Here is a 118,475-nt window from a genome sequence, read left to right as displayed (position 1 = left end):
AGTGTGTGTGTGTCTCACTTCGTTGGAAGAAGGAGGGCTGTGACGTTTCTTCACAGCTGCTAGCTAAGTACTTAAGGACTGATTAAGGGAATTGTACAGCCTACAAGGTTGTTTTAGGACAAGTGCTCTTTGCAATACAAAAAGGGTGCTTTGTTTCTTTTGAATTTTGTGATAAAGAACATTGTTTTGAATTTTCAAACGTGTGTGTGTCTGAAATTTGTACCCTTGAATTTTCGGGAGGCTCATACCAGAGAGCTCGGCAGAACACCGTCCCTGTCCTATTGTCTTCTTTTGTTACTTTTTATCCTGCATACAAACTGTTTCAACTCCTACCCTCAAAACGTCGCTACAGAGCACTGCACACCAAGACAACTAGACACAAGAACAGGGTTTTTTTCCGAACGCCATCACTCTACTAAACAAATAATTCACTCAACACTGTCAGACTTTCTACTAAATCTGCACTTCTATTCTACTAGTTTTTCTCATCATTCCTATCACCCATTTCCTCCCATGTTGACTGTATGACTGTAAGTTGTTGCTTATATCCTAAGTCATTGCTTTTTTCACCCCTATGACAATCATTAAGTGTCGTACCACATGATTCTTGACAAATGTATATTTTATTTTATGTACGCTGAGAGCATATGCACCAAGACAAATTCCTTGTGTGTCCAATTACATTTGGCCAATAAAATTCTATTCTATTCTATTCATTACTTATCTAATGTTTTATTTGTACAAATTACCACTCTATAATTGTTCGACAAAATAAATAAATATCATATATATATACAAACTTTATTATACCTTTGTATACTACCAATATGTACTTGACAAAAAAAGTAAATAAGTAAGTAAATAAATAAATAGTTATTTTATTTCTTTATTTATTCAATTTTTATGCCACCCTTCTCCTTAGACTCAGGGCGGCTTACAACATGTCAGCAATAGCACTTTTGTAACAGAGCTAGGCTATAAACTTTCCATTTTTTTCCCACTCAAGGCTGCAACTTCATTTAATTTTTTGCTAGCTCATAGATAGTCACAGGATTACAGGTGGAAAGAAAGGAAGGAAATAGCAAAACGCATGTTTCGAACAATGTAGAGAATCAATGGAGACAAAGAAGAGGATATAATGTTCCAAGGGATAATGGAGATAATTTGCTATTTCCTTCCCATCTAATATTTCGCATTCAGAAAAAAAGACCCTTTTCCCACCCGTACAATAAATAATTGGTATACAGAATGTCTGGCCAATTTTATCCCGAATAGTGAGAACATTAACAGCGCAATCTATTGTTCGTTGTGAAGAAGAAAGCAAAGCAGCAGTTTCTTCAAGCAAAATCATTATTCATGAAAAACGGTGCCCGTTGCTGCTAATGACGTGGCTCTCGTCTGCCCAGATTGCGAAAACTTGATAGGATAAAGATTGAAAAATTCTCCATCAGAGCAAATGATGGAAAAAGAGGACAGCGAAAGAAACTTTTCTTCCTCCCACAAACACCCTCCCATCCCTTTGTTTTAAACTTAATGTTTATTCATAATAAAAACTGTTTTCCAAAGTGTAGGGAGTTAGCACCAGTAGTGGGTTGATCAAAGTTCAGACCAGTTCTTAGAACCAGTCGTGGCAGTGATGGGAGGCTCCACCTACGCACAAACTGCTAGCAAACTAATTCAGAACCCACTACTGGTTAGCACCCACTGCTCTCCTAGGAATGAAAAAATTTAGGAAATATTAAGAGGGTAGAATATTTCCCCTAAAAGGGAAGCAGAAACGCATCACGTCAATGCAGATTGTCAATAGGCCATTAAGGTCTGGGCCGGGCTATTCTACATAACAAAGATCTACCTCCTTCAGACAGAGCCATAGTAGGAGTTGCCCAAAGCCCTTTCATGATATCATCACCCAGCAAGGCTCAACCCAGCCTGAGACTCAGGACAGTCGATGGGCCATTAGCCTTTTCATTAAATCATCACCCAAGAGTCAACCAAGCCTAGGACTCAGGACAGCCAATGGGCCATTTCCTGGGCTGGGCTATTCTAGAAACATAGAAACATAGAAACATAGAAGTCTGACGGCAGAAAAAGACCTCATGGTCCATCTAGTCTGCCCTTATACTATTTTCTGTATTTTATCTTAGGATGGATATATGTTTATCCCAGGCATGTTTAAATTCAGTTACTGTGGATTTATCTACCACATCTGCTGGAAGTTTGTTCCAAGGATCTACTACTCTTTCAGTAAAATAATATTTTCTCATGTTGCTTTTGATCTTTCCCCCAACTAACTTCAGATTGTGTCCCCTTGTTCTTGTGTTCACTTTCCTATTCTGCATAACAAAGATTATTATTATTATTTATTGGATTTGTATGCGGCTAACAACAATGGTAAAAACAACATGCGACAATCCAATACTAAAACAGCTAAAAACCCTTATTTTAAAACCAATCATACATACAAACATACCATACATAAATTGTAAAAGCTTAGGGGGAAAGAATATCTCAGTTCCCCCATGCCTGACGACAGAGGTGGGTTTTAAGAAGCTTACGAAAGGCAAGAAGGGTGGGGGCTATTTTAATCTCTGGGGGGAGTTGGTCCCAGAGGGCCGGGGCCGCCACAGAGAAGGCTCTTCCCCTGGGTCCCGCCAAACAACATTGTTTAGTTGATGGGACCTGGAGAAGGCCCACTCTGTGGGACCTAACTGGTCGCTGGGATTTGTGTGGCAGAAGGCGGTCCTGGAGATAATCTGGCCTGGTGCCATGAAGGGCTTTATAGGTCATAACCAACACTTTGAATTGTAACCGGAAACTGATCGGCAACCAATGCAGACTGCGGAGTGTTGGTGTACATCATTACATCATCACCCAGCAAGTCAACCAAGAATGGGATTCAGGACAGTCAATGGGCCATTAAGGCCTGGGGCACGCTATTCTACATAACAAAGATCTACCTCCTTCAGGCAGAGCCATAGTAGGAATTGCCCAAAGCCCTTTCATGACATCATCACCCAGCAAGAGTCAACCAAACCTAGGACTCAAAAGCCAATCTACAAACTTACCCCTGCATGATCTCAGGGGCGTCTGACAACCAATCAGAACACAACCCAACAGAGGTCATAAAACCCAGGCAACTCTCAACAACTTGGCCCTTTTTTTGGTCCGGGATCTCAAGCTGTGTGATCCTGTTCATCGATAGACCATCTTTCTGAACAATCTCCACGTTTCCAGTGTCTTTCTCCCCGCCTGGAATTGAACCCAGATGAATATTTCTTCCAAAAGGAGTGCATCTTAACAATAGAGGTGTAAAGTTCGCACCTAATATCATGTACCAGGCTTTTAATGAAATGTTAAGAGAAACCTTTGTAAACACCCCCATATCCTCAAATGATAATCCAACAGTCAAAATTCTGGTCCTCCAGAATTATAAATTCCCAATAAAACTCTCCATGCCCTCTGCCACTCTGAGAAAGGTAAAGATGAAGGGATTTAAATTTTCTCACATCTGGGAGAGTCACGGATACACCTGCTATGGTGGAATAAAACCTATTTGCCAATGAATAGGGCAGTATTTGCAGTCTGTTTCCATGCTGCAGATTGCCAATGCTGCTTTTTCTTTTTTTTAAATGCTTTATTGACCTGTAATGAAATCTAATTACTTCTCCTAAAATCTGGAAATGAAAAAAAAACATTTAGCCGGCTGAAATAACATGCCATATCTGTAACCAGTGCTCTGGCTATTAATACTGGGTGTTTATCTTCAGTAATGAGATTCTGAGATTAAACAGCCAACGAAGAAGAGCGGAAAGATACTTGGTCTCTCTATGTAGCAACGAACCTTCGGCGGCTGATACTTTAACCCATCACTCCGACAAAGAAATTGTCCCAGATTCAGGCAAGGAAGAGAAAGAAAATTGGGCAGAAGAAAGAAAATAAAAGCATAATTCAAGCAGGCCTCAATTTATAACAGTTTACTTTCATGGCCATTCAAAGTTAAAATGGTACTGGGGAAAAAAAAGATAATTTAGGATCATTTTTCACATGATCGTTGTAGCATTTCCATAATCATATGACCAAAATTTGGATGCTTGGCAACTGGCATGTACTTATGATGGTTTTAGTGTGCCTGAGTGACGTGATTTCCCTCTTTTTCAACCTTCTGACAAGCAGAAGTCAATGGATTCACTTAACAAACATGTTATTCACTTTAACAAGTGCAGTGATTCACTTAATCAAGTATGACAGGAGAAGAAGAAAAGAAGAAGAAGGAGGAGGAGAAGGAGAAGAAGGGAAGGAGAAGAGGAAGGGGAGGGGGTTAAGAGGAGGAGGAGGAAGAGGAAAAGGAAGAGGAAGAGGAGGAGGGGGAGGAGGAAGAAGAGGAGGAGGAGGAAGAAGAGGAGGAGGAGGAAAGGAAGAAAAAAGAGAAGGAGGAGAAGAGGAGGAGGAGGAGGAAGAAGGAGGAGGAGGAGGAGGAGGAGGAGGAGAAGAAGAAGAAGAAGAAGAAGAAGAAGAAGAAGAAGAAGAAGAAGAAGAAGAAGAAGAAGAAGAAAAAACATAGAAACATAGAAGACTGATGGCAGAAAAAGACCTCCTGGTCCATCTAGTCTGCCCTTATACTATTTCCTGTATTTTATCTTAGGATGGATATATGTTTATCCCAGGCAGGTTTCAATTCAGTTACTGTGGATTTACCAACCATGTCTGCTGGAAGTTTGCTGGAAGAAGAAGAAGAAGAAGAAGAAGAAGAAGAAGAAGAAGAAGAAGGGGAAGGGGAAGGGGAAGGGGAAGGGGAAGGGGAAGGGGAAGGGGAAGGGGAAGGGGAAGGGGAAGGGGAAGGGGAAGGGGAAGGGGAAGGGGAAGGGGAAGGGGAGGGGGAAGGGGAGGAGGAGGAAGAAGAGGAAGAAGAGGAAGAAGAGGAAGAAGAAGAGGAGGAGGAGGAGGATTGCAGAATATCTCCAGTTGCATCTAAATCTCATGGAAAGCTGGGCAACCTAAAAGTCTCCGGCCAATGTTGTGAATGATTGAATTGGATGAATGTGGAGGACTGTGTATGGGTTATTTTAGAGTTTTGCTTATTTTTGTATATCTCTTTTAAAGTAATTAGATTTCTACACGTCTATTGTTTGTATTTACTATGTTGTAATGTATGCCATCCTGAGCCGCAAAGAGGGAAATTGATGTTCGAATTGAGCATGGCCTCGCAGGAGCCCGGTCCACCAGCCTTAGAAAACGAACTAATGGTGACAAGAGTGCTAAAATTCCAGCAACAAGCACTAGTCCTTTGATCCACGTGGGAGGATGAAGGAGCGATTGCAATTTTTTTAAATAAAAACTAACAGAAGAAAATGCCCTTTTCACACACACCTGCATCAAAAGAACAGATTGAATGACTCACTAACAGCCTCCGTTGACTTCATTAAGTCTGGCCCATGTGACAAATGTTTCTCCTATCCGCCTTTCTCAGAGGCCACTGTTGCTCAGCTATCAGTAGCAATTGGGGGGAAAAAACAAACATATTGTGTTATGTAATCTACATGTGGTTTAACTTCCACAGTAGCTAAATGCAGTTCCTACGAGGGTCGCCCAGAAAGTAATGCACCACATTTTTTTTCCTTCAGCAATTATTTATTAAAGATAATGAAACTTACACACAAGGAAGAATGATGTTTCTTCTACACTCCTTATTTTTCCACGTAATCTCCGTCACATTCTATGGGATTCCTCCAGCGAGACACAAGGGTGTGTATGCCCTGTCAGCACCACACCTTGTTCTGGTCGTGAAGCCATTTCTGCACTGTGCGAATCACCTCTTCGCCATCCTCAAAATGTCTTCTGCGACTAACCGTACTTCCGTCGACTGCAGATTCTCCATAAACTCTACACAAACATTTGTGAATATTCCCAACAGTTTCTTTCTTCCCAGTGAGAAATTCAATGACGACTCGCTGCTTGTAATGTACATCACTTACAGATGCCATTTCAAAACACTGCCACAGCTACGCTATCTGTCAGAAGAAATGCAAAATCTACACACGCACTCCTGACAATTCAAATAAATGTATATCTAAAGTTTCGCATTCCTGCCATTACTCTAGGCTGAGAAAAAAAATGTGGTGCATTGCTTTCTGGGCGACCCTCGCACATTGTTCAGCGTGTATCTGGTACGTGCAAAGTTGCAGTTTGTCTCTGGTGTCTCCCCCTCCCACTTGTGCAACAGAAGAACTAAAGGGAAGACCCTTCCATACTCTAAAATACACATTTACTCCTTCTATACCTGCATGGCATTCATTTCAAGTTGATGCTGGAAGTGTTCTTCAATGGAAAAGCCACAGGAAGGAATGGCGAACTGTAGATTCTTTCTCTTTCCCTGCTCTCTCCTTTCTCTCTCTCTCTCTCCCCCTCTGTGTCCTTCTCTCTCTCTCTCTTTCTCTCTCTCTTTCTTCTCCTTCTCTCTCTCTCCCCCCCTCTGTCTCCTCTCTCTCTCTCCTTCTCTCTCTCTTCTTCTCTCTCTCCCTCCCTCCCCCCCTCTCTCCTTCTCTCTCTCCTTTCTCTCTCCCCCCTCTATCTCCTTCTCTCTCTCTCCTTCTCTCTCTCTCCCTCTCTCTCCCTCTCTCTCTCTCCTCTTTCTCTCTCTCTTCTCTCTCTCTCCCTCCCTCCCTCTCTCTCCCCACTCTATCTCCTTCTCTCTCTCTGTCTCCTTCTCTCCCTCCTCTTTCTCTCTCTCCTCTTCTTCTTCTTCTCTCTCTCCCTCCCTGCCTCCCTCTCTCCTTCTCTCTCTCTCCCCTCTCCCCCCTCTCCCTCCCCCCCCCATCTCTCATTCTCTCTTGGAACATTTGTCTCTGCGTCCTGCAGTCATTGATACAAAGCAGTATTGACTAATCTATTTTTGACTGCCATCGGTGTCTCCTAAGAGCAGGGGACTCATTGCACAGTTGCTCAAAAGGCAATGCTGCAAACTGTCATTTGTTGCCCTTTGGACATACAGCGTGACTCACAAAGAGTGGAGGGGGTGTCGCAGGCAGGAGAGTAGAAGGTGTGTGTGAAGAGCCATGAAAGAGAAAGGATGCTTCTGGCTGCAATGCTGCGCTGGATGAGAACCAGGGAAGAAAGATTTTGTGATCCCAAATACATTTTACGTTAGATGTGTTGCTTGAAGGTTTTATTCATAAAGCATTCAGTCACTTTTTTTATTTTGTCAATTTAACATTTATGAAGTACTAATAGCTGGATACTTGTGCTTTGCTACTATGTGATTTGACTTGATAAATTGATAGTTAAAGCTTGAAAATTAATGAGTAGTTATGATCAGGCTTGATACATTGACACTTAAAGCTTGAAAATTTACATAGAATGTGTAGCTCCTTACCATCACAGGGTGTTAATATAAAGCAACTGGCAATCGGAACAGAGTTCTTTTCAGGTGGGGAGGAGGAGTAGAATGTCTAAACTCCCAGCCCACAGGCCAGATGAGTCATGCACTGACTACTCCCATACCGATGTAGCAAAAGGGTAGCATTAGAGTGTGTTACTGTAAGGCAACTGGCAGTTGGAACAGAGTTCTTTTCAAGTTGGAAGGGGGAGTAAAACATCTAACTCCTAAGCATCAGAACATGTTAACATACTAATTAACAAGAACAGTTTTTTTTTCCCTGAATGCCATCACTCTGCTAAACAAATAATTCCTTCAACACTTTCAAACTGTTTACTAAGTCTGCATAACTATTACTACTAGTTTTTTTTCCATCATTCCCATCACCCATTTCCTCCCATTTATGACTGTATGACTGTAACTTGTTGCTTGTGTCCTTAAGATTTTTATTAATATTGATTGTTTCCTCATTCTTTATTTGACCCCTATGACAACCATTAAGTGTTGTACCTCATTTTTGACAAATGTATTTTTTTTCTTTTATGTACACTGAGAGCATATGCACCAAAGACAAATTCCTTGTGTGTCCAACCACATTTGGCCAATAAAGAATTCTATTCTATTCTTTAATGATAATGATCTAAATCATTAAATACTAATGATTTGAGGGAGAGATAGTTAGAGAGATAGAGAGATAGAGAGATAGAGAGACAGACAGACAGACAGACAGACAGACAGACAGACAGACAGACAGACAGAAAATTAAGGGAGACTAGGATAGATCTATTTTGGCCTTATTTTGGCCTCATCACCTAGCCATACCCACTGGGACTTCAACCTGTAACCTTTGCCTTGTAAGGCAGAGAATTATCCTCTAGGCTACAGTATCCAATCCCTTCAGTTCTGCACCAGGGAAGGGTTACATATTTTTGTGTCGAATCACCCTGGTGTATTGAAGGAACATCACAGCTCCTTTTTTGCCTCTCGGTCCAACCCAGGATCATTTCCAAGGGAGTTAATTTTATTGATAGACGACAATTCTATTTATATGTGTTACAAGTTTGGGTTCTTTTGCTGAATTTGAAAATTAAGGGAGACTAGGATAGATCTAATTCGGCCTTATTTTGGCCTCATCAGCTAGCCATACCCTCACTGGGACTTGATATATCATATATATATATATATATATGATAGATGGATGGATGGATGGATGGATGATAGACAGACAGACAGACAGACAGACAGACAGACAGACAGACAGACAAGGGAGACATGTCCAGATCTTTCTCAATTCCTGCACATTACGCCATGATCACCAAACCACCCCTTCTCCACCATTTTTAACCTGGGACCTCTTAAAAATCATGTCGTTGTTTTCTTTCTATGACCTTGCATTGTGATTTCACTGTGGCCTTTCTCTACCTGCGTGGCATCCTTGAGTTGGCACATGTCAGCTCCTGCTGCACACCTGGAGCCTCCAGAGGGTCTCTGATGAAGGACGTACGAAGAGGCACCTGACAGGTCCCCCACCCCTCACAAAACCTCAGTCAATCCTCCCTCCAGCCCATGCCTCGTTTACAGTTTGCAACAGATGCTTAATGGCTGTTCTCTTTTTGGGGATCTGAGTACAGAGCGCGTCTAGGGGAGTGCAAATTTGGCTCCGTGTGCAAGTAGACAGTATGTATGATCGCATGAATTATGCATCCAACTTTCCCTTAAATGTGTTCCTGGGTAGAACTAAAGGATGTCATAAAAGCAGAAGACAAAGGCCACAGCGAAATCACAAGGCAAGATCGGTGAAAGAAAACAACAACAGGGCTTTTAAAAGGTCCCAGGTTAGTTTGTGTTGAGGGTGGGGTCAATGAGATTTGAAGCTCTCCGCCCCATTGAAGCATTTCCTTCCATTCTTCTGCTGTGGGGTTCTGTCTTCATTGAAAAAAAGGGACAGAGATCTGGGAAAATACAGACAGGAAAACACCCCAGGGTTCACTTTTAACAGCCTGTTGGAGATTTTAAAAACTAAAGCAGTGGAAGTGATGTGCCGGTGCCTGGAGGCTGTTGGGGCCTGGATGGGTGTCAACAAACTCAAACTCAACCCAGACAAGACGGAGTGGCTGTGGGTCCTGCCTCCCAAGGACAATTCCATCTGTCCGTCCATTAACCTGGGGTGGGGGGGAACTACTGACCCCCTCAGAGAGGGTTCGCAACTTGGGCGTCCTCCTTGATCCACAGCTGACATTGGAACATCATCTTTCGGCTGTGGCGAGGGGGACGTTTGCCCAGGTTCGTCTGGTGCACCAGTTGCGGCCCTATTTGGACAGGGAGTCATTGCTCACAGTCACTCATGCCCTCATCACCTTGAGGTTCGATTACTGCAACACTCTCTACATGGGGCTACCCTTGAAAAGTGTTCAGAAACTTCAGATCATGCAGAACGCAGCAGCGAAAGCCATCGTGGGGCTTCCAAGATTCGCCCACGTTTCTTCAACACTCCGTGGCTTGCAATGGCTGCCGATCAGTTTCCAGTCACAATTCAAGGTGTTGGTCATGACCTTTAAAGCCCTACATGGCAATGGACCAGATTACCTCCGGAACCACCTGCTACCGCACAAATCCCAGCGACCGATAAGGTCCCACAGAGTTGGCCTTCTCCGGGTCCCGTCGACTAAACAATGTCGTTTGGCAGGCCCCAGGGGAAGAGCCTTCTCTGTGGCGGCCCCGGCCCTCTGGAACCAACTCCCCCTGGAGATTAGAACTGCCCTCACCCTCCCTGTCTTTCGTAAACTACTCAAGACTCATTTATACCGCCAGGCATGGGGGAGTTGAGATAGCTCTTCCCCCTAGGCCATTACAAGTTATGCATGGTATGTTTGTGTGTATGTTTGGTTTTATAATAGGGGTTTTTAGTTGTTTTTATTATTGGATTGTACATGTTGTGTTTATTATTGTTGTTAGCCGCCCCGAGTCTGCGGAGAGGGGCGGCCTACAAATCCAATAAATAATAATAATAATAATAATAATAATAATAATAATAATTATTATTATTATTATTATTATTATTATTATTAAACAAAACATTGTTCTACAAATGTTGCGAAAAGCAATTGAATGGATGGTGAGCCTTTGATGGAAATGTGACTTCCAAGAAATGATGGAGAAGTAACAATTTGGTGGCCATGAGATAATGTGCAGGAATTAAGAAGGATTTGGAAATTGCTCCTCAATTCTCCATAAATATTAAATAAACAAAGTGGCTGAATACTTTATAAAGAAAGCCTTCAAGCAATGCATCTAAGGTGAAATGTTAGGATCCCAAGGTCTTTCTTGAGAAAACTCCCAATTCTTAAGAGGTCTGCAGGTTGTTTTTCATTACTTGATATACCTTGCAAAAAAAAAAAAAAAAGGTTAGGGACTGGTAGAACCAGGTCAGGAGGAAGGTTGCTTAAAAAGAAATATGTTTCCCTTTGCAAAAACCACTTTACTGGTTTCTGGACTGGATTGTTGGGAATTTTGGCATTCTCAAGCCTGGTTAAGCTTAGCTCAGCCACCACCAACCTATTTTAACTATTGACTTGTCCAATGTAACAAAATGAGCAAATAATAATTCATATATATTATTTAATAATAAAAAGTAGGTAAGTAAGTAAGTAAGGAAGGAAGGAAGGAAGGAAGGATGGGAAAGGGAGGGAGAAAAGAAGGTTGATGGGAGAGGGGTGGAGGGAAGGAGGAAAGAAGGAAAGAAAGAAAGAAAGTAAGAAAGAAAAGGAAGGAAGGAAAAATAAAAGGGTGGGTTGGGAAGGAAGAACAGAAAGGTAGGAAAGGAAGGAAGGAAGGAAAGAAGAATTGATGGGAGAGGGATGGAAGGAGGAAAGAAAGGAAGGAAGGAAGGGGAAAGAGAGGGAGAAGTAAGTAAGTAAATAAGGAAGGAAGGAAGGATGGGAAAGGGAGAGAGAAAAGAAGGATAGATGGGAGAGGGATGGAGGGAAGGAGGGAAGAAAGAAGAAAGGAAGGAAGAAAGAAAGAAAAGGAAGGAAGGAAGGAAAAATAAAAGGGTGGGTTGGGAAGGAAGAACAGAAAGGTAGGAAAGGAAGGAAGGAAAGAAGAATAGATGGGAGAGGGAGGGAAGGAGGAAAGAAAGAAAGGAAGGAAGGAAGGAAGGAAAGAAAAATAAAAGAAAGGAAGGAAGGAAATAATACTTCAAAATTCATTTTTTAAAAGAACTAAATGAAACCATTTTTTTTTTCTTTTAACACATTACACAGTCTATAACCAGGGACATTTTTCATTATTTCAGTATTATTTACCTCACTCTCATAAATCTCCCAAAATACAGCCGCAAGCAAAGAGCTCGCTGTTTCCTTGATTTGATGTTCCTGGCAAGAGAGATGGGTTGAAAGAAACCAAGGGAGCCAACTTCGAGTCCTTGTCACTTTGAATTACTGCGTAAACTCTGGGGGGGAAAAGGTGCCTTTTCCTCCTGAAGTTATTAATAAGGAGCCAGCTGATAGTTGATAGAAGTGGAGAAGGAGCTGAAACTCAACCATTTCCCTTTCCTTTCTGCTACCCCCCCCCCCCCCCCAAGTAGTAATAGTAGCCGTTGTAAGTACAACTATATTTTAATCTTCTCTCCTTAATACACCTTAATACTTTTCTTCCTACAATCTATTCTAATTATCAAAACTGTAAATGACAATTCACATTTTATTTATTTATTTATTTATTTATTTATTTATTTATTTATTTATTTAGTTAGTTAGTTAGTTAGTCCAATACATAATGAGGGTTTTAGTGGGTATATAAATATATATACACATGGTAAAATACATGATGAAGGTTATAGAGGAGATACGCATAGTAAAATATATCTAAGAAATAGTAGAAAAGAAGATATAGTAATAGAACATATCAATGAAAGAATAGAAGAAGAGATATAGGAATAGAAGAAAGGTACAGGAGATATAGGAGAGCAATAGGACAGGGGACAGAAGGCACTCTAGTGCACTTATAGATAGATAGATAGATAGATAGATAGATAGATAGATAGATAGATAGATAGATAGTTGTTTTCGTAAATTTTCACGGGTATATGTATGTAGATTGTTCTGAGTTCGGGTTTTGCCCTGTGTAATGTTTTGCATGTCTATGCGACGTTTCGGTAAAATCACATTTACCATCATCAGGCTGGAGTTTCAATCTCTGTGTTTTTGCAAATGAATATTAGCAACTGACTTTTCTTCTTAGCATGTAGTGTGGGGGTGGAGATTTGCTTTGAATGTAGCAAATAGATTGGGTGACTATGCTTCCGTGATCTGATTGGTTGGTGTAATCATGGTTATAGAAGGAATGGTATGAAGATTATGAAGTGTTTTGTTTAAGTCTGATTTCCAAATATAAAATTCTAAAATCATAATAATTAAAGGATTGACATATTGATTATAATGAAGTTTTTATTTTGTTTAAGGCTGGTTTCCAAATCTCTGGTAGGCGCGAGGTATCATCCCGTTTATTTAAACAAAAAGATCTTTTTTCAATTTCAATAGCTTCTAGAGAGATTCTTTTATATAAATTCTCTGTTTTGTGGAGTAATTTAGTTTTTTCAAAGTCAATTTCGTGCCCTGTTCTTTTAATGTGCTGGACAAGGGAGGAGGTCTTCTCCTGTTTCTTGACTGCATTCATATGTTCTGCCATGCGCTGGCTCACTCTTCGGTTAGTTTGTCCAATGTATGTGGCTGCACATGTTTTGCAAGGGATTTCATAGATACCTTGGTATTCTAATTGGATTTTATCTTTGGGGCTCCTTAGGATATTAGATATTTTTTGGTTAGTGCAAAATGAGGTTTTGATGTTATGTTTTTGTAGAATTTTACTAATTTTATCCGTGGTGCCTTTGATGTAAGGAAGGATGGTGGTGCCATTGTCCTGTTCTTGATCTTGTTTTTTGGGGGGTGTCTCTTTATTGATTAGGTTTGTTATTGTTTTCTCTTTGAATCCATTAGAAATTAGTAGATAGATAGATAGATAGATAGATTGATTGATTTTGTCCAATACACAATGAGGGTTTTAGTGGGTATACACATAGTAAAATACATGATGAAGGTTATAGAGGAGATACTCATAGTAAAATATATCTAAGAAATAATAGAAAAGAAGATGTAGTAATAGAACATATCAATGAAAGAATAGAAGAAGAAATATAGGAATAGAAGAAAGGTACAGGAGATATAGGAGAGCAATAGGACAGGGGACAGAAGGCACTCTAGTGCACTTGTACTCGGCCCTTACTGACCTCTTAGGAATCTGGATAGGTCAACCGTAGATAATCTAAGGGTAAAGTGTTGGGGGTTTGGGGGATGACACTATGGAGTCCGGCAATGAGTTCCACGCTTCAACAACTTGGTTACTGAAGTCATAGTTTTTACAGTCAAGTTTGGAGCAGTTAATATTAAGTTTAAATCTGTTGTGTGCTCTTGTGTTGTTGTGGTTGAAGCTGAAGTAGTCGCCGACAGGCAGGACATTGCAGCATATGATCTTGTGGGCAATACATAGATCTTGTTTAAAGTGTCTTAGTTCTAGGCTTTCTAGGCCCAGGATTGAAAGTCTGGTCTCATAGGGTATTCTGTTTCGAGTGGAGGACTGAAGGGCTCTTCTGGTGAAGTATCTTTGGACATTTTCAAGGGTGTTGATGTTTGAGATGGGATATGGGTTCCAAACAGATGAGCTGCATATTGTGTAAACATATTAATGTTTACACAAGAAAGTCCATAAGAGGTTTCCAGACTCCAATATACGAAGATCGTTGTCTTTTCTCTGACCCAAGAAATGAGTGTCTCCATCTCGTCAACGCCTCCATCTATCTATCTATCTATCTATCTATCTATCTATCTATCTATCTATCATCTATCTATGTCTATATCTATCTATCTATCTATCTATCATCTATCTATCTATCTATCTATCTATCTATCTATCTATCTATCTATATCTATATCTATCTATCTATCTATCTATCTATATCTATATCTATCTATCTATCATCTATCTATCTATCTATCTATCTATCTATCTATCTATCTATCTATCTCTATATCTATCTATCTATCTATCTATCTATCTATCATCTATCTATCTATGTCTATATCTATCTATCTATCTATCTATCTATCTATCTATCTATCTATCTATCTATCTATGTCTATATCTATCTATCTATCTATCATCTATCTATCTATCTATCTATCTAACTATCTATATCTATCTATCTATCTATCTATCTATCATCTATCTATCTATCTATCTATCTATCTATCATCTATCTATCTATCTATCTATCTATCTATCTATCTATCTATGTCTATATCTATCTATCTATCTATCTATCATCTATCTATCTATGTCTATATCTATCTATCTATCTATCTATCTATCTATCTATCTATCTATGTCTATATCTATCTATCTATCTATCTATCATCTATCTATCTAACTATCTATCTAACTATCTATATCTATCTATCTATCTATCTATCTATCTATCTATCTATCTATCATCTATCTATCTATCTATCTATCATCTATCTATCTATGTCTATATCTATCTATCTATCTATCTATCTATGTCTACATCTATCTATCTATCTATCTATCTATCTATCTATCTATCTATCTATCTATCTATCTATCTATTTATTGGATTTGTATGCTGCCCCTCTCCATAGACTCGGGGCAGCTAACAACAGTAATAAAAACAGCATGTAACAATCCAATACTAAAACAACTAAAAAAACCCTTATTATAAAACCAAATATACATACAAACATACCATGCATAAAATTGTAAAGGCCTAGGGGGAAAGAATATCTCAATTCCGACATGCCTGGTGGCAGAGGTGGGTTTTAAGAAGCTTACGAAAGGCAAGGAGGGTGGGGGCAATTCTAATCTCTGGGGAGAGTTGGTTCCAGAGGGCCGGGGCCGCCACAGAGAAGGCTCTTCCCGTGGGTCCCGCCAAACGACATTGTTTAGTTGATGGGACCCGGAGAAGACCCACTCTGTGGGACCTAACTGGTCACTGGGATTCGTGCAGCAGAATCCCTATTTCCCCATCCTGGGTCGTGAATATCAAAACTAAAGTCTCAAATGGCTCTGTTCGCCCTAATGCAGTGTTCAGTGAAACCCCTCTGACTTTGACAGCTGCCTAAATGATTTGCATCAGAAGTTTCCTTTAGCAAAGGCATTTTCCTGAACCGAGTGCCCCAAAGTCAAAATAAAAGGAGGAAGGACTTAGCAACATGTACTTATTCTGCCAAGATTGCACCAAGCTGTTGAATGGAGATCCAACATGACAACTGCCAAACAGTCGTAGAAGCTCAATTTGGGGCGATGTCAAAATCTCTCTCTCTTTATCATTGACAACTCTCCAACTATTTGTAACTCAAGCCAGAGGTCAGAATGCAAATGTAAGACACTTCTGTTGGGGGAGAGTTTTGTGCAGGCGGAGGGTGTTCTGTCGGGCTCTCTGGGAGACTCCTCCCAAAAATTCACAGGTACAAATTTCAGACACACACAGGTTTGAAAATTCAAAACAATGTTCTTTATAATGAAAATTCACTTAACCTAAGCCCTCTTTTGGTATAGCCAAGAGCACTCGTCTCCAAACAAACTGGTAATTTGTACAAGTCCCTTATCAGTTCTGTGATACTTAGCTTGCAGCTGTGAGGCAATTCACAGTCCTTCCTCTTTCACAAAGTGAAACACACTTTGCTCTGGTTTAGTTTCCAAGCGGGGAAAAAGCAGCACACAAAAGGTCAAAGTCAGTAAAGCAGTCATGAAACACAAGGATCAGATAATCCTCCACAATGGCCAAACCCACAGGCTGCTATTTATAGCAGCCTCACTAATGACCACAGCCCCACCCAACCACAGGTGGCCTCATTTTCTTTGATAATAATCTCTCAGTTGTTGCTGCCTATGCATCACTCTCCGCATGCGTGGCTGTATCATTAACTCTTGTTCTGAATCCAAGGAGGAGCTAGAGAATTGATCTCCTTCTGAACTGTCTGCCACACTCTCCTCCTCCCTGTCACTCATGTCTTCTTGGTCAGAGGAGCCTTCATTAGCAGATTCCACTGGGGGCAAAACAGGCCTGCGGCATGTGGATGTCTCCCCCACATCCACAGTCCTTGGGGCAGGAGCTGGGCCAGAGCTAACCACAACAGAGGGTAACTCCGCCAACTAGCCACAGCTCACCACTATACCTAATTGAAGTCTTCAATGAGAAACACTGCAGCAAGCTTTCTTGTAAAAATATATTTTACTTTTCTTCTTAGCAAAATGCTATACAATACTATCATACACTACTATCACATCCACCGCTGCAACCACCCACAAACCACTAAGCACTAAATCACCAACTCACTATAACAAACCACCCAGCACAAAACACTCTATAACAAACCACACCCATGCAAGGGAGTTGCTCCTTATATATGATCCTAAGCTGCATCAACAGGGGAATACACTCCAAGACCAGGGAAGTCTTAATACCACTCTACTACGCCCTGGTCTGACCACACCTGGAGTACTGTATTCAGTTCTGGTCACCACACTTCAAAAGAGACACTGAAACTCTGGAGAAGGTGCAAAAAAGAGCAACCAAGATGATTAAGGGATTGGAAACCAAGACTTACGAAGAGAGACTGAGGGAACTGGGCATGGATAGCCTAGAGAAAAGGAGGGCCAGAGTGGACATGATAGCAGTCTACAAGTATATGAGGGGATGTCACAGAGAGGAGGGGATCACTTTATTCTTCAGGGCACCAGAGGGCTGGACGAGGAACAACGGCTGGAAGCTGACCAAGGAGAGATTCAACATGGAGATAAGGAGGAACTTCCTGACCGTCAGAGCAATCAACCAATGGAATACCAATAATAATTTATTAGATTTGTATGCCGCCCCTCTCTGAAGACTCGGGGTGGCTTTAAAGCCCTACATGGTTTAGGATCAGACTATTTAATTGTTTTGAGATCCAGATAAAAACAATAGCAGTAAGGGTTGTTGTAGTTGACAACTTTTGGATGGCTTAATTCAAAGGCTGACAACGCAATCCAATGACAACTACCCTAAAAAAGAAAAATGATGCTAGAGAACATAAAAAATTAAAACAGACCTCTGAAGACAATGTGGAAACAGTAAAATCGAATGACAGCGTAGAAATGTGCTCTTCTATACCAATCTACTCAAGGATTTGGTCATAAATCATGCAAGGGAGATAGAGTTGCTGCATGCGAGTTTGCAGAAGGTAAGCCCTTTATGAAAAATGTAATTGTCAGAAAGAGGAGCTAGCGAGTGATAAATTCCGTGCAATTTTCACTCAACTCAAAAACAAAAGTCGAAAATGCCTGGGAGGTAAATGCATCCTTCAGAATTGCTTTTCAGGTGCTAACTTTCTTGCCTCTTTTTCGAGTTCAGAAAGTAACAATCATTTATTGTATACGCAGTAACAATCATTTATTGTAGATGGCGGAGAAAAACAATACCAAGGTAGTTTAGCAAAAATTGTTCGAGCGCACAGCATCTTTTTTCTACCAGGAAAAGTGGCTGAACCTCTCAACAATGTTCAAGAACATCGAAGGGATCCGAGAAGCCGAAATTTAATAGACCTCTCATCCCGATTTGAGGGAATTCTGAAAATTAAACCTTTACGAAACCGATCTCAAAGATGCTCAAGACAGCTTTGGCTTTGGAATAATTCATACATCCACACCAAGGACGTGTGTCCTTGTTGGCTTTCAAAACTTACAATAATTCGACTTCCCTTCTTATTTGTATTTTGTTGTTTTACCCATTGCACAAACCCATGGCATAGGACCAGACTATCTCTGAGACCGCCTTCTGCCGCACGAATCCCAGCGACCGGTGAGGTCCCACAGAGTGGGCCTCCTTAGAGTTCCGTCGACCAAACAATGTCGGCTGGCGAGACCTAGGGGAAGAGCCTTCTCTGTGGGGGTTCCGGCCCTCTGGAATCAGCTCTCCCCAGAGATTCGCACTGCCCCCACCCTGCTTGCCTTCCGAAAGAGCCAGGCCTGGGGTTACTAGATCTTCCCAGTGACCAATGAATGTTTTTAGTACAATTGTTGAATGACTGTAATGGAAGTTTTGATAGTAGATTTTAAGGATTGTTTATATATATATTAATTGGATTGATTTTACTACTGTTTCTTTGTATATGTTGTGAGCTGCCCCGAGTCCTCAGAGAGGGGCGGCATACAAATCCAATAAAATAGAATAAATAAATAAATTTTGTAGTCAGCTTAGCATGTCCTGTTAACAGAACTGCTGTGGCTACTTCCTGGTTTGGACCAGTTCACCCAAACCTGTAGAAACCTACTGGTGATGTCACGATGATGTCACTGAAAAAATTCTGTTGGTGCTGGTTCGTGGATGCTGCCATCTTTTGGGGGGATTTTTTTCTGGGTTTTTTTTCCTTCTGTGCATGCGCAGAAGCTGAGTTTTGGCACTGCACATACATCACCATCTGGTTTTCAGCTCTTTGTTTTGGATTTTTTTTAAAAAATTCAGCATTGCGCATACACGCAAGCCCACAAGGCCTGGTAACATGGCACAGGAGGAAATGAACTGGTAGCAAGATTGTAAGTCGCCCTGAGTCCATGAGGAGAAGGGAAAATCTAATAAAATCTAATAAAAATAAATAAAAAAGATTTACAGGGTGCGTTCCAAAAGTAATGCAATTTTTTTTAAAAAAAGTAATTTATTGAACAGATTTGCATAAACACTTAAAATTCTTCAAAGTACTGTCCTTGGGCCTCTACACATTTTTCCAGTGACTCTGCCATGACTAGTACGTGCCCTGGAAGGTGTCTTCAGGGACTTCTCGCTAGGTCTTCATCACGTCTGATTGGATCTCTTCTATGGACGAAAAACGCATCTTGCCACAACGGGCTATGAGTCTGCGAATTCCTGGCCAAACACCAGGTGACAACGCTGCCCCACCCCCCTTATAGTCCTGACGTCGCCCCAGCAGACTTCTTATTGTTCCCTCGGATTAAGGCAGCCCTGAAAGGAACCCATAGAAGAGATCTAATCAGCCGTGATGAAGACCTTGCGAGAGATCCCCGAAGACACCATCCAGGGCACGTAACGGTCATGGCAGAGTCACTGGAAAAAATGTGTAGAGGCCCAAGGACAGTACTTTGAAGAATTTTAAGTGTTTGTGCAAATCTGTTCAATAAATTACTTTTTAAAAAAATAATTGCATTACTTTTGGAACACACCTTGTATTATGAGTGTTCTGTCGGGCTCCCTGGTAGACTCCTCCCAAAAATTCACAGGTACAAATTTCAGACACACACACATTTGAAAATTCAAAACAATGTTCTTTATAATGAAAATTGACTTAAACTAAGCCCTCTTTTGGTATAGCAAAGAGCACTCGTCTCCAAACAAACTGGTAATTTGTACAAGTCCCTTATCAGTTCTGTGATACTTATCTTGCAGCTGTGAGGCAATTCACAGTCCTTCTTCTTTCACAAAGTGAAACACACTTTGCTCTGGTTTAGTTTCAAAGTGGGGACAAATCAGCACACAAAAGGTCAAAGTGAGTAAAGCAGTCATGAAACACAACGATCAGATAATCCTCCACAATGGCCAAACCCACCCAACCACAGGTGGCCTCATTTTCTTTGATAATAATCTCTCAGTTGTTGCTGCCTATGCATCGCTCTCCACATGCGTGGCTGTATCATTAACTCTTGTTCTGAATCCAAGGAGGAGCTAGATAATTGATCTCCTTCTGAGCTGTCTGCCACACTCTCTTCCTCCCTGTCACTCATGTCTTCTTGGTCAGAGGAGCCTTCATCAGCAGATTCCACTGGGGGCAAAACAGGCCTGCAGCATGTGGATGTCTCCCCCACATCCACAGTCCTTGGGGCAGGAGCTGGGCCAGAGCTAACCACAACAATGAGAAAGCCCAATTCACATCTACCCCAGTTTACACTTGTGGGGTAAATAGGAGGAGGAAGGACCATTAGATACGCTCGGCACCTTTAATTATTTATTTTAAAAAATGGCAAAGGCAGGATAGGAATAAATGAAAATAAAATAAAAACAGAAGCAGACTGCCTGTGCAAATGACCAGGGAAAGCTTTGAGACAGCTGAGCTGGTTCGGCGCATCGAGTCAATTTAGTGCTATATTAGCGTTTTGCCTCGATGGTTTTCAAATTGATGCTTGGTGCAGGGCCCACACCATGCTGCAGTGTGGTTTGCAAAATACTCTACAGAATGTGGTTTCCTGGGACCTGCAATGCCAACCAACTCTTCAAAGGCTCAACAGCCAAATTGGTCTAAGTTATAGAATAGATTAGAATTCTTTATTGGCCAAGTGTGATTGTCTTGGAATTTGTGTTGGTGCATATGCTCTCAGTGGACATAAAAGAAAAAGATACATTTGTCAAGAATCATGTGGTACAACACTTATTATTATTATTATTATTATTATTATTATTATTATTATTTATTAGACTTGTAAATAATAACCCTATTAGACTCACAAAATATAATACAATAGCATGTGTACAAATCTAATTGTTAAAAACTCTAAGCTAAAATCCCCTTACATTTAAAAAACAGTCAATCAACTCAATCACATCCACACATAACATTTATTTATTTATTTTTATTTTTATTTATTTATTTATTTTGTCCAATACACAATAATACACAATGATTGTTATAGAGGACGCAGTAGAGAAGACATACGAGATATAGGAGAGACTATAGGACAGGGGACGGAAGGCACTCTAGTGTGCTTATGTACGCCCCTTACTGACCTCTTAGGAATCTGGAGAGGTCAACCGTGGATAGTCTAAGGGTAAAATGTTGGGGGTTAGGGGATGATACTACGGAGTCCGGTAATGAGTTCCACGCTTCAACAACCCAATTACTAAAGTCATATTTTTTACAGTCAAGTTTGGAGCGGTTAATGTTAAGCTTGAATCTGTTGTGTGCTCTTGTGTTGTTGTGGTTGAAGCTGAAGTAGCCTTTGACAGGCAGGACATTGCAACATATGATCTTGTGGGCAATACTTAGATCATGTTTAAGGCGTCGTAGTTCTAAGCTTTCAAGACCCAGGATTGTAAGTCTAGTTTCGTAGGGGATTCTGTTTTGAGTGGAGGAGTGAAGGGCTCTTCTTGTGAAGTATCTTTGGACATTTTCAAGGGTGTTAATGTCTGAGATGCGATATGGGTTCCAAACAGATGAGCTGTATTCAAGGATGGGTCTGGTGAAAGTTTTGTAAGCTCTGGTAAGTAGTGTGAGATTTCCAGAGCAGAAGCTACGTAGGATTAGATTAACAACTCTTGAGGCCTTCTTAGCGATGTTGTTGCAATGGGCTTTGGCACTTAGATCTTTAGTTATTAGTATCCCAAGGTCCTTGACCAAGTGGGGATTATCTGAGATAATTTGTTTATTAAGTTTGTATTTGAAGTTCTGATTCTTTTTGCCGATGTGTAATGGTCAAAAAGTGGGGGGGGGCATGATCTAACTGCCCCAGGCCTGGTGACATAGATGGGTCTTAAGGCTTTTGCGAAAGGCGAGGAGGGTGGGGGCAGTATGAATCTCTGGAGGGAGCTGATTCCAGATGGCTGGGGCCGCCACAGAGAAGGCCATTCCTCCCCCAACTCTGTGGGACCTAATTGGCAGCTGGGATTTGTGCAGCAGATGGATTTGTGGGATTTGTATGGCAACTTAATGATTGTCATAAGGGTCAAATATTCAATTCCCACATCAATGCATGAATCTAGCAGATATAATTATTGTGATGCTTCCTTTGCATCACTTATTGTCCCTTCTCCACACAAATAAGTTGTTCTCCTTTTTTTTATACACAATGCCCTGATTTTTAAAACATGCACCAAACCTTCTACAGAGTTTCCCTTTCCTCCAAAAAAAAAAAGAAAAAAGGATCATCTATACAGGAAGTGTTATTTTTATTTTTATTTTGTAACCCAGTTTTAGGAATACTCGAAGGAGAGAAAGTCAGAAGACGGGATTATTCTTTTCAATTGAGGTTGCATCTGGTTAACAGAAACCAAAGCCAGAGAACATCCAAAGCACAAAGACGGATTCCTCACTTTGTTCCAAGCGGTGGCTTATTGAATAAACCATAATCAATCAGGCTTACAGAAAGCCTACGCTATCAACTGTGAAGGTCAAAGTACCGAAGATGAAGAAATAGCTTGCTACCAAAAAATAAGGAGGGGAAAAAATACAAACCAACAAATTTTATTCCAATAACAGATCTTCAGCTTGGTCAGCTTGTTATTTGAAAACAAGTGATGAAACAATATTCCTCCGATGAAGGTTCTAAAATTTGAGTTTTGGTTGTCGCCTGTTCTGTCGGGCTCTCTGGTAGACTCCTCCCGAAAATTCACAGGTACAAATTTCAGACACACACAGGTTTGAAAATTCAAAACAATGTACTTTATAATGAAAATTCAAATAAGCTAAGCCCTCTTTTGATATAGCAAAGAGCACTTGTCTCCAAACAAACTGGTAATTTGTACAAGTCCCTTATCAGTTCTGAGATACTTAGCTTGCAGCTGTGAGGCAATTCACAATCCTTCTTCTTTCACAAAGTGAAACACACTTTGCTCTGGTTTAGTTTCAAAGCGGGGAAAAATCAGCACACAAAGGTCAAAGTCAGTAAAGCAGTCACGAAACACAATGATCAGATAATCCTCCACAATGGCCAAACCACAGGCTGCTATTTATAGCAGCCTCACTAATTACCACAGCCCCACCCAACCACAGGTGGCCTCATTTTCTTTGATAATAATCTCTCAGTTGTTGCTGCCTATGCATCGCTCTCCGCATGCGTGGCTGTATCATTAACTCTTGTTCTGAATCCAAGGAGGAGCTAGAGAATTGATCTCCTTCTGAGCTGTCTGCCACACTCTCCTCCTCCCTGTCACTCATGTCTTCTTGGTCAGAGGAGCCTTCATCAGCAGATTCCACCGGGGGCAAAACAGGCCTGCAACATGTGGATGTCTCCCGCACATCCACAGTCCTTGGGGCAGGAGCTGGGCCAGAGCTAACCACAACATTGCCCAGCCCTGTTATAGATATAGATCATCAATGATGATCTTAATGTATGACCTACTCATGAAGAGGACTCATAAGTGGTATGAAGAGTGTTTACTACACATAAGGATGCCACTTTATTCAAAGTCCTTCATTCCTCGTCTCACAACAAAATACCTTACTCCACCAGAATTGAAATTCTTGGTTTAGACGACTTACAACTCCATCGTCTCCGTTCCGACTTAATTATAGTTCATAAAATCATATATCAAAATGTCCCACCTGTTAATGACTACTTCACCTTCTACCGCAACAACACACGAGCACGAAATCGATTTAAACTAAATGTCAACCGCTCCAAACTTGACTGCAATAAATATGACTTCAGCAATAGAGTAATCAATGCCTGGAATGCACTACCTGATTCTGTGGTTTCTACTCCTAACCCCAAAAACCTTTAACCTTAGACTATCTACAATTGATCTCTCCTCCTTTCTAAGAGGTCTGTAAGGGGCATACATAAGCGCACCACTGTGCCTGTCCTATTGTCTACTTTTTATCATTACTTATCTAATGTTTAATACGTACAAATTATCACCCTATAATTGTTTGACAAATAAATAAATAAAATAAAATAAAATAAATTACAGAGATTTGCCACTGACATCACCCACTGTCCTGGGGATTAGATTAGATTAGATTAACAGAGTTGGAAGGGACCTTATAAATCATATATCGTCTGGTGCGCCCCAGGGGAAGAGCCTTCTCTGTGGTGGCCCCGGCCCTTTGGAGATCAGAACCACCCCCACCCTTCTTGCCTTTCATAAGCTATTGAAGACCCACCTATGTCGTCAGGCATGGGGAAATTAAGATACCCCTGGGCTTATATTGTCTATGTATGGTACGATTGTGGTGCATTGGTTTTAGATGTATTTTAATATATTGGATTTGTCATATTGTTGTTTTTATTGTGAGCCATTCTAAGTCTCCGGAGAGGGATGGCATACAAATCTAATTAATAATAATAATAATAATAATAATAATAATAATAATAATAATAATATAGTCCAACCCCCTGCCCAAACAGGAAACTGTAGTGTACATCATTTCTGACACATGGCAATACAATCTCTTCTTGAAAGCTGAATTTCAAACCTGTGGAAGCAGTATCTCATCCTGCAAACCTCATGGATATACAATGTCTATGGAAATTCTCGATCGTCCAGCTAGTGGTTCTCCCATAGGTGTTTTTCCCCAAAAATAATCAACTAGGGTGGGTGGCACAGTGGTTAGAGTGCAGCAAGAACATAAGAACATAACATAAGAACATCAGAGGGGCCATGCTGAATCAGGCCAAAGCCCATCGAGTCCAGCATTCTGTGTCACACAGTGGCCCACCAATTGTACATGGGGAACTTGAGCAGATAGAGAAGGCAAAGCCCTCCCTTTCCCTTGACCCCCAACAAGTGGTATTCAAGGGAATCCTATCTTCCTCAACCAATATAGAGGCGCCACTTGGACATCTGTTTCAATAAAGGAGAGAAGGAAGGAAGGAAGGAAGAAGGAAAGAAGGAAAGAAGGAAGGAAGAAAGAAAGAAAGAAAGAAAGAAAGAAAGGAAGGAATATAAGAACATAAGAAGAACCACACTGAATCAGGCCAAAGCCCACCGAGTCCAGCATTCTGTGTCCCACAGTGGCCCACCAATTGTACATGGGGAACTTGAGCAGCTAGAGAAGGCAAAACCCTCCCTTTCCCTTGAACCCCAACAAATGGTACTCAAGGGAATCCTGTCTTCCTCAACCAACATAGGACATCCGATTCAATAACCACGGATACACTTGGCATCCATGAATCTATCTAATCCTGCCTTGAAGCTATCAAGGCTGACAGCTGTCACAAACTCTTCTGGAAGTGAATTCCATAAGCCAATGACCCTCTGGGTAAGGAAATATTTCCCTTTATTTGTCCTCGCTTTCTTACCTGCAAGACCAGGGTGGCACAGTGGTTAGAGTGCAGCATTGTAGGCTACTTCAGCTAACTGCTAGCTGTAGTTCAGCAGTTCATCTCACCACCGGCTCAAGGTTGTCTCAGCCTTCTATCCTTCCAAGGTGGGTGAGGACTCAGATTGTTGGAGACTAGACTTTCAATCCTGGGCCTAGAAAGCCTAGAACTAAGACACCTTAAACAAGATCTTAGTATTGCCCACAAGATCATATGCTGCAATGTCCTGCCTGTCGGCGACTGCTTCAGCTTCAACCACAACAACATAAGAGCACACAACAGAGTCTGCGAAGAGGGGCGGCATACAAATCCAATAAATTATTATTATTAATTATTATTATTATTAAACTTAATATTAACCCCTCCAAACCTGACTGTAAAAAATATGACTTCAGTAACCGAATTGTCGAAGCGTGGAACTCATTACCGGACTCCATAGTGTCATCCCCAAACCCCCAACACTTTACCCTTAGATTATCCATGGTTGACCTATCCAGATTCCTAAGAGGTCAGTAAGGGGCGAGTACAAGTGCACTAGAGTGCCTTCCGTCCCCTGTCCTATTGCTCTCCTATATCTCCTATACCTTTCTTCTATTCCTATATCTCTTCTTCTATTCTTTCATTGATATGTTCTATTACTATACTGTATCTTCTTTTCTTTCTTAGATATATTTTACTATGAGTATCTCCTCTATAACCTTCATCACGTATTTTACTATGTGTGTATATATATATATATATACCCACTAAAACCCTTATTGTGTATTGGACAAAATAAATAAATAAAATAAATAAAAATAAATAAATAGGCTGACTCTGTAAACCGCTTAGAGAGCGCTGTAAAAGCACTATGAAGCAGTATATAAGTCTAAATGCTGTTGCTATTGCTAACTGAACTGTCTTTGAAACCATCAAGAATGTCCAGTTGCCTTTGGGAAAAGCACTTTTTGGACCCCAGAAGATTGCCAAGCTGACACTACATTGCCCTGCGTGGCCTGAAGTGAGGAAGGCTGGGAGTTGTAGTTTATTAACCTCTGGAGGGCCACATGTTTTTATCCCTGCCATATATGAGAAGGATGCGTGTTTATTGAACAGAAGAGATGAGAAGGATGTTTACATAGGCACGGAGCCAGGAAACTGTGTTTTGCTTTCAAGTGATACGGTCCTTCAGATGGGGTGGAGAGGAAGAGGTCTTCAAGGTTTTCCCCTGCCTGACTTTTGTATGATAAATGTAAAAATCCACACCTAGAAACTCAATGGTGGTTGGGTTGGAGAAGGGGGAGGGGAGAGGGAGAGAAATTGATTTTATGCAAAAGCATGGCATGGATTTTAAATGCTGTCTCTTTCATTTAAGGCAACATTACATGATGTATTCCCACTTACTTCGTAATTTACCAAAAGGTTCCCGTACTGCAGAATAGGCTTAAAGGGAAGTCGAGCCTCTAGAGAACCCATTGTTAGTAAATCTAAAAAAATTAAAAAAAATAAGCTCCATAAAAACCATTCTCCCATTAAAACTTATCTTGACTGGAAAAATAAGCCTCATCAATTTCAAGAGGCCTTTTTTCCCCTTTTTTTTCTTTTTTGCTAGCAGGCCAAATTTAGAATCCAGGAGGGGAGAGGATGCACACACAAAAATTGTAGCCAGGCAGAGTGCTGGATCAATAGATGGAGTTTAACAGCAGGTAAAGCTTAACCATGGTTTGAACTGAGATATAAAAGAAAGAGAGAGAGAGAAGGAGAGAGAGAGAGGAGGGAGAGAAAAGAAGAGAGAGAGAAGGAGAGAGAGAGAGGAGAGATAGAGAGAAGGAGAGAGGAGAGAGAGAGAAGGAGAGAGAGAGAGGAGAGATAGAGAGAAGGAGAGAGGAGAGAGAGAGAGAGAAGGAAAGAGGAGAGAGTAGGAGAGAGAGAAAAGAAGAGAGAGAGGAGGGAGAGAGGAGAGAGAGAGAGAAGGCGAGAGGAGAGAGAGAGAGAGAAGGAAAGAGGAGAGAGTAGGAGAGAGAGAAAATAAGAGAGGTTGCTTTCTAATTCCAAATTTTTGAACTGTAATATGAAAGAAAGAGAGAGAGAGAGAAGGAGAGAGAGAGAGAAAATGAGAAAGAGAGAGGGGGGATAGAGAGAAAATAAGAGAGGTTGCTTTCTAATTCCAAATTTTTGAACTGTGATATAAAAGAAAGAGAGAGAGAGAGAGGAGAGAAAGAGAGAGAGGGAAGGAGAAAGAGAGAGAGAAAGAGAGAGAAAATAAGAGAGGCTGCTTTCTAATTCCAAATTTTTGAACTGTGATGTGAAAGAAAGAGAGAGAGAGAGAGAAGAAGAGAGAGAGAGAAAATGAGATAGATAGAGAGAGAGAGAAAATAAGAGAGGTTGCTTTCTAATTCCAAATTTTTGCAGAGGAAGAAGTATGTGTGACTGTGTCAGGAGCTGGATGTCCAGGTGATACAAATACAAATGCCTTGTTTTTCTGGTTGTTGCTTTTTTTAAAAAAACAAGCCACTGAAGTTGCAGAGAACGATCCCTTAGCATGATAGCAGGGGAGGTTATATATTTCAGAGCACCGTGTGACAAGGCTTCGTGTGCGCGAGTGTGCGCGAGAGACCGAGAGACAGGGGGAGAGAGAGAGAGAGAAAAGCTAGCGGCAGATGCTTGCTTTTGGAAGCTGAGCTGAACGACTTGTTTTAAGGTCTGACCTCATCCTTTTCTCCCTCCCTCCAGAGAGGATTCATGATTCCTGCCACCTCTGCAGCCGGTGAGATTCGAGAGAGGGACAGAAGTGTTTGGAAGACCTGCGAAAGAAAGGAGAGAGAGGCAAAGTCAACCTCTTCGACGGAGGGGATGGAGACCAGCGGTTGAGCAACTCCGGAGATAAACAAGACCCTGTTTCCTTCTTTAAAAAAATTACACACTTTTGTGTGTGTTTGTCTGTGTGCTTGGTTTCTGGACTGCCTTTCCTTTCCATCCCCCCAACATCCCCTCTTTAACCTTCAACTTGCCAAGATGTCAGTCTCCGGAAAAAAGGAATTTGATGTGAAACAGATCTTGAGACTTCGCTGGAGATGGTTCAGCCACCCGTCTCAGAACGCCACCAGCCCCGGCGTCTGGCTGCAACAGGAAGGATATGAGCACCGAGGGACCTCGGTTCAAAACAGGCTGAAGAATCACTCTTGGGATAGGAGCCGGCTGAAAAAGAACAGCAGCCCTCTCCATCCCAATCTCTTGGCCACGCCAGCAGCCGGCCTGAGCCCTCTGCCCCAGCAGCCGGCTTCGACCTGCCCCCAGGAGAACCATCCCACACCTTTGCAGGTACCCGAGGAGACGCCGAAAACAACAGACAGCCCCGATCTGGGCGAGAAAGGAGAAGGCCGTGAAAACAGCCAGGAGTTACACATGATTACCGAAGAGGACAGCAATGAGTCGGTCAAAAGGTAGGAACTTTTTGGAATGCACAGTCGAGATGCCCTGGTAGAGTTACAGCTTGTATAACCTAAGAATAACCGGCTTGGTGGGCATAAGCAATAGCGATAGTGCTTAGACTTGTATACCCTTCATGGCATCAGACCAGATTATCTCCGGGACCGCCTTCTGCTGCACGAATCCCAGCGACCAGTTAGGTCCCACAGAGTTGGCCTTCTCCGTCAACTAAACAATGTCGTTTGGCGGGACCCAGGGGAAGAGCCTTCTCTGTGGTGGCCCCGGCCCTCTGGAACCAACTCCCCCCAGAGATTAGAATAGCCCCCACCCTCCTTGCCTTTCGTAAGCTCCTTAAAACCCACCTCTGCCGTCAGGCATGGGGGAACTGAGATATTCTTTCCCCCTAGGCTTCTACAATTTATGCATGGTATGTTTGTATGTATGATTGGTTTTATAACAAGGGTTTTTAGCTGTTTTAGTATTGGATCGTCACATGCTGTTTTTACCACTGTTGTTAGCCGCCCCGAGTCCATGGAGAGGGGCGGCATACAAATCCAATAAATAAATAAATAAATACCGCTTTACGCAGTGAAGGGCTACCGAAATTTTTAACGACCACACTGTGGGCATGGCTTGTGCAGGAGGCCCTGTGTTTTCTTTCAACATCTTTCAGGGCAAATTGGGTGCTCTGGAGTGGAGCTCTATTTTCGCTAGCCCACTGCGTTGTCCCCCATCCGGGCAGTAGCCCACCCCTGGCTTTATGGTGCTTTACAGCCCTCTCTTAAGTGGTTTACAGGTTTATAAGGTTTGCAAGTTTAAAGAGCCTCAGTGGTGCAGTGGTTAGAGTGCAGGATAGCAGGCTACTTCTGCTGATCACCAACTGCCAGCAGTTTAGAAGATCGAATCTCAGTAGGCTCAAGTTTGACTCAATCTTCCATCCTTCCAAGTTCGGTAAAATGAGGACCCAGATTGTTGGAGGCAATAGGCTGACTCTCTATAAATCGCTTAGAGAGGGCTGTAAAGCACTGTGAACCGGTATATAAATCTAAATTCTATTGCTATTTACTTATTTACTTATTTACTTATTTACTTATTTACTTATTTACTTATTTACTTATTTACTTATTTACTTATTTACTTATTTACTTATTTACTTATTTACTTATTTACTTATTTACTTATTTACTTATTTACTTATTTACTTTTATTTATTTTATTTATTTATTTTGTCCAATACATAATACACATTGAAGAGAATAGATATGTAATAATATAAATAAAGAAAAGAATAGAAGAAAAGATATAAAAGTATAGGTGAACATATTTGAAAGGAAGAAAAGATAAATGAGATAAGGAGAGACAATTGGACAGGGGACGGAAGGCACACTGGTGCACTTATGCACGCCCCTTACTGACTTATTTACTTATTTACTTATTTACTTATTTACTTATTTACTTATTTACTTACTCACTTACTCACTTACTCACTTATTTACTTATTCATTCATTCATTCATTCATTCATTCATTCATTCATTCATTCAATCTTTATGCCGCCCTTCTCCTCAGACTCAGGTCAGCTTACAACATGTTAGCAATAGTACTTTTTAACAGAGACAGCATATTGCCCCCACAATTTGGGTCTTCATTTTACCCACCTCGGAAGGATGGAAGGCTGAGTCAACCTTGAGCCGGTGATGAGATTTGATTTATTATAGAGTCAGCAGTTTGCCCCCAACAATCCAGATCCTCAAGGGTGGGCTGCTGCCCAGACCGGGAGGGGACACACGCAATGGGGTAGCAAAAATGGAGCTCCACCCCAGAGCACCCAATTTGCACCGAAAGATGTTGAAAGAAAATGCAGGACGTCCTGCATAAGCCATGCCCACAGTGTGGTAGTACAAAATTTGGGTAGCCCTTCACTGTGAGTCCTCATTGTACTGACCTCGAAAGGGTGGAAGGCTGAGTCAACCTTGAGCCTGTTGAAATTTGAACTGCTAAATTGTAGGCAGCCGGCAGGCAGCAGGAGTAGCCTGCAGTACTGCATTCTAACCACTGCGCCACCACGGCTCCATCCCAACGTTTTGGGGTAAGACACATACTCAAAATTAATAGCAATATGATGACCCAGGATAAAGTACAAATGGGAAGGTCGCTGCCCCCCTCCACCTCCCAAAGTCTACACCAGGGGTGGTCCAACCTTGGATACTTTTAAGACTTCTGGACTTCAACTCCCAGAATTGCTGGCTGGGGAATTCTGAGAGTTGAAGTCCACAAGTCTTAAAGTTGTCAAGGTTAGATAACACTCTACAATTGGACTCAGTGGAGGGAGGGTTTGGAGACAGGGGGGGGGAGGAAGAGGATGAATTCATGGCTGGGTCACATACCCAACCTGAAGGTGTTCAAGTCCAAGGTATTCCTCTAGAAAAGATGGAGTTTTCGACCCGGTTCCTTGCTCTTGAAATGAAACTAAACCAGAGTTGAAATGCTCATTTCCTCTGTTGCAACATAAACAAAGCATTAAAAAAAGTTTGGGGTGGGGTATTTTGGTGTGTGCTGTGCAAAATTGGGTTATGTTTTATGCCTCAGAGAGAGATGACTTAGGGGGTGGGGGGAATATTCCTGCTTCATCTGTTTCTATCCCTCGCTTCTTCTCTGAGCCTTTTCAATAGCTCTGCAGAACATTTGATCCTTGGGAAATGAGCCCGTTGCAAATTATGCATTGTAGAGCTTTGAATGAATGGAACACATTGGGATATTCTGACTCTATAAGACACCAACACATTTACACCAACACACACACGCACATATACACACACACTATATTTGTACAGATGTACGTACACTTCCTGCTTTTAATCTCGCTGCAGCTGTTCATTGCCTCATTCATAAAATATAATTAACCTTGAACTGGGGTGGGATTACAGCTTCACGAAGGTTGACATTTTGCCTGTGTTCATCTCCAGGGCAGTTTGTTTTGAGATGAAGCTGTGGTTGCACGCTTACGTTGGGACCGAGCTTCTTGAAATCAAGTTAAACGTTTTAACGGTTCAGTAGGACTTGAAAATGTAGGTCTGGGCAAACCTAGTGGGACAACAACTTTGCTGTTAATGAACAATAACACTGGGGAACAATTTGTAACACACTTTAAAGTTGAGCTTGATGTTTGAGCTTTTTTATAGTTAATTAGGCATGCTGGTTTCAAAACTGTGGTTAGTTTTCTTCTGCCATGTCAAGTTTGTTCTCTACACCTTATATATATATTTATTTTATTTTATTTATTTATTTTTTCCAATACACAATGAGGGTTTTAGTGAGTATATATCTATATACACATAGTAATATACATGATGAAGATTATAGAGGAGATACTCATAGTAAAATATATCTAAGAAAGAATAGAAGAAGAGATATAGGAATAGAAGAAAGGTATAGGAGATTTAGGAGATATATATTGTTTAGTATTAGCAACACCACCTAGCTTTGTGTCATCAGCAAATCTGACAAGTTTTCCTTCAATTCCTTCATCCAGATCAGGGGTAGGCAATGTTGGCTCTTCTATGACTTGTGGACTTCAATTCCCAGAATTCCTGAGCCAATCATGCTAGCTCAGGAATTCTGGGAGTTGAAGTCCACATGTCATAGAAGAGGCAACTGATCTAGATCATTAGGTTCCTGGGCCCTGATCTGATTTTTGAAGGAGAACTTACTCGACGCGATCTAAGGGGCATCTAATTTTATCTATCTATCTATCTATCTATCTATCTATCTATCTATCTATCTATCTATCTATCTATCCATCCATCCATCCATCCATCCATCCATCCAACCAATACACAAAACACATTGAGGGGAAGGGGCATGAAGTATTACATACAAGGAAAAGATATGAAAATGGAGGAGGAGATATATGAAAGGGAGGAAAGATATATAACATATGGGATAAGGGGAGACAAATTGAACAGGGGATGGAAGGCACACTGGCGCACTTTACTGACCTCTTAGGGACCTGGCGAGGTCAATCGTGGATAGTCTAAGGGTGAAATGTTGGGGGTTAGGGGTTGACACTACTGAGTCAGGTAATGGGTTCCACGCTTCGACAACTCGATTGCTAAAGTCATATTTTTTACAGTCGAGCTTGGAGCGATTAATATTGATTTTGAATTTGTTGTGTGCTCTTGTGTTGTTGCGGTTGAAGCTGAAGTAGTCGTTGACAGGCAGGACGTTGCAGCATATGATCTTGTGGGCAATACTTAGATCGTGTTTTAGGCGCCGTAGTTCTAAGCTTTCTAGACCCAGGATTGTTAGTCTGTTTTCGTAGGATATTCTGTTTCGAGTGGAGGAGTGAAGGGCTCTTCTGGTGAAGTATCTTTGGACGTTTTCTAGGGTGTTGATGTCCGAGATGTGGTATGGGTTCCAGACAGATGAGCTGTATTCAATGATGGGTCTGGCAAATGTTTTGTAGGCTCTGGTGAGTAATGTGAGATTGCCGGAGCAGAAGCTGCATAGGATCAGGTTAACAATTCTGGAAGCCTTTTTGGCGATGTTGCAGTGGGCTTTAGCACTTAGGTCGTTTGATATTAGTAATTCAACAGTTATTTTCTCGCAGTGACCCATCAGAAACTTGAGAGGTGTTGATGATGGTCAGATATGCGGATGCTTGCTACCTGCAGCGAAAGCCATTTCAGTTTTCAGGTCACACCTGTCCTTTCTATACAGGTGACATTGAATCGGACCCACAAACAAATAGCAGTGTGAGCTTATGTCAGGCGCCCGTAATGAGTTCTAATCAGCATCCAAATAAGGTCAGGGTTGACTGTGCAGAAAATCATTAAATCCTGAGTCTGCAGACCGGCGGTACAAGACCGAGAAAATGATGTCCAAAGACCCATGACAGTTTTAGCTTCTGTTGTCTCCACCCGGGATGATTCAATCAATGGTTTATTGTGCTTTTATTTATAATGAGATGGAGACGCGTGGAGAATGTTTATTGAAGTTAGCACACTGATATGCTTTTTAAATAATAATAATAATAATAATAATAATAATAATAATAATAATAATAAAGATCTATCTCCGCCACCCAATTTGGAATAGCAATTTACCAGGAAAACCATCTTGGCTTATAGTAAAAAAAGAAGAAGTATTATTTATTTATTTATTTATCTATCTATCTATCTATCTATCTATCTATCTATCTATCTATCTATCTATTTATTTTGTCCAATACACAATGAGTGTTTTAGTGGGTATATATCTATATACACATAGTAAAATACACGATGAAGGTTATAGAGGAGATACTCATAGTAAAATATATCTAAGAAATAATAGAAAAGAAGGTATAGTAATAGAACATATCAATGAAAGAATAGAAGAAGAGATATAGGAATAGAAGAAAGGTATAGGAGATATAGGAGAGCAATAGGACAGGGGACAGAAGGCACTCTAGTGCACTTGTACTCGGCCCTTACTGACCTCTTAGGAATCTGGATAGGTCAACCGTAGATAATCTAAGGGTAAAGTGTTGGGGGTTTGGGGATGACACTACGGAGTCCGGTAATGAGTTCCACGCTTCGACAACTCGGTTACTGAAGTCATATTTTTTACAGTCAAGTTTGGAGCGGTTAATATTAAGTTTAAATCTGTTGTGTGCTCTTGTGTTGTTGTGGTTGAAGCTGAAGTAGCCGCCGACAGGCAGGACGTTGCAGCATATGATCTTGTGGGCAATACTTAGATCTTTTTTAAGGCGACTTAGTTCTAAACTTTCTAGGCCCAGGATTGAAAGTCTGGTCTCGTAGGGTATTCTATTTCGAGTGGACGAGTGAATCTTTATTTTTTTCATCAAAGGTTCTCGAGAGAGTAAGGGGAAAAACATATGGGAAATGAGGTAGAAAGGAAAAGATAATTGGGTATTTTTTTGGGGGGGGGAAGTCAGCTAAGCTTATCAGAAAGAGAGCCATGAAATATGTAATGCTCTGTGGAAACAATAATATCTTGCCACCCAGAAAGTTATCCTGTATGCCATTAAAATATAGAATAGAATAGAATAAGAAATAGGAAATAAATAGGAAAGAGGAAATAGAATAGAGTAGAGTAGATAAATAGGAATAGAATAGAATAAAAGAGAATTCTTTATTGGCCAAGTGTGATTGGATACACAAGGAATTTGTCTTTCGTGCAGATGCTCTCAGTGTACATAAAAGAAAATATAGATTTGTCAAGAATCATAAGGTACAACACAATGATTGTCATAGGGGTCAAATAAGCAATGAGGAAACAATATTAATAAAAATCTGAAGGATACAAGAAATAAGTTACAGTCATACAATCATAAGTTGAAAGAAATGGGTGATAGGAATGATGAGAAAAAACTAGTAGTAACAATAGTGCAGACTTAGTAAATAGTTTGATAGTGTTGAGGGTATTATTTGTTTAGCAGAGTGATGGCATTCAGGAAAGAACTGTTCTTGTGTCTAGTTGTCTTGATGCGCAGTGCTCTATAGCGATGTTTTGAGGGTAGGAGTTGAAACAAATTATGTCCAGGATGTGAGGGGTCAGTAAATATTTTTTCCGCCCTCTTTTTGACCTGTACAATATTCAGGTCCTCAATGGAAGGCAGGTTGGCAGCAATTGTTTTTCCTGCAGTTCTGATTCTCCTCTGAAGTCTGTGTCGGTCTTGTTGGGTTGCAGAACCAAACCAGACAGTGATAGAGGTGCAGATGACAGAGCAGAGCAGAGTAGAGTGGAGTGGAGTGGAGTGGAGTAGAGATCTATAAGGTCCCTTCCATCCTCGTGAATCTATATTTCTACAGTATAGCTACTTAATGTGAATGCAATAACCTCCTGCTCTCTATGTCTAATAACAGCAATAGCACTTAGACTTATACAGTGATACCTTGTCTTACAAACTTAATTGGTTCCGGGACGAGGTTCTTAAGGTGAAAAGTTTGTAAGATGACACAATGTTTCCCATAGGAATCAATGGAAAAGCGATTAATGCATGCAAGCCCAAAATTCACCCCTTTTGCCAGCTGAAGCGCCTGTTTTTGTGCTGCTGGGATGTCCCTGAGGCTCCCCTCCATGGGAAAGCCCACCTCCAGACTTCCGTGTTTTTGCAATGCTGCAGGGGAATCCCAGCAGGGGAATCCCAGCACCGCAAAAACGAGCGCTTTGCTGACAACGGAAGTCCGGAGGTGGAGTTTCCCAGCGAAGGGAGCATCAGTGAAATCACAGCATTGCAAAAACACCGAAGTCCTCGAAACCCCACCTCTGGACCTCTGTGTTTTTATGATGCTGCAATTTCACTGAGGGCCCCTCGCTGGGAAAGCCCACCTCCAGACTTCCATTGCCAGAGAAGTGCCCGTTTTTGCGCTGCTGAGATTCCCCTGCTGGGATTCCCCTGCTGGGATTCCCCTGCTGCATCACAAAAACACGGAAGTCCGGAGGTGGGGTTTCCCATGGAGGGGAGCGTTAGGGGAATCCCAGCAGTGCAAAAACGGGTGCTTAGCTGGCAATGGAAGTCCGGAGGCGGGGCATCCCAGCGGTGGCGGTGGGTTTGTAAGGTAAAAATAGTTTGTAAGAAGAGGCAAAAAAATCTTAAACCCCGGGTTTGTATCTTGAAAAGTTTGTAAGACGAGGTATCACTGTATATTGTTTTACAAGACTTTATAGCCCTCTCTACATGGTTTAGAGAGTCAGAACTTGGGGCACCCAGAGTTCCCTTCCAATGCATTTATTGGTCAATGAACATGTAACCATTGAATCCCATGCTGGTGACATGGAAATAGCTTGTTGTGCATTACAATTCCTGTTGTGAACTCATTTCTTACCTTTGTGTGACTGTAGTTGATCTGCAGATTAGAAAGAATGTGTAGAAAAAAATGTTTAGATGGCCAGTTTCCCCTGAAGGACCTTTACAGTGGAAATTTTGGAAGCCTTAGGCATGATCGGAGCAAATACTTTAAGTACTTGTTTCTTGTTCACCAACTATTTCAAGCTAGGCATTTTTTCTAAGAACCTTTCTACTACATTCATGCATCCTTCCTCCCATACCTTGTTCTGCTTTCCTTCCGTGATTAGAATTAATACTCAATTTCCATTGGACTTTCCATGTTATAATCAATCTCTCTATTCCTCTGTCTGTCTGTCTGTCTGTCTGTCTGTCTGTCTGTCTGTCTGTCTGTCTATCTATCTATCCATCCATCCATCTCTCTATCTATCCATATATCCATCATTCATCAACTTAGCGTATCTATCCATCCATCCATCATCCATCCGTCTGTCTGTCTGTCTGTCTGTCTGTCTGTCTATCTATCTATCTATCTATCTATCTATCTATCTATCTATCTATCATCTATCTATTTATCTATCTGTCTGTCTGTCTATCTATCTATCTATCTATCTATCTCTCACTTTCTCTCTCTCCATCCATGCATCCATCCATCTATCTATCTATCTATCCATCCATCTATCGTGTATATATCCATACATACATCATCTATCATCAGTCCATCCATCCACCCATCCATTACCTACCTACCCACCATCTATCTATCTATCTATCTATCTATCTATCTATCTATCTATCTATCTATCTATCTATCTATCTATCTATCGTTATCTATCTCTATATCTGCCTGCCTATCTATCATCAATCAATCAATCAATCAATCAATCAATATCCATCCATCCATCTATTTATCTATCTATTATGACATCCTTCTCCCCCACAATGTTACTCTGGCTTACAAGTTATAAGACAAGTAAAAAATAGTTAAAATATAGAATATTGTTAAAAGCTATCTGAAAATATACTGTTGTTAAAAAAAAATACCCCCATGATCTTCCCTTTCCTTCACGCAAAATAATTTCAGAAACAATTTAAACTACATTTGGACTCTTTGGGGCATTTTCTGTTCTTTCCTTTTCTAAATGCGGTCATTCACCTCTTCCTAAAACCGACAATGTAATTTCTGATTTTCCATCACGTCTGTTTTTTGCTTCTGTGTCTGTTTTTTTCTGTCAACTTTGTCTCAATAACTAGCATCTTTCTTGCCTGGATATTTTAGATCCACTGTTTCCATGGCCATCCACAATGCTCATATTCTGTCAAGTTGGTTTCCTAGCCAACCTCAAACCCTGTTTCTACTCAGAAAGTGGCAGGATCTGTCAATTTCTTCCCTTGCAATTCTTCTTGCTGGAATAGAAACATAGAAACATAGAAGACTGACGGCAGAAAAAGACCTCATGGTCCATCTAGTCTGCCCTTATACTATTTCCTGTATTTTATCTTACAATGGATATATGTTTGTCCCAGGCATGTTTAAATTCAGTTACTGTGGATTTACCAACCACGTCTGCTGGAAGTTTGTTCCAAGGATTTACTACTCTTTCAGTAAAATAATATTTTCTCATGTTGCTTTTGATCTTTCCCCCAACTAACTTCAGATTGTGTCCCCTTGTTCTTGTGTTCACTTTCCTATTAAAAACACTTCCCTCCTGAACCTTATTTAACCCTTTAACGTATTTAAATGTTTCGATCATGTCCCCCCTTTTCCTTCTGTCCCCCAGGCTATACAGATTGAGTTCATGAAGTCTTTCCTGATACGTTTTATGCTTAAGACCTTCCACCATTCTTGTAGCCCGTCTTTGGACCCGTTCAATTTTGTCAATATCTTTTTGTAGGTGAGGTCTCCAGAACTGAACACAGTATTCCAAATGTGGTCTCACCAGTGCTCTATATAAGGGGATCACAATCTCCCTCTTCCTGCTTGTTATACCTCTAGCTATGCAGCCAAGCATCCTACTTGCTTTTCCTACTGCCCGACCACACTGCTCACCCATTTTGAGGCTGTCAGAAATCACTACCCCTAAATCCTTCTCTTCTGAAGTTTTTGCTAACACAGAACTGCCAATGCTATACTCAGATTGAGGATTCCTTTTCCCCAAGTGCATTATTTTACATTTGGAAACATTAAAGTGCAGTTTCCATTGCTTTGACCATTTATCTAGTAAAGCTAAATCATTTACCATATTACAGACCCGTCCAAGAATATCAACCCTATTGCACACTTTAGAGTCATCGGCAAATAGGCAAACCTTCCCTACCAAACCTTCCCTTATGTCACTCACAAACATATTAAAAAGAATAGGACCCAGAACAGACCCTTGTGGCACACCGCTTGTAACCTGACTCTGCTCAGAATACTCACCATTAACAATAACTGTCTGATGTCTATGCTTCAGCCAGCTTGAAATCCACTGAACTATCCAGGGATTAAGTCCAATCTTCACTAATTTATCTATCAGCTCTTTATGTGGAACCATATCAAAGGCTTTGCTGAAGTCCAGATAGGCAATATCCACGGCACCACCTTGATCCAACACCTTTGTGACATAGTCAAAGAAATCAATGAGATTAGTCTGACATGATTTGCCTTCAGTAAAGCCATGCTGATTTGGGTCCAATAAGTTATTGTTTTTTAGGTGCTGATTTATCCTCTTTTTCAGTAGAGTCTCATAAATGCTTGCTCAAATAACAGAGACCAAAGACAACAGATAAAAAAGCCACTGCACTATATAGTAATAGAAAGAGCCCTTAGACTTATATACTGCTTCTTGGTGCTTTTACAGCCCTCTCTAAGCAGTTTACAGAGTCAGCAAGGTGAAAACTGGTAGTCAAATTATTTTTTCCCTGTTTTCCTTCCCCCAAATTAAGGTGCGTCTTTTACTCAGGTGTTTCTTATACTCTGAAAAATGCAGTAACTCATAGAATTCGTGGAATAACAGAGTTGGAAGGGACCTTGGAGGTCATCTAGTCCATTTCCGAAAAAGAGTTGTCCAGTTTTCAAAACCTCCAGTGTTGGAGCACCTACAATTTCCAGAGATAACCCGTTCCATTGATGAAGCCGTTCTCAGGAAAAAGGAAGTTCTTCCTTAGTTCTCGGTTGTTTCGCTCCTTGATTAGTTTCTACCCATTGTTTCTTGTCTTTGACTTATTTGGGCTTTACATTACCACCTATGGTGGTCGTGTCCAGTAATTAACCAGGATTCTGCTGCACAAATTCCAGCGGCCGGTTAGGTCCCACAGAGTTGGCCTTCTCTGGGTCCCGTCGACTAAACAGTGTCGGCTGGCGGGACCCAAGGTAAGAGCCTTCTCTGTGGCGGCCCCAACCCTCTGGAACCAGCTCCCCCCAGAGATTAGGACTGCCCCCACCCTCCTTACCTTTCGTAAACTTCTTAAAACCCACCTCTGCCATCAGGCTTGGGGGAGCTGAGACATCTCCCCCTTGCCTATGTATTTTTATGTATGATATATTTGTGTGTATGTTTTTTATATACTGGGGCTTTTAGGCTTTTTAATGTAAAATTGTTATTTTAGATTTTAATATTAGATTTGTTACTATATATTGTTCTTTTGATTGCTGTGAGTAACCCCGAGTCTGCGGAGAGGGGCGGCATACAAATCTAATAAATAATAATAATATTAATATTAATAATAATATTAATAATAATAATAATAATAATAATAATAATGAAATTTTGGAATATGATCAGTAATTGGATAAAGGAAATGACAGAATATGAATTAGAATTTAAGCCAGAAACCTGTCTTCTGGGGATCATGAGAGGGCAACATACAAAAATGAATTATTATTTTATAAAACATATATTCAGAAGAGAAGGATTTAGGGGTAGGGATTTCTGACAGTCTCAAAATGGGTGAGCAGTGTGGTCAGGCAGTAGGAAAAGCAAGTAGGATGCTTGGCTGCATAGCTAGAGGTATAACAAGCAGGAAGAGGGAGATTGTGATCCCCTTATATAGAGCGCTGCTGGTGAGACCACATTTGGAATACTGTGTTCAGTTCTGGAGACCTCACCTACAAAAAGATATTGACAAAATTAAATGGGTCCAAAGATGGGCCACAAGAATGGTGGAAGGTCTTAAGCATAAAACGTATCAGGAAAGACTTCATGAACTCAATCTGTAGAGTCTGGAGGACAGAAGGAAAAGGGGGGACATGATCGAAACATTTAAATATGTTAAAGGGTTAAATAAGGTTCAGGAGGGAAATGTTTTTAATAGGAAAGTGAACACAAGAACAAGGGGACACAATCTGTAGTTAGTTGGTGGAAAGATCAAAAGCAACGTGAGGAAATATTATTTCACTGAAAGAGTAGTAGATCCTTGGAACAAACTACCAGCAGACGTGGCTGGTAAATCCACAGTAACTGAATTTAAACCTGCCTGGGATAAACATATATCCATCCTAAGATAAAATACAGGAAATAGTATAAGGGCAGACTGGATGGACCATGAGGTCTTTTTCTGCCATCAGTCTTCTATGTTTCTATATATTAACGGCGCAAACATGGAAGGATGAAGCCCCACCCTACAGAGATAATGGCAATAAAGAAAATGTTGGATTGTACAGGAATGAGCAGGTTTACTATAGAATTGCAGAACCGTGTGTTAAAAATTGTATATATGGCTTCAAAATAAGAATAGGAATAAATAAACAAATATATAAATAAACAGCAATTAGTCATTAGTAGTTGTAAGAGTCCTTGTAAATATAAATATTTAAAGATAAATGCCAATGGGAAAGGATTATTGATAAGAGTTGGAACACAATGCATTGAACTTGATATGCTGATGCTAGGGAAATGTAAGTGAACAGTTATTTGAATGATTTGTTAATGTCTTTTATGTGTTTGTATTGTTTAAAAAAAACCTAATTTTTTTTTAAAAAAGAAAAACCTTTGGGGTGGTCCCTTAAATACTGGAACACTGCTCTCATGTCTACCCTCGTCCTTATTTTCTCTAGATTAGACGTACCCAGTTCTTGCAACCGTTCTTCATAAGTTTTAGCCTCCATTTCCCCAATCATCTTTGATTTTATTCCCTGTAATCTTTTCTAGAGTCTCAACATCTTTCTTTCTCATCTGCTTAGTCTGATGTATCTCCTTCTGGTTGTCTTAAACAAGGAAGGGCCAACGTGGAAACAATACATGTTTATTTCAACCGTTTTCCTCTGTTTAGGATGAAAAAAAGAAATGGAACAGAAGGGCCTTTTCCCCTCTTGCCATTTATAGTTCATCAAACCTTTCAACTTTGTGAACATTTGGTTAACGTTTGAGAAAAGCAATTTTTTGGAAAGATTCTGCAGATCATAAATGAAAGACAACCTAGTACATGCAGGAAGAGTAAGAGTAACAAAGTGGTGTTTGGACCAGACTGGATTTCAATCAACAGGCAACTGTACACTCATTTTTAGAAAGACATAAAACAGTTTATAGAAATGCAGTCTAAAAGCATTTAAGCACTAATGGGCAATTAATGGTTATTTGATGGTTGAACAATGCATTTCTAAGCTATTTATAGGAGGCTATAACATGTAAACATGTCTTGAGGTTTAGAAGGTTGTCCTTACTTTTTTACTTTGTGTTGTTAGCTGAATAACAGAATATCAAAGTTGGTAGGGACCTTGGAAGTCTTCTAGTCCAACCCCCTACTTGGACAAGAGACCCTACCCTACTTCAGACAAATGGTTAACCAACATTTTAAAAACTTCCAGTGTTGGAGCATTCACAACTTCTAGAGGCAAGCGGTTCCAGTGGTCAATTTTTGCTAACTGTCCAGAGTTTTCTCCTTAGTTCTAAGTTGCTTCTCTCCTTGATTAGTTTCCACCCATTGCTGGGGAAGAGGAGAGGAGAGGGAGGTAGGAAGAGTGAGAAAGAAAGAAAGAGGGAGGGAGAGAGAGAGAAAGAAAGAGAGAGGAAGGAATGAAGGAAGAGAGAGAAAGAAAGAAAGAGGGAGGGAGAGAGAAAGAAAGAGGAAGGAAGGAAGAAAGGAAGAGAGAGAAAGAAAGAAAGAAAGAGGGAGAGAGAGAGAGAGAGAGAGAGAGAGAGAGAGAGAGAGAGAAATAGAGAGAAAAGGATGGAGGAAGAGAGGGGGGGGGGAAGAATGATTTTTTTTGCTCCATATATACCAAATTTTTAATCAAGACACGCGCACACACCCGGTCAATGTTTACAAACTTTACAAATGTTAAAATCTGGTCACTTTACCCTAGTCCTTCTTTTCATTAAACTAGCCATGCCCAGTTCCTGCAACCATTCTTCATGTTTTAGTCTCCATCCTCTAATCCTCTTTGTTGCTCTTCTCTGCACTCTTTCTAAAGTCTCAACATATTTCTATGTCTATACTCCAGTATTAACGCCTGGTTCTAAGCAATATTGATTTTTACAGATGCATTGCCCCTATTTTTAAATGCAGAATCTATCGTTCATTTTCCCCCCTTATAGGCTCTGTCACCTTCCCAATCAGTTCTGCTGCAAATAAGAATAAATTAACTGCTTAAGTAGCCTTGAATTTCAACAAGAAGGGGGAAAAAAACCCAGGCTTCATGTGAACTACCCTGAAGTTTCATAGGAAATTGAGCTGTCACTTGGTTTAATAAATAGTAGACTGTTATCTTTCTTGGCACCTTCAAGTAAACTCAGAAAGTCAAGCAGTTCAAGGTTATAAATCTGCAGCAGTCGTAAATTTGTCAAAGAAATTTCATTTTCAATTCCGGTTTTCCAAATAATGTCAAATAATGTCAAGTTTGATGGAATGGCAACCATCATTGAAGGGAGAGAAAAGTTGCAACACAGTCCCCCACAATATATCCAGGTTTCCAAATTGAATATTGTGGTTTAAAGCAAAATCCAAACTTGGTCTATGAGCATATTATTTTATGGTTATGCAGAGTTTGCTTGAGTAAACTGTATTTCAGAGCCTGGCAACTTAAAGCATTAATCAACTCTTGAACTAATCAACCTATGGCAGGCATTTTTTCCATGTTAACATAGGATCCATAAATGAAGGTAGCTATGTTCCTGTGGGTGGGGTGAAAGACACTTAGATTCAGAGCCGAATTCTCAATGTTGGGACAGACTCAAAAACAGGAGGACGTCATTCTGCCTTTCTTCTAGTTCAGAAGACACAGAAACACAAGTTCAAAACACAGAAGACCTGATCCTTCTGTGTTTACTCTGCTAAATGGCTCACCATGTCTTTCTGCTGTTCTTCTGGTTCAAAGATCTGATTCTTCTGTGTCTACTTTGCTAAATGGTTCGCCATGGTCTCCTTCTGCCCTTCTTCTGGTTCAAAACTTGGTCCTTCTGTGTCTCTACTCTGCTAATTGGCTCACTGCCCTTCTTCTTGTTCAAAGACTTGATCCTTCTGTGTCTCTACGCTAAATGGCTCACCATGTCCTTCTTCTGGTTCAAAGACTTGGTCCTTCTGTGTCTCTATGCTAAATGGCTCACCATGTTCTTCTTCTGGTTCAAAGACTTGGTCCTTCTTTGTCTACTCTGCTAAATGACTCACTGCCCTTCTTCTGGTTCAAAGACTTGTCCTTCTGGTTCAAAGACTTGGTCCTTCTGTGTCTACGCTGCTAAATGGCTCACCATGCTCTCCTTCTGGTTCAAAGACTTGGTCCTCCTGTGTCCCTACGCTAAATGGCTCACCATGTCCTTCTTCTGGTTCAAAGACTTGTCCTTCTGTCCTTCTGGTTCAAAGACTTGGTCCTTCTGTGTCTACCTTGCTAAATGGCTCATCATGATCTCCTTCTGCTCTTCTTCTGATTCAAAGACTTGGTCCTTCTTTGTCTACTCTGCTAAATGGCTCACTGCCCTTCTTCTGGTTCAAAGACTTGGTCCTTCTGTGTCTACGCTGCTAAATGGCTCACTATCTTCTTCCTTGTTCTAGGAGAGTTCTTAAGACATTTTATATACATTTAATTTTTTTTTCCTCTCTCCATTAGTCTTCCCAGTCTTTCATATATATATCCTTCACTGAAGAATTGGCTCATCTAAGAGTGTGTGGCTATCTCATTTAGAAACACACAAAAATTGCTATTTACCAGAAGCCCAGTTTCCTACTATGAAATGTCATTCAAAAACCTAGCGAGTTTATTGGCAACTTGCTTAGTAAAAAAAAAGAGCTGGAGCACAATTTATTATTTATTTCTATCCTCTGGCTCAAAGAGTCCAGGTGAGCAACCTTTCGATAAAACTCATGAAATAATCATCATAGCATAAATATTAAAATAGTGGCATAAGAAGAGGGAAAATGTAAAAATATATCTTGAGTCACATATACTATTCTTTTGTTCTGGCTCTTGAAATCCAACCATTATTAAGTTCTGCAAGATTTTGAGTGGCGGAGGGAAGGAAGGATCCTAAAAGAGAAAGGGAGAGAGAGAAAAGGGAAAGGAAAAAGGGAAGGGGAGGAGGGGAGGGAAGGATTTGAGTATTGCCCACAAGATCATGTGCTGCAACGTCCTACCGGTCAATGACTACTTCAGCTTCAACCGCAACAACACAAGAGCACGCAACAGATTCGAACTTAATATTAACTGCTCCAAACTTGACTGTAAAAAATATGACTTTAACAATCGAGTTGTCGAAGCATGGAACTCATTACCAGACTCAGTAGTGTCAACCCCTAATCCCCAACATTTCTCCCTTAGACTATCCACGATTGACCTCTCCAGGTTCCTAAGAGGTCAGTAAGGGGCGTACATAAGTGCACTGGTGTACCTTTCGTCCCCTGTCCAATTGTCTTTCCTTTATTTCATATATCATATATATTTTCATCCTTTCATATATCTTCTCCTCTATTTTTACATATTATCTTTATATATATTACTTCATGTCTATTCTCTTCCATATGTATTGTGTATTGGACAAATGAATGAATAAAAGTAAAATAAAACAAAATAAAATAAATAAAATAAAATAAAATAAAATAAAATAAAGTAAAGTAAAGTAAAATAAAATAAAATAAAATAAAATAAAATAAAAAATAAAATAAAATAAAATAAAATAAAATAAAATAATAAAATAAAATAAAATAAAATAAAATAAAATAAAATAAAATAAAAGGATGTATTGGCAATGCAATAAGATGGAAGGTTGAAACAATAAAATTAGTAGTGGAGCATGATTGTGTTTTGATTATTTTTACACAACTGCATCTCACTTATGTATACAGTTTTAGCAACAACATTGCTCAAATTTCCTAACAGAAATGAGATCAGCCTTCAGATCCGCACAAAATGTCCAATCTTTTCATGTCATCTCCAGCCTGCAGCCTTTTTCTGTTTTTCTTATCCCAAATAAAATCACACTTCAGTGTAGATTTGGGCATCTCTCCTTCTGTTCACCAGTATTCAAAGCTGCCAATGCCTATTAATTTCTGTCAGTGTCTTTTATAATCAGGACCCAAAGAGAGAATGCAAGCTGATAAATTGCTAAAATACACAAGTGAGAGAAAGGGTTTATTCTGACCCCCCCCCCCCCCAATATGGTGAGATATTCCTTTGCATTAAGTTTTCAGAGCAGCCTAGACAAATTCTGCAGTCCAACTTCTGTAGGACTAAAATTTAACATTTTATAGCCAGGGGCTGAATTGGTGAGGTTCTATTATTAGATTATTTTTAGATTAGCTCCTGCAGCATGTTCAGATCTTAATTCAAAGACTCAATAAACCAATCAATCAATCAATCAAGAAAGAAAGAAAGAAAGAAAGAAAGACTCAATCAATCAATTAATCAATCAATCAAGAAAGACTCAATCAACCAATGGATATTCAATCAATCTATCAAGACTCAATCCATCAATCAAGACTCAATCAATGAAGACACAGTCAGTCAATCAAGACTCAATCAATGAAAACTGAATCCATCAATCAGTGGGGACTCAATCAATCAATCAACCAATGGATATTCAATCAATCTATCAAGACTTAATCCATCAATCTCAATCAATGAAGACACAATCAGTCAATCAAGACTCAATCAATGAAAACTGAATCCATCAATCAGTGGGGACTCAATCAATCAATCAATCAATCAATCAATCAATGGAGACTCAATCACTCAATCAATGAAGACTCACTCAATGATGACTTAATCAATCAAACAATGGAGACTCAATGGAGACTTAAGGTTTGGCAGGGTGTTACAAACTAGATGTTGCTGAACATGTAGAGAGTGATTTTCATAACTTCATGGGTGCATCTAACCAAGATTTGGTTTACATGGCAAGAGAAGTATTTTCTTCTTGACTTTATGTTAGGGGTCTCTCTCTCTCTGTGTCACCTTCTCCCTCTTTCCCTCTGTTTCTTCTGCATTCCCTTCTATAGTTGGCATCCTTCTCCTCTCTCTTCCACAATGTCATCTTTTGACAGCAAATCCAGCCTTCGGCATAATCGAGAGAACAGCCTGAAAGGTATTATCAGGACAGCAAGTTGCTTTTCCAATGAGGCTGTTTCTACGGAAACCACCGTTTCTAATTATGGTGGGCCTTTCTGACAGCTCATGCAAGATGACACATCACTTTGGAGGTGTGCAACATGCCGCACACGTTCTCAGCATCTTCTCTGGTTAGTGCTCAATTACCCGTGCCCACAACAGTTTTTGGAAGGAGGCTCTTGATATGACAATGGTGACATCCGTACAAATGTTGCGTGATGGAACCTTAGTTGTACATGCTAAGCATGTGGGTGCAAGTAGTTCTGCATGCCTTACAACCAGAAGTCTGTGGCGAAGGGATCAAATGGGAATATGCGTTCAATGTGCTAGGAAATTCCAAATTTTAGTACAAAATACAGTACATCTGTCAACTTGACTTCAAATCCTGTTGGAAACAAATATCCATCTGGTTCAGTTCCAAATGGAAAGAAAGACACTAGGAACACATAGACTGAAACAGAACCACCAAGCACTTGTTATTATGGGCAGCTAACCACATAGAGTACAAAGTGAGGGTTTTAGTGGGTGTATATATATATATACACATAGTAAAATACATGATGAAGGTTATAGAGGAGATACTCATAGTAAAATATATCTAAGAAATAATAGAAAAGAAGATATAGTAATAGAACTATATCAATGAAAGAATAGAACAAGAGATATAGGAATAGAAGAAAGGTATAGGAGATATAGGAGAGCAATAGCACAGGGGACGGAAGGCACTCTAGTGCACTTGTACTCGCCCCTTACTGACCTCTTAGGAATCTGGATAGGTCAACCATAGATAATCTAAGGGTAAAGTGTTGGGGGTTTGGGGATGATACTATGGTAATGAGTTCCAAGCTTCGACAACTCGGTTACTGAAGTCATATTTTTTACAGTCAAGTTTGGAGCGGTTAATATTAAGTTTAAATCTTTTGTGTGCTCTTGTGTTGTTGTGTTTGAAGCTGAAGTAGTCGCCGACAGGCAGGAAGTTGCAGCATATGATCTTGTGGGCAATACTTAGATCATGTTTAAGGCGTCTTAGTTCTAAACTTTCTAGGCCCAGGATTCTGAAATCAAATTTACACGGGCCTGATTTTCTTTAGAAAATCTATTCCCACTCTCTTTTTTTTTTAAAAAAAAGGATATTTCTCAGTTGAAAAGCAGACATAGAATCCAAGCAAATGTGGAAACGCATTTTGCTACGCAAACCAGTCTCCTGGTCTTCATTTTTGCCATTGATTGGGGGAGTCATTTTCTTGTAATCATTCTTACCTAAATCAGATATTAAAATGTATAAGCAATTACAAAACTAAAGAAGATTAATTGCAAAAGCAATTATAATAGAGCAGCTGGGTGAACAATTACTGAATCTTGCATAATTAGATCAGTAGCGCACAGCAATTGCAAATAAATCAGATTTTTCAGGCCCCAGCTTTTCTGTTTCGGATTGGTACAATGGGTCCCAAGTTGCAATCATTCTTTTGCATTTTGAAACCTTCTGACTTGGGCAACTAATCAAACCATAATTGGCTATTTACCTGACAAACCAAGCAGATTATTCGAGCTGCACAGCGGCTGGGACAATTTAATTTATTATCATGTATGTGGAGGCATGCCTCCTGAGATATTTGAATGCATAATGAGAGGTTCTTCATCAGGTCACAATTATCCAATCCTTTCAAATACTTCATCAAAATTACCTTTGCAAGAAAGGAATATCATGGGAATCCTCGAGGGTCGACTACTGTAATGCTCTCTACATGGGGCTACCTTTGAAAAGTGTTCGGAAACTTCAGATCGTGCAGAATGCAGCTGCGAGAGCAATCATGGGCTTCCCCAAATATGCCCATGTAACACCAACACTCCGCAGTCTGTATTGGTTGCTGATCAGTTTCCGGTCACAATTCAAAATGTTGGTTATGGCCTATAAAGCCCTTCATGGCACTGGACCAGATTATCTCTGGGACCGCCTTCTGCTGCACGAATCCCAGCGACCAGTTAGGTCCCACAGAGTGGGTCTTCTCTGGGTCCCGTCAACTAAACAATGTCGCTTGGCGGGACCCAGGGGAAAAGCCTTCTCTGTGGCAGCCCCGGCCCTCTGGAACCAACTCCCCCCAGAGATTAGAATTGCCCCCACCCTCCTCGCCTTTCGTAAGCTGCTTAAAACCCACCTCTGCCACCAGGCATGGGGGAATTGAGATACTCTTTCCCCCTAGGCCTTTACAATTTTATTCATGGTACATCTGTATGTATGTTTGGTTTTTATAATAATGGGTTTTTAACTGTTTTTAGTATTGGATTATTATTATATGCTGTTTTATTATTGTTGTTAGCCGCCCCGAGTCTGCAGAGAGGGGTGGCATACAAATTCAATAATAAAATAAAATAAAATAAAATAAAATAAAATAAAATAAAATAAAATAAAATAAAATAAAATAAAATAAAATAAAATAAAATAAAATAAAATAAAATATAAAATAAAATAAAATAAAATAAAATAAAAAATAAAACAAAATAAAATAAAATAAAATAATAAAATAAAATAATAAAATAAAATAAAATAAAAAATAAAATAATAAAAAAAAATAAAAAAATAAAAATAAAAATAAAAAATAATAATAAAAGTAAAATAAATAAAATAAAAATAATAATAAATAAATAAATATGCCAGTTGATTCCTCCAGGAGATCTCCTGGACTCTCCAAGAAGCCTTGTTAAAATTCTGCAAAGAATGTTGTCCATTGTATCTCATCAAAAATGTGTGAAAATGTGATGGTCTCCTTTGAGTTCTCAGGAGACTTCATGTAACCTGCAAGAGATCTGATTTTTGTCAACTTACAGGGACTTAGTCAAACTATTGGCAACTCCAAATCTCAACCAACAAATGCATGTGCGGTGGGCAACTTGTGGGGGTGTGCACATGTGGGGGGGGGGAGGGAAGGGGTGTGGTATTGTACACACGTGTTAGCACACCCCCACACGCTCCTTTTGGCAAGTGAACCAAAATAGGTTTGCCATCGCTGTCCTAGTGCTGCAACGTCCTGCCTGTCAAAGGCTACTCCAGCTTCAACCACAACAACACAAGAGCCCACAACAGCTACAAGCTTAATATTAACCGCTCAAGTCTGAACTTGACTGTAAAAAACCCCGACTTTAGTCATCGAGTTGTCGAAGCATGGAATTCACTACCGGACTCTGTAGTATCATCCCCTAACCCCCAACACTTGACCCTTAGACTATCCGCGGTTGACCTCACCAAGTTCCTAAGAGGTCAGTAAGGGGCGTACATAAGTGCACCAGAGTGCCTTCTGTCCCTTGTCCTATATCTGGGACCGCCTTCTGCCGCACGAATCCCAGCGACCGGTTAGGTCCCACAGAGTTGGCCTTCTCTGGGTCCCGTCGACTAAACAATGTCATTTGGCGGGACCTAGGAGAAGAGCCTTCTCTGTGGCGGCCCCAACCCTCTGGAACCAGCTCCCCCCGGAGATTAGAACTGCCCCCACCCTCCTTGCCTTTCGTAAAGTTTTTAAGACCCATCTCTGCCGTCAGGCATGGGGGAACTGAGACATCTCCCCCGGGCCTATACAGTTTATACATGGTATGTTTGTGTGTATGTTTGCTTTCAATAATGGGTTTTTTTAGTGTTTTTTAAATTATTAGATTTGTTCTTACATTGTCTTTGTTATTGTTGTGAGCCGCCCCGAGTCTACGGAGAGGGGTGGCATACAAATCTAATAAATAATAATAATAATAATAATAATAATAATAATAATAATAATAAATAATAATATCTCCTATATCTTCTCTTCTATACCTATATCTTCTTCTGCTATTCTCTCATAGTTATATTTCACTCCTTTATTTTCTCCTCTATTGCCCCTTTAATACATTCTTCCTGACTATATCCTCTATAACTCTCATTGTGTATTATTGTGTACAGTGTTCCCTCGATTTTCGCGGGTTCGAACTTCGCGGATAGCCTATACCACGGTTTTTCAAAAAATATTAATTTAAAAATACTTTGCGGTTTTTTCCCTATACCACGGTTTTTTCCATCCGATGATGTCATATGTCATCGCCAAACTAATAATTTTTGCAAATAAATAACAAAAAAATAATAATTATTGTTAATAAATAATTATGTTTATAAATATCAGGATCACTATTCAATGGTGAGTACCAGTCATAATGGTGAGTAAATGGTTGTTAAGGGAATGGGAAATGGTAATTTAGGGGTTTAAAGTGTTAAGGGATGGCTTGGGATACTGTCCATAGCCAAAAATGGTGTACAGTAGTCCCTCACCTATCGCTGGTGTTACGTTCCAGACCTGGCCACAATAGGTGAAATCCGCGATGTGGAATTTATCGACTGATAGTACTTATTTAAGTATTTATATTGTAATTGTTTGGTAAGTTTTCATTGTTTTAAGTGTTTATAAACCCTTCCCACACAGTATTTATTTTAGATACAGTATTTAAATACAGTATTTACAATTTTAGATATATATTTTTTTTAAAAAAACTGCCGATCGAGTTCGGCGGGCTGTTTAAATCTGCCGATTGACTTCCTCAGAAACCCGCAATGAAGGGAAGCCGCAGTAGGTGAAGCGCGGTATAGCGAGGGACTACTCTATTTACTTCCGCATCTCTACTTCGCGGAAATTCGACTTTCGCGGGCGGTCTCGGAACGCATCCCCCGCGGAAATCGAGGGAACACTGTATTGGACAAAACAAATAAAAAAAATAAAAGCATTAATTCTAGGGGAACCTCATTAATCTACCTCCTGGATCGCTGAAAGTGGCAATTTCCCTAAGCAGCAATTACCTTGTTAAAAGCAAGTTCATTTCCTCGTTAACAGGCTATCGGTGAGCAGCTGCACCTCCTCCTCTACGGGGGTGAACGGTAACGGAGCTGATACCTGTTTCCATTCTGCAAACCACGCCGAGCAAACCTTCCGCAAGATGGAGAACTACCTGCAGCAGAAGCAACTCTGCGATGTCCTTCTCATTGCCGGAGACCACAAGATCCCTGCTCACAGGTAGGTGTTTTGTCCCTTCCTCCCATATCCCACAGCAGGGGTAGGCAAAGTTGGCTCTTCTATGACATGTGGACTTCAACTCCCAGAATTCCTGAGCTAGCATGGTGGGCTCAGGAATTCTGGGAGTTGAAGTCCACACGTCGTAGAAGAGCCCACTTTGCTTACCCCTGTCCTAGAGGAAACATCTGCGGGTTCAGATAATATGGAATTAAGATTGCTGTACAAGTTTTGGAAATGGATGAGACCACTGCAGGAGTGGTGGGTTACTACTGGTTTGCCTTGGGTTGGGTGAATTGGTAGAGGCAGCAGGAGGAGGCTTTGCCCACCCACATGTCATCAAAACTTTCTTTGCATGAGAAGGTTCTGTGCAAGCACAAAAGCATTGTGCACTCCTGTTCTCGAATCTGGTAGCAAAGGTGAGACAAACCCTAGATCCACAGGTGAAACGTTCAGGTTCTTCACTTTAGTGTGTTCTACCTCTTGTACAACAATGTCCTCAGACTTCCTGCCTTCCATCTCTCTTCTTCTTCTCTCTCTCTCCCTCCTCCCATCTCTCCCTCTCTGTCTCTGTCTGTCTCTGTCTCTCTCTTAATCTCTCTCACTCACACACCTCTCTATCCAACCTATCTATCTCTATCATCTGTCTCTCTGTCTGCCTGCCTGCCTACCTGACTGCCTGCCTGCTTATCTCATCTTTCTCCCTCTCTCTCTCTCTCTCTCTCTCTCATATCTATCTATCTATCTATCTATCTATCTATCTATCTATCCATCCATCCATCCATCCATCCATCCATCTATCTATCTATCTAATTCTCTCTACCTACCTACCTCTCTCTCCCCCTCTTTCTCTCTCTCTCTCTTCTCTCTTTCTACCTCCCCCTCTCTCTCCTCTCTCTAATCTATCTATCTATCTATCTATCTATCTATCTATCTATCTATCATCTATCTATCTACCTACCTACCTACCTATCCTACCTACCTATCCTACCTACCCATCTACTAGCCGTCCATCCATCCATCCATCCATCCATCCATCCATCCATCCATCCACCCACTATGTATCTATCCATTTATGTCTTTCTATCCATGCTTCTATATCTATCTATCTATCTATCTATCTATCTATCTATCTATCTATCTATCTATCTATCTATCTATCTATCTATCTATCATCTATCTATCTATCTATCTATCTATCTATCTATCTATCTATCTATCTATCTATCTATCTGTTTGAAATTTAGTAAATTTATATACCCGTGTCCTCAAAGGCATCCCTAGTTGGTGAACAAGAATATATGATATTTTGTGCAGTGAGATCAAAGAACATTGGAATTAATCTTATTATAGTGTTCTAAAATAAGACCCGTAAGGACTGGAGACATACTTTAAAAGCCATTAGAAACACAAAGAAAATCTATTTTGTCACCATATCATTGGCTTGCCTGGCCTTCTGGCTATTCTGTAGAGAAAATCGCAACTAATCCAGCTGACTCTTTTGAAATCCCCACGCTATAAAACCTGTTTTTGTAACTAGCTTTCCAAATGGTAATAAATGACCCAAATGTCATTTACAAAATGAAAATTAGACCCACAAACCATAAAGTAAGTGTGCAAAGACAATAATGGTTTGCTTTGGCGCAAATATCCATCAAGTTCCAAATAGGGAGATTTTGAATATTTGGAATATCTAACTAGGTACTGTATCTCATTTACAAGGGGATTCATCTTTGTCTCTTTCTCCAGAAATTTGGTTTTTTTTAAAAAATTGAATACTGCTGCACTCTTTTCTCTAGACTTCAGGGATGTTAAACGCTGATGGTGAATCAATTAAACGTTGCTCCACTGACATTTCATTTGAATGTTAAACATTTTAAAGCAAGATAAACTCTCAATGAATGAGAATGCATGCTTCTGGCAGTATCAAGAGCAGATAGAAATAGCAATAGCCCTTAGACTTATATACCGCTTCATAGTGCTTTTACAGCCATCTCTAAACAGTTTACAGAACCTGCCTATTGCCCCCAACAATCTGGGTATTCATTTTACTCACCTCGGTGTTCTGTCGGGCTCTCTGGTAGAATCCTCCCAAAAATTCACAGGTACAAATTTCAGACACACACACGTTTGAAAATTCAAAACAATGTTCTTTATACCGAAAAATGCAAATAAACGAAGCCCTCTTTTTGTATAGCAAAGAGCACTCATCTCCAAACAAACTGGTAATTTGTACAAGTCCCTTATCAGTTCTGTGATACTTAGCTTGCAGCTGTGAAGCAATTCACAGTCCTTCTTCTTTCACAAAGTGAAACACACTTTGCTCTGGTTTAGGTTCAAAGCGGGGAAAAATCAGCACACAAAAGGTCAAAGTCAGTAAAGCAGTCACGAAAAACAGATAATCCTCCACAATGGCCAAACCCACAGGCTGCTCTTTATAGCAGCCTCACTAATGACCACAGCCCCACCCAAACACAGGTGGCCTCATTTTCTTTGATAATAATCTCTCAGTTGTTGTTGCCTATGCATCGCTCTCCGCATGCGTGGCTGTATCATTAACTCTTGTTCTGAATCCAAGGAGGAGCTAGATAATTGATCTCCTTCTGAGCTGTCTGCCACACTCTCCTCCTCCCTGTCACTCATGTCTTCTTGGTCAGAGGAGCCTTCATCATCAGATTCCACCAGGGGCAAAACAGGCCTGCAGCATGTGGATGTCTCCCCCACATCCACAGTCCTTGGAGCAGGAGCTGGGCCAGAGCTAACCACAACACCTCGGAAATATAGAAGGCTGAGTCAACTTTGAACCGGTCAAGGATCGAACTGTTGACAGTCGGCAGAGTTGGCCTGCAGTACTGCCTTCTAACCACTGCACCGCCATGGCTCCTACCATTTCTTTTATTTTTTATTTTTTTTGGGATCAGGCTGGTTCTGAGCGCTGTGTCCGATTATTTTGCGGCAATGTTCACCAACGACGTCCGTGAAGCAAAACAAGAGGAAGTCAAAATGGAAGGGGTGGACCCAGATGCCCTGAAAGACCTTGTGCTCTACGCCTACACAGGTAAGTTCTCAACTAGCTTCCATATGAAGTCTTCCCCAGGTTTCCTTGTTTCAGGGTGTCCAGCAAACCTGGAAACAGGGAAATCAGGGAATTATCAGGGAAATCGGCTCGTGTGGCTGCAATTTGGCCTAGCTGCAGTCTCCAAACGTTCTTTAAAGGTAGCCCTTGAGGGAATTCTGTTGGGTGGGAAGCAGAGTTCTTATAGATGACTACAAAAGGAGTTTGTAGGTTCTACTACCCTTGTGCAATCATTCCCCTAGCGGGAGAATAGCATCCCCCTATTCTCGAGTAGGCACGTTTTACTTAAGATCTTCGTTCTACTTCAGCTAGTTGGGGTTCACCAATCATCTTCCCATGAAGCTCAAAAACACGACCCAAGAAATCCTAAAGCTGACATAACTTAGCTTTGGCCAATCGACCAGGATGAGGAAGATAGACATTCAGTAAATATTTGACACACATCCAATAAAGTTGTTGGCTTAATACTTGAGGTCACGACAGGCTAAATGGATTTAGAAGGATTGCTGAAAAATGTGTTAATGCTTTTGTCAAGATTGCTCAAACCAAGCTTAGCTGGTTGGCAAATATTGTTGATCTGATTAACAACACCCTGAAAACTTGGGGAGGTGGGGGGTTAAAGTAAACCTAAGTTATCCCTATATCTCATGACCTTCCACACTTCTCAGGATCAGAAGACATTTTTAGAAATGCTATTCATTTTTTACGCTCTTTCTTTCTTTCTCTCCCCTTCCTTCCTCCCTTCCCTCCTTCCTTTCTCTCTCTCTTTTCTCTCTCCCTTTCCTTCCTTCCCTTCCTCCTCTTTCTCTCTTTCTCTCTCCCTCCCTCCACCCTCCTTCCTTCCCTCTCTCCTCCTCTATTTCCCCTTCCTCCCTTCCTCCCTCCCTCTCTCCCTTCTTTCCTTCCCTCCCTTTATCTTCTTCTCTCCCCCTCCTCCCTCCCTCCCTCTCTCTTTCTATCTTTTTCTTTTTTAAAAATTGAACCCCCCCCCCCAGGCATGCTGGAGCTCAAAGAAGACACCATTGAGAGCTTGTTGGCTGCTGCCTGCCTTCTCCAACTTTCACCGGTCATTGAGGTCTGCTGCAATTTTCTCATGAAGCAACTTCATCCTTCAAACTGCTTGGGAATCCGGTCCTTTGGAGATGCTCAAGGATGCTCCAAACTCTTACAAGTGGCCCATGTCTACACTATGGTAAGGAGGGGGACTCAGTCCCTACATTCACTGCTTGACAAGACCTTGTGCTGGAGCTGCCTTGGAAGAGGAATAAGAAGAGAAGAATAACAGAAACCCAGAGTTGGAAGAGACCTTGGACGTCTTCTAATCCAACACCCTGTTCAGGCAGGAAACCCTGTACCATCTCACACAATTGCTTTTCTTCTTCTTCTTCTTCTTCTTCTTCTTCTTCTTCTTCTTCTTCTTCTTCTTCTTCTTCTTCTTCTTTTTTCTTTTTCTTCTTCTCCTCCTCCTCCTCCTCCTCCTCCTCCTCCTCTTCCTCTTCTTCTTCTTCTCTTCTTCTTCTTCTTCTTCTTCTTCTTCTTCTCCTCTTCTTCTTCTTCTTCTCTTCTTCTTCTCTTCTTCTTCTCTTCTTGTCTTCTTCTTCCTCCTCTTCCTCCTTCTCCTCCTCTTCTTCTTCTTCTTCTTCTTCTCCTTTTCTCCTCCTCCTCCTTCCTCCTCCTCCTCCCCCTCCCCTTCCTCCTCCTCCTCCTCCTCCTCTTCTTCTTCTTCTTCTTCTTCTTCTTCTTCTTTAAAAATAGTCCTTATTAATTATTTACATTAAGAAAAATACACAAACACCATAAAACCGACAAAGAGAAGAACAAAAACACAGACATATAAATATCATTGTTCGTAATTACAGTTATATATCAAGTCTTAAACACTCAACCATTTACACATTTGCCAACCAACCCCTTGGCATTATTGCTACAGCTTTTTAAAACTTTATTTAATTTCATCAGCCTACTAGTTTTACACTGCTATGTTATATATTGTTTGCTTAAACTTCTTGGTGGCTGCCCCAGAGGTTAAATCTACTTCCTTTTCCTACCGGTTCGGAAGAGTGTACTTTGTGAGCACAAGCACGGGCCATAGTCGCGCATGCTTTTTCACCCTCTGCGCATATGGAGAAGACTTTTCCCATGTGCAGAGGGTTAAAAATAAGAACGTGGTAATATCTGGGCGGGTGAGTGGAGCCTCATTCTGCTGACGCTACCGGTTCTCCAAACCAACGGTGGGTGCCGCTACCAATTCTTCTGAATCAGGGTAGGATACACGCAGCAATGGGCTGCTCCTGGTGCGGGCCACTCTATAGAGTGGTAGTAAATTCTGGGATGCGTGTGCAGTTGTGCAACACTGGCTGGCATGCGCACGCCCCCATGTGACATTTCCACATGTTTCCAAAGCCAAATTTTGCTTGAGGATTTTATTTATTTATCCATCCATTCATCCATCCATCCATCCATCTATCTATCTAACTAGCTAACAACAGCAATAAACAACAGCAAAAAAACACAGCATGTAAATCCAATACTAAAACAGCTAAAAACCCTTATTGTAAAAACCAAACATACATACAGTTCCCCCATGCCTGACAGCAGAGGTGGGTTTTAAGGAGCTTACGAAAGTCGAGGAGGGTGGGGGCAATTCTAATCTCTGGGGGCAGTTGGTTCCAGAGGGCCGGGGCCGCCACAGAGAAGGCTCTTCCCCTGAGGCCCGCCAAATGACATTGTTTTGTTGACGGGACCCGGAGAAGGCCCACTCTGTGGAACCTAACCAGTCGCTGAGATTCGTGCGGCAGAAGGCGGTCTCATAGATACCCTGGTCCAGTGCCATGAAGGGATTTATAGGTGATGACCAACACTTTGAATTGTGACCGGAAACTGATCGGCAACCAATGCAGACTGCGGAGTGTTGGTGTAACATGGGCATACCTTGGGAAGCCCATGATTGCTCTCGCAGCTGCATTCTGCACGATCTGAAGTTTCCGAACACTTTTCAAAGGTAGCCCCATGTAGAGAGCGTTACAGTAGTCGAGCCTCACATGAGTGAGATTTCGGCAATTTTCACTGATTCTTTTGCTTCTGCACATATGCAGAAGCCAAAATATCAGTGAAAATAGCTGAAATCTTGCTTCCACGCATGTCCTCATGTGAAATTTGGCTTCTGCTCATGCACAGAAAGCCGAATCTCACACCCAGGTGTGCACCAGTAATGCCAGTGGCAGGCAGCCCTCCGCTGATGCATCGGTAGGATTCCACCCACTGGGCTGCCCCTTAGATATTGAAAAAGAGGGGCTGAGCCAGGAGCGAACAGGTCCAGATGTTATCCAAGCTCAAAGATTCCAGCAAGTGGTTTCCATTCCTCTTTAAAACTTTTTACTACTGATCTGGACTCTTTAACCGCTTCCTGCTGGCTTCCCCAGATAAAAATCACTTCCCATAAACAACCCAGTGCTATTTTTGAAGTTTGTAACAATTCTTCCCTGGCTTGTTTTTCTTTTTTAAAACATCACGAGAGGACAGGAAGGCATGAGGCCATCACCTCTTTTGTTACTCCCACCAAAGGCCCTTTTCTTGCATTTTTTTTAAAAAAAAATGAAAATGCATACTCAGCAAGTCGAGGCACTTAAGGAAAAAAGTAAGCGTCGCTGTACAGGATCGACAGCTGTTAGCGAGCCACTGCCTTTATATGCGGATAAGTCCTGAATATCTCCGGGACCGCCTTCTGCCGCATGAATCCCAGCGACCGGTTAGGTCCCACAGAGTTGGCCTTCTCCAGGTCCCATCGACTAAACAATGTCATTTGGCAGGACCCAGGGGAAGAGCCTTCTCTGTGGGGTCCCCGACCCTCTGGAACCAGCTCCCTTCGGAGATTAGAATTGCCCCCACCCTCCTTGCCTTTCGTAAACTCCTTAAAACCCACCTCTGCCGTCAGGCATGGGGGAATTGGTCCCGGAGGGAAGTGTTTTCAATAGGAAAGTGAACACAAGAACAAGAGGACACAATCTGAAGTTAGTTGGGGGAAAGATCAAAAGCAACATGAGAAAATATTATTTCACTGAAAGAGTAGTAGATCCTTGGAACAAACTTCCAGCAGTCGTGGTAGATAAATCCACAGTAACTGAATTTAAACATGCCTGGGATAAACATATATCCATTGTAAGATAAAATACAGGAAATAGTATAAGGGCAGACTAGATGGACCATGAGGTCTTTTTCTGCCGTCAGACTTCTATGTTTCTATGTTTCTATGGTTGTATTTTTTTAAAAGGCATTTAAATACCCTTTCTTTGTTGTCTTCTTAAGGAACACTTCACCGAAGTTATAAAGAACCAGGAGTTTCTGTTACTCCCGGTTGGCGAAATTGCGAAACTGCTTTCCAATGATGACATTAACGTCCCCGATGAAGAATCCATCTTCAAGGCGTTAATGATATGGGTCCAGCATGATTTAGACAGTCGGCAACAAGATCTCGGAATGCTTCTCTCTTATATAAGGTTGCCCCTTCTTCCTCCAGAGGTAGGTTCAAGGTGATATGCTAGGAATCTTCTCTAAATAGGTCCTTAATAATAACAACAGAGTTGAAAGGGACTTTGGATGTCTAACTTTGGATGTTATTTATTTAATTTTATTTTTATTTATTGATTTTGTCCAATACACAATGAGGGTTTTAGTGGGTATACACATAGTAAAATACACGATGAAGGCTATAGAGGATATACTCGTAGTAAAATATATCTAAGAAAGAATAGAAGAGAAGTTATAGGAACATATCAATGAAAGAATAGAAGAAGAGATATAGGAAGGTCTTAAGCATAAAACGTATCAGGAAAGACTTAATGAACTCAATCTGTATAGTCTGGAGGACAGAAGGGAAAGGGGGGGACATGATAGAAACATTTAAATATGTTAAAGGGTTAAATAAGGTCCAGGAGGGAAGTGTTTTTAATAGGAAAGTGAACACAAGAACAAGGGGACACAATCTGAAGTTAGTTGGGGGAAAGATCAAAAGCAACATGAGAAAATATTATTTTACTGAAAGAGTAGTAGATCCTTGGAACAAACTTCCAGCAGACGTGGTAGATAAATCCACAGTAACTGAATTTAAACATGCCTGGGATAAACATATATCCATCCTAAGATAAAATACAGAAAATAATATAAGGGCAGACTAGATGGACCATGAGGTCTTTTTCTGCCGTCAGACTTCTATGTTTCTAGGAATAGAAGAAGGGTATAGGAGATATAGGAGAGCAATAGGACAGGGGACGGAAGGCACTTTAGCGCACTTGTACCCGCCCCTTACTGACCTCTTAGGAATCTCGATAGGTCAACCGTAGATAATCTAAGGGTAAAGTGTTGGGGGTTTGGGGATGACACTATGGAGTCCGGTAATGAGTTCCACGCTTCGACAACTCGGTTACTGAAGTCATATTTTTTACAAGTCAAGTTTGGAGCGGTTAATATTAAGTTTAAATCTGTTGTGTGCTCTTGTGTTGTTGTGGTTGAAGCTGAAGTAGTCGCCGACAGGTTTTTAAGAAGATGTTATCCAACATCTTTCACAACTTCTGGAGGCAAGCCAATGGTGCTAATAAGGAATTGCTGATAGAAATGAATTCCTGATTCTTCCAGTATGAATAATAAGATTATGTTTTCTTCAGCTTTTAGCTGATCTGGAAAACAGCCCCATGTTCACAATTGATCTTCAGTGTCAGAAGCTCTTAATGGAAGCCATGAAATACCATCTTTTACCCGAAAGGAGATCAATGATGCAGAGTCCACGGACAAAACCCAGGAAGTCCACCGTTGGTTCTCTTTATGCTGTGGGGGGCATGGATGCCACTAAAGGTAAACCCCATCGTTTTCATCAAGTGGCTTCTGAGATGATATTTATCTGTCTATCTATCTATCTATCTATCTATCTATCTATCTATCTATCTATCTATCTATCTATCTATCTATCTATCTACCTACCTACCTACCTACCTACCTACCTACCTACCTATCTATCTATCTATTTGATTTTTATGCCGCCCTTCTCCTTAGACTCAGGGCGGCTTACAACATGTTAGCAATGGTACTTTTTTAACAGAGCTAGGCTATTGCCCCCACAATCCAGGTCCTCATTTTACCCACCTCGGAAGGATGGAAGGCTGAGTGAACTTTGAGCCGGTGATAAGATTTGAACCACTGACCTTCAGATCTACAAGTCAGCTTCAGTGGCCTGCAGTACAGCACTCTGCCTGCTGCGCCACCCCGGCTCATATATGGAGCTCAGATCAGGACAAATTATGTCACTTCTGTAATATCACTGAGCCAGTTCTATAAAATGTGGCATCTGAATGCTATATATCATCTACCAAAATTTGAAATGTTTTGTTTAAGAAGTCATTGAGGAAGGACTTACTACTGGGTTCAGAAAAATGTTTTAAGATCCCAAGATCCCACAATGTCTTACTTTTAGAGATGGGGGTTAAGTGGAGTTTGCGAGGAAGAGGAGGAGAAGGAGAGAACGAGGTGGAAGAAGAGGAGGAAGAAGAAGAGAGGGAAGAAGAAGAGAGAGAAAAGGAGAGAGAAGGAGAAGGGAAAGAGAGAGAAGCAGAGTGTGTGAGAGAGAAGGAGGGAGAGGGAGAGAAAGGGACAGAGAGAGAGACAGAGACAGAGAGAAAGAAATAGGGAGTGAGAGAGAAGGAGTGAGAGTGAGAGAAAGAGGGACACAATGAAAGAGAGTGACAGAGAGACAGAAGGAGAGAGAGAAGGAGGGGGAGAGAGAGGGGGAGAAAGAGAGAGAAGGGGACAGAGAGAGGGAGAAGGAGGCAAAGAGAAGGTGGGAGAGAGAAGAAGGGAGAGAGAGGAGGGAGAGAGAGAGAGAGAAGGAAGAGAGAGAGAAGGAGGGAGAGAGAAGGAAAGAGAGGAGGGAGAAAGAGAGAGAGAGAGAGACGGATAGAGATGGGGAAGAAAGAGAAGGTGGGAGAGAGAAGAAGGGAGAGAGAGGAGAGAGAGAAGGAAGAGAGAGAGAAGGAGGGAGAGAAGGTGGGAGAGAGAAGGAAAGAGAGGAGGGAGAAGGAGAGAGAGAGAGAGACGGAGAGAGATGGGGAAGAAAGAGAAGGTGGGAGAGAGAAGAAGGGAGAGAGAGGAGGGAGAGATAGAGAGAAGGAGGGAGAGAGAGTGAGAGAAAGGGGGACAGAGAGAGTGAGGCGAGAGCTCCACCTCTAGGCCACTGCACTACTCAAAGAATACCTGTATTTGCAGACTAAAATAATGCACAATTTTTTTTAAATGAGGAAGGCTTTAAAATAGCCAATTAAGGAATCATTGTAGGAACGTGATTTCCCATTTTTTTGGGGGGCTACTTTTCTATTTGCGTTTCCAACAGGCACCACCACCATTGAGAAATACGACTTGAGAACCAACAGCTGGATACAAATTGGGATGATGAGCGGACGGCGGTTGCAATTTGGAGTGGCTGTGATTGACAACAAGCTCTACGTGGTGGGCGGAAGAGATGGCTTGAGGACATCCAACACTGTGGAATGTTTCAACCCGACAACTAAAGTCTGGACTGTGATGCCCCCAATGTCAACTCATAGGCATGGATTAGGTAGGATGGAGGGACGGAACTGGGATTCATGGAGAAGTATATGAGAGATATAAGCAGTTCAGTGATGGCCTGCTACAGGAACAGTCAGGTGCTATGCTCTGGTAGCAAGACAGAGAGGGAGAGAGGGAGACAGAGAGACAAAGGCAGAAACAGAGAGAGAGAGAGAGAGAAACAGAGACAGAGAGACACACAGAGACAGAAACAGAGAGAGAGAAGCACACACAGAGAGACACAGAGACAGAAACAGAGAGATAGACAGAAACAGAGAGAGAGAGAGAAGCACACACAGAGAGAGACACAGAGACAGAAACAGAGATAGACAGAAACACACAGAGAGAAACAGAGAGAGAGAGAGAGAAGCACACATAGAGAGAGACACAGAGACAGAAACAGAAAGATAGACAGAAACAGATATAGAAAAACAGAGACAGAGAGAGATACAGAGACAGAAAGAGAGAGACAGAATCACAAACACAGAGAGAGACAGAAACACACACACAGAGAGAAACAGCAAGTGAGCGAGAAACACACACAGAGAGAAACACATACAGAGACACAGGGACAGAAAAAGAGAGACAGACAGAAACACACACAGAGAGAGAAAGAGAGACAGAGGGAGATACAGAGTCAAAAGAGAGAGAAAAACAGAGACAGAGAGAGACAGAAACACAGAGAGAGAGAGAAACAGAGAGAGAGAGAGAAACACACAGAGAGAAACAGAGACAGAGAGACACACAGAAACGCAGAGAGAGAAACAGAGACACAGAGAGAGACAGAAACACACACAGAGACAGAAACACACAGAGAGAAACAGAGACACACACAGAGAGAAACAGAGAGAGAAACAGCGAGAGACAGAGAGAGAGGGAAACAGACAGAAACACACACACAGAGAAACAAGGAGTATGTGTCAGAGACAGAGAAAGTTAGAGAGAGAGTCAGAAACAGAGACAGACAGACAGACAGAATGTCGGGGTTGACATTCTGACTTCTGATTTGGTATAAGCTTCAGCTGTTCAAGCAGGCCTGAATGTACTGAGGTCAGCTTATGAGAAAAACCAGAAGAAAGTCAGGAACCTATCATCCAAATAATTATAATTTCCTAAGTGAAGTGCTCCAAGAGCTCCCCTCCTTTATATACTGTATATATAAAAGGCAATTCACCCTTTCTTGTGTTTCTTATCCCAACCACCTCATGGTAGTGATTCTTTGTTTTGAGTGGATGGCCAAATTTAACGGCGTGTGTGAGAACTCCATCTGGCATCGGTGACTGGCCAGACAAATAATGAAGAATAATTTAAGATTTTGACCTTGGAACGGGCTAATAGTGAAGATGCTTATAGACGCATATTATTCAGCATTGTAGACTTCTTGCCGACTTCTTGGTTGGCAAGGAAGGCCGCGAAGATATTAAACAAATGTCCACTGCTTTTCTACACCCACTATTAAGAACATAAGGACATAAGAAGAGCCCTGCTGAATCAGGCCAAAGCCCTTCAAGTCCAGCATTCTGTGTCCTACAGTGGTCCACCAATTGTCCATGGGGATCTTGAGCAGAAAGAGAAGGCAAAACCCTCCCTTTCCCTTGACCCCCAACAAATAGTACTCAAGGGAATCCTGCCTGCCTCAACTAACATAGAGGTGGCACTTGGACATCCATTTCAATAACCACCGATACACTTGGCACCCATGAATCTGTCTAATCCTGCCTTGAAGCTATCCAGGCTGACAGCTGTCACGACCTCTTCTGGAAGGGAATTCCATAAACCAAGGACCTTCTGGGTGAAGAAATATTTCCCTTTATTTGTCCTCGCTTTCTTCCCTATGAGCTTGAGGGAGTGACCCCTCGTCCTAGTATTAGGTGATAGAGAAAATAATTTTTCTCTATCCACCTTTTCTATTCCATGCATGATTTTATACACTTCAATTAAGTGTAGTATCTATTGACCTGTCATTCACGCTTCATTCCAAGGGGTGGCAATGCTTGAAGGACCCATGTATGCTGTTGGTGGCCACGATGGATGGAGTTATCTAAACACAGTTGAACGATGGGACCCCCAGGCTCGGCAGTGGAATTACGTGGCAAGCATGTCAACTCCGCGGAGTACTGTTGGAGTTGCAGCTTTGAATAGCAAGTATGTGTGGCGGGTTTTCTCTTCAACCACCCAATGCATAAGCTGCTCTTATGTTGTATCTCGCTGGAAGCATTTCCTACTACTGTGACATTGTTTCCACCTTGGAATTATGAATCTGGTGAAGCGCTCCTGAAAGATGAAATGGAGGAATTTCTTACTGGTTAAGTAGATGTTTAGGTCTCTTTTGTACTCTTTCTTGGGTTCCCTTCTTCTAACTTTCTCCTTTCCCCTTGCATAGAACAGCGAGTAGTTCATTAAATGCGGCCTGCATTGGCTGCCAATTAGTTTCTGGTCACAATTCAAAGGGTTGGTAATGACCTATAAAGCCCTACATGGTATCGGACCAGAATACCTTTGGAGCCGTCTTCTGCTGCACGAATCCCAACGGCCGATAAGGTCCCACAGAGTTTGCCTTCTCCGGGTCCCATCGACTAAACAATGTCATCTGGTGGGACCCAGCGGAAGAGCCTTCTCTGTGGCAGCCCCGACCCTCTGGAATCAACTCCCCCAGGAAATTAGAACCGCCCCCACCCTCCTTGCCTTCTGTAAATTACTGAAGACCCACCTATGTCGCCAGGCATGGGGTAGTTGAGGTATCCCCAGACTAATATAGTTAAATGTATGGTATGACTGAGTTGTATGGTTTTAATGATATGGGTTTTTAGATGTTTTAAGTTTTGGATTTGTCATGTTTATCACTGTTGTGAGCCGCTCCGAGTCCTCGGAGAGGGGCGGCATACAAATCTAATAAATTATTATTATTATTATTAAAGTACTTTATTGCTCAACACGAATCTAGTCAGCTAAAGTTCAATATTAAATTGTTCAATATAGGGGTGAATGGATTTAAAGAGAGATTGTAATTAGACCATTGGTCGAAACAAAAGGATTCTAGGCCAATTACTCATTTAATTCCACCTCCAGTTCTGCTTTCTCCTTTCCTACAGTTAACTCTATCTGTCTTGTCCTCCTGCGATTTATTTTCATAGGTTGTACGCAGTTGGAGGGCGCGATGGGAGCTCCTGCTTGAAATCCATGGAGTGTTTCGATCCTCACACGAACAAATGGAGCATCTGCAACCCAATGTCGAAAAGGCGTGGAGGAGTCGGTGTGGCAACGTACAATGGGTTTCTCTATGCTGTTGGAGGCCACGACGCCCCTGCTTCAAACCACTGTTCGCGGCTTTCTGATTGTGTAGAAAGGTATGAGCTAGAGAGAGGAAAATATAAATGTGGGAATTGGGATTGGGCTACCGAACGTACCTGTTAGGCTAGATCTAGCTAGTTTCTAAATAAATCTACAGTTTAATGAAGCCATGATCCAGTTGGGCAACATTCAAGAGATTAGAAAATGAGAAAAACTACCCTGTTTCCCAGCGACCGGTTAGGTCCTACAGAGTTGGTCTCCTCCGGGTCCCGTCAACTAAACAATGTCATTTGGCGGGACCCAGGGGAAGAGCCTTCTCTGTGGTGGCTCCGACCCTCTGGAATCAGCTCCCTCCAGAGATTAGAACTGCCGCCACCCTCCTTGTCTTTCGCAAACTCCTTAAAACCCACCTCTGTCGTCAAGCGTGGGGGAACTGAAACATCTTCCCCTGCCTGTGTAGTTTTTTGTGCATGATATGACTGTATGTTTTTTATATAGTGATCCCTCGATTTTCGCGACCTCATTCTTCGCGAAACGCTATATCGCAATTTTTCCCACCCGATGGCGTCACTCTCTTCCTTCCTTTCTCATCTTTCTTTCTCTCTCTCTTTCTCTATCTTGCTTCTTCCTCTCTCACACTCTCTTCCTCCCTCTCTCATCTCTTTCTTTCCTTCTCTCTCTTTCTCTATCTCTCCCCCTCTTGCTGGCGGGCGGCGGGCGGGCGGCGGGCGGGCGGGCGAGCGGGGGCATCAGCGAGGAAGACCCAGGGAAGGTTCCTTCGGCCGCCCAGCAGCTGATCTGCTCGGCAGCGCAGCGAGGAGCCAAATCGGGGTTTCCCCTTTGCGTGGGCGGCGGGGAAACCCCGATCTTCGTCTGCTCGCTGCTGCTGCGCTGCCGAGCAGATCAGCTGCTGGGTGGCCGCAGCAGCAGCGAGCAGACGAAGATCGGGGTTTCCCCGCCGCCCACACAAAGGGGAAACCCGATTCGGCTCCTCGCTGTGCTGCCGAGCAGATCAGCTGCTGGGCGGCCGAAGGAACCTTCCCTGGGTCTTCCCCGCCGCCCACGCAAACTCCACCATCTGCGCATGCGCGGCCATGAAAAAAGGGCGCGCATGCGCAGATGGTGTTTTTACTTCCGCAATCCTACATCGCGAAAAATCGATTATCGCGAGGGGTCTTGGAACAGAACCCTCGCGATAATCGAGGGATCACTGTATTGGGGTTTCTTCTTTTTTAGACTTTTAAAATGTATTATTGTTATTTTAGATTCTAACTATTAGATTTGTCATTATATATTGTTTTTATCATTGCTATAAGCCGCCCCAATTCTACGGAGAGGGGCGGCATACAAATCTAATTAATAATAATAATAATAATAATAATAATAATAATAATAATAATAATAATAATAATAATAATAAAAGACATCCCCTGATAATAATCCCAATTGGGCTTTTGAATGCATGTCATTCCTTGGTCTTGAAAGCTTAGAACTACGACGCCTAAAACATGATCTAAGTATTGCCCACAAGATCATATGCTGCAACGTCCTACCTGTCAATGGCTACTTCAGCTTCAATCGCAACAACACAAGAGCACGCAACAGATTCAAACTTAATATTAATCGCTCCAAACCTGACTGTAAAAATATGACTTACATAACCAAGTTGTCGAAGCATGGAACACATTACCTGACTCAGTAGTGTCAACCCCTAACCCCAAACATTTTTCCCTTAGACTATCCACTATTGACCTCTCCAAGTTCCTTAGAGGTCAGTAAGGGGCGTGCATAAGTGCACCAGTGTGCCTTCCGTCCCCTGTCCAATTGTCTCTCCTTATCTCATTTATCTTTTCTTCCTTTCAAATTTGTTCACCTACACTTTTATATCTTTTCTTCTATTCATTTCTTTAGTTATATTACTACATATTCAATTCAATTCAATTCAATTTATTAGATTTGTGTGCTGCCCCTCTCCGAAGACTCGGGGCGGCTCACAACAACAATAAAAATAATATTCCAGAGAAAACAAATCTAATATTAAAAAGCACATAAAACTCTATTCTCTTCAATGTGTATTATGTATTGGACTAAATGAATGAATGAATGAATGAATGAATGAATGAATGAATGAATGTCATGATTGTATGATACAACGCTCTTGTTTTCTTCAATCTCCCTTCTGTGACTTTCTAAGCCAAAACTATCAAAACAAAGCCAATAGGAACGTTACGGCCATGAACCATGAGCGAATGTATCTGAGATACTTCGAAAAACCTTATGTCCACAGTAAAATACAATTAGGGGATGGATATCTTACTTTGGTAACAGCCATAAAAACAAACATTTTGTCCATCTGATTGAAGATGCTTTTATTGTTAGCCTCTGTTGACGTTGCCTTATAATGTTTTTTAGGTATGACCCCAAAACCGACACTTGGACCACTGTCGCACCTTTGAGTGTTCCTCGCGATGCTGTTGGGATTTGTACGCTTGGAGATCGATTGTACGCCGTCGGAGGCTACGATGGGCACACCTATTTGAACACCGTAGAATCGTATGATGCACAGAACAACGAATGGACAGAGGTAATTTCTTAGTTACTGCATTTCTGTTCTGGTTGCTGTACTGTTATGGATACACAGAACTGGTAGAAAAAAATTGATTTTTTTTTCTTTTTTTCCCTTCTGGGCTTTGAGTATGTTTTTTCCTATTGCAGTAAATGAGGTTGAGTGTGTATAATTTTAGAAGAGCTGTGCGTGCGTGTGTGAGTGTACATACACATATAGTTTGTATAGCAGATAATGTATATTTTTGTGTGTCTGTGGCACCGGACCAGATTATCTCAGGGACCGCCTTCTGCTGCACGAATCCCAGTGACCAGTTAGGTCCCACAGAGTGGGCCTTCTCCGGGTCCAGTCAACTAAACAATGTCGTTTGGCGGGACCCAGGGGAAGAGCCTTTTCTGTGGCGGCCCCGGCCCTCTGGAACCAACTCCCCGCAGAGATTAGAATTGCCCCCACCCTCCTTGCCTTTCGTAAGCTTCTGAAAACCCACCTCTGCCGCCAGGCATGGGGGAACTGAGATACTCTTTCCCCCTAGGCCTTTACAATTTTATGCATGGTATGTCTGTATGTATGTTTGGTTTTATAATAAGGGTTTTTTAGTTGTTTTAGTATTGGATTGTTACATGCTGTTTTTATTATTGTTGTTAGCCGCCCCAAGTCTGCGGAGAGGGACGGCATACAAATCTAATAACTAATAACTAACTAACTAACTAACTAACTAACTAACTAACTAACTAAACTAGCTAGCTAGCTAGCTAGCTAGCTAGCTAGCTAGGTAGCTAGCTAGCTAGCTAGCTAGCTAACTAACTAACTAACTAACTAACTAACTAACTAACTAACTAAATATGTATACATATTAATACATAGAATTAAATAGTATATTTTGGATGTTCAGCAATAGCAAATAGAGGGAAATTGTGTCTCTTTGAGGAATGAATCTGTGTACCAGCCAGCTGATTTACAGCTAATGTGGAGGCTCTCAGAGGGCATTTTCAGCCTCCGAAGGACCCTCAGGCGGCGTGAGAGGGCATTTTAGTCCCCCCTGGGCTCCAATAATGCCTCTGGAGCCTGAGGAGGGAAAAAACTAGCTTACCAGGCCCACCGGATGTTGGCAATGAGTGGGGTGTCGTGTGTGCATGCGTAGAGGGCAGGATGCACGGGAGATATTGAATTATGGATGTGGCCATGCACACGCATGCGATAGCAGCTGTGCTTGCACTTTTGGTACCTGAGGAAAAAAAGGTTCGCCATCACTGATCTAAGCCATGCCTTCTCTGTTTTACAGGAAGTCCCAGTCAATGTCGGAAGAGCGGGTGCCTGTGTGGTAGTTGTGAAACTTCCATGATGAACGTCTTCAGGTGTGAGTACCTAGCCAAGCACAACTCCTCTCAGCAACCCTGACTGAAGGAGAGAGAGCTTATATTCTTGAAAAGAAAGACTTCCCAGCAACCGATTAGGGCCTTCTCCGGGTCCCATCGGCCTAACTATGTTGCAACTTGGGAGGGCCTTCTCTGTGGTAGCACCGGCTCTCTGGAATTAGCTACCTCCAGGGATTTGCACCATCCCCACTCTCCTGGCTTTCCAAAAAGCCTTGAAAATCTGGCTCTTCTGGCAGGTCTGGGACCCTTGAGTAACACCAACGAACTCCAGCCTAGAAGTAATGAATATTTTGCCTTGGGATCTTAAATTGTTTTTATATTGTTTTTATCTGTTCTATGCTGCCCAGAGTCCGCAAGGAGCGGGGCGGCTTATAAATTTAACAAATTAAATTAAATTTTCATGCTGCTTTCATTTTAGAAGAAGCAACAAGGCTGTGTCAAGGTCTCAAACAGTATCCAAGAATTAAATCAGGGTCCGAGGCATGACCTTCCTCAAAGTTCTGAATTATTAACAGAGCCACGTTAGCACATCTTGAAGAAACTCAAATCTGAAGTCTCATGGGTTTCTCCACCCAGTTTAAAGTTCATCCCCTGTTCCCACACCCACAAATTCATCACATGGTCCACTCTGATTCTGCCAACAAGTCCGATCTTCCCATCAACTTCTGGGCAGGTGCTGAACAAAGGATGACCTTGAGACTCTAGAAGGAATTTGTTATGGCTGGTACTCTATCCCTCATGCAACCGCCCCTCCTAAATTCCCACAGTGCTAATACATTCTACATAGTATTGCGTTCCTACCTGGACGTAGGGAGGGGGGGCGGCATTCTGATAGCGAAAATGGGTAACTAGCGGGCGCACACATGCGTCGGAGTGAGATTTGGTTGCTGCTCATGAGGAGGATGCAAAATCTTGTGAGAGGGTGCACAGGTGCGAGAGATTTTGGCGATTTTTGGCGATTTTTTGCTTCTACTATCAAACTATCAAAGAACTCTCATGCGCCCATGCGTCTTCTCATGAGATTTACTTCCTGTGCATGCGCAGAAGCCAAATCTCGCTCTGACATGTCACCCGGAGCTGCGCATACATCAGCATTGATATCGGAGGTCAGTTACAACCCCTGCCTGATCATATTATGTGTTAGGCCAAAGTCTCCAACTCAAACGATGGCTTCGGCCTGTACAGGCTGCTTTAATGGGAAACCAAAGTACGGGAATAACGTTTTCTTAAATTCCAAAGACAGGGCATCCATTACCCTGGGGGGGGGGGGAAGTATTGACCCCCCTCAGAGAGGGTCCACAACTTGGGCATCCTCCTCGATCCACAGCTCACATTAGAGAAACACCTTTCAGCTGTGGCGAGGGCGGCGTTTGCCCAGGTTCGCCTGGTGCGCCAGTTGCGGCCCTATTTGGACCGGGAGTCACTGCTCACAGTCACTCATGCCCTCATCACCTCGAGGTTCGACTACTATAATGCTCTCTACATGGGGCTACCTTTGAAGAGTGTTCGGAAACTTCAGATCGTGCAGAATGCAGCTGCGAGAGCAATCATGGGCTTCCCTAGCTATGCCCATGTTACACCAACACTCCGCAGTCTGCATTGGTTGCCGATCAATTTCCAGTCACAATTCAAAGTGTTGGTTATGACCTATAAAGCCCTTTATGGCACCGGACCAGAATATCTTCGGGACCGCCTTCTGCCGCACGAATCCCAGCGACCGGTTAGGTCCCACAGAGTTGGCCTTCTCCGGGTCCCGTCGACTAAACAATGTCATCTGGCGGGACCCAGGGGAAGAGCCTTCTCTGTGGTGGCTCCGACCCTCTGGAACCAGCTCCCCCCTGAGATTAGGATTGCCCCCACCCTCCTTGCCTTTCGCAAACTCCTTAAAACCCACCTCTTCCATCAGGCTTGGGGGATTTGAAACATCTCCCCCTTGCCCATGTTGTTTTGGTGTTTAATTGACTGTATGCTTGTTTTTTATATATATTGGGGTTGCTTTTATGGATTTTTTAACCTAAAACTGTAATTAGATTGGTAAATATTAGATTTGTCACTATGTACTGTTTTTGCCATTGTTGTGAGTCGCCCCGAGTTTTCGGAGAGGGGCGGCATATAAATCCAATAAATCTAATCTAATCTAATCTAATCTAATCTAATCTAATCTAATCTAATCTAGTCTAGTCTAGTCTAGTCTAGTCTAGTCTAGTCTAGTCTAGTCTAGTCTAGTCTAGTCTAATCTTCAATCTTCAGTTCTGGAGACCTCACCTACAAAAAGATATTGACAAAATTGAACGGGTCCAAAGACGGGCTACAAGAATGGTGGAAGGTCTTAAGCATAAAACGTATCAGGAAAGACTTAATGAACTCAATCTGTAGAGTCTGGAGGACAGAAGGAAAAGGGGGGACATGATTGAAACATTTAAATATATTAAAGGGTTAAATAAGGTCCAGGAGGGAAGTGTTTTTAATAGGAAAGTGAACACAAGAACAAGGGGACACAATCTGAGGTTAGTTTGGGGAAAGATCAAAAGCAACATGAGAAAATATTATTTTACTGAAAGAGTAGTAGATCCTTGGAACAAACTTCCAGCAGACGTGGTAGATAAATCCACAGTAACTGAATTTAAACATGCCTGGGATAAACATATATCCATCCTAAGATAAAATACCGAAAATAGTATAAGGGCAGACTAGATGGACCAGGAGGTCTTTTTCTGCCGTCAGACTTCTATGTTTCTATGTTTCTATGTTTCTATGTTTCTATGTTTCTATGTTTCTATCTAATCTAATCTAATCTAATCTAATCTAATCTATGGTGGTGGATACCTCCATTCAGAGGGCAATGCTTGGAACATCATGTGCTTTCATTTCACTCTTTCTTTTCTTAAAGAGAGCAAGATGTCTACCTGAAGATAATCCCATTTCTGTCTCGGACACAGCCGATGTGCTACACAACACGAGCGGCATACTTTCTACTTGGCCTCAAGAAACAGGCAGATGTCCAGTTTACTTCCTGAACTTGGAACCCTTCATTGCTGGAAAATTTATCCGAAAGACTGGATTTGGACACCCTTTGATTTTTCCACAATGACGCCATCTTGAGACACGATCGGGCATTGTGGAGAATGAAAAGAATCGATGAACTGCAGAGGATTTGGCTTCTGGTCATCACAGGAGGACTGGTTCACAGATGGATGGAGAACCTCTAGCAGATTCTTTGACCTGGACTTCATTTTTTTTGGGGGGGTGACAACTTTGCTCCCTCGACTCCTGAGACCATCAGAACTGAAGGCTCATGAAATTTCCTAGGACTGGATGGAAGGCACAAGTCTTTTCTTGCCATTCCCAAGATCAAATTGTGAGGAAAAGGTTGTGATGTGATTGCAAGAGTGACTTGCTGGGTGTGTATGTGTGTGTTTGTGGAAACGCCCCCTGCACACAATGACCAACTTTTGACAGATTTTCGATATGTAACGGAAAAACCTTGGGATTGTTGAGATAAAGTAATTTTCTGTACCTCGAAATAAACCAGGCAGCAGTATCAGTAACAATTCAATGTGGCATTTCTTTTATTTAAAATTTTTAAATACTTTATTTAAACACACAAAACACAAACAATCAAACTCACACAGAAAAGAAAGAGAAAACATTAAAATAAAAATTGGACATTTTCGTGACGTGCCTGTAGTACAAACCTAATGGTGCTTATTTACTATTACATAAATTATATTTGCATATATACATCGGGTTTTAGCTAGAAATTATTTTTGACTGTTTGGATGTCGATGAGAACCTGCAGATGGAAACCTTCACCTAATGATAGTTTGTAGCTCAAAGTATAGGCATCTCAGGGGTTGCCACAAAGAAGAGGGAGTCAACCTATTCTCCAAAGCACCTGAGGGTAGAACAAGAAGCAATGGGTGGAAACTAAACAAGGAGAGAAGTAACTTAGAACTAAGGAGAAATTTGCATGGAACTGCCTGCCTCCAGAAGTTGTGAATGCTCCAACACTGGAAGTTTTTAAGAAGATGTTGGATAACTATCTGTCTGAAGTAGTGTAGGATCTTCTGCCTAAGCAGGGGGTTGGACTAGAAGACCTCCAAGGTCCCTTCCAACTGTGTTGTTATTGTTGTTGTTGTTGTTGTTGTTGTTGTTGTTGTTGTTGTTGTTGTTGTTCTTCTTCTTCTTCTTCTTCTTCTTCTTCTTCTTCTTATTATTATTATTATTATTATTATGTCAATACAATACAGCAAATGAGATCACTATGCTGGATTTCATATTTCATCACCAATCGGGTGCTTCCCAAGCACCTAGGACTGCGTGATGTAGCGGCGAATTATGTTTGCTGATCCCACTAAAGCGGCCTTTTGCAATTGACAGATGGCGATTTTGTCAATTCCAATGGTTTTCAAATGTCCGCTGAGATCCATTGGCACTGCGCCCAGCATGCCAAGTACCACTGGGACCACTTTCACTGGCTTATGCCAGAGTCGCTGCAGCTCAATTTTTAGACCTTCGTATTTCACTAATTTCTCTAGCTGCTTCTCCTCAATTCTGCTGTCTCCTGGGATTGCGATGTCGATGATCCATACTTTCTTTTTCTCCACAATCAGGATGTCTGGTGTGTTCTGCTTCAGAATTCGGTCAGTCTGAAGTCAGAAGTCCCACAGTAGTTTTGCTTGCTCATTTTCGACCACTTTCTTGGGCTTATGATCCCACCAGTTCTTTGCCACTGGTAAATGGTAGTCCCGGCACAAATTCCAGTGGATCATCTGTGCCACAGCATCATGTCTATGTTTGTAGTCAGTCTGTGATCGATTGTTTCATCTGTTTTTTTTACAGAGTCTGCACTTTGGATTGTCTGTTGATTTTTCTATTATTATTATTATTATTATTATTATTATTATTATTATTATTATTATTATTAGACTAGGAACATAAAATGTAAATAGGGTTTCTTAGAACCAACAATTAGGCCATTTCTGAAAAAAATACCCGAAGGGGGAAAAAAGATTTCTGACGCAGCCAGAATCAGATCACACGTAGCATTGACGTTCCAATTTTCACATTGCCTTGACTGGATCAAATCCATTTATCAGATATATTTTAAGCCATTTGTCTTCCTCTGGAATAATCACTGCAGGTTACTGCTCTGTTGCTGACAAGGCATTAATATGATCAGTTTTATGGAATGAAATTTATACATAAACACACAACAATCATATTGATATGACTATGACCTCAGCTATGGATTGCCAATTTGAAGAGGCAGTCAGGAGACGAGACAGATTGGGATAGCATAATTATTATTTTAAAAAATATATAAAACCACCAAGCTCAGAGACCATCAAGGACCTCACAGTTTAACCCTGAATTACAATATTTTCTTCTATTGGTATCAGGAAGACAAGAATTGTCCCAACTTTCACCCAGCCGCCAACTTCTAACTTAGAATCCCAACAACATGTGTAAATATTAATGTTTACGTTTGTGACAAGGTTAAAATATTGGTACCCCTTGAAACCAAAACATGATGTGTGTCTCCGAGTAGGAAAAATAAAGAGAAAAGTTTCATTTCTTAAAGATTTTATGTGTTCTCTTCGTAATAACAAGGAATTGTCACCTTGTAGAGATGAGATGTTATACAACTTTGTTAAAAACAAAGACAAATACTTTAGAAAATCCGTTTTTTAACCAATTTTCCAAACGTATGTTTTTTTTTTCTTTGAAAAATAAATGCAGGTATGATTTAAGAGAAAGAAAAAAGGAGCTGTCAAAAAAATAAAATAAAGACACATAAAGTTTTTTTTTTCCCACCGACCTTTTTTAAAAAAGTCTCAACTGATGCAGGCAACCCATTCAAGAAAAAAAAGAAATGTTTCCAGTTGCATTGTCTTGCAAGTGAAGGGCAAAAATTGTTTTCAAAGTTAGGGGGAGATGGTTTCTTAGTCATCTGGGCATGCAAAAATCCATCGGATGGAAAAGATTGGCCACAGATAGTTCGGTCACACAAAGAAAGGACAAGATGACCCCAGCTGAATTCCTTATCTCACAAGTGATGGCAGGTGCAGGTAAGAAACAAGGATATGGCAGTATGCTTCTAGGTATTGGCTGACCTTGCGTTCAGCTCCAAGGTCTGCTACATCTTATTGTGTCAGATAATTAAGGGTTTTTTTTAGCGCTTACAAGATTTTATCTCATGGTGAGCTGTGTGTATATGTCCCTCCTCCTCCTCCTCCTCCTCCTCCTCCTCCTCCTCCTCCTCCCCCCCCTCCTCCTCCTTAATCATCTCCTTCTTTCCTTCCTCCTCCTCCTTCTCTTCCTTCCTTCCTTTTTCTTTCTTTCCTTCCTTCCCTCCCTCATTCCTTCCTTCCCTCCCTCCCTCCTTCCTTCCCTCCCTCCTTCCTTCCTTCCCTCCCTCATTCCTTCCTTCCTTCCCTCCCTCATTCCTTCCTATCCCTCATTCCTTCCCTCCCTCCCTCCTTCCTTCCCTCCTTCCTTCCTTCCTTTTTTCCTTTCCTCCCTCATTCCTTCCTTCCCTCCCTCATTCCTTCCTTCCTTCCTTCCTTCCCTCCCTCCCTCATTCCTTCCTTCCTTCCTTCCTTCCTTCCTTCCTTCCTTCCTTCCTTCCTTCCTTCCTTCCTTCTCCTTTTGAGATTTTATCTCATTGTGAGCTATATATGTATGTCCCTCCTCCTCCTCCTCCTCCTCTTCTTCTTTCTTATTTTTTCTAAATGCTATTCCTGCTCCTCCTCCTCCTCCCCCCTCCCCCCCTCCCCTCCTCCTCTTCTCATATTCTTCTTCCTCCTCCTCCTTCTTTTTCTTCATCTTCCTCTATATAATATGTATATATTAAGTATATACAGTATATATCTTTTCATCCATCCCTCTCATTGAATAGATATTCAATGAGAATATATGAACTGGGAACAGGAGAGGAGCGGCATATAAATCCAATCAATCAATCAATCAATCAATCAATCAATCAATCAATCAATCAATCAATCAATATAAGGTCTGTTGTTATTATTGTTGTTGTTGTTGTAGGTGTATACACACACACACACACAAAACAGCATAGTCAATGAAAGTGAACCCTACTGTTTAATTTAGCGCTGACACTTACTGGGAATAATTGATTTTTTTTTTTTTAGTGTTTGCTTTTTATTTCCCCCCTCAAATATACAATCTCAAGGAAATTAACTGAACAGGCCTCAGTTTATATGGACATTACACGATCAGTGTCTTGAATGATCAAACAGCATTAATAATATATCGGACAAATATTTGGTGCCGTGTTTGTTCAACCCAAATAATAAATAAATAAAAATGGTCTTTCTGCCTCAGGGAAGAATCTTTTTTTTTTTTAATTTAAAATTTTCCCTCAGCTAAAGTTTTCAACGCTGAGGTAATTTGGCTGGGACTGGCGGCCTTCTATCGAGGAAGAAATTTGTTCTGAGGGCGTCTTCACACAGCAGAGGCCTATTTTGCACAACAATATATATGCTTTCGCATAAGTTCAAATGGCTGTGTAGAGTCAATCCTCGGTATATGACTTGTAGTTTTGATTACACATAGTCCTCGACTTATGATTCATTTAATGACTGTTCGAAGTTATGACGGCACTGGGAAAAAAGGGGTGCATGAGTGTTTTTCACACTTCTGAAGCAATCCCCTGTGATCAATAGAATAGAATAGAATTCTTTATTGGCCAAGTGTGATTGGTCACACAAGGAATTTGTCTTTGATGCAGATGCTCTCAGTGTACATAAAAGAAAAGATACATTTGTGAAGAATCATGAGGTACAACACTTAAGGATTGTCATAGGGGTGAAATAAGCAATGAGGAAACAATCAATATTAACACGAATCTTAAGGATAGAAGCATTGGACCAGAGTACCTCCGGAACTGCCTGCTACCGCATGAATCCCAGCAACCGATAAGGTCCCACAGAGTTGGCCTTCTCCAGATCCCGTCGACCAAACAATGTCATTTAGCGGGCCCCAGGGGAAGAGCCTTCTCTGTGGCAGCCCCAGCCCTCTGGAATCAACTCACCCCATAGATTAGAACTGCCCCCACCCTCCTTGTCTTTCGTAAATTACTCAAGACCCATCTATACCGCCAGGCATGGGGGAGTTGAGACACCTTTCCCCCAGGCTTTTTTATATTTATGTTTGGGTATGTATATGTTGTTTGCTTTTTTAAATATGATAGGGTTTTATGTGCTTTTTAATATTAGATTTGTTTTCGCTGGAATATTGTTTTTATTATTGTTGTGAGCCACCCTGAGTCTTTGGAGAGGGGCGGCATACAAATCTAATAAATTGAATTGAATTGAATTGAACCAGTTACAGCCTTACAGTCATAAGTGGGAGGAAATGGGAGATAAGGATGATGAGAAAAAACTAGTAGTAATAGTAGTGCAGACTTAGTAAATAGTTTGACAGTTTATTTATTGATTGATTTGTCCAATACACAATGAGGGATTTTGTGGGTATACACATAGTTAAATACATAATGAAGGTTATAGAGGAGATACTCATAGTAAAATATATCTAAGAAATAATAGAAGAAGGTTAGGTCGTTGAGGGAGTTTGAGGTGTGATTGATGAATTTGGGGGATGAGCCGTTGCTGTTAACAAAGACAGAGCCAAAGAAAGAGTTGAGGAGGTTGGCTTTGGATGAATCATTGTGGTATTCTTTGTTGTTGGGTCCTTTGAGAGGTGGGATAGGTCTAGAGTCTTTGAGTTTATTGTTGACAAAGTTGTAGAAGGCTCTATTAGATTTGGTGCATGGGAGGTTTTCCTCTTGTTTGCTGTAGTAGTTAAGGGATTCTGCTTTTATTTGATTGCAAATGCTTTCAAATTGCAAATGTTCAGGGAATTATTTGTTCAGCAGAGCGATGGTGTTTGGTTAAAAAGCTGTTCTTGTGCCTAGCTGTCTTGGTATGCAGCAACGTTTTGAGGGTAGGAGTTGAAACAGTTTATGTCCAGGATGCGAGGGGAAGTACATATATTCACCGCCCTCTTTTTGACTCGTGCAGCATACAGGTCCTCAATGGAAGACAGGTTAGCAGCAACCATTGTTTGTTTCTGCAGTTCTGATTATCCTCTGAAGTCTGTGTTGGTCTTGTTCAAATTCAGATGCTTGGCAATGGGCTCATATTTATGATGGTCACTCCGGGTCTCGAACCTGGACTGTTAGCTTTCCGGTTGATAAGCCCCAGCATAATTTGTCACAATTGCAATCATGCTTGCAATAAATACATTGCTCACCAGATGGCGCTGTCTGATCGCTTTGAAGAGAAGCTGCGGGTGATTTAAACCCCTGGATTCATCTGCATGTTGCAATTTATTTAGCCAGGATGCCAGCATTTCACTACTGTTATTTTGTCTGATTTCCAGTTTCTGATGTCTCTGATTTCTCTCTCTTCCCCTCGCTCTCTCGCTCTCCCCCTCTCTCTTTCTCTTTCTCTCTTTCTCTCTCTTCCTTTCCCTCTCTCTCTTCCTCTCTCTTCCTCTCTCTTCCCCCTCTCCCTCTTTCTTTCTCCCCCCTCTCTCCCCCTCTTCCTCTCTCTCCCTCTTTCTCTCTCCCTCTCTCTCTTCCTCTCTCTCCCCCCTCTCCCTCTTTCTTTCTCCCCCTCTCTCTCCCCCTCTTCCTCTCTCTCCCTCTTTCTCTCTCCCTCTCTCTCTTTCTCTCTCCCTCTTTCTCTCTTTCTCTCTCTTCCTTTCCCTCTCTCTTCCTCTCTCTCCCCCTCTCTTTCTCTCTCCCCCTCTCTCTTTCTCTCTCTCCCCTCTCTCCCTCTTTCTCTCTCCCTCTCTCTCTCCTTCTCCCTCTCTCTCCCTCTTCCTTTCTCCCTCTTTCTCTCCCTCTCTCTCTTTCTCTCCCCCTCTCTTCTTTCTCTCTCTCCTTCTCTCTCTCTCCCTCTCTCTCTTTCTCTCCCCCCCTCTTTATCTTTCTCTCTCCCCTCCCTCTCTCTTTCTCTCTGTGTGCACGGGTGTCTGTTTGTTTGCAACCATTGCAAATTCTGAGTAGACCCCACCACTCTTAATATTCCTGCTGGTGTTTGAGATTGGTTCTTTCTCTTTTACAGGACTAGCTTGTTGGATTAAAGCAATACAACCACCGTGTAAACAGAATATAAAGCAGACCAGCAGACTGGGTGTGATTAGAATCAGAACTGACTCAACACTCATTTAATTTAATCATCTTTCTTCACGGGATGGCCTCTATTTAGGGTTTTATTTAGAGATACCGCCAGCATCGGAGGTGCAGCTAATGTAAGACGGGAGATGGCTGGATGGCTGAAATTAAAAGGGATTGAGTGCAGCGTCGAGCGAGCTTGGGGATATCTAGGGCAACGCAATGCAGTGTAATACATGTAAGAGCACACACCGTTATTATTTTTTACATTAGGAGCTGTGACTAAGGCACATTTCTCGTTGACTCACAGTTGTGTCATCCTGTTTCTGACAAGAGGATAAGAGCAAAAATAAAATCCCCTTTTCCTGTTATTCTTCGATTGCGACTTCCATTGTTCTGCTCTTCCTACAGCAGTGATGGCGAACCTTTTTTCCCTTGGGTGCCGAAAGATCATGTGTGAGTACTATCGCGTACGCATGAGTGCCCACACTCATAATTCAACACTTGGGGAGGGTGAAAATAGCTTCTTCTGCCCCTCTGGAGAATCTCTGGAGGCCGAAAACGGCCTGTTTCCCAACTTCTGGTGGACCCAACTGTTGTGGTTCCGTCTGAGGCCCCTCAGGGAACGGCTGATCTTCTGTCGGTTTCCAGCTCAGAGGGAGAGGATGAGGAACAGGAGGTGCAGGCAGACGAGGAGGAGGAATCCCAGGCTGAAGAAGAGGGAGGACAGCCAGAGTCCCCCCAGAGGGAGCTCTCCCCAGCAAGCAGCCTGGATTCCTTAGAGGAAAATGCACAAGCCATAATTGATCTGCGACAGAGAAGAGCTACACAGCGAAGGGACCAATTGGCTAGGTACTTTCAGTATTAAAGAGGCAACAGCTGGGTTTGGGTGTGGTGCTCTTTGGAAAGGCTAAAAGGCAGACCCACCCTTCCTGGCTTGTGGAGTTTTATCTTTGAGAGTCTTGGGACCTGGCTGTGAACTTTGGCGTCTTGGAATCCTGGTTTGTGCCTTTGACTACTGAAACCTTGGGGTGGGTGTGCCAGCAAGAAGCTTGCTGTATTGTCTGGACATCAGGACTCTGCTGTAAAGTATTATAGCCTGTCTGTTGGGAAGAACAGGTTTTCCTCTGTGTTTATTTTTCCCAGCTATAAAGTACTTTTGCTTTTACCAGAGTGTCTGGCTGTTTTTTTCCAGTTGGTGTTGAGGTCTGGGGGAACCCAGACAGAACACCAACAGGCTCGTGTTTCACCTTCTCCATATATTTCACCTTCTCCATATATTTCAAAGCAGTAAAGAAAAATAAATAAGATATAGGACAACATTTCCAGTTCAGAGTGGAAGTGAGACAGTGATGTGCTGTGTTGCGAAGAATTCAAAGATAGACAAAGATCTTTGCAGGAGTGAAAAGAGCCATACTTACAATCAACCTAATTAATAATAATAATATTAATAATAGAAACATAGAAGACTGATGGCAGAAAAAGACCTCATGATCCATCTAGTCTGCCCTTATACTATTTTCTGTATTTTATCTTAGGATGGATCTATGTTTACCCCAGGCATGTTTAAATTTAGTTACTGTGGATTTACCAATCACGTCTGCTGGAAGTTTGTTCCAAGGATCTACCACTCTTTCAGTAAAATAATATTTTCTCATGTTGGAATACTGTGTTCAGTTCTTGAGACCTCACCTACAAAAAGATATTGACAAAATTGAACAGGTCCAAAGACGCGCTAAAAGAATGGTGGAAGGTCTTAAGCATAAAATATATCAGGAAAGACTTCATGAACTCCATCTGTATAGTCTGGAGGACAGAAGGAAAAGGGGGGGACATGATGGAAACATTTAAATATGTCAAAGGGTTAAATAAGGTTCAGGAGGGAAGTGTTTTTAACAGGAAAGTGAACACAAGAACAAGAGGACACAATCTGAAGTTAGTTGGGGGAAAGATCAAAAGCAACATGAGAAAATATTATTTTACTGAAAGAGTAGTAGATCCTTGGAACAAACTTCCAGCAGATGTGGTTGGTAAATCCAGAGTAACTGAATTTAAACATGCCTGGGATAAACATATATCCATCCTAAGATAAAATACAGGAAATAGTATAAGGTCAGACTGGATGGACCATGAGGTCTTTTTCTGCTGTCAATCTGCTATGTTTCTATGTAACAGACATTTAGCCAGGAGATTTAATTTTGCCCATCTCTTTGGATTATATTGTGGCTTGAATAATCGCGGTTTACATCCGTTCAAACACTTATTATAACAAACCAGAGCAGAGATGTAGTAAGAGATGACTTCTCACCTCGGGCTGCTTCTATGAACAAAGCCTAGCTTCGCTGAAGCTGATCTGATCAATACATCCCTGTACGCCAGCTTCTAGGCCTTGCCATAACCAATTAAACGCATTGATCTTCGAAGACCTTAGGGGCAGGCAGTGCTGTTCGACTTGTTTTTGAGTGTGCTTTACCATTCATTAAACATGATGTAAAAATCTCCTCGTCTCATTACTAGGATATAATTGGATTTATGCACAAGAAGGCCGGAGGAATATAATGGTAATGAAGTTTGGTTCCTCTGGAACATAGAAACGTAGAAACATAGAAGATTGACGGCAGAAAAAGACCTCATGGTCCATCTAGTCTGCCCTTATACTATTTCCTGTATTTTATCTTAGGATGGATATATGTTTATCCCAAGCATGTTTAAATTCAGATACTGTGGATTCTTCTTTACTTACTTCTTTTCCTTCCTTCCTTCCTTCCTTCCTTCTCTTCCTTCCTTCCTTCTCTTTCCTTCCTTCCTTCTTCATTCATAGAAACATAGAAGATTGATGGCAGAAAAATTCCTCATGGTCCATCTAGTCTGCCCTTATACTCTTTCCTGTATTCTATGTTAGGATGGATATATGTTTATCCCAGGCATGTTTAAATTCAGTTACTGTGGATTCTTCTTTACTTCTTTCCCTTCCTTCCTTCCTTCCTTCCTTCCTTCCTTCCTTCCTTCCTTCCTTCCTTCCTTCTTTCCTTCCTTCTCTTCCTTCCTTCCCTCTTTCCTTCCTTCTCTTTAGTTCCTTCCTTCTTCATTCATAGAAACATAGAAGATTGACAGCAGAAAAATTCCTCATGGTCCATCTAGTCTGCCCTTATACTATTTCCTGTATTTTATCTTAGGATGGATCTATGTTTATCCCAGGCATGTTTAAATTCAGTGACTGTGGATTTATCAACCACGTCTACTGGAAGTTTGTTCCAAGGATCTACTACTCTTTCAGTAAAATAATATTTTCTCATGTTGCTTTTGATCTTTTCCCCAACTAACTTCAGATTGTGTCCCCTTGTTCTTGTGTTCACTTTCCTATTAAAAACACCTCTCTCCTGGACCTTATTTAACCCTTTAACATATTTAAATGTTTCGATCATGTCCCCCCTTTCCCTTCTGTCCTCCAGACTATACAGATTGAGTTCATTAAGTCTTTCCTGATAAGTTTTATGCTTAAGACCTTCCACCATTTTTGTAGCCCTTCTTTGGACCCCTTCAATTTGATAAAATATCTTTTTGTAGGTAAGGTCTCCAGAAATGAACACAGTATTCAATTTAATTCAATTCAATTTCTTAGATTTGTATGCTGCCCTTCTCCAAAAACTCGGGGTGGCTCACAGAATAAGTATAAAACAAAGCAGGTAGAACAAATCTAACAGTACATCTAAAAACCCTATATAACACTCAGTCAGACAATCCAATCCAATCACACCATATATCACATTTATTTGTCAGAGGGGCAAGGTCTAATTGCCCCAAGTCTTAAGACTCTTGTGGAAGGGGAGGAGGGTGGGGGCAGTACGAATCTCTGGAGGGAGTTGATTCCAGAGGGCTGGGGCCCTCACAGAGAAGGCCCTTCTCCTAGGCCCCGCCAAATGACATTTGCAACCTTTCACTGAGAATGGAGATTGTAACCCCCATACTTTTGGCTTATATTAAGTCAATCAAGCATCAGATCAAACCATAATCTTATATTTTTGAATGAGCTGCTCTACTCAAATTGCAACCGAGACGAAAGGACAGGTTTATGTTATGCCTGGCGTATTTGCATCCGCGATTAAAACAGAGGCTTTCATTGACAACACGAAAATATTTAGATCTTTCCCATATTTTCCCCCCCGAAATTTGTTTTTACTCGTTTAAAATCACAACCTCAATTTATGCCACAATATACAACTCTAATTAGCAGGATTACAACACTCACCGCCAGAGAGATTCCATATTGCATGCTAATCCCATTAACATTCTGTCAAAGATAAGTTAAATGTTTTCTATTTACAGTAATGCTTACTCCAATTAAGGAAGATTAGTGGGCTGATATAGGATCTCGGGATTCTTTAGGGGTGAATCCATAAAGCATTTGTTGGCGGTGGTTTTTAATAGGGGGCGGATCACAATGGGCCTCATTCTGATAATAAGACTCGCGTGATGAATTAGACTGTTGTTTGAGTTCGCAGGATACAGTTAATGATAATTAAATCAATTTGGCAGAATGCAACAGGCTAAAGCCATGAAAAAATAAAGGTGCAAAAAAGGGCAACAAGAATGATCAAGGAAATGGAGCACCTCCCTTATGAAACCAGGTTGCAACACCTTGGTCTCTTCAGCCTTGAAAGATGGCGTTGAAGGGGTGACTTGATTGAAGTACTGTATGTAAAATCATGCATGGGATAGAAAAGATGGATAGAGAAAAATTCTTTTCTCTGTCACACAATACTAGGACGAGGGGGCACTCCCTAAAGCTCACAGGTAAGAAAGTGAGGACAAATAAAGGGAAATATTTCTTTACCCAGAGGGTTGTTGGTTGATGGAATTCCCTTCCAGAAGAGGTCATGACAGCTGTCAGCCTGGATAGCTACAAGGCAGGATGAGACAGATTCATGGATGTCAAGTGTATCAGTGGTTATTGAAAAGGATGTCCAAGTGCCGCTTCTATGTTAGTTGAGGCAGGCAGGGTTCCCTTGGGTCCCATTTGTTGGGGGTCAAGGGAAAGGGAGGGTTTTGCCTTCTCTTTCTGCTCAAGATCCCCATGGACAATTGGTGGGCCATTGTGTGACACAGAATGCTGGACTCGATGGGCTTTGGCCCCATTCAGCATGGCTCTTCTTATCTTCTTATGTTCTTAAAGCTAATTCAAGTTAATACTGACCAAACATATATCTGAAGATATGGAATAAACCTCTTTATTCCATATTTTCTCTTTGCCCCAGAGAATTGGGTTCATCCTGACATTAAACTGGGTTTTATGCACTTAAAACACTCTTGAAGTCCTTTTGTTTTGGGGGGATTTTTTTTAAGTAGGGAAAAAAATTAATATGGGAATTTCAGATTCGCCTAGTAACTGGGTTACAAATTTAACAGCTGCAGTGTTTCACATAACAATGACCTCAAGAAAGGTTGTTTAACAGGGCAAAACTCAGTTAAAATGTTGGGCGCAATACCATTTAGATTTATATACCGCTTCACTGGTGCTTTTACAGCCCTTTCTAAGTGGTTTACAGTGTCAGCCTATTGCTGCTAATATCCTCAGTAGGTTCCAGGTTGACTCATCCTTCCATCCTTCCTCATTTTACCCACTTCAGGAGGATGGAAGGCTGAGTCAACCTTGAGGTTGGGATGGATGGATGGACGGACAGGCCAGGCGGATGGATGGATGGATGGTATGGGATATTGAGGGAAGGAAGTAAAGAAGGAAGGAGCGAGGGAGAGATGGAAGGAGGGAAGAAAGGAAGGAAATGGAAAGGAAAGAGAAGAAGGGAGAAAGGAAAGGAAGGAAGGAAGGAAAGAAGGAAAGGAAGGAGGAAATGAAGACAGAGGAAAGGAAGGAAGGAGGAATGATGGGAAGGACAGAAGGAGGGAAGAAAGGAAGGAAATGGAAAGGAAAGGAAGGAAGGAAAGAAGGAAAGGAAGGAGGAAAGGAAGACAGAGGAAAGGAAGGAAAGAGGAACGAAGGGAGGGACAGAAGGAGAGAAGAAAGGAAAGGAAAGGAAGACAGGGAGGGAGGGAGAGATGGAGGGAGAAAGGGCGAGCTGCAAAGCTTTGTAGCACTATATAAATCTATAAGTGCTATTGCTATTTTTTCTAGGTGATTCTAAGAAATCTAAGCAAAGAGCTATGGTGGCACAGTGGTTAGAGTGCAGTATTGCAGGCTACTTTTGCTGATCACCAGCTGCCAACAGCTTGGCAGATTTATTTATTTATTTATTTTGTCCAATGCACAATACATATTGAAGAGAATAGACATGAAGAATAATATGTAAAACTAGAGGAGAAGATATATGAAAGGAAGAAAATATATATGATATATGAGATAAGGAGAGGCAATTGGACAGGGGACTAAAGGCACACTAGTGCACTTATGTACGTCCCTTACTGACCTCTTAGGAACCTGGAGAGGTCAATCGTGGAGAGTCTAAGGGAGAAATGTTGGGGGTTAGGGGTTGACACTACGGAGTCCAGTAATGAGTTCCATGCTTTGACAACTCGATTGCTAAAGTCATATTTTTTACAGTCAAGCTTGGAGCGATTAATGTTAAGTTTGAATTTGTTGCGTGCTCTTGTGTTATTGCGGTTGAAGCTGAAGTAGTCATTGACAGGCAGGACGTTGCAGCATATGATCTTGTGGGCAATACTTAGATCGTGTTTTAGGCATCGTAGTTCTAAGCTTTCTAGACCTAGGATTGATAGTCTGCTTTCGGCTCAAAGTTGACTCAGCCTTCCATCCTTCCAAGGTCAGTAAAATCGGGACCCAGATTGTTGGGGGCAATATGCTGACTCTGCAAACTACTTAGAGAGGGCTGGAAAGCACTGTGAAGCAGGATATAAGTTTAAATGCTATTGCTAATTTGGAAAAACAAGTCAAAAAATTGTATGACTCAGCTAACTGTATAACACCATAAGAGGAAAACATGCAAATTTTGGTCTACTTGATTGTTACGATGGCAACAGAATTATTATTGCCAACTCAAGAAACAAAAATGTCCCCCCACCTTTTTTTTTTTCCGCACCAGGGATTACTGGAAGAAAAGTAACACCAGCAATGGAAATTTAAAGAGATCTATGCAACAGACTGCCCAGCTAATATTAATTCCGAATTTCTGAGGATTTTTTAGTTGGGGTTACTTTGAAGAGGAATATAATTTCCTTGTGATACACTGCACTTTAAATTATGGCTGTGACCCCTCTCCTTAACTTAATCTTAACATAGCTTTTGTCTTTGGGATAAATGGAAATTTGTGTTAATCTTTTATTAGATATACTTACTTTGAATTATAATTGGATGACCTCTGAAGATAATCATACATTTTTGATCACCCCCCCCCCCCCCATGAAAATAGAAGGATGTGAAACATTAATTATGCATTCCTTGAAAACTGGGCAGTGTTGAAGAATGTGAAACATTAATTATATTTCCTTTGAAGACCTGACAGTGTTGATGTGAAATATATAGCATTCTCCATGACTGAAGATTTTTTTTTAATGATTAGATGTGCAAATTTGCAGTGGGAAAGAGCTCAAAAAACTGAGATGATGGCATGAAAACATCATATACCGATGACATTTCGAATAAAAAGAGTTTTACGTTTACAATTTGTTCCATAAACCAGGCAGCCTTTTAAAGTATAACTTTCTCTCGTGACCTTAAGTGGTATTTTTAAAAATGCTGATTTCAAGTGAATTTGCTTACAAACTTCTGGACAGAAGCAGTTTCTTTTTCTTGTAATAAGCTGAGAGAGATGGCTGGATGCTGCAACTTATAATTTCGCCACTGCATGACACCAGTGGCTATATTTTGTTTTGAAGAGCTGAATATTATTATTATTTTTACTATTATTTATTGGATTTGTATGCCGCCCCTCTCCGCAGACTCGGGGCGGCTAACAACAGTGGTAAAACAACATGAACAATCCAATTAATAAAAACAACTAAAAAACCCTTATTATAAAAAACCAAACATACACACAAACATACCATACATAACTTGTACTAGCCTAGGGGAAAAGGATAACTTAACTCCCTCATGCCTGGCGACAAAGGTGGGTCTTAAGTAATTTGTGAAAGACAAGGAGGGTGGGGGCCGTTCTAATCTCTGGGGGGAGTTGGTTCCAGAGGGCCGGGGCCGCCACAGAGAAGGCTCTTCCCCTGGGGCCCGCCAAACGACATACAGGGGTCACAATCTTCTCTAGTTCACATCAACAGTCCAAATTAATCTCATTCTGAATTTACTGTGTGATATCTATAGAGGTTCTCAGTCATTTAGGTCATCCAGGTTGCCCCAAAGGTGCTTTTCAGGAGACAACTGGAGTTCCTTGTTTTTCTCTTTTGAAGATGTTTCACTTCAGAATTGCAGAAAAAACAATGGCTGCCAGACTGCCTTCCATTGAGGACCTGTATACTGCACGAGTCAAAAAGAGGGCGGTGAAAATATTTACTAACCCCTCGCATCCTGGACATAAACTGTTTCAACTCCTACCCTCAGAATGTCACCACAGAGCCCAGCACACCAAGACAACTAGACACAAGAACAGTTTTTTTCCCCCGAACGCCATCACTCTACTAAACAAATAATTCCCTCAACACTGTCAAACTTTTTACTAAGTCTGCACTTCTATTTCTACTAGTTTTTTCCTCATCATTCCTATCATCCTTTTTCTCCCACTTAGGACTGTATGACTGTAACTTGTTGCTTGTATCCTAAGATTTTTATTAATATTGATTGTTTCTTCATTGCTTATTTGACCCATATGACAATCATTAAGTGTTGCACCACATGATTCTTGACAATGTATATTTTTCTTTTATATACAATGAGAGCATCTGCACCAAAGACAAATTCCTTGTGTGTCCATTCACACTTGGCCGATAAAGAATTCTATTCTATTCTATTCTATTCTATTCTTCTTTCTCAATTCCACTATTCTATTCTATTCTGTTCTGTTCTGTTCTACTCTACTCTACTCTATATTCTATTCTATTCTAGCAAAAAATTGCCAAAAATCACTAAAATCTCTTGCGCGTGTGCGTCCTCTCACGAGATTTCGCTCCCTCCATATGCACAGAAACCAAATCTCTCTTGGACATACCTGCCCACCCATCGCTCACCTGAAGCTGTGCATGAAACTCCATTTTCACTACCGGTACCAGGGATGGGCTCCTTTGGGTATGGTCAGTGTTGTGATTCCGTCTGAGGCTCCTCAGGGAACGGCTGAACCTCTGCCGGCTCCCTGCTCAGAGGGGGAGGATGAGGAACAGGAGGAGGAGGAGGAGGCCCAGGCAGAAGGGGAGGAGGAATATCAGGCCGAGGGAGAGGGAGAACAGCCAGAGTCCCCTGGGGTGGAGCTCTCCCCAGCAAGCAGCCTGGAGTCCTTAGATGAAAATGCTCAAGCCATCATCGATCACAGGTAGAAAAGAGCAGAACAACGAAGGGGTCAATTAGCTAGGTACTTCCAGTCCTAAATAGGTAACAGCTGGGTTTGGGTGTGGTTCTCCCCAGAAAGGCTGAAAAGGCAGACCCACCCTTCCTGTATTGTGGAGTATTATCTTTGGGAGTCCTGGGACCTGGCTGTGATCTTTGGCGTCTCTGATTCTGACTTGTGGCCTTGAAGGCTGAAACCTTGGGGGAAAAGGCGTGGGGGCTTATTCTCTACAGTGGTGTGTGTGCCAGCAAGAAGTCTGCTGTATTGTCTGGCCGTCAGGACTCTGTTGTGAAGTCTCATAGCCTGCCTGTTGGGAAGAACAGGTTTTTCTCTGTGTTTATTTTTCAAACTATAAAATGCTTTTGCTTTTACCAGCGTGTCTGGCTGCTTTTTCCAGTTGGTGTTGAAGTCTGGGGGCACCCAGACAGAACAGTCAGGTACGCAGAACTGGTAGAAAAACTTTGGTCAGGTGTGCAGAACCAGTAGAAAAAAATTGATTTTTTTTTTCTTTTTTTTCCCCTTCTGGGCATGTTTTTCCTATCGCAGCAAATGAGGTTGAATGTGTATAATTTTATGCATACATGTGTATGCATACACATACACTTTATATAGTAGATAATGTATACTTCTGTGTGCCTGTGTGTAATATGTATGTACACACATGGCATATATACATAAAATTAAATTGTATATTTTGGATGTTCAGTAATAGTAAACAGAGAGGGAAATTGTGTCCCTTTGAGGCAAAGAGAGTCAGGCACCCTAACCCAAATCATTGACTTGAGTGACATCAAGTTGGCCACCTTTAAGCCAGTCACATGACCTTTAAGCCACCCCCCTTGGTCACATGATTGTCAAGCCACTCCCATCTGGTCACATGGCCACCAAGCCACTCCTTCCACTCCCTCAATAAGCCACGCCCACAGCGTGGCAGTAAAGCTTTTTGCATCCTTTCACTGCAAAGAAGGAAGGGGAGGAACCTGAGCTGCAGAAACAAATGAGCTGTTGCAAAGTCACTTTGGATGATAAATCTCCTGGCCAGGAAGATCTCATTTCATGCATGCCAAATTTTACTCTCTTTACCGTGAATCCTGGTAAGGATTCAATTTTCCAATTACCACTCCAGCATTCTTGAAACTGATGATCAAATCAAATTCTCTCTCATAACTTTATTTAAATCTTTCCTCCTCCACTGAGCTATAAAAGCATTTTCTCCAGGAAAAGGAAAATGGATCGAGGAGGCAGTGAATCCCTGCATGCTAACGAACTTCTATCTCCCAGGGCCTACAGAGGGAGAAGCTGATCGCTTCCCTTCTTCTCAGTTAAATATAGTCTTGCCCTTAACATTAATTATCAGGCTAACTTGTGAAGCGGTTTAATTATGTTGTTAAGATCAATATGGCTTCTGCGAGTCTCTAATCAGAATAAGAATAAGAGAGATGTAAATACTTTAAGGAAACCAGACCTCCAAAGAGCACGGAGGCTGGATACCATCAAAGCTGACTCTAGCATATATATAAAATCATATACTCAAAGAAGTTGGGCAAAATTGGTAGATGTGGAAGGACATAGCCCATAGCATCGCCAAGTGTCAAGTTGACTGAATGGATTTCTCCTCCTCCTCCTTCTGTTCTCCTTCTCCTTCTCCTCTTTCTTCATGTGAGATAGTTTTTAAAAAGCATTTACAAGATTTTAGCTCATTGACAGCTATGTGTATGTTCCTCCTCCTCCTCCTCCTCCTCCTCCTCCTCCTCTTCTTCTTCTTCTTCTTCTTCTTCTTCTTCTTCTTCTTCTTCTTCTTCTATTTCTTCTTCTATTTCTTCTTCTATTTCTTCTTCTTCTATTTCTTCTTCTTCTTTTTCTTCTTCTTCTTTTTCTTCTTCTTCTTCTTCTTCTTCTTCTTCTTCTTCTTCTTCTTTGTTTGTTTCCTACTTGTGTTTCCTGTTTCTTTGTGTTTCCTGTTTCCTTGTTTCTGTTTCTTGTTTGTGTTGCCAGTTTCTTTGTTTGTGTTTTCTGTTTCTTTGGGTTTCCTGTTTCCTGTTTCTTTGGGTTTCCTGTTTCCTATTTGTGTTTCCTGTTTCTTTGTGCTTCCTGTTTCGTTGTGCTTCCTGTTTCTTTCTTTGTGTCTCCTGTTTCTTTATGTATGTTTCCTGTTTGTTTGTATTTCCTGTTTGTTTGTGCTTCCTGTTTCCTTGTTTCTGTTTCTTGTTTGTGTTGCCAGTTTCTTTGTTTGTGTTTCTTGTTTGTGTTTCCTGTTTCTTTGGGTTTCCTTTTTCCTGTTTGTGCTTCCTGTTTCTTTGTGTTTCCTGTTTCCTTGTTTGTGTCTCCTGTTTCTTTGTTTATGTTTCCTGTTTGTTTGTATTTCCTGTTTCTTTGTGTTTCCTGTTTCTTTGTGTTTCCTGTTTCTTCGTCTGTATTTCCAGTTTCTTTGTTTGTGTTTTCTGTTTCTTTTATTTTTCCCGTTTCTTTGTTTGCATTTCCCGCTTGTGCGTACTTTGTTTTTAATGACAAAGCATGCTCCATTCGTCCCTTCCTGACCACAGACTGTGATGCTTTCCCCCTGCAACGTATCCTTCGGGCCCGTCCTTGTTATCTTTCCCACAGCAGAGACACCATATTATGACTCCAGAGGGTTTACTGAAGCATTCAAAAGCATCCTTTATATAGACCCCCGTACTTCTTTTCCATTTGTGGCTGTCACGGCCATAATTGCAGCTTAATATGCGTTCCCTACCTCCCCTTCCCCTTAATTTGGTCGGCAACCGTTTCCAACTTTTGACCAACGTTGCTGGAAGAAAGGGGGGGAAAAAAGCAGAAGTAAATTTAGTATTTGAAAGCGTAAGCAAATGGAAGCATAATTCAAGGCTGACAAAGAATTATGCCTCTCCAAGGAAGCCAAAATGCACTCATTTGCATTTCTGGACTCAGCTACTGGGCCTACGAGGTGTCGATTATGTTCTCTGTGTGACCTTTTTAGTTTTTAGGTAATGTACCTCAATTAATTGTCTGTGGCATCATAAAGAACCTTTTCCGCTGCAGTATGATTAGGAAAGCCATAAAAATTCTTCCTGTACAGCTGAAGTATGAAATGTGCAACTGACCTTAGCACTTAGCAATAGCTCACCGAAGCTAATGTAGACTTTTTAGCAACATAAATTACAATGGGACCCAAATCTAACTAGAACTCAACTAAAGTTTTCCTAGCAAAGGCAGCCAAATCGAGGCAGAAAATTCACCCGAAGGATGGTACCTTGGTGGTTGCGTTAAAGCCAATTTCTTACTTTCCCCTGTAAAAGGGGAAGAAGTGATGGAAGGCCTTCTATTGAGATCTATTGAGGATAGATCTCAATAGAAGATCGCCTTAAACACGACCTAAGCATAGCCCATTAAATCACCTGCCACAACGTCCTTCCTGTCAACAACTACTTCAGCTTCAACCACAACAACACATGAGAACACAACAGATACAAACTAAAGTAAACCGCTCTAAACTCGACTGCAGGAAATACGACTGATACGAGTAGCTGATGCATGGAACTCACTACCTGACTCTGTAGTATCATCACTAACCCCCAAAGCTTTACCCTTAGACTATCCACCGTTGACCTCTCCCAATTCCTAAGAGGTCAGTAAGGGGCATACATAAGTGCACCGGAGTGCCTTCCGTCCCTTGTCCTAATGTTTCTCTCTTGCTAGTATCATGTATGTAAATATTATTATATCTTTGTATGCCACCAATACGTAGTTGACAAAACAAATAAATAAAAATAAATAAATGAATGCCATATAATTTCTTGTACATTTGTTTGAAAGATGTACATATAACTCTCAGGTGTCTATGGAGTTTCTCCTTCATCCAAGTCGTGGTTGTCCCAAAGGTGCTTTTTCAAAAGGCAACTGGACTTTTTTCATTTTTCCCTTGAAGTTGTTTTGCTTCTCATCTAGAAAGCTTCTCTGGTTCTCCTTGGATGAGCAAGCAAAATGTCTTCAAAAGAAATCAAAGTGCAGTGGCCTTTTGGAAAAAAAAACACCTTTGGGACAAAGTGTTGGTAGTGACCCACAAAGCCCTACATGGCATCAGATCAGATTACTTATGGGACTGCCTTCTGCCATATAAATCCCAGTGGCCGGTTAGAAACATAGAAACATAGAAGACTGACGGCAGAAAAAGACCTCACGGTCCATCTAGTCTGCCCTTATACTATTTCCTGTATTTTATCTTACAATGGATATATGTTTATCCCAGGCATGTTTAAATTCAGTTACTGTGGATTTACCAACCACGTCTGCTGGAAGTTTGTTCCAAGGATCTACTACTCTTTCAGTAGATCCCACAGAGTTGGCCTCCTCCAGGTCCCATCAACCAGACAATGTCGTTCGGTGGGGCTTAGAGGAAGAGCCTTCTCTGTGGGGGTCCCGGCCCTCTGGAATCAGCTCCTCCCAGAGATTTGTACTGTCCTCACCCTCCTTGCCTTCCGCACGAGTCTAAAGACTCACCTATGTCACCAGACTTGGAACAATTAGATCTTGCCCCCTTGACCAATAAATGTGATTCATGATATGATTGGATTGTCTGATTGAGTAATATATAGCTGTAGTTTTTTAATGTATTAGATTTGTTCTGTACGCTTTGTTTCTATATTTATTCTGTGAGCCGCCCCGAGTTTTCGGAGAAGGGCGGCATACAAATCTAATAAATAAATAATAAATCATGACCTAGAAAACTGAGAATCTCCAAAGACACTTGAGAGCCACAAGTAGAGTACATTGTAGAGTACAGATCTACAACAAATTAATACACCTTTATATAACCTGCCGACACATTGTGTACAGCCCACAACCCATTAGATGTCAAGGTCCTCCTCAAATACAATGGATGGACATCAGCCTGCAATGCTGCCTTCTAACCACTGCACCACCAGAGCTCTTAGATGTTTGTAGGATGTCTGAGAATCTCCATAAACAACATATGTGTTGTGGTTAGCTCTGGCCCAGCTCCTGCCCCAAGGACTGTGGATGTGGAGGAGACATCCACATGCTGTAGGCCTGTTTTGCCCCCAGTGGAATCTGATGATGAAGGCTCCTCTGACCAAGAAGACATGAGTGACAGGGAGGAGGAGAGTGTGGCAGACAGCTCAGAAGGAGATCAATTATCTAGCTCCTCCTTGGATTCAGAACAAGAGTTAATGATACAGCCACGCATGTGGTTGGGTGGAGCTGTGGTAATTAGTGAGGCTGCTGTAAAGAGCAACCTGTGGGTTTGGCCATTGTGGAGGATTATCTGATCGTTGTGTTTCGTGCCTGCTTTGCTGACTTTGATCTTTGTGTGCTGATTTTTCCCCGCTTTGAAACTAAACTAGAGCAAAGTGTGTTTCACTTTGTGAAAGAAGAAGGACTGTGAATTGCCTCCCAGCTGCAATCTAAGTATCACAGAACTGATAAGGGACTTATACAAATTACCAGTTTGTTTGGAGACGAGGGCTCTTTGCTATACCAAAAGAGGGCTTGGTTTAAGTGAATTTTCATTATAAAGAACATTGTTTTGAATTTTCAAACGTGTGTGTGTCTGAAATTTGTACCTGTGAATTTTTGGGAGAAGTCTACCAGAGAGCCCGACAGAACAATATGGGAGTGGAGTAGGGGAGAAATGTTCCATAGCTATCAATTTAAGGAAAACATAGAAACATAGAAGACTGACGGCAGAAAAAGACCTCATGGTCCATCTAGTCTGCCCTTATACTATTTCCGGTATAGGATGGATATATGTTTATCCCAGGCATGCTTAAATTCAGTTACTGTCGATTTACCAACCACGTCTGCTGGAAGTTTGTTCCAAGCATCTACTACTTTTTCAGTAAAATGATATTTGCTCACGTTACTTTTAATCTTTCAGATTGTGCCCCCTTGTTCTTGTGTTCACTTTCCTATTAAAAACACTTCTCTTCTGAATCTTATTGAACCCTTTAACATATTTAAATGTTTTGATCATGTCCCCACTTACCCTTCTGTCCTCCATTTTGCAAAACATTTTGCAAAAACATTTTGCAAAACAGCCAGGGCAAATTTACTTGAATGCCCATGTCAGAGTGTCTTAAGCATAATGCCACAGGCTTCGTAGTTTATGATTTGTGAGCGTTTGATTTGCAAATGGACAGCTGTCACTTTGATAAAGAGACTGATGAAGATCTCAACTTGAGATTGGGGTGGGGTTTTTTTTGGAAAAACCATCCAGTTATTTTCTTCCAGAAAAAAAACCAGGCTATTTTGAAAACCCAGAGAATTTAGTAAATAGACGATCGACCGTTTGCATATTCAACATGAATAATAGGTTGCCTATAGGCTGGCTCCAATTTAGCTCAGTCAGCTAACCAGATAATCTGCAGTGCTGACGTTTAACATCATTTTAGCTTATTAAAATCAATAGAGCATCCGACACTTCGTGTCCCACCCTAAAGCTGTTTTAATTCAGTCACAAGTTGCGAATAACGTTCTATTCATCCAAACTGCTTTGCCTACTTTTAAATGCGGTAAACCAGGTTTGTTGTATTTGTGGCAGTGATGGGCTCCTACGGGTACAGCCAGGTCTGCAGAACTGGTAGAAAAATTTTGGTCAGGAACACAGAACTGGTAGAAATTTTTTTGATTTTTTTTTCTTTTTTCCCTTTCTGGACTCTGAGTATGTTTTTACTATCGCAGTAAATGAGGTTGAATATGTATAATTTTTCGCTCTCTCCCTCTCTCCCTTTCTCTCTCTCTCCCTCTCTCTCTTTCTCTTTCTCTCTTTCTCTCTCTTCCTTTCCCTCTCTCTCTCTCTTCCCCTCTCTCTCACCTCTCTCTTTCTCTCTCTCCCCCTCTCTCCCTCTTTCTTTCTCCCTCTCTCTCCCCCTCTTTCTCTTTCTCTCCCTCTTTCTCTCTCCCTCTCTTCTCTCTCTGTCTCTCTCTCTTCCTCTCCCTCTCTCTCCTTCTCTCTCTCTCTCTGTATATACATACACATACAGTTTATACAGTAGATAATGTATATTTTTGTGTGCCTGTGTGTAATATGTTTCTACACATGTGGTATACATTCATAGAATTAAACAGTATATTTGGGGTGTTCAGTAATAGTAAATAGATAGGGAAATTGTATCGAAGTGAGGTGAGGAGAGGCCAGGCACCCTAACCTTAACCCAAACCCTTGATGTGAGTGACATCAAGTTGGCCACCTTTAAGCCAGCCCCACCTGGTCACAAAATAAGCCACGCCCAGAGTGTGGTAGCACATTTTTTTGCAGCCATTCACTGATTTGGGAAGCCGCCCTTTTAAAATAAATTAGCCAATGGGACCCAGGATATTTGTCTTCTCACTGGGCTGATGCCACACTTTATTGAATAGGCTTGGTTCTTGCTAAGCTAATCAACTTCCTTTTCTCTATAAATCGAACCCTTAGATTCAGGTAACTTTTTTGTGACACAAGGACTTTTTTTCCCCCACACATTTTTTTTTATTTTCTCACCAATCACAGTACAATGTAAAGTAACAACATCAAATTGTTTAAATGCATCGATAATTCAATTTTAAAAATTATGGTACACAAATCCAATGCTACCTCCTTTACTTTTGACATCTGGATAATAAATAGCTGCTCAGATATTGTATTAATATGCTATTCGCTAATACATCTTTTAAGCTGATCCAAATTTTAAATGCCTCAAGGCGGTAGTATTTCAAATTTCTCCACATCTCTTCCATTTAAATTTTCATGTATATTTATTAACCTTTTTTATTAGTAAATGCTCATTAAAAATGAATTTAAAAATAATTTCATGGCACCAACGGTCTCTGGCACATATCATTGTCTCTGCACCAATTACTACAATAACAGTTGGGTTTGAAATGCTACCACTTTGGGCCGGTTCGGCCAAACTGGTAGTAAAAACTGTTTTTAGAAAGTTACAAAAACCGGTTCCAATGATCAGCTGTGACAATTAGTGTGATTTTTAGAGCTTTTTCTTAATTACTTTTTAAAAGCATTTTTGTCCCATCACCCACCTCCTCCCACTTATGACTGTATGAGTGTAACTTTGTTGCTTGCATCCTTATAATTTATATTGACAGGTTCCTAATATGATTTGATTGCTTTTTTTGTACACCGGACTATCACTATGTGTTGTACCTCATGATTCTTGGCAAATTTATCTTTTCTTTTATGTACACTGAGACGAATTTGCACCAAGATGAATTCCTTGTGTGTCCAATCACACTTGGTCAATAAAATTCCCTTCCCTTCCCTTCCCTCCCATTCCCTCCCATTCCCTCCCATTCCCTCCCATTCCATTCCATTCTATTCTATTTTTCTTTCTCCATTCCATTATTCTATTCTATTCTGTTCTGTTCTGTTCTATTCTACTTTTAATTCTATTCTATTCTTCTTTCTCCATTCCATTATTCTCTTCTCTTCTCTTCTCTTCTCTTCTCTTCTCTTCTCTTCTCTTCTCTTCTATTCTATTTTATTCTTCTTTCTCCATTCCATTATTCTATTCTATTCTGTTCTATTCTACTTTGAATTCTATTCTATTCTTCTTTCTCCATTCCATTATTCTCTTCTCTTCTCTTCTCTTCTATTCTCTTCTCTTCTATTTTACTTTTAATTCTATTCTATTCTTCTTTCTCCATTCCATTATTCTATTCTATTCTATTCTATTCTGTTCTATTCTACTTTGAATTATATTCTATTCTTCTTTCTCCATTCCATTATTCTATTCTATTCTATTCTATTCTACTTTTAATTCTATTCTATTCTTAATTATTATTATTATTTATTAGATTTGTATGCCGCCCCTTTCCGTAGACTTGGGGCGGCTCACAATACAATAAAAACAGTTTATAACAAATCTAATAATTTACAATTTAAAATATTAAAAAAACCATTATTAAACAGACGTACACACAAGCACACCATACATAAATGGTATAGGCCCGGGGGAGATATCTCAATTCCCCCATGCCTGACGACAAAGGTGGGTTTTAAGAAGTTTGCGAAAGGCGAGGAGGGTAGGGGCAGTTCTAATCTCTGGGGGGAGCTGGTTCCAGAGAGTCGGGGCTGCCACAGAGAAGGCTCTTCCCCTGGGGCCCGCCAACCGAAGGCCAATTCTGTGGGACCTAATCGGTCGCTGGGATTCGTGCGGCAGAAGGCGGTCTCGGAGATATTCTCCCAAGACTGAACAAAAATGAATAAAATAAGTCAGCTTGGCCCAAGATAGGAAGCTGATCTCTAGATGGCAGCAGAACATAACTTACAAGGGAAAACATTACCCTAAAGTTTGCTATCCCTCCAGCACGGTCTGATTATTATGAAAACATCATCACATTTCCTTGCGTGGGCATTTCTATACATCGCCAAAATATTCTCTGAAAATTATATAAACAGATCTGGGGGAAAATGTGCTTTACAAGCAAACACGCTAATATACTGAGAATAATTAAGTCCTATTTCTTTCTTTTTTTCCCCTTTGGTAACAGTTCCCTGTGGATTCCCACCCCCCCATACAGCAATGAAGGCTTAGGCTGGGCCACTAACTTTAATTATATAATTCATGATAAATGCTGCCTTCATCCAGGATGGGCAGATTAATGCCAGTTTGCCTTCACACGTTTTATTCTAGAAGTAAAATAAGAGAACCAGGTTGGCACCAAGATAGGAAATAGGGCAGCTTAGAAACCAAACCTACCAATTCTGCACTGGGTTCTGACTGGTCTCCAAATAAGAACCTAAGAACCTAAGAAGAGCCCTGCTGAATCAAGCCAAAGCCCATCGAGTCCAGCATTCTGTGTCCCACAGTGGCTCACCAATTGTATATGGGGATCTTGAGCAGAAAGAGAAGGCAAAACCCTCCCTTTTCCCTGACCCCCCAAAATGGTACTCAAGAGAATCCAGTCTGCCTCAACCAACATAGAGGTGGCACATGGACATCCCTTTCAATAACCACCGATACACTTGGCATCCATCAATCTGTCTAATCCTGCCTTGAAGCTATCCAGGCTGACAGCTGTCATGACCTCTTCTGGAAAGGAATTCCATAAACCAATGACCCTCTGGGTGAAGAAATATTTCCCTTTATTTATCATCACTTTCTGACCTATGAGCTTTAGGGAGTGCCCCCTTGTCCTAGTATTGTGTGATAGAGAAAATAATTTTTTTCTATCCACCTTTTCTATCCCATTTATGATTTTATACACTTCGATCAAGTCACCCCTTAAATGCCGTCTTTCAAGGCTGAAGAGACCAAGGCGTTGCAACCTTGGTTTGCAATTTCAAGCGTTTTGCAATGCAATTTCAAGTGTTGGTTATTACCTAGAAAGCCCTACATGGCATAGGACCAGATTATTTACGGGATCGTCTTCTGCCTCACATGTCCCAGAGACCGACTAGATCCGACAGAGTTGGCCTTCTCCAGGTCCCAAGCAGTGCTGATTGGCGGGACCATGGAGAAGGGCCTTCTCAGTGGTGGCTCTGGTCCCCCACCCAACCACAGGTGGCCTCATTTCCTTTGATAATAATCTCTCAGTTGTTGCTGCCTATGCATCGCTCTCCGCATGCGTGGCTGTATCATTAACTCTTGTTCTGAATCCAAGGAGGAGCTAGATAATTGATCTCCTTCTGAGCTGTCTGCCACACTCTCCTCCTCCCTGTCACTCATGTCTTCTTGGTTAGAGGAGCCTTCATCATCAGATTCCACCAGGGGCAAAACAGGCCTGCAGCATGTGGATGTCTCCCCCACATCCACAGTCCTTGGGGCAGGAGCTGGGCCAGAGCTAACCACAACAACAGGGAGGAAATTTCTCTCCATTCCTTGATTAATACGTCCTTGATGGATTCGTACCAGCGACATCTCTATAAGCGTTCAAAGGTTTTGTGTCTTTTCCCCCCCCTGTAGGAGGGATTCTGTTGCCATAAGATTTCCACACAACTGTGTGCAAAGTAGAAAATCAAAAGAAGATACAGTAGCTTAGGTTTTTTTAAAAAAAAATATGTATATAAAAAAATCAGCTTTCAGAAATGACAGCAAATTCAGCCCTTTGAAATTATGATGATTATTTCTGTGGTTACTACTATAATTATATAGTTATATTTATTAATAGTATTCTGGCATTCATATATGTATGTGTGTGTGTATACTCACATACACAAAACATACACAAATTTCTTAAGCAAAAATAGACATAGATACGCACACAAAACATACACACACATATACTTCTTAAGCAAAAATAGGCAAATGCACATACATACACACACACACACACAAAACTTATACAAACAAACTTTTAAAGCAAGGTAGGCAAATACACACACACTTGCACAAAACACAAATACACAAACTTCTTAAGGAAAAATAAGCACACGCACACACAAAACATATATATACAAACTTCTTAAGTAAAATAGGCATACACACACACACACAAAAAAAAACCTTATATACACAAACTTTTAAAGCAAAGTAGGCAAATACACACACACACAAAACACACACACACAAACCAGGTTGCAACGCCTTGGTCTCTTCCGCCTTGTAAGATGGCGTTTAAGAGGGGACTATGATCGAAGTGTATAAAATCATGCATGGGATAGAAAAGGTAGATAGAGAAAATTTATTTTCTCTATCACACAATACTAGGACAAGGGGGCCCTCCCTAAAGCTCATAGGTAAGAAAGTGAGGACAAATCAAGGGAAATATTTCTTCAACCAGAGGGTCGTTGGTTTATGGAATTCCCTTCCAGAAGAGGTCGTGACAGCTGTCAGCCTGGAGAGCTTCAAGGCAGGATTAGACAGATTCATGGATGCCAAGTGTATCAGTGGTTATTGAAACGGATGTCCATATATCACCTCTATGTTGGTTGAGGCAGGCAGGATTCCCTTGGGTCCCATTTGTTGGGGGACAGGGGAAAGGGAGGGTCTTGCCTTCTCTTTCTGCTCAAGATCTCCATGGACAATTGGTGGGCCACTGGGTGACACAGAATGCTGGACTCAATGGGCTTTGGCCTGATTCAGCAAGGCTCTTATTATGTTCTTATGGAAGGAAGCTGTATGGTCCTCCCATATTTGAATATAACCAGGGTGATTCAACAAAAAAATCACACATACACACACACACACACAACTGCCATAGGGACTTGATGCAAAATTGAAATTTGCAGAAAGATTTCCCTTATGTTTGCCTGTTATAATTAATACTTAGTCACACGTAAGGTTTGGGAGCATTGCCGTTGCTGATAAGGACAAAGGAGAAACTGAAGGTTGAACATGATAATGGTATTCTGCATTTGAGGAACTCTGTGAAGTTCTGAGCCACCATTACCAGCTCCCCCCAGATATCAGAGTTGCCCCCACCCTCCTTGCCTTTCGCAAGCTCCTTAAAACCCACCTCTGTTGTCAGGCATGGGGGAATTGAAATTTCCCTTCCCCCTAGGCTTATAGAATTTATACATGGTGTTCTGATTAGCTCTGGCCCAGCTCCTGCCCCAAGGACTGTGGGTGTGGGGGAGACATCCACATGCTGCAGGCCTGTTTTGCCCCCGGTGGAATCTGCTGATGAAGGCTCCTCTGACCAAGAAGACATGAGTGACAGGGAGGAGGAGAGTGTGGCAGACAGCTCAGAAGGAGATCAATTATCTAGCTCCTCCTTGGATTCAGAACAAGAGTTAATGATACAGCCACGCATGCGGAGAGCGATGCATAGGCAGCAACAACTGAGAGATTATTATCAAAGAAAATGAGGCCACCTGTGGTTGGGTGGGGCTGTGATCATTAGTGAGGCTGCTATAAATAGCAGCCTGTGGGTTTGGCCATTGTGGAGGATTATCTGACTTTGACCTTTTGTGTGCTGATTTTTACCCGCTTTGAAACTAAACCAGAGTAAGGTGTGTTTCACTTTGTGAAAGAAGAAGGACTGTGAATTGCCTCACAGCTGCAAGCTAAGTATCTCAGAACTGATAAGGGACTTGTACGAATTACCAGTTTGTTTGGAGATGAGTGCTCTTTGCTATACCAAAAGAGGGCTTAGTTTATGTGAATTTTCATTATAAAGAACATTGTTTTGAATTTTCAAACGTGTGTGTGTCTGAAATTTGTACCTATGAATTTTTGGGAGGATTCTACCAGAGAGCCCGACAGAACACATGGTATGCTTGTATATATGAGTGGTTCTTTAAATTGGGGTTTTAAAGATTATTTTTAATATTAGATTTGTTTACATTGTCTTTTTATATCGTTGTTAGCCGCCCCGAGTCTTTGGAGAGGGGCAGCATACAAATCTAATAAATAATAAAATAATAATAATAATTAATTCCCAGGAGGATAGTAGTCTAGGGGTGGGTTTTAACGTGCTTCACCGGTGGCTCTCTTCCTCCCATGCCACGTGGCCATGCCACATGGGTGCACATGCTTCATGCACGCCATGCCAAAAAAAATAATAAAATCCCCTCCCCAAAAAAGCTAAAAACAAGATGGCAATGCATGCAAAGTACCAGAAAATGCACAGAAGAAGAAAAAATTCACAAGAAAAATAAAAATTAAAAATTATATATACAGTGGTACCTCTACTTACGAAGTTAATTTATTCCAAGACCAGGCTCTTAAGTAGAAAATTGCTAAAAAGAAGCAATTTTTCCCCATAGGAACTAATGTAAAAGAAAATAATGCGTGCAATTGGGGAAACCACAGGGAGGGTGGAGGCCCTGTTTCCTCCTAGGAGATTCCTAGCGAGGCCCCATGGAGACTTCTCCCTGCCTTTTCTGGCCCTGTTTCCTCCCAGGAGATTCCTAGAGAGGTTCCACGGAGGCTTCTTCCTGCTTTTTCTGGCCCTGTTTTCTTCCAGGAGATTGCTGGAGAGGCCCCATGGAGACTTCTCCCTGCCTTTTCTGGCCCTGTTTCCTCCCAGGAGATTCCTAGAGAGGCCCCATGGAGGCTTCTCCCTGCCTTTTCCGGTCCTGTTTTCTCCCAGGAGATTCCTAGAGAGGACTCACAGAGGCTTCTCCCCATCTTTTCCGGCCTTGTTTCCTCCAAGGTGATTCCTAGAGAGGCCCCATGGAGGCTTCTCCCTGTCTTTTCCAGCCCTGTTTTCTCCCAGGAGATTCCTAGAGAGGACCCACAGAGGCTTCTCCTCATCTTTTCCGGCCCTGTTTCCTCCAAGGTGATTCCTAGAGAGGCCCCACGGAGGCTTCTCCCTGTCTTTTCTGGTTACAGTTTTGGAGGCTCGGGTTTGTAAGTGGAAAATGGTTCTTGAGAACAGACAAAAAAATCACCCGGTTCTTATCTAGAAAAGTTTGTAAATAGAGGCATTCTTAGGTAGAGGCACTACTGTATTTTTAAAAGAGCTAATGGCTTTCATGACAGTACTGACAGAACTGGTTCCGTGACACCATTGTGACATCGCCAGGGATTTTTTACAGATTCAGGCAAATCAGTCCGAACCGGGAAGAATCCACTTCTGCCACTGTGTGAAAAATATTTTTTCATAGTATTCCTGCTATGGCTTAAACGTAAGCAGCTAATTTGTGGCCCAAAACACAAAACCATTTTGTTCATTTTGGAGTTTATCTTTTCAACAACGTTAACGAAGTAAGTTGATGGACCTCAATGAGTTTGGCAGGTCTTTTCTTCAGCTGAATTCATGACAGAAATGTTCCCTCACCAGAGAAGCCCAGTAAAAGCTCAAAAGATATACTTACTGAACCGGTTTTTTACATCTCCGATATGAATTTTGCTCTACATAGGCATCCAAATTAAGGTTTGATTTGCAACATCCAGAATGCTTGGTTTAAAGCTAGGTCTTATGCAAAAGCCGGTATTTTAAGCACAAGGCCAAAACACATAATATTCCCCATTAGAACACTGAGATGGAAGATAAAGCCAGCATTTGATTTCATTATCATGACAATTTAATTAAACCGGCATCGTATCCATTCATCCTCCCATCAGTTGCAAATTATAATTTGGAGGGGAAACAATTGTGGTGTCTGAGGATCCATAATCCAAGTTTTGGGAAACCATTTGTATACCTTTGGTGTAAGATATCTATTGGCTTGATTTAGCTAAGTATGCCACCAACTAATTAAGGTTTTGGGAGTATCGTAACTTATATTTGCTCTTCCAAATCACAAAGTTCTTGGATGGACCAATGTAGAAATGAGCTACACAAGAAGAGCCATGGTGAATCAGGCCAAAGCCCATTGAGTCCAGCATTCTGTGTCGCACAGTGGCCCACCAATTGTCCATGGGGATCTTGAGCAGAAAGAGAAGGCAAAACCTTCCCCTTCCCTTGACCCCCAACAAATGGTACCCAAAGGAATCCTGCCTGCCTCAACCAACATAGAGGCAGAACTTGGACCACAGAGTCCCACAGAGTTGCTCTTCTCAGGGTCCCATCAGCCAGACAATGTTGGCTGGTGGGACCTAGGGGAAGAGCCTTCTCTGTGGAGGCCCCGGCCCTCTGGAATCAGCTCCCCCTGGAGATTCACACTGCCCACACCCTCCTTGCCTCCCGAAAAAGTTTAAAGACTCATCTTTGTCGCCAGGCCTGGAGACATTAGATCTTTCCCCCTGTGCTTGTGGAATGAATAATTATGAAGGTTTTAAATTATTATAGATCTTTTTAGAGTTTTTTAATTCTATTAATTGGATCAGATATACTACTGTGTTTTATATATGTTGTGAGCTGCCCCGAGTTCTCGGAGAAGGGCTGCATACAAATCCAATTAATAAAATAAATCAATAAATAAACATCTGGAGACTGCGCGCTGAAGAATCTGTCGTAGAATTCCAAGTTATGAAAGGAATCTCACTTCAGGAACAGTCAGGACCAGGAATGATACTTCCATGAAAATAATAACATTTAAAAATGAATGATTCCTTCCCTACCTTTTGTCTGAAGTGGTAAAGGGTTTCTTACTTAAGCAGGGGGTTGGACTAGAAGACCTCTAAGGTCCCTTTGAGCTCTGTAATTCTATTTTATTTTATTTTAAGTAGGTGTGAAATCCAGCAGGTTCTGACCGGTTTAGGAGAACCAGTAGCAAAAATGTTGAGGAGTTTGGAGAAGCGGCAAATACCACCTTTGGCTGGACCCAGATTCTAAGTCATTTAAAAATTGAGCCATTTTTTTTTCCAGGGCAGCATCAACCAATTAGTGTTTTGTAACAAATGCACAATACAATTTTTCCTAGGTGAATTAGATAGTAGCTGTGTCATGCAGCTAGTGTTGAAAAACCCGAGGATGTGTACTTAATAGAGACACCGTGTTCCCTCTGAGAAAAATATGTAGGATAATAAGTCTATTACGCAGCAGACAAATAGTATTGATAATACCTGGCCAAACGATTTAACAGGAATAATTTAATGGAAAACTAGAATTGCATTATGAAAAAGTGGGGACTACGGTCGCTTTACAATGATTTATTTAATGCATCTATTTCTTTGGAAACAATTCAAGCAAGGTTAGAGGATTTTATCCCATCTGCCAATATTTGCGACACGTCGATTGGGTGGGATTACCTGAAGGAGTTCCCTCAGGATCACTGAAGGAATTTGTGCCTAGGTTTACACTCTTGGATCCTAGCCAACCTTGTCAATGCTATGCCCTGTTAGCCCTCTGCTAGTCAAACTTCTTAAGGACTTTATCTCAGTGGTTTGTAAAGAGTAGTATCTCTATAAGAAGCAAGGGCGGAACAAAGAAGGAGACAGGTCCAGGACAGCAAATAAACTCAGTGTAATTAAAATCAAATTAATTTCAATTATTACGGTCACTCCCTGGTTAATTAATTTTATCCTGTTATTTTAAACTTTAGCTCCGGGATCACACCAGAAGCTTTGAAGCAATAAATTGTGGATTGGACTCTACAGCCCTACATCAAAGTCTTCATGCCATCATTCTAACTTTTGATGTGGCCAAATTATTACTCTGAAAGTTCTCACCTTTGAGAAGGAAGATCTCTCTCACTCTCTCTTTCTCTCTCCCCTCTCTTTTTCTTCTCCCCCTTCTCTCTCTCTCTTTTTCTCTCTCTTTCTCTCCCTCTCTCCATCCCTCTCTTTCTCCTCCCTCCTTTTCTCTCTCTCTCTCCTCTCTCTTTCTTCCTCCTTCTCTCTCTCTCTCTTTCTTTCTCCTTCCTCCTTCTCTCTCTCTTTCTCTCTCTCTTTCTTTCTCCTTCCTCCTTCTCTCTCTCTTTCTCTCTCTCTTTCTTTCTCCTTCCTCCTTCTCTCTCTCTTTCTCTCTCTCTTTCTTTCTCCTTCCTCCTTCTCTCTCTCTCTTTCTCTCTCTCTTTCTTCCTCCTTCTTCTCTCTCTCTCTCTTTCTCTTTCCTCCTTCTCTCTCTCTTTCTCTCTCTCTCCTTCTCCTCCCCCTTCTCTCTCTCTCTCTTTCTCTTCCTCTCTCCACCCCTCTCTCTTTCTCCTCCCTCCTTTTTTCTCTCTCTTGCACCTCTCTTTCTTTCTCCTTCCTCCTTCCCATTCACTATTCCACGTGGGATATTACAATTAATATTTATTTTATTTTATTTATTTATTTATTTATTTTTATTTGTTTTGTCAATTACGTATTGGTGGTATACAAAGATATAACAATATCTATATACATGTTAATAGTAAAAGAGAAACATTAGGACAGGGGACGGTGCACTTATGCACGCCCCTTACTGACCATTTAGGAATTGGGAGAGGTCAATAGTGGATAATCTAAGGATACAATTTTGGGGGTAAGGTGATGATACTATAGTCTGGTGGTGAGATCCATGCATCAACTACTCAGTTGCTAAAGTCGTATTTCCTGCATTTGAGTTTAGAGCAGTTTACTTTAAGTTTGTATCTGTTGAGTGCTCGTGTGTTGTTGTGGTTGAAGCTGAAGTAGTCATTGACAGGAAGGACATTATAGCAGATGATTTTATGGACTATGCTTATATAGGGATCAGGTCTGGTGGCCTAGAGGTTAATTCTCTGCCTTACAAGGCAGAAGCTGCTGGATCAAATCCCAGTAAGGGTGTGGCTAGCTGATGAGGCCAGAACAAGGCCGAAATGGTGCCATCCTAGTCTCCCTTAATTTTAAAAATTCAGCCAAAAAAACATTTGATACACACACACACACATGCATATGGATAATATATCCCAATATTAATATATCCCGATATATAATTAATGTATCAGGGAAGGGCAGCAAAATTAGCATTAAAGCTGCAGGAGAATTAAATGGGAAACATATGTAGACAGGCAAACAGAAAGAAAGGGGAGAGAAAGAGTCTAGAAGCCATTCATCGATTTATTTATTTTTTATGATACAGTACCAGGAATTAACTAGTCATTAGGACTGTATAATTTTCCCACTTGGGTAGAATCCTGAGAACTAATTAGTTCGCACCATGTCAATCCCAATCAATGACAGAAATTATCTCCAATTTGGATACATCTACAGGTTGAGATGCTGGATGTTCTTTCTCCAGCTGAGAAATCTCTCTCTCTCTCCCTCCCTCTCTCCTCTCCTCTTTCCCTCTTTTTCTCTCTCTCCTATCCTCTCTTTCTCTTTCCTCTCCCCTCTTTCTCTCTTTCTTTCTCTCCTCCCCTCTCCTCTCTTTCTCTCTCTCCTCTCATCTCTCCTCTTTCTCTCTCCTCTCTCCTCTCTCTCTCCCTCTCCTTCTTTCTCTGCTCCCCTCTCCTCTCTTTCTCTCTCTCCTCTCTCTTTCTCTCTCTTTCTCTCTCTCCTCTCATCTCTCCTCTCTCTTTCTCTCTCCTCTCTCCTCTCTCCTCTCTCTTTCCATCTCTTTCTTTCTCTCCTCCTCTCTCTTTCTCTCTCTCCTCTCTCCCTCCCTCTCTTTCTCTCTCTCCTCTCATCTCTCCTCTCTCTTTCTCTCTCTCCTCTCTCTTTCCCTCTCTTTCTTTCTTTCTCTCCTCCCCTCTCCTCTCTTTCTCTCTCTCCCTCCCTCTCTTTCTCTCTCTCCTCTCATCTCTCCTCTCTCTTTCTCTCTCTTTCTTTCTCTCCTCTCCTCTCTTTCTCTCTCTCCTCTCTCTCTCCCTCTCTTTTTCTCTCTCCTCTCTCTCTCCCTCTCTTTCTTTCTCTCCTACCCTCTCCTCTCTTTTTCTCTCTCCTCTCTCTCTCCCTCTCTTCCTTTCTCTCCTCTCCTCCCCTCTCCTTTCTTTCTCTCTCTTCTCTCTCTCCCTCTCTTTCTCTCTCTCCTCTCCCTCTCCCTCTCTTTCTTTCTCTCTTCTCCTCTATTTCTCTCTCTCTCCTCCCTCTCTCCCTCTCACCCTCTCTTTCTCTCTCCTCTCTTCTCTTTCTCCTCTCTTTCTCCTCTCCCCTCCCTCTCCCTCTCTCTTTCTCTCTAAGGTAATTATATTCACGGGGCTAATCTGTATTTTATCCCTTTTTTTCATCCTTGTTTTGCCCATAGAATGAGAGGGGGGAGGGAAAGAGAGAGCCGCATGACCTATTCTGTTGACCTACTGACAGTTCCCCAAATTCGAATTTCGATATTAATGGGAAGTGACGACTCTGTTCTCCCACTCAAAAGCTTGCAAACTGGGCAAAAGCTATATTTGTACCAAATGCATGAGTACGTTAATGCCATCAATGTCATTCAATGCCATGATACCGTCTTCTGTATACATAGTGGAGGCCTGCCCTGGGTAGCAGATGAACGTTGAGTCAAGGTTGAATGAGCTGTATAAATTTACGCTGAAATGATGAGATATTTGAATTAACGGGAGGACGTGGCAAAGGTTGGACCCGTAAGTGATAGTTCCCATATGGACTGTGTGATACTTCCATCTGGTCATTACCATAAGAATAGATGAAAATTGGCCTTTCTGCTCAAAAAAAGAGTAGGCTGCCTAGCCCACATCAAGGATGGAAGAAATGAGAAGCAAACATTTCATTTATTTGAGATAATACAGAAGTTGCAGGAATGTCTTTTGTGATGGTCTTCTTATTAGAAGTTGCTAATAACAGTTGCCCAGATATCCTCAAATGAATTGAAAAAGCTAATCATTTCCAGCTATTCATAAAGGGAAGTGTTGTGTTTGGGCCTGGGCCAGCCGTTGCTCCCACAGATGGGAGAGACACGGCACAAAGTGAATGTGAAAGCCTGGCTGACAGCCAGGAAGATGTGGCAGACAGCCAGGAAGATGTGGCAGACAGCCAGGAAGATGTAGCAGACAGCCAGGAAGATGTGGCAGACAGCCAGGAAGATGTGGCAGACAGCCAGGAAGATGTGGCAGACAGCCAGGAAGATGTAGCAGACAGCCAGGAAGATGTGGCAGACAGCCAGGAAGATGTGGCAGACAGCCAGGAAGATGTGGCAGACAGCCAGGAAGATGTGGCAGCCAGCCAGGAAGATGTGGCAGACAGCCAGGAAGATGTGGCAGACAGCCAGGAGGACGAGGCCACTGGGACACAGGATTCAGCAGACAGCCCAGGGGATTTGGCCTGCAGTCCCTCAGACAGTCTTTCCTCCCTGAGTTCTTCTGCAGATCAATATATTGATCTACGTAGCCGAAGAGCTATGCAAAGAAGGGATCGCTTTAAGGAGTATTACAAATCATTATAGGAGCACCTGGGCTGGGTGTGGTTCCCTTAATGAGGGCTAAAGGGATAAAAGGGAACAAAGGCCAAGGCAAACTGTGGCTGTTTATCTGAGTTGTTTTGTGGTTCCTGCTTCGAAGTTTCTGTGCCGTTGGAGTTTTCAACCCAGCTTTTTCAGACAAGTGGGAGGTGAAAACTCTGGGACTTGCTGTTTGCTTCAAAGATTCAAAAGGACTCCTGAAATGTCTTTGCTCATTCCAGGTTGTCTTTGTTTGTTTTTCCCTGTGTTTTTTGTATGCGGCTGAAGTAAGCCTTGCATTGTTTTCGGACATTAAGAACTGTTTTTTTGAGTAACTCTTTTTTGTTTATCTAATACAAGTTTGCTGATTAGCAGAGCACGTGTGTGTTTGATTTCTTTTCATTGGACTATTACGCATTGCCAAGCCAGTCAGGCAGAACAGGAAGATCCCAAGCTCATGTTGGCTTTAGAAGGACTCCAACCTTGGTGATGGAACTTTGACCTCCATTAATAGAAGTTGCTTTAAGAAGTTGTGGGAGCTTCATTGCTTGAGACTTTCAAGAAGAGTTTGGACTGCCATTTGACAGAAACGGTGTAGGGTCTCCTGTTTTAGCAGGGGGTTGAACTAGATGACCTACAAGGTCCCTTCCCAACTCTGTTAATCTGTAACATTGAGTCACATATCAGAGGGAGATGGGGCAGCAGGGTCTTATTTTTAAAATAGAATAGAATTCTTTATTGGCCAAGTGTGATTGGACACACAAGGGATTTGTCTTTGATGCATATGCTCTCAGTGTACATAAAAGAAAATATATATTTGTCAAGAATCATGTGGTAGAACACTTAAGGATTGTCATATGGATCAAATAAGCAATGAAGAAACAATATTAATAAAAAAGCAACAAGTTACAGTCATACAGACCTAAGTGGGAGGAAAAGGATGATAGGAATAATGAGAAAAAACTAGTAGTAAAAGTAGTGCAGACTTAGTAAAAGGTATGACAGTGTTGAGGGAATAACTTGTTTAGCAGAGTGATGGCGTTCGGGAAAAAACTGTTCTTGTGTCTAGTTGTCTTGGTGTGCAGTGCTCTGTAGTGACGTTTTGAGGGTAGGAGTTGAAGCAGTTTGTGCCCAGGATGTGAGGGGTCAGTAAATGTTTTCCCCACCCTCTTTTTGACTCGTGCAGTATAATCACAAGAACTTAAAAAGCAGGTGCACAATGGAGAAAAGTGAGGTCACCAGGAAGGAGGAACCTCACATCAGCTCCCAATAATGAAGTTAAGACCAAAACACCTTTCATCTAAGATATGTTAAAAGCCTGAAAACATGCTAGGATCTCCCCCCCCCCCCCAGGAAAGCAAACATTTATGAAAGTGACTCTCTTTGCTTGTAATCTTTCTATGGGTGTAAATGGAAAACGGTATTTGAATTCACCTCTCAAAGTCTGTGCTTGGCTTGGCTTTTCACCTCTACCCATAGATTTTCATAGAAACATAGAAACATAGAAGTCTGACGGCAGAAAAAGACCTCATGGTCCATCTAATCTGCCCTTATACTATTTTCTGTATTTTATCTTAGGATGGATATATGTTTATCCCAGGCATGTTTAAATTCAGTTCCTGTGGATTTATCTACCACGTCTGCTGGAAGTTTGTTCCAAGAATCTACTACTCTTTCAGTAAAATAATATTTTCTCATGTTGCTTTTGATCTTTCCCCCAACTAACTTCAGATTGTGTCCCCTTGTTCTTGTGTTCACTTTCCTATTAAAAACACTTCTCCCCTGGACCTTATTTAACCCTTTAACATATTTAAATGTTTCGATCATGCCCCCCCCTTTTCCTTCTGTCCTCCAGACTATACAGATTGAGTTCGTGAAGTCTTTCCTGATACGTTTTATGCTTAAGACCTTCCACCATTCTTGTAGCCTGTCTTTGGACCCGTTCAATTTTGTCAATATCTTTTTGTAGGTGAGGTCTCCAGAACTGAACACAGTATTCCAAATGTGGTCTCACCAGCACTCTATACAGCGGGATCATAATCTCCCTCTTCCTGCTTGTTATACCTCTAGCTATGCAGCCAAGCATCCTACTTGCTTTCATCCCCCAAGCATCTAATGCGGCCAGGCCACAAGAAGAGATGAGCCAATCCTACTGCTTGGGAGCAGTGTTCCCTCTAATTTTTTTTTGCGGTGGGCGGAAAAGTATAGTGTCTGAGCGGCAGTCCCTTCGGGACTGGGCGGCACAGAAATAATAAATAAATAAATGCATAAATAAATAAACAAATAAACAAACAAATAAAAAAAACCCCACCCTGTTTTGCCTCAGAGAATTTCAAAATAAAATACTGTACTGTGTGTATATAACAGTGAGCTCATAATAGGGCAACTCTATCAATATCAAAATGCCACTTAAATAGTTGAGCTAGTTTCAAACTAGATTTTGATTTTCTTTCTCTCTTCCTTACTCCCATTCTTTTTCTTTCTCTCTTCCTTCCTCTCTTTTTTCTATCTGTTTCTCTCTCTTCCTCTCTCTCTCCTTCCCTCTCACTCTTTCCCTCTCGGCTTCTGGGCAGGTTTGGAAAACTCTGAGTTGATGATGATTTTTAAGTGAGCGATTGCTCACTGCTCAGCTTAGAGGGAACTATGCTTGGGAGTCTCTCTCTTTCTCTCTCTCTCTCTCTCTCTCTCTCGACTTCAGGCCAATGACTTTGAGAAGAAAACTTTGCACAAAGGTTATAAATCCCTCAAAGAATTTTTTTTGAAAAAAGCCCTTGCAAACAGGAGAGACAGTGACAGGGGTTTCACTCGGGTGGTGTGAATTGTGACATTATAATTACAGGTAAGAACCTATTGAGGTAAACATTTCAGCTGTCTCAAAATGCACGCTGCTGCAACTGACGTTTCCACACAAGGCATTTGGATGACAATGGGACTGACGAGCGAGTTCTCTGCAGGCGGAGATCAGCCAACCCACTGCAAACACAATTGTCTCAGACACAGGTGGAAGGCATGGATTGGTCAGAACTCTGGGTTTTTTTTTGCTGCCCTCCAGGTAATAAGTGTAATTAATCTAGACAGGCCTTATTGTGTTGTTCCTAATTAGACTATTTATATAAATTGTCACCAGCCAGAGATATCACCTAGGCATTAGGTTAGAATAGAATGGAATGGAGTGGAGTGGAGTAGAGTAGAGTAGAGTAGAGTAGGGTAGAGTTGAGTAGAATAGAATAGAATAGATATTGGAATGAAGTAGAGTAGAGTAGAGTAGAATAGAATAGAATAGATATTGGAATGAAGAAGAGTAGAGTAGAGTAGAGTAGAGTAGAGTAGAGTAGGGTAGAGTTGAGTAGAATAGAATAGAATAGATATTGGAATGAAGTAGAGTAGAGTAGAGTAGAATAGAATAGAATAGATATTGGAATGAAGAAGAGTAGAGTAGAGTAGAATAGAATAGAATAGAATAGAATAGATATTGGAATGAAGAAGGGTAGAGTAGAGTAGAGTAGAATAGAATAGAATAGAATAGATATTGGAATGAAGAAGAGTAGAGTAGAGTAGAATAGAATAGAATAGATATTGGAATGAAGAAGAGTAGAGTAGAGTAGAGTAGAATAGAATAGAACAGAACAGAACAGAACAGAACAGAACAGAATAGAATAGAATAGAATTCTTTATTGGCCAAGTGTAATTGGACACACAAGGAGTACGGTCAGGTCCGCAGAACTGGTAGAAAAAATGTGGTCCGATATACGAAACCATTAGAAAAATTTTGGTCATGCCATTAAATCCCCCCCCCCCCCCCCATTTTTCCCTTCTGGGCTCTGGTATGTTTTTCCTATCACAGTAAATGAGTTTGAATGTGTATAATTTTGGAAGAGCTGTACTTGTGTGTGTGTACATACATCTACAGTTTATATAGCAGATAATGTATATTTTTGCGTGTAATATGTGTGTACACATATGACATATATACATAGAATTAAATAGTATATTTTGGATGTTCAGCAATTGTAAACAGATAGGAAAATGGTATCTCTTTGAGATGAGGAGAGGCCAGGCACCCTAAACCAAACCCTTGACATGAGTGACATCAAGATGGCCACCTTTAAGCCAGTCACATGACCTTTAAGCCAGCCCCCAGTCACAGGATTGTCAAGCCACTCCCATCTGGTCACATGGCCAACAAGCCACACCCACAAATAAGCCACACCCACAGTGTGGTAGTAAACAAATTTGCAGCCCTTCACTGGCTTCAAGTCAACTTCAGGACACTACCTTGTGGATCTTGGATTTGAAACAGATTTTTCCACTTTCTAACGCCCATCACCATAAAAAATAAAAATAAAATCAAATTTCTGTTACTAAACAATTCAGCAGACATTTCTGTCCTTGCTGTCATTTTGAACACAAAAGAGAAAAATGAGCCTAAGTCCAAAAGACAACCTGGACCCCAGCTAGGGGAGTAAGAGGTCCCAGTTATAATAACCTGAAAACTCTTGTCTTATCCTTTTGACCAGAAAGGTCCATAGCCAATTTTCCATGTTGTACAAATAACCTGAAAACATGCCATCTTTCCGGGCCTTGATGAATGAGCTTCGATTAACAGTCGCTGAAAGAAGAAAAAGCCACTAATGTGTTTTATACAGTCACTGATCAGTTCCTGACATGTCATATTTCACTGGTTTGAAGACATTAAGGAATGTTGTGTACCTAAGAGCAACAGCTTGCACAATGGCGCATCTATCATTACATGCGTCATAAAAAAAAAAAAAAGGAGGACATAAATTTGTTTCTGCCCGTTAAAGTCTAATTACCTGTAAAATCATTACGTAGCACTTCGCCAAATTGACACAATCAAATTAATGATCCTCGGTGCTCTCACCCCTCTCTCCACACATGTCTCCTGCCCACTTGCACCACCCTCAGATGCCAAAGCATGTTCGCCGATAAAGACGACATGATCGAAGCATAGAAGTGGAAAGAGAGATCCATGCCATCAGATACTATCTTCCTTCTTCGGTACGGGATTCCCAATTAAAACCTCCATGACAAATTAGGGGTGTCTTCTGCTTGAATATGAATACCCAAGGGAGATCCACTCCTCTCCTTCCTAGTATTTTCAACTGTCAAACTCTTCTTATCATTAGGAACCTTGCTTTAAATGTTGCATCGGAATCTTCTTCCTCATAACTTAAGGCCCATTAAGAGAGGGTTCGCAACTTGGGCGTCCTCCTTGATCCACAGCTCACATTAGAGAAACATCTTTCAGCTGTGGCGAGGGGGGTGTTTGCCCAGGTTCGCCTGGTGAACCAGTTGCGGCCCTATTTGGACCGGGAGTCACTGCTCACAGTTGCTCATGCCCTCATCACCTCGAGGTTCGATTACTGCAATGCTCTCTACATGGGGCTACCTCTGAAAAATGTTCGGAAACTTCAGATCGTGCAGAACGCAGCCGCGAGAGCCATCATGGGGCTTCCTAGATTCGCGCACGTTTCTGCAACACTCCGTGGCCTACATTGGCTGCCGATCAGTTTTCGGTCATAATTCAAAGTGTTGGTTATGACCTTTAAAGCCCTGCATGGCATTGGACCAGAGTACCTCCGGAACCACCTGCTACCACACGAATCCCAGCGACCGATAAGGTCCCACAGAGCTGGCCTTCTCCATCGACCAAACAATGTTGTTTGGCGGGCCCCAGGGGAAGAGCCTTCTCTGTGGCAGCCCCGGCCCTCTGGAATCAACTCCCCCCGGAGATTAGAACTGCCCCCACACTCCTTGTCTTTTGTAAATTACTCAAGACCCATCTATACATGGTGGAGTTGAGACACCTTTCCCCCAGGCTTTTTTTATATTTATGTTTGGGTATGTATATCTTGTTTGCTTTTTAAAAATATGATAGGGTTTTACATGCTTTTTAATATTAGATTTGTTTTCGCTGGAATATTGTTTATTATTATTGTTGTGAGCCGCCCCAAGTCTTCGGAGAGGGGTGGCATACAAATCTAATAAATTGAATTGAATTGAATTAGTTTGAATCCTCCACTGTTGGGCCAATAAAAGCGGTGACAGAACTTCTGTTACTTATGAGGGTCGCCCCGAAAGTAATGCACCACATTTTTTTCCCTTCGACAATTATTTATTGAACCCAATGAAATTTACACACAAGAAAGAATGATGTTTCTTCTACACTCCCTATTTTTCCACATAATCTCCATCCCGTTCTATGGCCTTTGTCCAGCAACACACAAGGGTGTGTATGTTCTATCAGTACCACGCCTTGTTTTGATCACGAAGCCATTTCTGCACTGTGCGAATCATCTTTTTGTCATCCTCAAAATGTCTTCCGCAACTAACCGTACTTCTGTCGACTGCAGATTATCCATAAACTATACACAAATGTTTGTGAACAGGCTCTTTCTCCACAGTGAGAAATTCAGTGATGACATGCTGCTTATAACGTACATCACTTACGCGCGCCATTTTGAAACACTGTTATCTGGTCTGAGGAAACTGAAAATTAACACACACACTCCTAACAATTCAAATAATGTATATCTAAAGTTTCACATTCGTACCTTTATTGTAAGCTGAGGGGAAAAAATGTGGTGCATTGCTTTCTGGGTGCAAAATATGCTTAACGGAGATTCCTAGAAAGGCCCCACGGAGGCTTCTCTCTGCCTTTTCTGGCCCCATTTCCTCCCAGGAGATTCCTAGAGAGGCCCCACGGAGGCTTCTCCCTGCCTTTTCTGGCCCCATTTCCTCCCAGGAGATTCCTAGAGAGGCCCCATGGAGGCTTCTCCCTGCCTTTTCTGCCCCTGTTTCCTCCCAGGAGATTCCTAGAGAGGCCCCACAAAGGCTCCTCTCTGCCTTTTCTGGCCCCATTTCCTCCCAGGAGATTTCTAGAGAGGCCCCAAAGAGGCTTCTCCCTGCCTTTTCCGGTTACAGTTTCAGAGACTCGGGTTTGTAAGTGGAAAATGGTTCTTGAGAAGAGACAAAAAAAATCTTGAACACCTGGTTCTTATCTAGAAAGGTTTTAAGTAGAGGCATTCTTAGGTAGAGGTATCACTGTATTTGAGAAACATGGAGAAGGGGGATCTGCTGCTTGGGTAACAGTCTATCTTCCATACTAACCTACCCAGGCTTCATGCTCTGGGGAATCCAGGTTTCCCAGAATCCAGGAATCCTGGTTTGTAAAACTGTTTAATAATAATAATAATAATAATAATAATAATAATAATAATAATAATAATAATAATTTTTTTTAAAAAAGTCACATTCTCCAATAAACAGGCAAATCCACATTTCCCGGTGTCTTCAAACTCCACCTTCCATTCTCACCGGGACCAGCCTCTCTTCCCATGGGAAATAAGGTCACCTATAGACAAACAATCCTCACTATCAATCCTCTTTATCAAGTGTTGGTAATGACCTATAAAGCCATACATGGCATTGGGGCAGACTACTTGCGGGACCACCTTGTGCCGTATGAGTCTCAGTGACCGGTTAGGTCCCACAGAGTTGGCCTTCTCCAGGTCCCGCCAGCCTGACAATGACGCTTGGTTGGGGCCTAAGGGAAGGACCTTCTCTGTGGGGGCCCCGGCCCTCTGGAATCAGCTCCCACAAGAGATTCGCACTGTCCCCACCCTCCTCACATTCCGTAAATTCAGGCTTGACAAAGGTCCTTCCACAACATTTTAAGCGTTCCTGTTGGACTTGTAGGTGAGCTGGCCCATTGCATCTTCAGGGAAGGGCCGATGCATTTTTTATGATGAAAAATGTCCAGGGCTCATTGATATTAGAATGTATTTCCGCTGTCACAAACTAGAGAAGACAAACTGTTCTGAACCATTGCAAAAGTGACAGAGCCATGCAGTCACATGTTGAACAGTGTAAAGAGAATACTGTCTTGATGCCTGAACAATATTATTAGCTTTTGACACTAGACAAAAGTGAAATGAAAGAAATAGTAGAATATATATATATATAAGATTAAGAATACAAGAGTTAAAGAGATGAGAAGAAAAAAATTACATAAATGGTATTATACACCAGCACAACTTGCACACTTCCAGGGGAAAGGGAAAGGTAATTGTTGGCATGGTTGCCAAAAGAAAGGAATCTTCATGCATATGTTCTGGGAGTGTGTTGAAGTTCAGAAATTTTGGAAGGAAGTGCAGAACGAAATAAATAAAATGCTAAATATTA

At 41.5% G+C, this 118,475-nt stretch overlaps 1 protein-coding gene across 3 annotated transcripts; it reads left to right on the top strand.

Moving 5' to 3' along the window:
• Window positions 1–27,039: 27,039 nt before the first annotated feature.
• On the top strand, window positions 27,040–73,657 carry KLHL4 (kelch like family member 4). 3 transcript variants are annotated; one of them, XM_070759881.1, is made up of 13 exons: window positions 27,040–27,153; window positions 28,181–28,890; window positions 52,031–52,210; window positions 55,129–55,265; window positions 56,279–56,475; window positions 59,589–59,801; window positions 60,944–61,130; window positions 62,659–62,883; window positions 64,856–65,018; window positions 66,008–66,220; window positions 68,577–68,748; window positions 70,013–70,087; window positions 72,997–73,657. In XM_070759881.1, the coding sequence occupies exons 2-12, from the start codon at window positions 28,463–28,465 to the stop codon at window positions 70,070–70,072; spliced, it is 2,175 nt and encodes a 724-aa protein (XP_070615982.1). In that variant the 5' UTR covers window positions 27,040–27,153; window positions 28,181–28,462; the 3' UTR covers window positions 70,073–70,087; window positions 72,997–73,657. The 3 variants fall into 3 exon arrangements, with proteins under 3 accessions (XP_070615982.1, XP_070615983.1, XP_070615981.1); XM_070759882.1 differs by lacking the exon at window positions 27,040–27,153 and adding an exon at window positions 27,848–27,901 and having other exon boundaries at window positions 70,013–70,085; XM_070759880.1 differs by lacking the exon at window positions 27,040–27,153 and having other exon boundaries at window positions 28,034–28,890.
• Window positions 73,658–118,475: the final 44,818 nt, after the last annotated feature.

The sequence above is a fragment of the Erythrolamprus reginae genome, chromosome 8 (assembly GCF_031021105.1).
Source record: "Erythrolamprus reginae isolate rEryReg1 chromosome 8, rEryReg1.hap1, whole genome shotgun sequence".
NCBI lineage: Eukaryota > Metazoa > Chordata > Lepidosauria > Squamata > Dipsadidae > Erythrolamprus > Erythrolamprus reginae.
Note: the sequence above shows the minus strand (reverse complement) of the source record. Positions and strands in the feature narration are given on the sequence as shown.

What these genes read in the sequence shown, in the direction of transcription:
- KLHL4 (XM_070759881.1), top strand. Translation starts at nt 28,463, where the DNA reads ATGTCAGTCTCCGGAAAAAAGGAATTTGATGTGAAACAGATCTTGAGA. An exon ending in AGCAATGAGTCGGTCAAAAG is followed by an intron (nt 28,891 to 52,030) that starts GTAGGAACTTTT and finishes CCTCGTTAACAG; the next exon opens with GCTATCGGTGAGCAGCTGCA. An exon ending in GGGCATGGATGCCACTAAAG is followed by an intron (nt 61,131 to 62,658) that starts GTAAACCCCATC and finishes CGTTTCCAACAG; the next exon opens with GCACCACCACCATTGAGAAA.